Genomic DNA, 144179 nt, shown 5'->3' with positions numbered 1-144179 from the left:
TTGGGGGTTCAGTAACCCAGGGAGCGAAGTGCGGGGCATCGCCTGCCCTGCCTGCCTCCACCTGTCTCTCATTTAGTTTTGCACCGGCTTGTTTCAGTCTTGCAAAGATTTAATTCAGGGGCAACCTCTCTCCAAATAAAGTGCGCAACACCTCTCTGCATGGCACCCTCCCATCAGCCATCGGGGCCAGCGCCTCCACCACCCCACTACCCGGCTCTGCAGCACCCACTCTGCAGCCCCCAGCACCCCACTGCTCGTCCCGACACCCGCAGACCCTACGCTTTTTGCGTTTCTACCCGCCGCTCCTCGCGGACCCGGCGCGGCGCAGCAACCCTTGCGCGCCCTCTAGCGTCATCATCGGGGATTACCTCGAGCTGGCTCACACGCCGCCGCCGCCGCCAAGCACCACCCGCCCGCGGGAGAAGCAGCCCCGGCTGCAGCAAAGGCTGGGGGACGAAGGGGGCGAGGGGGGCGAGACAAGCGAGGGACCGAGGGAGCGCCCGGGCTCGTGCATTTGCACGAGGTCCCTCCGAGATGGAGGCGGGCGTGGGTGATTTTATTGCAAACTTTGGGGAGCCCCTTCCTTGGCTGCGGCCGCCCGCTGGTGTTGCCCCCGAACCCTGGGCATGGGGCGAGTGGCCCAAGCCCGGACCCCCGGAAGTGGCGCGGCGGGGCTGCTTTTCCTTGGGTGTTCGAGGCTCAGCGAGGCCCTCTCTCCCGTCTGCTCCTCGCCCCTCGGCTCGCCCCCTCCCCTCGACTGGGGTCTGGCTTTCTGGCCTGTTCCGGCCTGGGGGACTCCCTCGTCCTGTGCCTCCGCATTCCACTCTCTGTCCACATACCCCTGAGTCTCTCTTTTCTCCCTGTTTAATTTATTTTAGAGCAGCGGATCACCATTTCTGTCTTCCGCTTTCCTCTTTCTGCCTCTCCCCATCCTACAGCATTCTTGCCTTTTGTCTTTTTTTCTTCTTTGTAACTTTTTCTTCTCTCTCTCTCCCCCCTCCCTGTTTCCCTCCCTCTCTCTCCCCCTCTCTCTCCCTCTCTCTGTCTCTATCTCCCTCTCTCTCTCTTTTTGAGACAGAGTCTCCCTCCAGGCTGGAGTGCAGTGGCGCGATCCCAGTTCTCACTGTTGGGCGCCCGCCACCATGCCCGGCTAATTTTTGTATTTTTAGTAGAGACGGAGATTTTCCGTGTTGGCCAGGCTGGCTCGAACTCCTGGCCTCCAAGTGCTCCGCCCGCCTTGGCCTCCCAAAGTGCTGGGATTACAGGCCTGAGCCACTAGGCCCTGCCTTTTCTCTTCTTTTCTGTTTCTCAGCCTCCAGCTTCATATTTCTGTTGTATTCTTTCTGCCCCCTGCTCCCCAGGGAGTTTCACAGAAGAATCACAGGCCTCTAGCATAGTCATCTAGAATGCAAGCCACCTCTTTTACATCCAACGTCTTGGAATTAGTCTCCCCCGGAAGTTGCTGCCTGAGCTTCTGGTCTGTAGGGTCACAGGTGCCTTCTGCAGCTCACTCCGGCCAGGCTTGTTTTCGTTTTTCCTTTGCTTTATAAACACAGACAAATCGGCATTCATTTGGAATTCACTGTCCTCATTCAAGAGGTGGCATTAGGTGAGTGTAGGAATGGAATGGTGATGGGGACAGGATACCGGAGCCCAGGAGGCAGCGATCACGGAGAATCCTCCCCAAGCTCCCAGAGTTTGGACTTTCCAGGAGAGCCTTGCGTCTTCCCTGCCGATCGGGCAGCCTTGGAACCGGCACACTTTTATTAAAGATGTGTCCAGTTTTAGTGGCCACCAAACTTTTCAAAGGTTGTTGGTATTTGAGAGAAGGCTCCATCACCAAAATAGTGAAAGGAATTCAGATCAAAACAATGAGTTAGTACATGAACCTGTGAAGTGAGGAAAGATTACAATAAAACCCAAGGCTGGTGAGAGAAGAGAAGGCAGGATGCATACAGAGCTTTGGGGGTATAAATTGGTAAAAAGAAATGTGGCAATCTGTATTAAGAACTTTTAAGATAATCATACCTTTTTTAATTTTTTTTCTGAGATGGAGTCTTTCTCTGTCGCCCAGCCTGGAGCACAGTGGCCCAGCCATTCACTGCAACATCTGCCCTCTAGGTTCAAGTGATTCTCCTACCTCAGCCTCCCTAGTAGCTGGGATTACAGGCATGTGCCACCCCCCTGGCTAATTTTTGTATTTTTAGAAGAGACGGGCTTTTGCCATGTTGGCCAGACTGGTCTCGAACTCCTGGCTTCAGACGATCCACCCGCCTCGGCCTCCCAAAGTGCTGGGATTATAGGTGTGAGCCACCACACCCAGTCAGGTAACATACCTTTTGATCCAGTAATTCCACTGCTGAAAATCTATCCCAAAGAAATAATCTGAAACATGGAAAAAGCTTTGTGTCTGGAGAAGTAAACCAAGCTGCCATACATGAAAGAGAAATTGGAAATGACCTAAATGTCCAATAAAGGTGGACGGTTTAAGTAAACCAGGGACCATCGGCCACCTAAAATTGATGCTGCCGTGGAGAACCATGTACCGTAACCTGGGAGTACAGGTGATCACGTGCTGAGATGAAAAGCAGGATTCAAAGCTGAATCCACAGCATGATCACAAAAAAGATGCTACACAAAGTAAGTTGCACGGAAAATACCTGCACAGTGCCTGTGTCTGTATGGTTGGAACTATGGGCAAAGTTTTTCCTCCTTTATCTTGCCACTTCTCTTTTACCTTCTAATTTTCTTGAAACAGTGCAATTTTACTTTTAGAATGGAATAAAAGTCACCTTTCTTTTTCCTTTTTAGAGTGGCTGTGAAAGTGACACGGGCTCCGGGAAGAGAGGTAAGGAGGACTGCTGGGAAGGAAACCAGGTTCTCGGATGAACAGGGGCTATGATATGGAAGTGATCAAGAGGTGAGGTTGTAGGGGGTAGGGACGGAGCATGGGTTTTGGAGAAAAGTGGAGCTAGGTTCCGGCCTGGCTCCCACTCCATGAGGTGGGGCAGTGCTGGGCTCCACCAAAGGCTTGCTGCTGCCTTAGCTGTTAAACACAGGCTTGGCTTCCTCGGCAGCTGACCCAAGCACTGTGTATCTGTGATCATCACCACCATGCTCCTATATGCTGATGAAACAAGAAACATACACAGTACATTCTCGGAGAGAAAGCTACTTCCCGATGGGTGTCTTAACCCAAGTCAGATGCTCTGTGGGCCAGCACCTGAGCACCTAAGCAGTAGCCTTAGCCCTGGGCTTCACCTGTTCACACAGGGCTGTGTTTGGACAGGTGCATCCCAAAGCATGCTCCATGGAACACTGTCCCAGAGACGGTCCAAAATGCTTGACACATGTATTGAGCACCTACTGTGTACCAGGGCTGTAAATTCCTCAAGGGCAGGGAGCAGATCACCCAGCAAGAATCTCACTACAGGGCCAGGTGTGGTGGTTCACGCCTGTAGTCCCAACACTTTGGGAGGCAGAGGTGGGAGGATGGCTTGAGCCCAGGAGGTCGAGGCTGCAGTGAGCCAAGATTATGCCACGGCACTCCAGCCTAGGTGACAGAGTGAGACCCTGACAAGACAGACAGACAGACAGACAGACAAAGAAAGAAAGAAAGAAAGAAAGAAAGAAAGAAAGAAAGAAAGAAAGAAAGAAAGAAAGAAAGAAAGAAAGAAAGGAAAGGAAAGAAAAGGGAAGGAAAGGAAAGGAAAGGAGGAAAGGAGGGCAGAAGGGAGGAAGGGAGGAGAGAGAGAGAGAAAGAGAAGAGAAGAGAGAAGAGAAGAGAAGAGAAGAGAAGAGAAGAGAAGAGAAGAGAAGAGAAGAGAAGAGAAGAGAAGAGAAGAGAAGAGGCTTACCACAGTAGAGGAGCTCAACATCTTAACTTTCTTTGATTCATTCAATGCATCCTTCATTTGAGGCTGATCCTTGGTAAAACTGGGATACTGAGGAAACTTATTTTAGCTGACCTTTCATCTTCCATATCACAGATTCTCTTCTCTTGCTAGAAATTCATCCTCCCTCCCTCCTTCCCTACAGTGCTAGCTAATAGAACATTCAATGAGGATAGAAATGTTCTAAAATATGTGCTATCCAATGTGATTGCCACTAGCCACAGGTAACCATTGAGCACCTGAAGTGTGTCTAGTGCCACCAAACAACTGAATTTTTAATTGTAATAATTTTTTTTTTTTTTTTTTTTTGAGACGGAGTCTTTGCTCTGTCACCCAGGCTGGAGTGCAGTGGCGCGATCTTGGCTCACTGCTCCGCCTCCTGGGTTCACGCCATTCTCCTGCCTCAGCCTCCTGAGTAGCTGGGACTACAGGCGCCTGCCACCATGCCCGGCTAATTTTTTGTATTTTTAGTAGAGACGGGGTTTCACCGTGTTAGCCAGGGTGGTCTCGATCTCCTAACCTTGTGATCCACCCGTCTCGGCCTCCCAAAGTGCTGGGATTACAGGCATGAGCCACCGCGCCCGGCATAAATTTTAGTCTAAAGCAAATAGCCACATATGGTTAGTGAGTACAGATTGGACAGCACAGCTCTGTAAAAACCTGTCCTCAGTTCTGCCTCTGGCCTCACTCAAACTCAAATCCATCTTTTGTGTCCACCCTGTGATCAGCCCTTCAGGCCTTGCTCTAGATGTCACTTCAGTGACATGCCAGAGTTGGCCTCCACTGGCTGGCACCAGCTTGTGCCAGCTTGCAGGAGCACAGGTGTGCATCTCTTCCCAACCTGCAGTGACTTCACATTGGCAGCTTGACATCAGCTGCTGTGGAAGCGTTTACACCATGGGAATGGGCAGACACCACACAACAGGTCTGTTTCCCCCCAGAGCCAGTCATTAAATATTTTCCAGTGTGCCCATGAGTCACAGGGCCAGGACTTGCATGCCCCACAGACTGAGTGTCTCCTCCAGCCTTGCTCACCCCAGTCCTGGCTCTGCTGTTATTCACCTGGCTTCCCAGTGTCAGGTTGGGCTCATGGGCTGGGATTCTGCGGCTTGCAGGGCTTCCAGTTCTCACTGGACTCTCATGCTTCAGCTTTATGTCTGCTTCCTCCATTAGTTTCATAATCTATTGAGAATAGGCAGCTCCTGTGACCTGTGAGGTGCTGAATCCCCAGGGCCTAGCACATAGTAGGTAATCAATAAGTAGGTGTGGAATAAATAAAGACAGCGTAGTGGAAAGAATGTGTGACTGGGAGCCTAGATCTGGGGCCGTAAGTTGGAATCTTGCTCTGCCTCTTACCAGCTGTGAGACATTGAATCTGGCCTCTCTGTGAGTCAGTGTCCTTGTGTGTCACATGGAAATAATAGTCCCTTTCCTGTCCACCTCATGGGGATAGTGGAAGGGTCACGTGAAATATAGGAGTGCTTTAAAAGACCATGCAAATAAACAAATTGCTTTTGAAAGTCCAGGGAAGCTGAGCATGGTGGTGTGCCCCTCTAGTCCTAGCTACTCAGGAGGCGGAGGTGGGAGGATTGCTTAAGGCCAGGAGATTGAGACCAGCCTGGGCAACACAGTGAGACCCCATCTCTGAAGAAAGAAAAGAAAAGAAAGTTCAGGGACATTGTGGAATCAGTTTGGCCTTTTGCCGTCTTGGGTTTGTGAATCACACGGGTGAAGGAGGACCATAGGGAATCTGCATTCTCCCAGTGTGTTAAATCAAATGGGACAAGCACAGCATCCTGCAAGGAAGGGAGAGGGGGTTGCGCGTGCAGCTGGCCGGGCAAGTGGCCTTGAAGGACAGACTGCAAGCCCCTTTCTCTTCCTCAACAGAAAAGTTCAGCCTGGCTGTGCCTAAAGATGGTTCTGTCCATGGGCTTATACGAGGAAGGAGACTGATGGTTCACGCTGAACTCTTGGATGAGAAATGGTTTCTTTCTGGCATTTAAGAAAGAAGTTCTCTCTTTAAAACCCACAAATATTTGTTAGTTATTTTTCTCCTTGAGAAATGTTTTCCTGAAATCTGCGACGCTCAGGCTCGTCATGGGTATTTCAGCTTCTGCGGCCTGTGAAAGTTGACCGTGAACGAGGGCTGCTCTAAAGGGGTTAATTGCATCTAGGCATTGGAAAGTGATTATCTAATTAAACTTCGAAATGGAATGGTAAAAACACTGGGTGACAGACTGTCTGTAGGAGGGTCCCCTGAGGTGTTCTCCATTTATTGCTCATCATCATCTCTGCCCAGGCTGTGCCTGCCTCCAGCGGAGCCCACCTCAGACCTCGCTCTCCGGAACTCTGGCTTCGCTCAAAGATGTGTCGAGCAGCCCTCCCCCTCGGTGCTCCGTGCCCTGCCTGAACTCTGCAGTTGAGCCTGGATGTCTTGGAAGACTTTCGTCACTTGTCCTCAGCTCCGCAATTTCTATTTAAAATTGAAAGGTTATTTCTATTCTTAGAACCATGAAATCAAAGAATGTGAAGTGTTGGGAGTTAATTCTAGATATTTATGAATATTGCCCAGAATATTTGGGTTGGAGACCTAGCATGCCAGCCGTAAAGCACGTGTATCGTACCCCTCGCATTTAAATCTGCCAGCATGTATTCAGTCCTCTGAGCCAGGCCCCTGCGAGACATTTTGGTGATGGAGAGGTGAGGCTGATGAGTACCTTGCTGTAAAGCCACCTGCAGGCTGGAGGGGCACTGCTGGGTGGATGCACATTCACGTAGCTCTTTGTAACGTAGAGGACTCTCCTCATCCCCGCTTGGCCATTTTATAGACAAGAAAACCGAGGCTCAGACTTGCTGAAGTGACTCACCGGCAAAGCCAGGCTTCCTGACATTAAAAGCCATTGCTGCCTGCCGCCCCGAGTAAGCAGCCGTCTGTGCTGGGTGCCGGGGAGAATGGAGAAGATGGTACGCATTTCCGCGGGAGGCAAGGAGGGAAATTTCATAGAGGAGTTGGCGTCGGAGTATGATTTTAACAGCAGGGGCCAGGCCAGGGGAGGCACAGAGAAAGACGAGTGCACATTGATTTTGGGGACCAGCAAGTTGGCAGGAGTGATGTGAGACCTTTTTTTTTTATTTTTAAGTTTTGAATGAGTCCTTCATTCAGCAATAAACACTCAGTGAGCACCTATCATGTGCTGGTGCATGGAGAGAAACAGAACAGACCAGGTAGTCACTTCCACATTCTTGCAGAATGGTTGCAATCTTTTGAGCAAGACAGGAGGTGCTCAGAGCTGGGTATTGGGAGACAATACCGAAGAAGGCTGCGGGCATAAAGATGGATGAATAGATTGGAAAGCAGCTTAAGCCGAAATTCCAGAATTACTTTCGCTTCCTTTTTGGTCTAGAATGAAGGTGCTGGAGTTACTTGATTTCCCCTCTAGAATTGCTTTTGTGGAGCAAAACTTTAATATTTTGCCCTCAGCAAAGGTTCCACGGTGATGCAAGAACCATCCAAGGAACAGCACTGCATTTTTTTTTTTTTTTTTTTTTGTAAAATGACTATTGGGGATATAATTCATTACACTGCTCAATGCCACTTATGCAAATGCCTCTATGACAAATGCATTCTAGGGCGCTGGGCCAAGAAAAATTGGTTCTCTTGACACATGGGCTGGTCCTACCTCTAAGACAGTAAGAACTCCATGGCCAGCTGGCCTTCACTCCAGACTCCAGCTGTTGGGAAGCTCAGAACAAGATTTCGGCCTTAATTTCTATAGCATTACCTGTAATATTACACCTCTCTGCCTGCTCTGATTTTACTCTGTTTTTATTGTAAGATGTTCTTCTGGAAAGAGGGGTGGCGAGAAAGGGGAGTGATGAAATCAATCAGTAAATGGTTTGAAATAGCTTCTGGCAATATTAAATAGAGTTTGCATATATCCCTCCAGCACCATTTCCAAAACTCCGTTCCATGGCACACAAAGGTTCCGTGAGATGTTCACAGGTGTTCCAAAGGACAGGAGCACTCACAGCTGGTGGCATTGTTCGTCTTAAATTCATTTTAAAGTGTACATTAGAAAAATGCAAAAAACGTATAGAGTGGTTCTAATTATTTAACAAAAGAGGCTGTGTGGTATAACAGTTAAGAGCACCGGCTCCGGAACCAGAATCCCCAGGTTCAACCTGACCTGGAAATTACTTGACCTCTTTGTGACTCAGTTTCTTCATCCATAAAATGACCCTGATTGTGGTCTCAGCCTCAGAGGGTTAGAACAGTGCCTGACACATGATACGTCTTTGACTAGTGGTAGTTTTTATTAGTTTTATTTTATTTTATTTTTGAGACAGAGTCTTACTCTGTCACCCTGACTGGAGTACAGTGGTGTGATCTTGGCTCACTGCAACCTCTGCCTCCCAGGTTCAAGCGATTCTCCTGCCTCAGCCTCCTGAGTAGCTGGGATCACAGGTGTGCGCCACCACACCCAGCTAATGTTTGTATTTTTCATAGAGACGGGGTTTCACCATGTTGGCCAGGCTGGTCGTAGTTTTTATTTTTAAGTTCTGGTCTTCCTTTGGGAAAGGGTCTCCCGCACCTGACAATAGGAAGTCCCTTGACAAATCACCTCAGGCCGGAAGCGTGAGGTTCGGCAGCAGGTTGTATATTTTGCCTCTCACTGCCAAGCTGTGTGTGTTTCTATTTGACAATTGCCGGTCTTTGTTATGCATTTTATCTCATGATTTTAACATTTATTGGTGCAATTATTCAATGTTTACTTTATATTAAGCATATGAATCAAATTTTGATCATTTCTTACAGCAATTAATTCAACTCTGGGACCACTTTTTTTTCTGTCTGCTTTAATTTAAACAGTATCACATGAGCCTCTATTGGCATCCTGACCAAAAAAAAAGAACAATTTAAATAACATGCGGTGGTCAGACAAGTTTGGGAAATGCTATCTGAGATTATATTTTCATCGCATATGACCCCTTTGAGCAAGTCTGCTTAGGACGCAGACACAGCACGAGCCAACGTGACCTCCCAAAACACCACCATCCGTTATATTGAAAATTTGATTGGTCTAAGCCATAGGTGTTTTTTTCCCCCCCCCGATGGATAACAGGTCTGCCCACCTGTTCTCAGCTTTAAAGCAATGCCTATGTGTTTATCATTCATCCATTCGGGAATTATTTACTGAGTGCCCCCGGCGTGCCAGGCACCACGTTATGCACTGGTGACATGGAGTTCTGCCTTCCATTATTCAGAGCTGCTCTGTCCAGTATGGTAGCCGTAAGCCACATGTGGCTGTTAAGCACTGAGATGTGGCAGGTCTGAAGTGAGGCGTGCTGTGCCTGTTAAACACACACTGGACCTCAAGGGCTGAGTATGAAAAGAAATGCAAAATATCTGTTAAATAATGCATATTTATTATATATTAGAAACATACAATAATTTAAATAATTAATGTTGGTTACATGTTGAAATAATATTTGGGCTATATTGGGCTAAATTTAATGTATTATTAGAATTAATTTCACTTTCTTTTTACTTAAAAAAATACTATTATTATTTCTTAACTAATTATTTATTTATTTTTGAGACAGGGTCTCACTCTGTCACCCAGGCTGGAGTGCAGTGGCGTGATCATAGCTCACTGCAGCCTCCAGTTCCTGGGCTCGAGCAATCCTCCCACCACAGCCTCTTGTGTGGCTGGGACTACAGGTGTGCACCATCATGCCCAGCTAATTTTTTAATATTTTGTAGAGACAGGATCTCACTTTATTGCCCAGACTGGCCTTGAACTCCTGGCTTCAAGTGATTCCCTGCCCTGCAGTCTCACAAAGTGCTGGGACTACAGGTGTAAGCCACTACACCTGGCCTCTTTTTTACTTTTTAATGTGGCTACTGGAAAATTTTAGATTATATACCTGGCTCACATTCTCTTTCTGCTGGACAGTGCTGGCTTCGAAGGTTTGCAGACATGTCATTAATTTAATACAGTATAACAAGGGAAATCCTGTAATTTTCCAGATCCCCTCCCCACCCCTCTGCCCCGCTGCTGAAGTCTGACATGAGGAGGCCTCCCCAGAGGTGGGATGGAGAGATCAGCCAAGGTCCTAGCTGGGTGGAGAGGCACGAGACCCTTACTGAAGTCAGGGCCTGGAGTCTGGAGTTGGCACCCAGGGAATTGGGAGTGAACACAAACAGAGTGGGATCAGATGGTAGCGTGTGGCTGTATAAGTCAGCTGTTGCTGGGTGACAAACAATCACAGATCCTCAGGGACATACCACAATATGCGTTTGTTTTTCTCACATACCTCTGCAGGTTGGTGGGGGTTCAGCTGATGTAAGCAGGACTTGGCTGGGTTTGGCTTCTCTCTGAGGACTGGGCTCAGATCTACTCCAGGGTTGTTCATCCCAGGGTCCAGGCTAAAGGGGCAGCAAGTTATTATCTAAAAGTCAAAAGATAACAGATGCTGGCAAAGTTGCAGAGGAAAGGAATGCTTATATACTGCTGGTGGGGATGCACATTAGTTCAGCCATTGTAGAAAATAGTTTGGCGATTTCTCAAAGTACTAAAACAGAATTACCATTTGACCCAGCAATCCCATTACTGAGTATATACCCAAAGGAATGTAAATTGTTCTACTATAAAGACAGATGCACCTGTATGTTCATTGCAACACTATTCACAAGAGCAAAGACATGGAATCAACCTAAATGCCCATTAACGGTGGACTGGATAGAGAAAATGTGTTACGTGTACACAGTGGAATACTATGCAGCCATGAAAAAGAATGCGATCACGTCCTTTACAGCAACATGATTGCAACTGGAGGTCATTATCCTAAGAAAACTAGTGCCGGAACAGAAAACCAAATGCTACGTGTTCTCACTTATAAATAGGAGCTAACACTGAGTACGTATCCACACAAAGAAGGGAACAACAGACACCAGGGCCTACTTGGGGGTGGAGGGTGGCAGGAGGGTGAGGATTGAAAAACTACCTATTATTATGCTTAGTACCTGGGTGGTAAAATAATCTGTACACCAAACCCCTGCAACATGTAGTTTACCTACATAACAGGCCTGCACATGTACCCCACACTTAACATAAAGGTTAAAAAATAAAATAAAATTTTAAAAAGGAGCAGCAAGTACCTGGGAGAAACTCTCCGCGTGATGCCACAGGTGTAAGGGGTATGTCTCACTTGTGCGAGTGCTTTTCAGTTCGGCTCAATGATCTCTGCTAACATCCCATTAACCAAAGCAAGTTATGGGGCTGGGACCAAAATGTAGCAGCAGGGAAGCACACTTTGCCCACGGTGAGGCCAAAGCCATCACACGGGCAAGTCCTGCATCTGCTGGAGAGGGAAAAATGTTCCTCCTATGGAACTGGGGTCAGGACGGAGCGAATATTTGCTGAATAATCATCTAAACTCTCAATGGGGCGGGGACGTGACTGGAGGTGGCGTAACGCAGATCTTTTCTGAATGCTTGTTCTGAAGGCAGGAGAAAACTCATGGCCCATGAGTGAGCCCGTCATTCACCGTTCACTCTGGATGCTTCTGAGGGTCCAGGGGCCTATGAAAAATTACACGGGCACAACAGGGAGAATCCAGGGTCGTCTCAGGAAAACGAGGACATATGGTCACCTAGCTACAGGCCAAATTCCTAACTCTGTTTTGTTTCACTGTCATAGCACTATCTTTTAGTTTTTCTTCTTTTCTAAACAAAAATAAACGTGAGCATTCTCCAGGGAGGCATGTATTTTCATGCCCAACACAGGCCCAGGCATTCTCTCAGGTCCTACACATAGTCGCATCACCTACCTGGCCTTTCAAAACATTGGAGCTGTGGCTCCGGATGTAACATCCGCAGCTGGCTTTCAGTGGTCAGAGGCCACATGAGTGGTGTATTTGACTCACAGAACTGCTGTAGCAAATCGCCACACATCTGGTGGCTTAATACAACAGAAATTTGTTCTCTCACGGTAATGGAGGCCAAAAGTCTGAAATCAAGGTGTCGGCAGGGCTGGTTCTTTAAGGCAGGGGTCCCCAGCCCTCAGGCCATGGGCCAGAGCGTGTCCGTGGCCTGTTAGGAACTGGGCGGCCCAGCAGGAGGTGAGTGCCAGGCTAGTGAGGGAAGTTTCATCTGTGGTTACAGCCACTCCCTGTCGCTAGCATTACTGCCTGAGCTCCGCCTCCTGTCAGATCAGTGGCGGCATTAGATTCTTACAGCAGTGTGGACCCTGTTGTGATCTGTGCATTTGAGGGATCTAGGTTGCACATTCCTTATGAGAATCTAGCACCTGATGACCTGTCACTATCTTCCATCACCCCCAGATGGGACCATCTAGTTGCAAGAGAACAAGCTCAGGGCTCCCACTGATTCTACATGATGCTGAGTTGTATAATTATTTTATTGTATGTTACAATGGAACTAAAGTGCCCAATAAATGTAACGTACTTGAATCATCCCAAAACCATCCCCCTGCTCAGTCTGTGAAAAAATTGTCCTCCATGAAACCAGTCCCTGGTGCCAAAAATATGGGGGACCGCTGCTTTAAGGGGTCTGTGGGAGAATCTGCCCCATGCCTCCCTCCTGGCTTCTAGTGGCTGCCAGGAGTCCTCGGTGTTCCTGCCTCGTGCTGTGTCACTCCCACCTCTACCTCCATCTTCACATGACCTTCTCCCTGGGCCTTCCTGGGTCTCTGTGTTACATCTCCCTCTCCTTTCTCTTACAAGGGCACAGGTCCTAGATCCAGGATGATCTCATCTTGAGATGCTCAACCTAATTACATCTGCAAAGACCCTATTTCCAAACTTGGTCACATTCACTGGTACCAGCGGTCAGGATTTGGATATATCTTTTTGGGGGACACAATTCAATGCATGCAGGTGGACCATGGAGAAGAAAGTGTGTGTGGGCAGGTGCAGGGCACGATGGTGGCAGAGAGTGAGCGGGCTGCCACCTCTTCTAGGAAGGAGGCTGGGGAGGGTTCTGCAGGGAAGCATGCCCTTGAAGGGGGTCTTGAAGGTGGAGTAGAGTGTGGGGGACGTGGAGAGGACACCCCAGGCAGAGGAAATGCAATAAGCAAACCACAGACCTTTCCAGCAGCCTGGGGGCAGCTTCGGGGGCCTAACTCACTGGTTTTGAAGTGGCTGGAGTATACACAGGGTGTGGAAGCGGGGAGAGGGAAGGCCAAGGAATGAGGCAGGGAGTTTGGATACCATGTCGTGGTGTTTCACAGAGGAAATACCTAATCGCTCATTTTCTTTGCTTTATATTCAAGATCCTAGGTGCGGAGTGTCAGAGACCAGTGAGTTGTTCGTTTTTCCTCCTGGAAAAAGTGAAGTACAAGTCCCAGGCTTCCTTGCAGTTAGGTGCTGCCATATGACACTGAGTTCAATGGAATGCGGGAGAGATGAGGTATGCCCCTTCTCGACAAGGTCATGGAAACCTCCCTGTTATCCTCCATACTCCCTTGTCCTTCATCTGCCTGCTGAATGCAGATGGGGCAGTGCGGGACTCTGAGCCCCAGATGGAGGAGTCCTGGCTGGTGGGATCACTGCATGGAGCAGAACACCCTCACCCACCCATGTTGGGCTGTGTTGTGTGTTATTTATTTCTTATTAAAAAAAAAACTGTAGAGACGGGGTCTCACTATGTTGTTCAAACTGGTCTGGGCTCAAGCGATCCTCCCACCTTGGCCTCCTAAATTGCGGAATTACAGGTGTGAGTCACTGCGAAACGCCTACATTGTGTGTTATTGTGGGAAGCCTCTGAGACGTGGGAGTTTATCACAGCAGTGGTCTACTTTGACCTTAACAACCACTTCCCTGCTGCCAGCCCTAAGAATCTTCTGCAAACAACTGAGCCACATTAGGCAAAGGGCTCTGTGGGGGAGTGGAATGGGGCCAGATGGAGGCCTGGGCAGGGATAGGCTCAAGTGGCTCAGAGGGGATAGTCTCCATCTGCCCCACAGGGGGTCAGGGGAGGTGGCCTGAGAAGATTAAGTCCCAGGGGACCAGCCAGGGCAGGCCCGCCTCCTAAGCAGATGCAAAGGAGATGGATGTGGAGCCAAGGATTGGGAATTCCAGCTGGAAGTCTCTAGATGGGGCCCAGAGTCCTCAGCAGCCAGGGGGAGCAGCTGCTGCAGGAGTGGGAGCGAAAGCAAGGCTTGGAGGTGAAGATCAGGCACTCGGCCTGCGTCCAGATCAACAACGCAGGTGCAGGCTGGAATCGGGGGAGATGTCAGTGTTCCCCCATAGAGCCAAACCCCCTGGAGGTCTCTGCATGCTGGGGGTGAGGATGGGCATGAAATGAGAAGGCATATGCCAGGGTGCCCTAACAAAACAGGCTGAAACCAGGATGCCCTGATGGAGGCAGCAGGTGTCATTCATTCATTTACTCACTCATTTATTCATCCACACACATTTTCTCAACACCTACTGTGTGCCCAACCCTGAGCCAGAGAGAGGGGAAGGCATACAGGCCAACATATCTGCATCAAAGTAGAGCATGCTCAGAGCTCTGAAGGGAGGAGAGGGGTTTAGAGGAGGGTCCAGGATGGCATCTTTCCGGAACCCTGGGGCACGTAGTTCTGATGGCAGTGGCCACTCTGAAGTCAGTCCCTCCACCCCGAGAGGGAGTCAGAGCAGGCTCACCAGCTAGGGGATGTGCTCTGCTCATTCACCAATGAAAGCCTCCTTTGTCCCTCCTCCATAGGGAAGGACAATGCCATGCCCCGGTTCCTTTGTGTTCAGGGGCCAGCAGGCTCTTGGTGAGTGTTAAATGCAATCATACCCACTCATCTTAACAGCCTCTGTTTTGGTGCCCACTGGTAGCTCAAGAATCCACACACACACACACACACACACACACACGCACGCACGCCCATGGTGTCTGGCAGATGCAATTAGCCTCTGGGTGCCTCAGAATTAGATGCAGGTGGCTAATTGTCCATGCCAGGAGGCAACTGTGGGCACGATTAGTCATGTCTCTTTCCCCACTTGGGGCTAATAATGGGTGGAAATCTGCAGGGGGAGCAGAAATCTGAGGGGGACTCAGGCTCTCCTTGGCATTGGGCTGTGATGGGCAGCTCTTGGTGCCATTGCTCTTCCCTGGGCCTGGAAAAAGCTGTGGGGTAGGCAAGAAGGGAAGGCAGAGGGGGCAGCTCTTCTGGGGATCTGGGCTGTGGTGCCCCTCCATCCCTTCCCCAGCCCAGTCAGCACACGGGCTTCTGTGCATCCGATTTTATTAATGATACCAACCCCCTGCGTGCGTGTAGCTTATTAGAATCTCAAAGCCCTTTTGCATACATTGTTGCATGGCACAGACACATGGCCAGGAGGCAGGCATAATTATCACGTCCCATTTTACAGATAAGAAAATGGAGGTTCACCTGGCAATTGGCAGAGCCTGTATTAGAATGCAGTCCTGGCCAGGTGCCGTGGCTCACACTTGTCATCCCAGCACTCTGGGAGGCCGAGGCAAGCAGATCGCCTGAGTTCAGGAGTTCGAGATCAGCCTGGTCAACATGGTGAAACCCCCATCTCTACTAAAAATACAAAAATTAGCTGGGCATGGTGGCGTGCACCTATAACCCCAGCTACTCAGGAGGCTGAGGCAGGAGAATCGCTTGAACCCGGGAGGCAGAGCTTGCAGTGAGCCAAGATAGCGCCACTGCACTCCAGCCTCGGCAACAAAGTGAGACTCTGTCTCCAAAAAAATAAAAAAAATAAAATAAAAAATAGAATGCAGGCCTGTCTGATGCCAAGCCTGTGTGCTGCTTTTTTGCTGCATCATGCTGCCTTTTGTCCTTCCTGCCCTTACTTTCTAGTGGGGGCTGAGAGATGGCTCCCCAGAAACTGGATGGTAGCTTTGGGCAGAGCAGACTTGGGAAGGTCCTGAGGTAAAAGTTGCTTCAGCAAACAAGTTCTGCAGCTGTCCCCTGTTGAAACCCCATCCAAGGTGTGGTGGGGGATACAGAGAGGAACAGGAGTTTACAGTCCAGTGCAGAGAATCAGCTATGTACACAATATCCATTCTACAAGACAGAATGTGATAAGGGCTCTGTGTGCTTCCCTGAATCCAGAAACTTGTTGAGTAACTTTGGTGTTGCCTCTCTGGGTCTCAGTTTCCCCAGCTTAAGTTTCCTTAGTAGAGTGTTGAGCCTCATTGATGACTCAGGTTTGTTCAGTTCTTTCTACTGATTTCCAACAGAGCTTTGGATTTCAAGAAGGAAGAGATTAATTCTGGTATGGGGAAGAGGATGGAGGAGGGTGCACGAAGAAGTGGCATCTGGATTGGGCTGGAGAGGGAGACAGGAGAGCAGGGCTGCATCCTAACCTGGGCTGTGGTTATGGCTGTGAGTGGCAAACTTGCTTGTGGTTGCAAGTGGCAGAAACCTAACTTTACGGGCATCGAAGTGAATGTATTGGCTGGCATATCATGGTAGCGGGTCTCCAAAGGCAGCTTCTCAATGACTCATGTCTTCCGTATACATGCCCTTGTGTAGCTTCCTCCCCTTGGATCTGGGTTGGCCCTGAGACTTGCTGGTACCCCATGGAAATAACGCTGCTGGCCTCCAAGGCAGAAGTTGCAGCTCTCACCTTGTTCCCTCGGAACACTGACTCTAGGGAAAGCCAGACACTAAGTAGGAAGTCCTGCTCTCCTGAGACCTCTGTGCTATGAGGAAGGCCACATGAGCCATGTGGGAGGCCACATGGAGAGCGATGCCTGGCCAGTCCCCAGCTCATCCAGCTTGACTGGCATCTGAACACAGTAGTGTCAACAACCCTGAGCAGGACCACCTAGTTGAGCTCATCAACCCACAGAACCACGCAGATAATCATGAATGACTGTTTTACACCACTGTATTTTGAGACGGATCATTTGAAGAATCAGAATACGTATATAATGTAACAGTCCAGGGAGATTTAGTTTCAGGCATTGCTGGATCCAGGAGCTCAGAGACTATCTCTGGGTGTTGGTTTTTCCCTGTCTCATGTCTTGCTCTCTTGTGCTGGCTTCTTTTCTAAACCACCTCTCTCCACTGGCTGTCCCCCAGAACTCCCAGACTGGTTTCACCCCTGCTTCCAGCAATGCCAGTGAACAAACCTACTCTTGCTCACTGCTTTCAACAAAAGTCCTGGAAAGACACTTCATTGGCTGGTAACAGGCTCTTTTTTGAAACGTTCCTGATGTGGCCAGAAGGGAGGGGTATGGAAGGCACATTCTCTACCCCTCCAAGATGGAATGGGCATGAGCTCTGCCCAAATCAAGTCCTGAGCGTGGGCGAAGATATCTCTTAGGAAGATCTGTAGGCCGGATGCGGTGGCTCACGCCTGTCATCCCAGCACTTTGGGAGGCCAAGGCGGGCAGATCATGAGGTCAAGAGATTGAGACCACCCTGGCCAACATGGTGAGACCCCATCTCTACTAAAAATACAAAAATTAGCTGGGCGTGGTGGCGTACTCCTGTAGTCCCAGCTACTCGGGAGGCTGAGGCAGGACAATCGCTTGAACCTGGGAGGCGGAGGTGGCAGTGAGCTGAGATTGTGCCGTAGCACTCCAGCCTGGCAACAGAGAGAGATTCCGTCAAAAAAAAAAAAAAATATCTAAGGGAAATATCTATTCTGAGGGGAAATGGACACTGGATAGACACAAGTAGATGTCCGTTTCTGTGACCCTGTATAAGACACATAACTTTTCTAAAGTTTGTCCTGCCCAGCTCATTGTAAGGCTCAGGTTTGAAAACAGCATAGCAAGAAGCTTGTGAAAGCTGTCACAGAAGCAGTGTCTACCTGGGAGTGGGGGCCTGTTTGCACCAGTAGCCATCTGGAGATGGCTCAAAACTGAGCAGGACAAGGTGTGACTGCCCCAAACCCAAATCCTTTTCCTGGAGAGGAAGGGAACTAAAACCCAAGGTTTCTGATCAGAAGGCAAAACGGAGTGACCTCTCAACAGGAGACATGTATCCTGTGTTTTCTGGAGTCATGCATTTCTGCACATTAGCAGAGTTTAGGTCATCTGAGAATTCTCAGGAATGAAGGTCTCACATTGAAGTGAGTGAGAAGAGACTTTCTTAAAAACAAAAGCACATCCTACTGAGGCAGGACAGAGAGATCTTTGCTGGAAGGAGGACGTTTCCCCTGAACCTGCAGAGGGATCAGAGACACTGCACAGGAGGCTCAATCTAGAATGATCAATTTTACTGGAAGACATATTATTTTTTCTTTCTTTATTATTCTCCAAAGGCTTTAAACATATCTAAAAAAGGGAACTTTTATATTAGTCAAGGACACAGAGCAAAACCACAAAGCAATACCAAAAATAAGGGCGACCACATGCTGCGGGTCAGAAAACCAGCACTCTTTCCACTATGAAAGCAACTCGGTTCTTGAGATTCCGGTTATTCCAATCTGGAGTGCAGTGTAAGTGGTACGAATTCCCTCCTCCATGTGATAATGCTTCATTCGATTTATTCATTCATTCACCTAGGCATCCACCCCTTAATCTGTTCATTTAGTCAACTATCCAACAGGTCATTCCCACACCAATGTCAGTTAGGGCAAAGCTGCTATGCCTGCTAGAGGCTAGGAGAGAAATTCTCAGAGTAGAGAAATGGTTAAAATAAATCAAAATAAAATCTGAGTTGGCTGTGGTGCTTATTCTTAATGACACACAGGAAACTATAAACCAGCCATGCTACATAATTGACCACTGAGGATTTTTCACTCTCAGTCAGTTTGAGATGTACCGAATCCAATATCATATCAGTGATTTGATTTGTTAATAATCAAATTGCAAATACCTTTTCATTTGGCTTCAAAAAGCAAACAGCCATTCGGAATAATTTTTATGGGTCTTGGAATGCAATATAAACTTAAAATATTGTGTTTGCAAGTCCTATTGGCATGACCGTATTATAATTTATATTGGCCTATTTTGATGTACAGTGGCATAATGAAACTTTAAAAAATATATTCTGCAAAGCTGCATCTAAGCCCAAGCCAGCAGCACAGATTAATGTAAGAACATCATGGGGATTCTTTGCATATTTTTTTTACGGAGATTTCTAGAGAATGTTCTACTCACCAAAACTTTAACCTAAGCAAGATTTGCAAAGATTTTCAGAATCCATCTCTTGTCGCCTTTCCAGGCACACTGCCTGATGCCTCTCTTCCTGCCTCACTCTCCCCCATCTCATGCATTCCCTGTCCTGCCCTCCTATTTGCAATTTTATGAAGCTCTCATGTGTATACATGTTTGCATCCTGTTTCTTTTCCCGCCATCTATAATGCCTTTCTTCCCTTCTCTGCTTGGAGGATATCTCTTAGACATTCTTCAGCTCCTGGCTAATGTGCTATCCCTGCTGGGAACCTTCTCTGACACCCCCAGAAGTTATTACTTCCATTCTTCCACAGCAATTGAAAAGGAACTCTATTGCAGCTCTTGTCATAATGTGTTACTCTTATTTGTTTATATGCACAAGACTCTGAAGTCCTTGACAGCCTGACCATGATATATTCAATTCAAAAACTCCAGTGCCTACCACCATGTCTGGTGCATAATACATGCTCTGTAAATGTTTGTGTAATGCTGCTGTGGATGAATGAGTGGGTAGATGGATGGATAAATGGAAAGATGGATGGAAGGATGAGGAGGTAGCGAATGAAGGAATGGATGGAAGGAAGGATGGGTGGGCTGTTGGACAGATGGCTGGATAGATGGATGGATGGATGGATGGATGGGTGGATGACGGATGGGTTGGTGGATAGATTGACAGAACAGATCCTCCTGGAGGATAATGCTTTCCCTGACATTGGAAGCATTTAAGCACAGGTTGCAGAGAGACTTCAGGATCTAAATGTGTTGTGAGACAAACTAATCTATTAGATGTTTCCAGGAAGAAAGCCCCTGATTCCACCATGTTCCTTTAGAGCTATATTTCAGCACAGAATTGCAGTAGAGGCTTACTTTACTTTTAAAGCCTATTTTTTGTTTGTTTATTTTTTGTTTTTTTGAAGACAGGGTCTTGCTCTTCTGCTCAGGCTGGAGTGCAGTGGCACAATCATAGCTCACTGGATCCTTGAACTCCTGGGCTCAAGTGATCCTCCCACTTCAGCCTCCTGAGTAGCTAAGATTACAGGTGTGCACCACCAAGCCTGGCTAATTTTATTTTATTTTATTTTATTTTTGTAGAGTTGGGGTCTCACTGTGTTACCTGGGCTGATCTTTAACTCCTGGCCTCAAGCAATTCTCCTGTCTCAGCCTCCCAAAGCACTGGGATTACAGGCATGAGCCATGGTACCCAGCCAAGCCTATTTTTCGAAAAGGGTCAGGAAAGGCCTCATTAACAAAATAACATTGAAACAGAGGCCTGGGGGAAGAACAGTCAGGCCTAGGGAACAGCAAGAGCTGAGCATGCCTGCAATGTCCAGGAACTGCTAGGAGTGTGGCTGGAACAGAGGGAAAGATTTGAGATCTGCCACTTTATGGCTTCTTTTGCGCCTTGCTGAGGGAGGTCTTGCTCACTTGGCATTCTAGAGAATGTTCCCCTATCTTTTATTCACATACTTTTATAGTTTAACATTTTATTCTTAGCTATTTGATTTAACTAGAATCTATTATTGTATATGGTGTGAGGTAAAGTTCTAAAATTGTTTCTAAATGGAGGGCCAATTATCTCAAGGTTATTTCTCGAATAGTCTGTGCTCTCCACCAATGTAAGATGCCATCTTTACCACCAACAAAATTGTCATTTATCCAACAGTTGTTTTTTGTATTCTCTCTTATTTCATTGATCTATTTGTCTGTTTCTGTGTCTGTTTCTAGTACTTAGGCTACTAGAACATGTAAGATGTTTGATGTTTTTATTCTTCTTGGACTCAAACAGATGGACTTGAAAATCACTTTATCAAGTTCTATAAACTTTTTATTGGGAATACATAACATTTAAAAGTGAATTTGAGGAATACTGACATCTTTATAGTGGCATACACCATCTAAAAATGGTATGCTCTTGATTTTTTAAAGCTTTCTTATATCATTAAGAAAAGCTTTTAGTGTTTTTAAAAAATAGAATGTGCACATGTTTTGTCAAGTTTCTTCCTACATATTTGTCAGTATGTTATTGTTTTTTGTTTTCTGTGAACAGAATTTTTTTCCTATTATATTTTCTAATTGGTCATTGTGTATCAAAAACTATTATCAGGATAAATAGCTAATGCATGCGAGGCTTAATACCTAGGTGATGTGTTGATAGGTGCAGCAAACCACTATGGCACAAGTTTACCTATGTAACAAACCTGCACATCTTGCACATGTATTTCAGAACTTAAAATTAAAAAAAATAAGTAATAAAAGAAAACCTGTTATATATATTCCAGGAACTTATGGAAATCTCTTATTCTTTCTAGTACTTCTTCAGTTAGAAAGAAAATGATCATATTGCCTGCACAAAATGGGAATTTAAATTTCTTGCTTTCTTATATTTATTATTTTATCCTTCTTCTCACCTAATTGCTTTGACTAGTACCTCCAGCAAAATGTTGTATAATAAAGATGATAGCAGGTATCCTTTTTATGTTCCTGACTTTAATAGGGATGCTTCTAATGATTCATCATTGGAAATTATGTTTGTGGGGATTTAGGGCATAGGCTAAATGATGCAAGAAAAAGACTCCAAAATACGATGGCATAAATAAGATAGAAGCTAACTGAGATCTCTTACATAAGAGTTCACAGTTATAGTCCAGGGTAGGCAGCACAGGGCTGGTTCTGCTATTCTCCTAGGCAGCACAGGGCTGGTTCTGCTATTCTCCTCAGGTAGCTTCCAAACATGATCAGTCATTGCTGTTTTCCAGCTAGCAGGAGATGGGAAAGGGATGTCGAGCTTCCTCTTTAAAGCAGTAACAAGGCAATTGTAGGTGTGCCTTCTATTCACACCCCATTGGCTGAAATTAATCACCTGACCACTCTCAATGGCAAAGGAGGCTGGGAAATGTAGTCTGTAACTTCGTGACCACATACCCACCTAAAGCTAGGGTTTAGGGACCATTACAAAAGGGAGGAAGTGAGAATGGATGATGGGGGACTAGAGCAATCAATGCCACAATGTTCTTTATCAACATAAGGAAATTTCCTTCTATTTCCAGGTAATAAAAAGTTTTTTTTTTAAATTTAAATCTGGGATTAGGTATTTTATTTTACCAGATTATTTTTCAACATATTTTGAGGTGACCATATTATTTTATATTGTGATCTGTTAATAAAGTGAATTTCCTAATGTTGAACCATATTTGCATTTCTGGGATTAGACTCTACTTGATTAATTTGTGTGATTTCCATAACAGACTGTTGATCATATCTTATTTAGGATTTGCTTCTGTGTTTATAAGTGATACTGACCTGTAGTTCTCTTTATCTGTGCATTATTTGTGTTTTTAATATCAGGGTGATGCCAACCTGAAAGTATGGGCTGGGAAGCTTCCTATGCTCTATAAAAGTCAATAGATCTAAAACTATTTTTTAAAGATTTGAGGGAATTTATTCTTAAAACGATCTGGCATGGTGATTTTTTAAAAAGAGATAGATATTTGACTACTGTGGCAGAGACTGCTAATTGTCCACAACCTTGGTTCTCTCCTTTTTCTCAGATAAGAGAACCCTTGACTTGTAGCTGAGTGAAATGCCTAGAAGGAGACACTTTCCCGGCTTCTCTGTGGCTGGAGGTGGCCAAGTTTCAAAGCCCAGGCTGTGAAAAGTTTCAGATTTTCAGTTGTGAAGACAAGTGATGTTTGTGTGCCACTTCTGGCACATGCCTTTAAATGTGGAAATGTTCCCCTTCTTTCCTCAATTTTCTGCCTTGAAAGGGGACTGAGAGGTGGGTCAGGTAGCAAGTGAGGGTGGCAGATCCAGAAGGCAAAAGGAGCCTGGGTTCTTAGTGCCATGAAGCTGCCATGCCAGCTCCTAGACAGTTAAGTGAGTGGAAGTTTCTTTCTTTGAGCCACTTATTTTGGGTTTTTGCTATAACCGCTAAGCCTACATTTAATTCATATAAGCCAGGGGTCCCCAACCCCTGTGGTGGAAGGAGACAGAAGGAGGAAGGAGTGACAGTCAAGCAAGTGAAGCGTCATCTGTATTTACAACTGCTCCCCATTGCTCACGTTACCACCTGAGCTCCACCTCCTGTCAGATAGGTGGCTGCATCAGATTCTCATAGGAGCGTGGACCCTATTGAGAACTGTGCATGCGAGGGATCCCTGTGGAGGGAGCCACAGACAAGCACCAGAGGACAACCACAAGGAGCTGAGGGGACCCCCAGGTGATTGCCAAGAAGAACTTACAGTCCCAAGGAACTGAATTCTGCCAATAACAGGAATTGCTTGGAAGAGGACACCAAGCTGCAGATGAGAAAGCAGCCAGCCAACACCCTCAGTGTAGCCTTGCGAGGTTCTGAGCAGAGTCCTGCAATGTCATCGTGACACCTGACCTTCTGAACTAATACAATAAATGGATGTTGTTTTAGGTAGCAGTCCCCAACTTTTTTGGCACCAGGGACCAGTTTCATGGAAGACAATTTTTTTTCACGAACCAGGGGTTGGTGGGGAATGATTTTGGAATCATTCAAGCCCTTTACATTTATTGTGCACTTTATTTCATTACTTTCTTTTTTTTTTTTTTTAATTATACTTTAAGTTCTAGGGTACATGTGCACAACGTGCAGGTTTGTTACATATGTATACATGTGCCATGTTGGTGTGCTGCACCCATTAACTCATCATTTACATTAGGTATATCTCCTAATGCTATCCCTCCCCCGACCCCCTGCCCACAATAGGACCCGGTGTGTGATGCTTCCTTTCCTGTGTCCAAGTGATCTCATTGTTCAATTCCCACCTATGAGTGAGAACATGCGGTATTTGGTTTTCTGTTCTTGTGATAGTTTACTGAGAATGATGGTTTCCAGCTGCATCCATGTCCCTACAAAGGACACAAACTCATCCTTTTTTATGGCTGCATAGTATTCCATGGTGTATATGTGCCACATTTTCTTAATCCAGTCTGTCACTGGTGGACATTTGGGTTGATTCCAAGTCTTTGCTATTGTGAATAGTGCCACAATAAACATACGTGTGCATGTGTCTTTATAGCAGCATGACTTATAATCCTTTTGGTATATCCCCAGTAATGGGATGGCTGGGTCAAATGGCATTTCTAGTTCTAGATCCTTGAGGAATCACCACACTGTTTTCCACAATGGTTGAACTAGTTTACAGTCCCACCAACAGTGTAAAAGTGTTCCTATTTCTCCACATCCTCTCCAGCACCTGTTGTTTCCTGATTTTTTTAATGATTGTCATTCTAACTGGTGTGAGATGGTATCTCATTGTGGTTTTGATTTGCATTTCTCTGATGGTGAGTGATGATGAGCATTTTTTCATGTGTCTGTTGGCTGTATGAATGTCTTCTTTTGAGAAGTGTGTGTTCATATCCTTTGCCCACTTTTTGATGGAGTTGTTTTTTTGTTGTAAATTTGATTGAGTTCTTTATAGTTTCTGGATATTAGCCCTTTGTCAGATGAGTAGATTGCAAAAATTTTCACCCATTCTGTAGGTTGCCTGTTCACTCTGATGGTAGTTTCTTTTGCTGTGCAGAAGCTCTTTAGTATAATTAGATCCCATTTGTCAATTTTGGCTTTTGTTGCCATTGCTTTTGGTGTTTTAGACATGAAGTCCTTGCCCATGCCTATGTCCTGAATAGTATTGCCTAGGTTTTCTTCTAGGGTTTTTATGGTTTTAGGTCTAACATTTAAGTCTCTAATCCATCTTGAATTAATTTTCGTATAAGGAGTAAGGAAAGGATCCAGTTTCAGCTTTCTACTTATGGCTAGCCAATTTTCCCAGCACCATTTATTAAATAGGGAATCCTTTCCCCATTTCTTGTTTTTGTCAGGTTTGTCAAAGATCAGATGGCTGTAGATGTATGGTATTATTTCTGAGGGCTCTGTTCCATTCCATTGGTCTACATCTCTGTTTTGGTACCAGTACCATGCTGTTTTGGTTACTGTAGCCTTGTAGCATAGTTTGAAGTCAGGTAGCGTGATGCCTCCAGCTTTGTTCTTTTGACTTAGGATTGTCTAGGCAATGCGGGGTCCTTTTTGGTTCCGTATGAACTTTAAAGCAGTTTTTTCCAATTCTGTGAAGAAAGTCATTGGTAGTTTAATGGGGATGGCATTGAATCTATAAATTACCTTGGGCAGTATGGCCATTTTCACAATATTGATTCTTCCTATCCATGAGTGTGGTATGTTCTTCCATTTGTTTGTGTCCTCTTTTATTTCACTGAGAAGTGGTTTGTAGTTTTCCTTGAAGAGGTCCTTTACATCCCTTGTAAATTGGATTCCTAAGTATTTTTTTCTCTTTGAAGCTATTGTGAATGGGAGTTCATTCATGATTTGGCTGTCTGTTTATATGTTACTGCTGTATAAGAATTCTTGTGATTTTTGCACATTGATTTTGTATCCTGAGACTTTGCTGAAGTTGCTTATCAGCTTAAGGAGATTTTGGGCTGAGATAATGGGGTTTTCTAAATATACAATCATGTCATCTGCAAACAGGGACAATTTGACTTCTTCTTTTCCTAACTGAATACCCTTTATTTCTTTCTCTTCCCTGATTGCCCTAGCCAGAACTTCCAACACTATAGGAGTGGTGAGAGAGGGCATCCCTGTCTTATGCCAGTTTTCAAAGGGAATGCTTCCAGTTTTTGCCCATTCAGTATGATATTGGCTGTGGGTTTGTCATAAATAGCTCTTATTATTTTGAGATACATTCCATCAATACCGAATTTATTGAGAGTTTTTAGTATGAAGCGCTGTTGAATTTTGTCGAAGGCCTTTTCTCCATCTATCGAGATAATCATGTGGTTTTTGTCTTTGGTTCTGTTTATATGCTGGATTACGTTTATTGATTTGCATATGTTGAACCAGCCTTGCATCCCAGGGATGAAGCCCACTTGATCATGGTGGATAAGCTTTTTGATGTGCTGCTGGATTCGGTTTGTCAGTATTTTATTGAGGATTTTTGCATCGATGTTCATCAGGGATATGGTCTAAAATTCTCTTTTTTTGTTGTGTCTTGGTCAGGCTTTGGTATCAGGATGATGTTGGCCTCATAAAATGAGTTAGGGAGGATTCCCTCTTTTTCTATTAATTGGAATAGTTTCAGAAGGAATGGTACCAACTCCTCCTTGTACCTCTGGTCGAATTTGGCTGTGAATCCGTCTGGTCCTGGACTTTTTTTGGTTGGCAGGCTATTAATTATTGCCTCAATTTCAGAGCCTGTTATTGGTCTATTCAGGGATTCAACTTCTTCCTGGTTTAGTCTTGGAAGAGTGTAAGTGTCCAGGAAATTATCCATTTCTTCTAGGTTTTTTAGTTTATTTGCGTAGGGTGTTTATAGTATTCTCTGATGGTAGTTTGTATTTCTGTGGGGTCGGTGGTGATATCCTCTTTATCATTTTTTGTTGCATCTATTTGATTCTTCTCTCTTTTCTTCTTTATTAGTCTTGTTAGCGGTCTATCAATTTTGTTGATCTTTTCAAAAAACCAGCTCCTGGATTCATTGATTTTTTGGAGGGTTTTTTGTGTCTCTATCTCCTTCAGTTCTGCTCTGATCTTAGTTATTTCTGGCCTTCTACTAGCTTTTGAATGTGTTTGCTCTTGCTTCTCAAGTTCTTTTAATTGTGATGTTAAGGTGTCAATTTTAGATCTTTCCTGCTTTTTCTTGTGGGCATTTAGTGCTATAAATTTCCCTCTATGCGCTGCTTTAAATGTGTCCCAGAGATTCTGGTATGTTGTATATTTGTTCTTATTGGTTTCAAAGAACATCTTTATTTCTGCCTTCATTTCATTATGTACCCAGTAGTCATTCAGGAGCAGGTTGTTCAGTTTCCATGTAGTTGAGCGGTTTTGATTGAGTTTCTTAGTCCTGAGTTCTAGTTTGATTGCACTGTGGTCTGAGAGACAGTTTGTTATAATTTCTATTCTTTTACATTTGCTGAGGAGTTCTTTACTTCCAACTATGTGGTCAATTTTGGAATAAGTGTGATGTTGTGCTGAGAAGAATGTATATTCTGTTGATTTGGGGTGGAGAGTTCTGTAGATGTCTATTAGGTCCACTTTGTGCTGTTTCTTTACTTTCAATGGCAAAACTCACAATTACTTTTGCACCAACCTAATATTATTATTACAATGTAATATATAATGAAATAAGTATACAACTCACCATCACACAGAATCAGTGGGAGCCCTGAGCTTGTTCTAGACAATCCCATCTGGGGGTAATGGGAGACAGTGACAGATCATCATGCATTAGATTCTCATAAGGAGCTTGCAACCTAGATCCCTCCCATGCACAGTTCACAATAGGGTTCATGCTCCTGTAATAATCTAATACAGCCTCTGAACTGACAGGAGGCGGAGCTTCGGTGGTAATGCAAGCAATGGGGAGAGGCTCTAAATACAGATGAGTCTTTGCTCCCTTGCCTGCCACTCACCTCCTGCTGTGTGGACCATTCCTAACAGGCCATAGACTGGTATCAGTCCATTACCTGGGGGTTGGAGGACCCCTGGTTTTAGGGCACTATGCAACAATAGAAAGCTAATGCACCATAGAAAACATACTGTACAGTGTATGAGGGTTTTTACGTATGTGTTTATGCTGGTGTTATAGCATTCCATTTGGGTTAGTCCAAGATAAGGCACTGGCAGATTTAGTGTCTAGTGAGGGCCCACTTTCTGGTTCATAAGTAAAGCTTTCTTTTGTGTCCTTATATGGTGGATGGGGCAAGGTAGCTTTCTGGGGTTCCTTGACAAGGGCACTGATGCCATTCCCAAAGCCCCACTTCCTAACACTGTAATCTTGGGGATTAGAGTTCCAACATAAGAATTTTGAAGAGACACGAACATTTAGAACATAGCAAGTGGCAGTGTTCTCTTTCTTGTATTCAGAGTTTTATGTAGTTTTTTTTTTTCATTATTAACATTTTTCCCTATAATTTCTAGGGATTTTGGGGGCAGAAGAAATGTACATATGGGCTTATTACTACACCTTGCTCCAACTTTATGCAATTTATTAAAAGTTGAAATTTTCCTGAGAATGGAAGTTCCCTTTTGCTGAACAACAAAAGAAATCCACAATGACTGAAAACATTCAATGTTGTTTTAAAGGCATCAACAGAGATCCTACAGATAAGGACTTCAATACAAATGGAAAAAGCTCTCTGAGTTGTAAAGTAACGAAAACAAAGCCGAAGAAAAATATGAGTAGATTGAACTAGATTGAAATTCTCATTTTCATGTTAAAAATTATAAGAAGACTAAACGTCCAACAATAGAAAACAGTGAACTAATAATAGTGCAGAGTGAGACATACTGCAGCCTGGGAGCTGGCAACCTGTTTTGTTAATAGGTTTTCACTGGGACACAGTCATGCCCATTTCTTTGCCTATTGGCTGTAACTCTCAATACAGCAGCGGACTTGTGTACTTACAGCAGAGACTGTCTGGCCCACATAGCTTAAAATATTTATAATCTGACCCTTCAGAAGAAAAGTTTCCTGTTCCCATAGCACAAACTTATGAAGAACTCTGCTAACATTGAAGAATATGATCTCAAGGAATTTTTAACAGTGTGTGAGAACCACAAATGAAGTTAGAAAAGTGGGTACAAAACTGTACATATAATATTTCTATGTAAAATGGGATTGACAGTACTTACCTCGTAGGGTTGCTATGATGACTAAATGAGTTCATACTTGTGGAGTGCATAGCACAGTATCTGTGCATAGTTATTAATGTATGTGCTTGCTAGTATTAGTAGTAGTGGTTGCAATTACACCTTAAATACGTCTGAAAGACATGCATTACTAATGCTCTAATAATATGTATTAAAGATAAAAATAGAAAATAATTGGAAGGCAAAACGACAAATTGTTCACTTTGATCCTCTCTGAAATGAGTGTTTTTTTTTTTTTTTTAACAGAGTCTCGCTCTGTTGCCCAGGCTGGAGTGCAGTGGCACAATCTCGGCTCACTGCAACCTCTGCCTCGCAGGTTCAAGTGATTCTCCTACCTCAGCCTCCTCAGTGACTAGGATTATAGGCACTTGCCACCATCGCAGCTAATTTTTGTAGTTTTAGTAGAGACTGGGTTTCACCATGTTGGCCAGGCTGATCTCGAACTCCTGACCTCAGGTGATCTGACCACCTTGGCCTCCCAAAGTGCCGGGATTACAAGCATGAGCCGCCGTGACCAGCCATGAAATGAGTGATTTTTATTTTTACCATTATACGTTTTGAATTCTTCAAATTTCCTCTATTTCATGTAGAGATAATATTACATGTATTATTTTTATTTTTATGTTTTGTCATTAGGTTGGTCCATTTGAAATGCTGGTATTTGACCAATTTTGATTTATGCAAATGGAAGTTTCATGTAGTTTAAACTAACATTTTATTTTCAGAAAAAGAAAGCTAATAAAGGATCTAATTAAAAAAGAAATCGACCCTAATATAGTGGGGGATTTGGGGCAAAAAATCGGACAAGAAGCAGCTCTTCTGTTTAGATTGAAAATTGAAGAGGACGTCATGAAGGTCTCAAGTGAATGAAAGAAGCTGAAACAGATGGAAAGCAAGGTGGTAAAGCAGTGAATGGACCTTGGGGACCCACATTTATACATGATATCAAGGAGGAAATGCCCACAGAGGGCACAACCAGGAAGGCACACTACAGTTGCAAGAATGAAGGGGAAAACAGAGGAAGTGAGGTCAGCTGAAAGGAGATAAAGGGCAGAACCTGCACAAGTCTGCCTATGAGTGTAGATAAGCCCCTCTCCCCTTGCTCTCCTTCCCTTCCTCCTCCCTCCCTTCCTCCCTCCTTCTTTCCTTCCTTCCCAGCCTTGCTTCCCTCCCTTCCATCCATCCTTTCTTCCATTCCTCCCTCCCTCCCTTCTTCCCTACATCCCTCCTCTCTCTCCCTCCCTCCCTTCCTTCCTCTCTTTCATCCTTCCTCCCTCCCTCCCTTCCATCCTTCCTTCCTCCCTTCTTCCTTCCTACCTTCCTCCCTCCCTTCCTTCCTTCCTTCCTTCCTTCCCTCCCCTTCCTCCCTCCCTTCCATCTTTCCTCCTTTCCTTCCTTCCTCCCCTTCCTCCCTCTGTTCCATCCTTCCTCCCTTCCTTCCTTCCTTCCTTCCTCCCCTTCCTCCCTCTGTTCCATCCTTCCTCCTTTCCTTCCTTCCTTCCTCCTTTCCTTCCTTCCTTCCTTCCTTCCTTCCTTCTTTCCCTCCCTTCCTTCTTCCCTCCCTCCCTTCCATCCTTCTTCCTTCCTTCCTTCTTTCCTTTTTCCCTTCCTTCCTCCCTCCCTCCCTACTTCCTTCCTTCCTCCCTCCCTTCCTTCTTTCCTTCCTCCCTCCCTTCCTTCCTATATTCATTCCTTCCTTCCTCCCTCCCTCCTTCCTTCTTTTCTTCCTTCCTTCCCTCCTTCTTTCTTTTCTTCCTTGTTTCTTTCCTTCCTTCCTTCCTTCCTCCCTTCCTTCCTCTATCCCCTCCCTCCCTCTCTCCCTCCTTCCTTCCTTCTTTCCTTTCCTCTTCCTTCCTTCCTCCCTCCCTCCCTCCTTCCTTCTTTCCTTCCCTCCTTCCTTCCCTCCTTCTTTCTTTCCTTCTTTCCTTCCTTCTCCCCTCCCTCCCTCCCTCCCTTCCTTCTTTCCTTCTTTCCTTCCTTCCTTCCTTCCTTCCTTCCTTCCTTCCTTCCTTCCTTCCTTCCTTCCTTCCTTCCTTCCTTCCTCCCTTCCTCTGTCCCTCCCTCCCTCCCTTTCTTCTTTCTTTTTCCCAGGTCATATTATACAAGACACCATGCCACACCTCATATTGTGATGATAATGGTCACAGCTGATGAGGAAGGCCATAGAAAGCACACTTTGGTGCCTGCATTGAGTGGTACAAAACAGCACCCCCCAGACTAAAAGCAGGTCAGCCTTGCCTACCCAGGCACAGAGAGGCAGAAGGGAATGAAGTTTCTGGTTAGTTCAGTGATCTGCCTTACCAGGTGTATTCATGTGCTAAGGCTGCTGTCACAAAGCACCACAAACTGGGTGACTTAAACAACAGACATTCATGCTTTCCCAGTGTTGGAGGCCAGAAGTCCAAGATCAAGGTGTGGACAGGGCCGTGCTCCCTCTGAAAGCTCTCGGGAGGGATCCGTTCCAGGTCTGTCTCTGAGCTTCTGGTAACTCCTTGGCTTGTGGCAGCAGAGCTCCCTTCAAACCGTATTCTCCCTGTGTGTGTGTCTGTGTCCACGTCTCCCCTTTTCATAAGTATATATTGAGGTAGGGCTCACCATACTCCAGTATGACCTCCCCTCAACCATTACATCTGCTATGACCCTATTTCCAAAGAAGGTCATATTCTGAGGTGCTTGGAGTTAGGACTTCAAAATAGGAATTTAGAGGGATACAATTCCGCCTTGAATACTGGGTAATGTGGAAACCATTCTTACAGTAGTTTTTATTTCAGAAAATCTTCCTAAAACAAATAGTTACATCTCCCTCTACAGCACAGCAAAAAGAGTCTTGGCACTCAATAAGACAGGTACCTACTGTCTTGGGTTGCGGGGGGGTCTCTACCATCCTGAGGTCCAGGGGCAGGACTGTAGGGGTTGTATGAGGCAGAGCTGGAGTCCTAGAAGCTGGGGTTTGTTTCTGAGAAGCCCCATGAAGAGCTAAGCCTCTGGAATCTGGCGCATTAACCATCTCACTCAAAGGGGATGTATGACCTCAGCCTGTCACTCGTTAAGCACCTACCCTCCCAAGTCACAGCTACTTACCTCCAAAATGCAGGGGACAGTGCATGCCTCATGGGGTTGTGTGGGGAACTGTGGTAGCCTGAATAATGCGCCGCAAATATATCAGGACCCTGTCCCTGAAACTTGTAAACATTACCTGATTTGGAAAAGCCTCTTTGCAGATGTGATAGAGTTACTCCCTTAAAGTGGGGAGATCATCCCGGATTATCTGGCGGTCCCTAAATGCTATCACCTATATCCTTGTAAGAGAGAGTCAGGAGGAGATGTGACACACACACAAAGGAGAAGGCAATGTGACCATGGAGGCAGAGATTAGAGGGATGCGGCCATAGCCCAAGGGATGTGGGCAGCCATGTGGAAGAGCCGCCAGGAGACGCAGCAGATTCTCCTCTAGAGCCTTAATTTCAGCACAGTGACGCTGACTTCAGAGGTCTGGCCACTGGAACTGTGAGAGGTTCCCCTTCTGTTGCTTAAAGGCACCCAGTGTGTTGTGATTTGTTATAACAGCCACAGGAATCAACATAGAACTAATCGAGGCAACCTCTGTGGAGTGCTGAGGGCCCACCCATGAATGGTTGCTATGGATTGCAGACCACCTCAGTGGGGGCTACTGTGCATTCTTGAATGCATGACAGGGCAATGCTATCTGTTCTTCAGTCCGTATTTTCCAAGTACTGTTCACAAGTCAGCCCCTGTCTCCTGGTGCTTTCAGGCAGCATGACAGGCACAGAAGCAGGGGATCAGAACATTCTGGATGCAGAACACCATAAAAGAGTAGGAAGCAGAGGAGTGAAATCTCCAGGCAGGAATGGGAAAGGCCACTCTGGCTGCGGCACCAAGAGGCCAGGAGACCCCCAAGAGGCTGATGGAGGCCAGCAGGGCCATACTCTAAATGTCATGAGTCTGAGACACTATTGCCTTTGTGGGTCTCTTCCTCCAATAAAAAATATTAAACATACTACCTCTCACCCATTGGGATGGCCACTATCAAAAAACCAAATCAAACCAAAAACAGAAATTGACAGTGTTGATGAGGATGTGGAGAAGTTGGAATCTTTGTCTACTATTGATAGGAATGTAAAATGCTGCAACTGATGGGGAAAACAATATGGTGGTTCCTCAAAAAATTAAAAATATAATTCTCATATGATCCCCAGCAATTCCACTTCTGGGTATATACTCAAGAGTTTCAAGTAGGGACTCACGGATATTTATACGCCCACGTTCACAGCAGCATTATTGACAATAATCAAAAGGTGGCAGCAACCCAAGTGTCCACCAGCAGACGACTGGAAAGCAAATGTGGTCCATCCATACAATGGGATATTATCCAGCCTTAAAGAGGAAGATGATTCTGACACACGCTGCAACATGCATGGACCTGGAGTTCATTTTGCCGAGTGAAATAAGCCCAACACAAAAGGACAAATACTACCAGGGCCAGGAGTTCAAGACAAGCCTGAGCAACACAATGAGATTCCTCTCTCTACAAAAAATTTAAAAATTAGCTAGGTGTAGGGGTGCATGCCTATAGTCTCAGTTTCTTGGGAGGCTAAGGCAGGAGGATTGATTGAGCCCAAGAGTTCCTGACTGCAGTGAACTATGATCATGCCGCTGCACACCAGCCTGGGCTACAGATTGAGACCCTGTCTCTTTAAAACAAACAAACAAAAAATACTGTATGATTCCACTTGTATAAAGTACCAATACTAGTCAAATTCATAGAGACAGAGAAGAGAATGGTAGTTGCCAGGGACTGGGGGAGAGGAGAATAGATAATTGTATAACGGGTATAGAACTTCGGTTTGGCAAGTGAAAAGAGTTCTGGAGATCGGTTGCACATCAATGTAAATGAACTTAACACAACTGAACTGTACACTAAAAATTGTTAAGATGGTAAATTTTATGTATATTTTATCACAATAAAAATTTAAATGTGTTAAACTATATTTTATGAATGCATGAGTATAAAGACAAATATATTAACATTGCATATTAAAACGTTTTCTGTGATCTAAAACTTCTTTTTTTCCCCCCCCTCTAATTCTGAAAGAAAATCAGACATGTTTGTAGGCCCTGGAAAGTATCAGGGGCCTAGCTCTGGGCCTGCGCTGCCTGGTAGGGAAGTCAGCCCTGTGGGCAGGGCCAGTTGGCAGGTGCCAGGGCCTTTCTGAAAAGGGAGAGCCCAGGATGGGCGCAACAGCTTTAAAGCCACGCTGCAGACCCACAGGACTCTACCCCGATCTCCATGCCAGACCCCCGGGGTGTGCTTGTGGGAGGTTTCCTGCCCCCTTTTGTTGGTCAAACACGCCCAGTGGTTTGTCCATCATAAGCAAAGCTTCTAGAACAAAGGTTTGAGTAGGGAAATGCTCTCCTTAGATCTGAGCTTCCTTCTCCTTCTCTCAACTTCTGCACTTCAACTAAGTGGATAACGGGTTCTCCTGAAAGAACTGAACTCTGTATGCAAAAAAAAAGTCATCCTTTGAACAACCTTGTCTGAGGGTTTGTCTGAGGTTTCTAATCCCCGCTGTTGGGAATAAAGGCAAAGCCCTACCTTGATGAAAAGACAAAAGGTGTAGGGGGTGGTAGGGGGCCCATGGCCAAGCTACTGGGTATGTTGGAAGTCTGAATTTTACAATTTCTCTCTGCACATTTTACTTTTGAGAATCGTACACACGAATCAACTGATCTACAGCAAGGATCTAATAAGTAAAATGAGGTAAATTAACATAAAAGAGCAATTCACAATAGGCTTCCATTTCACAATAACATGTAAGCACAAAGGCCCCAGGTTATAGCATTCATTTTGAATTTGTTACTCCATAAGAATAACCTACATGAGGCTTGAATAATTGAAAATTCCCAATTACGGTTCCGGCGAGTGGGGTTTTCCAGCCTCTTGTGAGTGACGTTCTAGACAGTCTGGCTAAACCAGTCGTAAAGGGAGAGGGAGATGCTCTCCCTCCTGTCTTTCTTCCCTGAACAAAAGCTACGATGCCTTTGTCAGGCCCCTCTTGGAAACACAATATCAATCTTGCCTTATCCATATTATTGATGGGTTGTGGGTATTCTACTGTAATTATGTCAAAAATGAAATATTTCAAAATGTGATTGGCAGGCTGATTGCAATAATGCATGTGATTAAGCCCAGGGCTTGCTTATGCAACCTAAGAGAGAATGTCAGTGGCAATTAACTGTATTTTCTTTAAAGTTTGCCAAGATTTCTCTTATTTTTTCATTGTGTTGTTGTGAAATAACCCTTCAAGGCACCTGGTGGTAGGCATATTTAAGTATTCTTCCTGGGAAGAACCAATGGGGTTGGAGGCAGGGATAATAGGAATCTTCAACTCCCATCACTGCGAGGTGAGCTTTGTCAGCCTCTGGAAGGGAGGAAGGGACCCAAACCAGGGACAAAGGCTGTGTGGATTGTATGTGTGTGTGTGTGTGCACGCGCGCGCGCGTGTGTCACTTTGTCCCAGGTTCTGTCTGTGTCTGTCTCTCTTTCACCATCTTTTTTCCCCATCCCTTCAATTCAGAATCCTCAAAGAAGGGGCCGATTGGCTCAGCTTGCATGAGATGCCCAGTGTACTGCCATCTTGCATGGTGTAACTTCCTGTCTAGTGACCCATTGCATTGGTCACAGATGGGCTGACTTGATGAGTAGGTCCATGCCCCAATGTGAAGGAGCATGTGTCCCAGTTGTCTGCAGAAGCTGTGCAAACACTTCAAGGCCACTGTGGCAACTGGACCCCAGGAACAGGCTGGGCTGGAGTCCAGCTCTTCTCTCACTTCTGTTCAATGAACAATTTCGGAGAGCCTGCTAGGTAATATGGATCCTGATGGGGGTAGAGTCAGGGAAATGACATCCCTCCCTGCCCAATGGAGTTCATGTGGAATTGCAGAATCGTAAGAGGACTGGCTGACCCTCCCCAGCAACCTGGCTGCTCTTCTGCTAATGAGAATCCCTCTGTGGAAAGGAGATTCTTGTCTTGGTCACATCCAGACATTCTGGGTTTTGTCTTCAGATAGGAGAGAGTAAGCCCAGTGCCAGAATCCCCAAAGTGAAACAGAACAGGGATGCTTCTGGAATGGAGAACTTGTCCCTCACAGTCCTGGGGATTATCCAAATTTTAGATGTCACTTATTCTCATAAACCCTTCCAGATTCCCTGGGTCAGGTTGGGAGCCTCTTCTCTGCATTGTGTTCATTTTGAACTTAACACGTTGCTTTTCACATTGGTTTGGTCAGGTTGCCATAACAAAGTACCACAGATTGGGGAATTACACAACAGAAATTTATTTTCTCATGGCCCTGGAGGCTAGAAGTCCAAGATCAGGGCGTCAGCAGGACTGGTTTCTCCTGAGACCTCTCTCCTCCGCTTATACACGGTTGACATCTTTTTTTTTTTTTGATACAGAACCTCACTCTGTCACCTAGGCTGGAGTGCAGTGGCGCAGTCTCAGCTCAGCAACCTCCGCCTCCTGGGTTCAAGCCATTCTCCTGCCTCAGCTTCCCAAGTAACTGGGACTACAGGTGCATGCCACCACACCCACCTAATTTTTTGTATTTTCAGTAGAGATGGGGTTTCACCGTGTTAGCCAGGCTGGTCTCGATCTTCTGACCTTGTGATACACCTGCCTCGGGCTCCCAAAGTGTTGGAATTACAGGCGTGAGCCATCGCGCCCAGCCAGACGGTTGACATCTTGCTGTGTATTCAAGTTGTCTTCCTCCTGTGTGTATCTGCGTCCTAATTGCCCCTTCTTATAAGGACACCCGTCCTATTGGATCGGGGCTCACCCCAAGGACTCATTTTAACTTAAGGCCTTTTCCAAATCAACCGTCACAGTCTGAGGGTTAGGACTTCAACATATTGAATCTAGGGGGGACACAATTTGCTCATAACACTTTGTGATGAGTTTTTCCCTCAAGTGGACACTTGAGCACAAAGAGACATGTGTCCTACCCATCTCAGTGCATGGGGCCCAGGACATGGGAGGAGTTCCGGGAAGACATGTTTGCAAAACAAATCAACCTTGTATTAGTTTCCCAGGGCTGCTGTAACAAAGTACCACAAACTGCTTGGCTTAGAACAACAAAAATTTATTGTCTCACAGTTCTGGAGGCTAGAAGCCCAAGATCAAAGTGTGGGAAGGGCCATGTTCCCTCTGAAGGTGCTAGGGGAGGCTGTGTTCCAGGCCTCTTTTGGAGCTTCTGGTAGCTCCTTGGTTTGTGGCCGCAGACTCTGATGTTCACACAGTATGCTCCCTGGGTGTGTACCTGTGTCCTAATTTCCTCTTGTACTAAGCATATCGGTTGTGATGTATTAGGGGCCCACCCTACTCCAGTATGGCTTTATCTTAAATTATATTACAATCGGTAAGCTCCGATTTTAGGTACTAGGGGTTAGGACTTCAACATATGAATTTTGGGGAGACAAAATTCAACCACAACAATCCTTTAGGCTCATGGTAAGGCCCTTTCTCCCAGACCTGATAGATAGTTTGCAAGTTTAGTACCTCAGTGTGACCCTGTGATGCCTGCCACTGAGACAGAGAAGCCCCCATCATGACACAGAGAAACCCTCATAATGTCACAGAGACTGTTAGGTTCCAAACCGGGAGCTGAGCACAGGTCTCTGATTATATTTCACTCTGAAATGTGAGTGACACATAACAAAACACTCTGAAACATGAGTGAAATATGATCAGAGACCTGTGCTCGGCTCCTCTCTGGCAGCATCTTGGTGAGGATGCTCACTCTAGGACCCTCCCCAAACCCTTTCTCTTTCCTGCAGAATGGCTTCCCCTCCCCAAGGCCCCACAGCACCTCGCCTGCACTTCCAATATGAAAGGCAGTGGGAGGCTATGCTTCATCTTCGGCAGTGCCTAGGCAGACTTTGAGCCTTGGGAGAAGACGAATGTCTTGAAGTGCCCAAAAGTGCCTTCCTTGAAAGGAGGCTTTGGCTGGCTTTGCAGTGAGGTCTTGTATTTGACCCAGGAACATAAGAAATCGCTGCAGAGATGGTCTTGCCATGGGAACAAAACGACTAACGTGGTGGTGTTGCTTGGCTCCTGGAATTGTATTAAATCTCATTAATTAATGAAGCCCACCTACTAATGAGGTTCTCCATATTTATGGCCATGTTCCTTCTCAAGGGACCCTGCCCCCGGTGCTTCAGAATTGTGGCTATGAAGTGACATACACTAGGGAAGAGGACATGGTAAGATTGTGCTGTGAAATAGGAAATGTGTCTGAGAAGTGTGTGTGCATGCCTATGCACTACTCCCAATCTTTTCACAAGACAGAGAAACTTTTCATTGTGTAAAATACACATAACACAAAATTTCCCATCCTAACCATTTTTAAGTGCACACAGTTCAGTGGCATTAAGCATATTCCCACTGTTGTGAAACCGTCAGTGCCATCCGTCTTCAGAATTCTTCATTTTCCAAAGGGAAACTCTGTAGCTATCAAACAGTAACTTCTGTTCACAGGATGGTTTCACCAGATGAACTTCAACTTGAATTTGTCCAGTATCATGTCTATCTCTTGCTGTGTCACAAACCACCCCAAAAGTGAGTGGCATAAAACAATAGCCCCATTGTATTATATGCACAATTTTGTAGGTTAGGAATTGGGGCAGGGCATGCAAAATAGCTGGTCTCTGATTCACAATGGCTCCACCTCAGCTAGGATGGCCTGAACAATAAGAGACGGCTGAGGGACCCCACTGGAGCTGTGTTACTGGGGCCTTGGTTCTGGCTGCTGGCTGAATTTAATTTGTCTCCATGTTGTGTTTTCTAGGGCTGGATTACCCAAGATAGCATTTGCACTGACATGTCTGATGACTTGACTGGGATGGCTAGCACAGTGGGTCTCTTTGAATATGCACCTTTCCATGTGGCTAGCTCAGGCTAACCTTAGAGCAGTGTGGTCTTCCCTAGGGGGATTGGACAGTTGACTCTCTCTAGGGCATGGGTGTCCAAACTTTTGGCTTCCCTGGACCACACTGGAAGAATTGTCTTGAGCCACACATAAACTACACTAACACTAATGATAGTGGATCACAGATTTTTTAGCTAATAAAAAAAAATCTGTGAATAATTAATAATAATAAAACCAGTATCCAGTGTTCTTGTAGGGATCAGTCAGTTCCGGTTTCTAAGAAACCTGATACATATTGGTGATTGGTGAATGCAGGTTCCCTGTTCCTGGTTGGTGTGCTTCCTTCATGACAGAGGGATTCAGGTCCCACAGAGAACAGTGATGTGGTGGAAAAAAAACCAGTCTAAAAAACCATCATTAGGTGGGCCCCTAATATATCGTAACTGATATGCTTAATACAAGAGGAAATTAGGACACACCACGAAATGTCCTCGCATTCAAAGGGTTGGACACTACTGCTGTAGAGTGAGTATTCCAAGAAGCCTAGGTAGAAACTGCAAGGATTCTTATGACTAGGCTTGGAAGTCCCTTCTCCCACATTCTGTCGGCCAAGCAAGCCACTAAGTCCAGCCCAGAGGAAAGGGGAGGGGAAATCAACTTCATCTTTCAATCAGGAGATGGACAAGGAATTTGCAGCCATCTTTAACCTTCTAAGCACATCTTGCCTATCAGCCGTTATCAAATCTTCTGGGTGGTCTCTCCAAGCCCACCTCCATAGGGTTTTAGGACTGTTGTTAGCCACAAATCTAACCATTTCACCTTACCTCCACACTAAAAAGTATTTGACTATTCCATTGCCTCTGGAGGATACTTAAGGATACCCTTGGCATGCACGGCTCAGTACATTCTTCATGGCCTGACCCCTACTTACCTTTCCACTCCTCTCCTCTTATCCCTGGCTCTCTATCCCAATTTAATTCCTTGTAATTCCAGAAATCCCCTCTGCCATCTTCCTTCTGGCTTTGCATGCATAGCCTGTACTGCATCCTGCCTTCCTTGACTATTTCCTAGGGGCAGCAACTCATCCTTCAAACAAGGCTTCTCCCCAAACCCTCTGCGCCTCCACCAGGCACACATTTATCTTATGAGCCTTTTCACTCTTGTTTGCTGGTGTCTACCTTCCCTTTAGCCAGGAGTCATATTTTTGGAGGTGTTCTCTTTGCCTAGGAGAGTACATGGGAAGTGGAGTGCATTTTGTCAATGTGACTACATGCGCAGATCAATGAATGCTTTGAGAACAGTCATTGGTGTGGCCAAAGAATAGCTTGGCATTGGAATACCCAAGTGCAAGCATTGAAGTGTCAGTAGGAATACCCAATGTAGGAAATAGCTCAAAAATTCCACTTGAGCTTCTGGAATCTTGGACCCCTGTTCCTTCAAGTGTGCTCTGCCCTCCATCAGTGCTGTGAAATGGTGCTTGGGAAAAGGTGTTCCATGGTGAAATATGTTTGAGAAGTCTAAGATTGAACAAAATTATTTTCCCCCTCTGACCGTAGAAATTAAACACAATCATGGGCATTGGAAATCTTGCAGAAAGTGCTGGATGCAATATTTCCTATACTTATTTCACTTTGGAACTCCGATAGGGCCACTGGTCCATGGTGCACTCTCTGGGAAATGCTCCAGCTTTTCATTGCCTCTCTGCCCACAGCCCCTTCGTGGGATACTCCTGCCTATAGCCCCTGCTAACTTGGCAGTGGACCAAATTTCCCTGGTCCCCAGGTATTGGTAAAGGGTGAATCAATGACTAGGAGGTGCCGATCATATTCCCTTTTCCATGGCAGGCAACTGAGCTGAAAGGCCATGTGGAATTGAGGTTGGAGGCAGCCATATTGGCCCAACATGAGTGACAATGATAGTTCTGTGACATATTAAAATGCCCCTTTACAATGAGGAAATGGAGGCTTAGAGAAGTGAATGAACTGACCAGGGTAAAGCTAGGATGTCCGGGGTCTCCCTGTGCTAAGCGTGGGTTTTTTCCCACCACATCACTGTTCTCTGTGGGACCTGAATCCCTCAGTTATGAAGGAAGCACACCAACCAGGAACAGGGAACCTGCATTCACCAAACACTAATATGTATCAGGTTTCTTAGAAACTGTAACTGACTGATCCCTATAAGAACATTGGATACTGGTTTTATTATTAATAATAATAATTTTTGAGACAGAATCTTGCTCTGTCACCCAGGCTGGAGTGCAACTTTGTCTCCCAAGCTCAAGCCATTCACATGCCTCAGCCTCCCAAGTAGCTGGGACCACAGGCATATGCCACTGCACCCAGCTGATTTTTGTATTTTCTTTTTAGTCGAGATGGGGTTTCGCCATATTGGCTTGGCTGGTCTTGAACTCCTGGCCTCAAGCGATCTGCCCCTCCCTCAGCCTCCCACAGTGCTGGGATTACAAGCATGAGCCACCACGCCCAGCCTGGATACTGGTATTATTGAACCTATTTTACAATGAGGTGACCTAATGGTGGAAACACACTGAGATTAATGAGGGGAGTTAAACTCAAGCTTCATGGCCTTTCTGGATGGCTCAGATGTCTTTGCTTGGAGTGATGTACTTAAAGCATTTTGTTGAAGTCCATCCAGAATGCTTTGGTATCTGCATATGGGCCTGCAGAAAAGCTCAGCCCTCTGAAATGTGTCTTACTAACCCGCAGGAGACCCAACCCCACCATGGGATTTGCTTCTGCAATGGCTGCTTCCAAGAGCAGTCTTCAGGGGAAAAGGATCAATGGCAAAATTGGTAGATCTAGCAAGGCTTTTGCAATAAAAGCTTTTTATGCTTCTTGTTCAAAGCATTTAAGTGCCTTTTAGATCACAGATTGAACCATCGACATTATAAAGTGGAACCTTTTAATACTGAAATACACTTCCAGAGTAAAATTCCATTATGGGAAAAAGCATTTCACGGCACCAGGCTAGATAATAATTCTCTCACGTGTAATAGGAGGTATGAAATGTTTGATGATAAACAGAGTTTCTCAGTATTGTAATAAGACAACTCACATTGCAACGTGAGTGTGTGTGTGTGTATGTGTGTTGTATACACATAACAAGCCACTTCTCATCTCTGGACACCAGTTTCTTTATCTGTAAATAGTGGGAATTGGACTTGATGGGCTTCAAGATGCTTTCTGCTGTCAGATTTTATGGAAAAGCTATTTTTTCATTCTGGGTTTCCATTTTCTCATCCTTAAAATGAGGGTTTTTTTTTTTTTTTTTTTTTTTTTTTTTTTTTTTTTTTTTTTTTATCAATCAGGAAGCTTAGTTGCAAGTGATAAGTTAAAGTGGTTTAAGTAAAAAAAAGAAAAAGAAAAAAAGGTGAAATTAAAAAAAGGAATATAATTACTCTGGCTCATGTAACTAAAACTAGAGCTTGGGCAAGAGTGTTTGGAGCTCAGGCAAGGTTGCATCTAGACACTCCAGCAATGTCAGTATTACCAGGACTCGGTTTACCATACTCAAGGTCCCCTTCACACTGACCTCCCTGGCTCACATGAATTCTCACTGCTTGGCAATACCAGCAGACAGAGAACTTCTTTCTCCCAATATTTGCAACAAAAGCCTCTGGACTGAATCTCATTGGCTCAGATTGGATGGATGTCTATTCCTGAGCCAATCACCATCTTCAAGGTACAAACTGCTCTGATTGGTTAGGCCTCAGTCACACGCTCACTACAGAGCAGAAGCGGTCAGCTCTTTTCAACTGCAAGGTAAAACTTATAGATGATGGTTCCCCACTGGAATGGTGAAGTGCAGGTAATAGAGGAAGGGGGAAACGGTGGCAGGCAATGGAAGCAACCAATGTCTATTTGGGGTTTGAACTAGCTCTAGTTGGCACTGAGGCTTGCCCAAGCTCTAGGAGCTTCGGAATAATACATATTTAGTGCTAGAGGCACTTTTGAGATTATTAAATCCACGTTTTTACTGAAAGTTGAGGAAACTGCTGCTCAGAGGGGAGAAGTGGCTACTGAAACTACCGAAGCTCAGGTCACTAACACTCACTCCATGCTAAAACTCTCCTATCTGAACTGTTCGGTTATGGATGCCTCCCGGAAAGAGCTGACCATGGGGAATGTGGCTGGGACTTTGCTGTTTAAACTGATTCCATTGATAGCAGTCCTTCAACACAGCCGGTTTAGGATCTCTCAATTGACTGATGCCTTCCAAGTTTTCTGATGCGGAATCAGGATTCCCAGGTCTGATTTCTGATTTGCTATGTACTCCTGCTCCAGTCACTTAACCTCTCTGGGCATCCGTTTCTCAATGTGTGAGTTTACCCTCATACCAAAGCTCCATCTTGGTGTCTCTCCCTACGTGCGTGCCCCTGGGGTTTCTCAGGTTCTAGAAGAAGATGATCTAATATAGTCTTCCACAATCTGGGTTTCTAGGAAGGCTTGGGTAACCTCTCTCAGAAAGTGTCTGTATTTTAACAAATGAGTTTTGAGAATACAGTGGCTCTCTAATAGAAGTGTTTCAGGCAGTGTGGGACGGCTATATCTCTGGCTTTGGAGAAGATACCCCTGAATTCAAACCTTGTACCTCCATGTATGTGACCCTGAGCGGCTGATTTAACCTCTTTGGGTATGTATTTCCTTCTCTGGAAAGTGGGGACCTTCCGGAGTACTTGTGAGAATAAAACGACACCCAGCACTGGGCTTGGGCCAGAGCAGGCTCCAATTTGGAGAGAACATGTAGCCGTCAGACATGCCCAGCTTCACTCGGGGGCAGGGAAAGTTGACTGTCAGGGCAGTCTCCACTCTTTACCTCCATTAAAGGGAATTATGTAGCAACATCGGCTGCAGTGGGTTGAATTGTGTCTCCCAAAAGGGTACGTCCAAGTTCTAACTCTGGGTACCTGTGAACGTGATCTTATTTGGAAACAAGGTGTTAAAGGATGTGGCGATGAGATCATCCTGGATTTACAGCAGGCCCTAAATCCAGTGACTGGTTTAATTAAAAGAGGAAGGAAAGAGAGATCTGAGACATACAGGGGAGGAGGCCATGTGCAGACGGAGTGGGGATTGGAGAGATGCAGGCAGTAGCCAAGGAAAGCCAGGAGCCACCAGCAGCTGCAAAAGATTCTCTCTTAGAGCATTCGGAGGCAGCACAGCTCTGAGGGCACCTTGCTTTAGGACTTTGGCCTCCAGAACCGTGCACTTCTGTTATAGGTCTCCATGTTGGTGGTCATTTGTTGCAGCAGTCCCAGGAAATTAATACAGCTGCCAGCCTAACACACAATGAAACAGAAACTTTAATGGCCTGGCGTGGTGGCTCACACTTGTAATCCCAGCACTTTGGGAAGCCAAGGTGGGTGGATCACCTGAGGTCAGGAGTTCGAGACCCGCCTGGCCAACATGGTGAAACGCCGTCTCTAATAAAAATACAAACAATCAGCTGGGCATGGTGGTGCATGCCTGTAGTCCCAGCTACTTGGGAGGCTGAGGCAGGAAAATTGCTTGAAAATCTGGGAGTTGGCGGTTGCAGTGAGCCAAGATCGTGCCATTGCACTGCAGCCTGCAGCCTGGGCAACAAGAGCGAAACGCTGTCTCAAAAAAAAAAAAAAAAAAAAAAAAAAAAAAAGAAAAAGAAACTTTACACATTCAGTAGCACTGACTCAAACTGCTTTTCTGGCTACAAAAGAATTCTTATCTCTGTCCTTCTCTCTCCCTCTTTTCCCTCCCTTCATTCATTCTCAGCATGTGCCCTATCTTTATGTTCAGTCTGATTACCCATAGAAATTTTCCCTACTGAGCTGATTAATCAAAATACCAAGCCATTCATACTACACTTAGGAATTCCTGATCATGCTTAAAAATAGTCAGTAACAGATATGTACAAATAAACCCAGCTCTAAATGAGAGTGATTATTGGTGATTTAATTCACTCCAGGATCACAAGGGGGTGAAATCATATGGCATGGATGCGTTTTTCAATGATATATTTTTGCTACCAGGAGAGATATTAATACATTATACGCGCTCAGGCATTGGTAAATCAGCCATACCAAATGATTCATTTATTCATTCAACAAATATTTGGTGGGTGTGGACCATGTGCCAGGGGCTAGGTAAGCTCTCTACCCAAGAATCTTCGCCTAGAGCAGAAGACAAACCACCATATATGCAATTACATTTGGATATTGAATTTGGTGATGGGTGCTTTAAAGGAAAAATGCAGGGCACAGACAGAGAGGCCGTGGAGGGCAGTGGCAAGGGCATGGGCTATAGGGTCTATCATCCTAAATCACAAGCAGAGGGAGGCTTGCTAAAACAAAAGCAGTTTATTTGGGAACAGAGCATTGGAATGGGGAAATGCATGCTCTGGTAAACTACGTGCATACTCAGGAAGGTAAAGGAAGACAAAGGTTTTTAAAGAAGAGAAATGAAGAGGATTACACAATTGTTTGGAAATAATTATCCTTGGCTACAAAGATCAATAACAAGGGTGATGCCAGTCTGAGGTTAGACAGGCGGTTGCTGGGAAGACGTCCTTGCAGAAAGACTTTTTTCCGCAATGGCCTTTGTGCAAGATTGTGGTTTTTGCAGTCTTTCATGATAGTTTTTAGTCAGAGACATACAAGCATGAGGAACTTCTCTTTATGGCCTTCCCCAGCTGTCTTTGTTAGGATTTCCTTAATATCCGTGACTTCATTTTGATTCTGACAACTTTGACAAGCCAGACCAGGGGGATTTGAATCCCAGCCTTAAACTCAATGACTATGTGCCTAAAACAACTACTTGACATCATTGCATCTCTGTTTCTTAGTTCCTTAGAACTTGGACATAGCCTTTCATCTTCAGTCATGGTCTTTTTGTGGGTTTTCAACGGGCAGCCTGAAATGTTTATTAAGCTCCTCTAACTCGGCGGGACTCAAACCCCAAACTTGGTCTTCCCCACAGTGGGCAGTTGTTGAAATCTGTGCATTGTTCTTTTAGCCTTCCAATTATTGTTTCCCCCTTGGGCTCCTTGCAATCTTGCTCATGCATGTGCAATTCACTAATCAGCCAGTGATTTCAGTGGTGTATATATGGGGGTTTTAAGGCTGCCCCTTGTGGCTACCCCCATTCTGGGATGTCTGCCTTCCCTCGTTTCCAGTTGTTCTTGCAGTTCAGAACCCCATCCCCTGACTCCTCAGGGTAATAAAACTGTGGTTTTCCTCTTTTTTTTTTTTTTTGAGAAAGAGTCTCGCCCTGTTGCCCAGGCTGGAGTGCAATGGCATGATCTCAGCTCACTGCAACCTCTGCCTCCTGGGTTCAAGCTATTCTGCTGCCTCGGCCTCCCAAGTAGCTAGGATCGCAGGCTCGTGCCACCACGCTTGGGCCAAGTTTTTGTATCTTTAGTAGAGACGGGGTTTCACCATGTTGGCCAGGCTAGTCTTGAATTCCTGACCTCATGATCTGCCTGCCTCAGCCTCCCAAAGTGCTGGGATTACAGGTGTGAGCCACCACACCTGGCTAGTTTCCTTCTTGAGGTCTAGCCACGCTGTGGCATGCAGAGTGGGAAGTGTCCTCAGTAGAAAAGTCAAATAAACAAGGCTGTCCCCCAGTGTGGCTCCTTCTTTCAAGGGTCAAATCCCCTTTGGTTTCTGCCTGCTTTTGGCTGCTGTCCAGTGGGAGGTTAGTATGATGGAAGCTACTTCACCATTACCACTGACTCTGATTTTTTTAAAAATCTACACTCACTTCTTAGGGTGATCCATTCCCATCTGCAGCATGCAAACAGACGTTAACAATTCCCAAGTTTTCATCTCCAGTCCCTGATATCCATTAGATTTGAACATAAAGATCCAAACATAAGCTGGGTGCAGTGGCTGACACCTATCATCTGTGTTATTTGGGAGGCAGAGGCAGGAGGATCACTTGAGCCTAGGAGTTCGAGACCAGCCTGGGCAATAGAACAAGATTCCATCTCTTTAAAAAAATTCTAATTTATAGACAGAGAAAAAGGCCTTGAAGACTTAGAAACTGGAGCCAAAGAAGAAATGTTAGCATAAGGAGCTTTCATAGAGAAAAACAGAAATCAGGACAAAGCAGTGTTATAGAAGGCAAGAGAAGAAAGTACTTGAAGAAAAAGAGAATGGTCAATTGTGGTGAATGTCGAAAGAGCCCTGGTGAGATAAAAACTGAAAAATGGTAATTGTAATTAGTACCACGTGGTCATGGGTGGCCTTAGCAAGAAGGCTTTTGGTGGTGTGAAGGAGGTAGATGCTGCATTAGAGAAGGTTAACGTATAGCTGGAGATGAGGAAGTGAAGACAGAGATCCATCCAAAGAGAGGGGCCGGAGCTAAGGAGGTGCCGTCCCTGGAGAGTCAAGAGATGAGGGTAGCAATTTCTCAAATGCACTGAGCCTCTTTCATACTTCCATGCCTTTGCACATGCCCTTTTCCCTGCCAGGAATGCCCTTCCCATCCCTATTTGCTTGAGTCATATCTACTCCTTTTTCAGAACCTCACTGGAGGGTCCAGCCTTACCCACCAGCCCTTTCCCTCCACTGGGTTGGCTATTTCTCCTCTTTGCTCATTGATTTCCTCCCTCTCACCACTGTCATAACTACTGGTGATTAAATAACATTCTTTCTTTCCCTGTGAGTTTTGAAATAAATGGAAGTATAGGCATAGAACCACACAGGTGATATCAAAATGCTAGCCTTATTATAGGTAAAGCTTGATTGGAGAATATGGGTTGACCTGTGGCCGATTGAGCTTCCTTAGACTTTGGCTCCAGATCTAAAGTTTGGGGGCAGCTCTGCTGAGGCCAGCCATTCACAGCCAAATGCAAGGAATCCCTGCCCCACACCTGTGAGCCTCCAGAGAGTTATTTGTCCTTCCAGATCTGAGTTAGGAAGGCAGGTCTTGGGCCTGACCCAAGCTTTCTTTTTTTTTTTTTTGAGACAGAGTCTCGCTCTGTTGCCCGGGCTGGAGTGCAGTGGCGCAATCTCGGCTCACTGCAAGCTCCGCCTCCCAGGTTCACGCCATTCTCCTGCCTCAGCCTCCCGAGTAGCTGGGACCACAGGCGCCCGCCACCACACCTGGCTAATTTTTTGTATTTTTAGTAGAGACGGGTTTTCACTGTGTTAGCCAGGATGGTCTCGATCTCCTGACCTCGTGATCCGCCTGCCTCGACCTCCCAAAGTGCTGGGATTACAGGCGTGAGCCACCACACCTGGCCCAAGCTTTCTTACACCTTGGAGGCAGGGGCAGGCAAGCAGATAAAGAGAAACAGTGAGAGAGTGGGTGGGTCAGGAGAACTCAGCCTCATGTTGGATTCTTTCTCCAAGTCTTACTAATCTGGCAAGTCACTTCTCTTTACTTGGGAGGAGTGAGTGGGAGAGAGGCTACAATTTCTTCCCAAGAGTACATCTCCTGGGGTGTGGAATCGAACTTTCCTCATGAAAACTGGCCAGTGGGAGCAGAAATTCCCTGCATAATGCCACTGCCCCCTTGTCCTATCACCATAAGTTTGTGTCCGTCTGCCCCCACAGAGTGTGGCCACTTGAGGACAGCAATCTTTTCTTGCTCATTCCTAGCCTGAGAGCCTAGCACAGTGTCTGAGACACACTAGGTGCTCAGTCTTTATTTGTTCAATGGTAAATGAATAAATGTCAGATTAAACCAACGGAGGCACCCGAAGGCCCTGCAATATGTCCTGACTCCTCTTAAAGCTGCTTAACAGATTTGCAAAACACCTGAGGCTTATCTCTGTGTTGAGCTGAGACCAGTGACAGTGAGGGGAAAGAATGATCAAGTTCACAAATTTTCCTTTGGTTTATATTTTAATTCCCAAAGATAAATGGTACTTCAGTTAGATCATGCTTTCTGTCTCTTTTGCAGGTGTTAGCTTATGAAAATATTGGCTGAGCTCAGCTCCCTGGTGTGAAATGCAGGTCCCGGGAAATTGAAACATACTTGTGTGTGGTAGCCTGGTGTCTTTCATTAACGGTCACTAAGGGTCAGCAATCAAGCCACACCTGTGAGAAACAAACAACAATTGGCTTGTTTGCTTGAAGTGAGTATAATGTATCAACTTATTTATTCTCTCTCGATGTATTAGCTAGAGACATTTGTGCAGAAAGAGAGAGAGGAAAATGCCCACTTACCTCGTTTTAGTAGGCAGCGTGGAGTTATCATGGCTTTGGAGTCAGACAGCCTCGGCTATAAAACCCCACTGTCACTAACTAGCCATGAGCACAAGTAAAGATCCCGTTTCTCCTCTGTTAGGTCGCGGTAATCATACCTGTCTTTCAGAGTTGAGAGTGAAGGTTAAACAATCAGCATTGTCCGCAGGCCTCCCATAATAGGAGTGCAACACAATTCCTTTATTATTATTTTTATTTTCTTATGAGAAATTCAATGTGGAATTTTTTCTTTATTATTTAATATTTTTTTCCTTTTAGGAATTCAATGTGGAACATAGTTTCATTCCTGTCCCATTCTGCTATTTTCCTAGGAATTCTGTCAATCTATTTAACATTTAAAAGTAGTTGCATCAACATCTCTCTCTCTCTCTCTCTTTCTCTCTCTCTCTCTTTCTTTCTCTCTCTCTCTCTCTCTCTCTCTCTCTCGGTTCATGCTCTGGCCTCTTAGAAGTTTCCCTCTAATCTGAGTGACAGAAGAAGAAAGGACTCCTGATGGAACTCACACATAGGTGGCTGCAAGATGCTGGTGCAAGATAGAAATGGAGCACTGAGCCCGGAGCCACAGCCCAGACCTCAGGAGGGGCAGGGGGAGCCAACCTCTGGGGTGCGGGGATTGGCCCAGATCAGAGCCGCGCAGCTCTGCAGCTCTGTGGTCATGTGTTAGTATGCTAGGGCAGTCATAGCAAAATACCAGACAATGAGTGACTTGAACAAGAGAAGCTTATTTTCTCACAGTTTACTCCTGTTCTCACAGTCCAACACCAAGGTGTTAGTAGAATTGGTTTCTCCTGAGGCCCCTTACAGAGTGTGGACGGCCGTCTTCTCCTTGCATCTTCAGAGTCTTCCCTCTTCATGTCTCTGGTTCTGAATTTCCTCTTTGTATAAGGACACCAGTGAGACTGCATGAAGGCCCACCCCAATGACCTCATTTTTGAGTGATCACCTTTTTATAGGCCCTGTCTCCAAATGCAGTCACATTCTGACGTTTTAGGGGTTAGGACTTCAGCACAGGAATGAGAGGGGATGGAGTTTAGCCTGTAACACCACCAAATCAGTGCCTGAGGGAGAGAGTCCAGGACACAGGTGAGACCTGATGCTCTGAGACCCATCAAATGCATCCCATGTGAGATTCTACCTCCTCCACTGTCTGGGATTTGGTCTTGGGGCAAGCTACAGAGAGGGCCCTTCTCAAAGACACCTTGGCAATGATACCCTTTCTCCCTTCCTTCTTCTGTCTGTTCCTCATTTTAGGAAGCATATCCACTGTTGCACTGGAAAAAGGTTTTCTGAAACTTCTGCTATGTTCTGGCCTTTCCTCCAAGGCCTTGACGTTTGATACTCCAAAGCACACATTTCTGAAACTCTGAAAATCTTCTCTGAAATACACTGCTTCTACCATGAGTTTCAAGATTGTATTTTAAAATTTGGAAGCCAAGAATTGCCATAATCTTTGTTCCCTTTCTTGTGGCATTCCTTGAGGCATGGGGCTGGAAAGCCCTTGTTGCCTGAGCAAGGAGGAAACCACGAGGTCAGAGAAATTGGTCGGGGAGCAGAGAAGGGGACATGATAATTCATATAAATAGACTATAGCCTCTGAACTTTGTCTTCTCGAAGAACCCTGGCTCACTAAGATTTCTGTGACACCTCAACTGCTGGGACAGCTGCTAGTGTGCCAGTCACTTGACATTTATCTTGATAATCAGATTACAGATTTCTGAGGACCAGGGACATGTACCCGTCTTTGCTGTGCAATCCCATATTCCCTTTGACATAGAGGAGGAACATAATCATTGACATCATACAGCTGCATTCAAATCCTGACTCTACCTCTTTTTAGCTATATGACTTTGAGCAAGTTGCCTAAGTTCTCCAAGGCTTAATTTCCTCACCTGTCAAATGTGCTAATAATGATACCTATCTCTGGGAAGAGCTGCTGAGAAGACTGAATGAAATATGAGATATAAAATACTTAGGACCATGGTTGGCACATGGTAACTGCCAAAATATGTTAGTCATTATTATTTAAAATATTTGTAGATAGATTAATTGATAGGGTGTGGGTTTAGCTACAGCACAGTGGTGGCAATGGTGATGATGTGGGGAAAAAGGGGAAAAATGCATTTTCCATGCAGTAACTATATTTGGCAACAAGTCTTTCCAATTCTCTGTAATAAAAGGATTTTGTTTTGCTCAGAGCCCCCTTTGAGTCTCATAATAATGCTTATATATAGTGCCTTTTGTCCCAGAATCTTGGAGCAGCCCTGAAATCAAAACACGACAAGAGTTGGATGGTTGCAAAAATAAAAGCAACAATTCGCTTTTGTTTTTGACAAAACTCTCCTTCCTTTCCCAGTTTGCAAGTTGGCGACTGGATCTGAACATGTATGTATATTTGACTTGAGTCTATGTCTAGCCACGGACAATAAATGATAACAGCTGCTTGCAGCTTGGCTCTGGCACATGGAGTGATATGAGAGGCAGACCTCATGATGTTCAGAAGGAGAGCAATAAGAGAAGGATGAGCAGAAGGAGGAGGGAAAGCCCTTACTGAGTGCCTACTAGGGCCAAGAATTGTATAGAGGCTATCTCATTTAATCCCAACAGCCACCGTCATTCATAGATGAAAAGGAGGCTCAGCAAGATTAATAATTTATACAAGGTCACACAGCAATTAAGTGGTAGAGGAAAGTTTCAGATTCAGGCCTCTCTCAATCATGAAACCCACGTCCTGTTGCATTAACACGTTGCTTCTCTCTTTCTCTAATGGTATTTGTCTTCACTGTCAAAGAGTGTGAAGTGAAAGAAAGGAGGAAATCCACACCCGTGGGTTTGGGGGCATTGGATCCAGTGTGCAATGTGAGAAGTAAAATGAAGAGCAGAAATGATCTGGAGAGACTTTCTGATGAAGCAAACACCAAGTATCCTAGAATTTCAACAAGTCTAAGACTCCATCAAGCGTTAGATACCCCATTATTTTATGTATTATTAATAAAGAAAAAAACACTGCCAATTATAATTGGCATTGATTGAAACATACATCCAGATTTCAGAGGTATTCAAATAGGAAAAGCATGCATCATAGAACTGATGATAGATTGCACTTATTGGTGTCTCTTTTCTCTCCTGTATTAGTCAATGTTTAACACAGGACATAGTTAACTGTATCCTGTTAACCTGTTAACCTGCTAGATGTTTAAAGCACAAAGGGACTTAATATAGGGATTAAAATATTGAAGGGCCAGGCTGGTAGGCACTAGCTCAAGCACTGCAGAACTGCCTTGTCAGGGGGAGCCACCAGCTCTGTAACAATCTAAAGGGGAAGAATGAAGAGGCTGCCACTGGCGCTAGAGAGTTTAAGAACTCTGCAGGAGTTTTAGCCAACTGTACTGTTGGAGAGAATATAACCCATAAGACTTTCCTCACTTCTGAAATTAATTGCAAAATTTGAGGGGCTCCCTAAACCTTCTTCAGTTTGGATAATTTGCTAGAAAGATTCCTAGAACTCATTAAAAGCTGTTATACTGGCCGGGCGCGGTGGCTCAAGCCTGTAATCCCAGCACTTTGGGAGGCCGAGACGGGTGGATCACGAGGTCAGGAGATGGAGACCATCCTGGCTAACACGGTGAAACCCCGTCTCCACTAAAAATACAAAAAAAAAAAAACCTAGCCGGGCGAGGTGGTGGGCGCCTGTAGTCCCAGCTATTCGGGAGGCTGAGGCAGGAGAATGGCGTGAACCCGGGAGGCGGAGCTTGCAGTGAGCTGAGATCCGGCCACTGCACTTCAGCCTGGGCGACAGAGCGAGACTCCGTCTCAAAAAAAAAAAAAAAAAAAAAAAAAAAAAAAAAAAAAAAAAAAAAAAGCTGTTATACTTATGGGTATGGTTTATTACAGGGAAAGGTTACAGGTTAAAATCAGCCAAGAGAAGCAGCAGAGGCTAGAGAGGGTTCCAAATTCACAGTTGTGTGGTCTTCTTTTCATGGAGTTAGGATGGCGTTTCTTCCCACTATCACTTTGTGAAAATACACATGGAGTGCTGTGGACCAGGGAGGCACATCCAAGTCTTGGTGCCCAGAGTTTTTACTGGGGCTCTGTCACCAAGGTATGGTTGTCCATATGACTGATCTCAGTCTCTGGTCCCTATGGACCACACTGACACAGTGTGACCCAAAGCACTCACCCTAAATTGCATTGCTGGTGTTTCTGGCATGAGCAACCAGCATCCTAAGACCATCTGGTGTGACCAGCCCCCACCCTAAATTATATTCAGGCTATCTGATGACCCAAGGCCCCCAGGCAAACAAAGACACTTCTATCAAGCATGATATTCCAAGGGCTTCCAACTGCGGAGAATGAAGTCCAGACCTCTCTTTGGGCAAGGTCCATATCTCTACTACATAAACTCACAACTATATCAGGAAGCTGATACCGCTACCAACCCAACATATGAGCGTCTTCTGAGTCACTACATTAGGGACAAGGCAGTGGAACACGGCTGTGGAAGAATCCCAAGACAACACCATGACCATGTTGCCACCTCACCCTGCCCTCCAAATCTTCTTTGAGGACTCTAACTGGTGGAACTTTTTGCATCCAGAGCCCTAAGTACTAGGGTTTCTGGGAAGTGCAATTTTAGTTTTGCAGCCTGTGCAGTAGGAAGGTACAGAAGAAGGCAGTAGAAATAGATGCTGAGTGTTGACAGATCATATTGAGCACACCTCCCAACAAGAAGGCAGAAACCAACCCACCTGCAGGCAGCTTACATCATCCTCAGCTCAGAGAATTTCACCAGGGCACTGTGAAACAATTCAGTCATTCTTGGAGGCCCACACATTTTATTTCCCTCTATTATTAATTGCTCAAGATTTCAGGACGATAAAATAGTCATGGCATTTTGAAAACCATTTCAGAAGATATAAGTATATCAAATGGTGAGTGTTTGGTGAACCCCACGGTAGAATGGTTAAGCATTTGGTCTTCTGAGTCAGTAGAAACTTTGGCTTAAAGCCCAACTGCATCATTTACTAACTGTGTGACCTTCGGCAAGTGACTTACCTTCTCTGAGCTCTGATATCCTTATCTCTACACTGGGGGTAAAGTTACCAACCTCCTAAAATATTGTGAAGATTTCTGGAAATGGTGTTTATAAAGTATTAGTGCGGTTCCTGGCAAATGCTTCAAACTCAATAAATGGAAGCTGCCATCGTCAGTGTCATCATCATCATCGTTACCATCATCACCACCACTGATGTCATTATCAGGAGGAAGAAAAGAAGAAGGAAACATTTTGTAGGCTTTTAAAACTTCTTTCATCCACTTCTGACCTCGGAATAATTACAATAATCTATTACTGTGTCATAATATCTAAAAGAACCTATCTGTACCATTGTGGGAGGAACCATATTAATTCAGCAGAGTAACTGGGTTCATGCTGCCTTCTCTACCTTCTCAGGCTTCTCTGTGAGGCCTAGTAGAACACTTTCTTCTTCTTCCTGCATTCTCACTGTGTGGAGTCTGTGTACCTCCAGTTAGCTCTTTCCTCATTACCCTTTCCTGTGTCAATAGCTGTGACTGATATCAGGATGGATTCAAAGTCAGGCAGCTTTATTGGCCACCAGCAGTGTGACCTTGAGCAAATCAGTTAATTTCACTGGGGCTTTGTCTCTTCATCTGGACACTGGGGTCATATTACCCACCTCACAAGGTTACATGAGATGGTTTTCCCAGCATGTAATAGGTTCGCATAAACATCATAGTTACTAGAATTCATGGACATGTCTGGTTCTCCCACTGTATTATAAATGTGTTAAGGACTATATTAGTCTGCTCTTACGCTGCTGATAAAGACGTACCTGAGACTGGATAATTTATAAAGGAAGGAGATTTAATTGACTCACAATTCAGAATGGCTGGGGAGGCCTCAGGAAACTTACAGTCATGGCAGAAGGGGAAGCAAAGATGTCCTTCTTCACAGGGCGGCAACAAGGAGAAGTATGAGTGAGAGGGGGAAAAGCCCCTTATAAAACCATCAGATCTTATGAGAACTCACTCCTACCCATGACACGTGGGGATTATGGGAACTATAATTCAAGATGAGATTTTGGTGGGGACACAGCCAATCCATATCAGACACTCTGCCTGACACACAGTAGATCCTCAAAAGTCCTTGCTAAAAGGGAAATAAGGGTTCTGGGCACTTGGGATGAGATAAAGCATCAAGAGCCGGTGGGGGAGTACAAACCAGGGTCAGGGTACTCAGCAGACCCTGATCACATTCTGCCCCTCACTCCTCTCTCCTTTCCTTTCTCCCAGGAAGTGATATTTCCTTGGGCTTTTCCTAGGCCATTTACACTGAGTAAGGACACCCTAGTGACTTTGTTCTGGATAGATCAAAGCCCTTTTCAAACATTACCTCATCTGCCTCCCATCAGCCTGGGGTGGCAGAGAGCTGGTTGGCCCAGAATGATTGTTCCCATTCTACAGGTGAAAACAACAAGGACAAGGATGCATACACTGACTCACAAGTTGAATCAGTGCCTGCTGGGCAGCCTGCCAGGACAGTGTTGCTTCCTAATGACTATGGCGTTTGTTTGAAGTTTATAGATTGAGTTTCTGCCACGGTGGAGCCAAGACCAACCTCCTCACACTTTCCCAGAGTGCCTGGATTATTTTTATTTCTCTATACCTTTGTGTTAGGGATCCCATAGATGAAAAAAAAAGAAAAAAGGAACTCTGGGGTCTGACTATGTAGCAAATCAATACAGATCCCATGTATAAATTTTTAGTTGGTTTGCCTTTACTGGGAAGCTGGAAAATTTTTATTCATGAAGTCACCCTGCTTCATCCATGATGACGCCTTAACCAGGAATCTCAGTACTAGCCTATGACAGCATTCTGTACAAGTCTTCACTACTGTGCTAAAGTTATTTCTTTATAAGAATTGTCCTCATGTATTGATGCTGGGCATAAAGGGGCAGTAAAAAGAACATTTGGAAGTAGATTCAGGGGACCAAGAATCATCGTCTAAATTCTTTGAGATTTTTTTCTCCTCTAAGAATTGGGGAAGTAATGTGTGTGAAAAATCACAGTGCCTCACAAATAGTAGGGACTCGTTAAACATTAGTTCAACCAGAATCCCTGGAATTTGGTTCAATCCCTGGCTCACAGTAAGTGCTCTGTAAACATTTGTTTGGACTGTATAGGTATTTGAATATATGGCAGGATTATTTTTATGAGCATTTTCTGCCTAGTTTAATTCTTAATTTTTTTTTTTTTTTTTTAATTTGAGACAGAGTCTCACTCTGTCACCAGGCTGGAGTGCAGTGGCACGATCGCGGCTCACTGCAACCTCTGCCTCCTGGGTTCAAGAGATTCTCCTGCCTCAGCCTCCTGAGTAGCTGGGATTACAGGTGCCACCATGCCCAGCTAATATTTTGTATCTTTAGTAGAGACAGGGTTTCACTAGGTTGACCAGGTTGGTCTCAAACTCCTGACCTCGTGATCTGCCAGCCTCAGCCTCCCCAAGTGCTGGGATTACAGGCATGAGCCATCAATTCTTAATTTCTAAAGCCCACCAATGGCAAGTCCTCACTGGTCAATCTTATATATGACCCTGATCTTGATACCAAGCTATCAACTCATAAAAATATATCGAGGGTCTCCTAGCTTCGAGAGTTGTATCCCCATCTACAGCATTTCAGACGTGTTGTTTCTGTGACAGCAGCTTGGACTGGTGTCCTGCCACGCTCTGCACTGGGAAGACATCTCAGCATGGTGGATGATGTTGTAGGTGCTGGCAACTGCCTTGGAACATGGTTGCACGTAAGGAGTGTTTAACAGTGAGCCATCAGATGAAGGGTGCCAGGGCCAAGAGCTCCAGAATAAATACATTCCATTCTCACCTTACACTGTTGCTGATTTAACTGTGCTTTAAGGCCAGCCAATTGTCAACCCAGCGTGGAAGCAGGGACATTTCTTCACATGTCTATTGTGAGGTTAGGGGAATACGGTCACACTGTGACAGATAAGTCCTGTTCCAAGTTTTCTTAGCATGTATGTGTTTGTATGTGTGTGTGTGTGGGTGTGTGTGTCTTTCTCTCAGTGGATCCTGGCCACAGAGTCTTGCTGGGGGATTCCACACCCATGAGATGTGCAAATCTTGAGACTTTTTTGCCGACAGATTTTATCAAGTGTTCACCTTGCCCATGTGTTTCTGTTAGGGTCTCAACAGGAAGCAGATGACATAATTCAAAATAGGATAATCTGAGGAAGGTTATTTGCAATGAGACTATTTACAATGGTGTTGGGGGTAGGAACCACGACAGAGGGAGCAGTAACTTGTGGGTCAGCAGCAGCCGTGATGTTATCACTTCCAGACCTGAGGCACAAAGGAAGGGCTATTACGCAAACTGGAGGGAGGGCCAGGGAGCAGTGACCTTCAGCTGAGGGACCTGCCAACTGGAGGTGACCTTGCCAGTAAGGATCCAGGGGCCTAACCTACTCTAACCGACCTTTCTTTTTCCTCCAGTCTTCTGTGGGGTTCTCCACTGAGCACACCCTAAAGCCAGGGAGCCCAGGGAGCCCAGGGAGCGTGAAGCAATTTGTAGAGGTCAGCTTCCCGGGGCAGAGGGCAGGCAGGAGAAGTATTTGGAGCATACGCAGACGAGGGTATCTGGAGGGGAAAATGTAAGACATCAGGCACTATACTGAACTGTCTAATGGACAGAGTGATTTCAGGTTTTGTAGGGACTGAAGTTCACATAATTTTGGAGGATCTACTTTAAGAAAAATCAGCTGGGTGTGGCGGCTCATGCCTGTAACTCTAGCGCTTTGGGAGGCCGAGGTGGGGTGGATTGCTTGAGCTCAGGAGGGCAAGACCAGCCTGGGCAACATGGTCAAACCCTATGTCTACAAAAAATACAAAAATTAGCCAGGAGTGGTGGCCTGTGCCTGTAATCCCAGCTACTTGGGGGGTTGAGGTGGGAGGATTGCTTGAGCCCAGGGGGTCGAGGCTGCAGTGAACGGAGATTGCGCCAAAGCACTGCAGCCTGGGTGACAAAGTGAGATTCTATCTTAAAAAAAAAAAAAAAAAAGTAAAGTAAAATTGACAAATAAAAAACCAAAAAGCTATGTAAACTCATTGAAGGACCTGCGCAAGTGAGGTCCTGAAGCTTACGCTTCATTGGCTTCATTGTTAATCTCCCTCTGCCTGTGACTTCAGTGATTTTGACCTAGAACAGTGACCCAGTGCCCAATAAGCTTTCAGTCTCATGGATGATGGAGACTTAGCTGATTATAATAAACACAATGCAAACTGTGGCATACGTTGATTACAGGTGAAACACTGCAGAGGATTAGGTAGACATTGAGATAGGCTTTGAAATAGGCTTCGAAAAACAGTAGGATTTAGACACATGTCAATGATTGGGCAGAATAATACTAATACTATCTGCTATTTATTGAGCACCAACTAAGTTTAAAGTACTGTCTATAGATTATTTCATTTAATCCTAACAGAAACAGGAAACTTATTTTACATCCAACTCTCTGCCAACACAATAAATCAAGCTACTAAGAACAGGGCTGTAAACCATATTTCCTAGAATGCTAGGGAGCAGAAGGACGGGGATCTCCCTTTGCCGCTAAGAGACTCCAACTCCCAGGATGCCTTGGGAGCGCTGGACCACAGCTCCCGGCATTCCCGGGGAGGCGCGGGGCTAGCGTAGCCTCCGTCCCGCCCCGCCGCGTTCCCGCTCGTCCCGCCCCTCCCGTCGCCTCCGAGCCAATGGGAAGGCTCCATACTGCAGGGTGCCAAGGGGCCGGCGCCGCTGCCGAGTTGCGAGTCGGCGAAAGCGGCGGGAAGTTCGTACTGGGCAGAAGGTGACGGCTCTGCGACTTAGGGTAGGGAGGCCGCAGGCGACACTGCTCGAGGACTCGCGCGCCTAGCTGGGGGCGCGGAGGAGGGCGGCCGGGGGCTGGGCCGGCACTGGGCCTTCCGGGCGGTCTGTGGGTCCGCCGGGGTGCGGAAGGCGCCGTCAGCCCTGGCTGCCCCGCGGGACCGCGCTCCGCCGCGTGGCTTCCGCCTGCGCGGGCGTTCACTCTTTGCTTGTCTCGCTCAGGCCCCGCTGGCGATCCCGGGGATTCCTGGACTGGCCAGGCCGGCCCCCATCTGAGCTCCACGTTCTGGACGCGCGTGGTGTCGCGGCCGAGCTCGCAAACGCCGCCTCGGGCCTCGCCGGGAAGCTGGGTCTGTCAGGCGGGGCCCCTGCCCCGCGGAGCTCGCTGTCTACTAGGGAAACAACACACGCAGCTGCGATGCTTTGCGGATACGGACATGCTTTCTTAGAAACGGGACAGGCAGTTGCGGGCTAGAGGAATGGGCGCGAGGCTCTTTAGGTTAGGTGATCCGGGAGGTCATCTCAGAGGATGTGACCTTTGACTTGAAACCTGAGAGGGAAGAGAGAGGCTGACCCCTGAGGATAGCAGCCAGGCCTGGGGACCGCGAGGCCGCCCGTTATTTCCCTGTCATGTCGCGGGGAGGCCCCGTGGTCTTGTACTTGAGGGTCTGTCTGGTGCAAGGCAGTTAGAGCCGCTTGTGGGTTTTGCAAAGGAGTTTCGTATCCCGTTTGACAGTTCCTCCTCTGTTCTGTCCCTACCTGGCAGGGTGGCATCCTTTACTGTTGCAGCTCCTTTCAAGGGCAACGCATAGTTTTTCCTGCCACCGAAATAGTATTTTGGTTCTCGTCTCAAAACTCTTAGGTGATTGAATTAAATTCGACAGATAGCAGCGGAGTCAGACACTACAGGTTCCTGTTGAGGCCACCCATTTTTCTGATGTCCTTTCTTTCAAGTCACCCATTTTTGTTTTCCTTTGTATAGGCTCTTGCCTTCCCTCTTCTGTGTCCCTTTCTTGGAACAACTTGGAAACACCAGTTTTGCTATTGGGAGGATGTTTTAGGGAACTGTTGAAGAACCTCATTAATTACTGTGTGTGTGTTTTTCTTTTCTTTTCTTTTCTTTTTTTTTTTTAAATTGGAATTGCCCATCTGTTGAATCTGAAATTCAAAAGAGTAAAAAAAATGTAGGGCAGCATTTATTTTCAAGAGTTCGCAATAAAGGCACCTTTCTTTATGACATGCTGAGCATGATACTTTGGGGGAGAATTTAATCTAGAATTTTGAAGCATTTTCAGAAGGAAGCAAGGGTTCTTTATATAGTCTTTATGTAGGTTACGTTTATGTTCTTCAAAATGGCATGTAGTGATTGGAATTACATTTCTGGGTGGATATTATTATGTTCATCTGTTACCTATAGAAAGGAATATAACTTAGTCACTTAATAGCTTTCTCTGTTGATGCTACCACAGATGGTATTCTCTATATCTCAACATTGCTGATCAGATTCTGTGTTAATACAGTAACACAACTTGAATTTAATAACAATAAACTTGTGTTAGGCGTTACTGTCAATTTAGTTCTGGTATCTAGTACAAATACCAGCTTTATAGTGCAATGGCTTCTTGTTATGCTCAGTGCTGCAAAAATTATGAGAGGATATTTGTTAAACAAATGAGATAATGGAGTAATGTGTTAAGCATAGAGCCTGGCATATAGTAAGTTAGTAAGTGCCCAGGAAATGGTTATATGGAAAGCTTATGCTAAGTTTTATTCCAGTATGCAAGTATATATTTTAAAAATAACAGTAATGCATTCAAAATGTTGACAGACCCTAAAATTAAATTTCTTAAAGGAAATAGGCCAGCTTTTTTTTTAACTTTGAGAACTAATGTGAAATAATAATAAATATATAAGTGAAATGTCCCAGATGTCTAGAAATGAAAAAACAAGATTTTAATTTTGACAGCTATATTTTTTTTTCTTAAAAGCATCCCTAATAAGATATAATGTACTATGATTAGGATTATGATTTGAAAAATAAAACTTTAAAAATATTTTTGATTTGAAAAATAAAACTTATTTGGAAATGAAGCGAAGCTTTAAGATTTACCTTATATCAAATGAAGGATGTCTCCTGAATTTATGCAAATGTGCAAATGCTTATATCTCCATAGATCAGGCAGCGAGCCTAATGGGAATTAAATGCTCCCTCTTTGTGCGTGTGAGTGAGGCTTTCATGAAAATTGCTCTTGATGGGTTCTGAGAATGGATTGGTAACTGAATAGGACTGGAGAATATTTTTCAGACTGGTAGGATATTTTACATGCTTGCCAGGGTTATTTTTCGCAGAAGAAATGGACTCATTTATTCACCAGAGATCACGTGCCCCCTATTTGCAAGGAATTGTGCTAGGTGCAAAGTCTGTTCTTGCTATTGTAGTGTTTTGCCAAAGCAAGTTTTCTTTGTTTTAAATTAATGTGTGTCTGTTTTGTTTTTTTTTTTAAACTTTATCTAGCATCCAGCACAGAATAATCCAATAAATGTGTAGAGCACATTTGAAAAACTGTACTATTAATGTTAAAATGTAGAAAATGTTTAATAAAGGTGCAAGATTAATTTAAAAGGGTGATAGAACCCTAATAAAACATTTAGGTAGGTGTTGTAACCAAGATGTAATTTTTCTGTGGGATAAGTTTGGCTCCTTTGATCAAAATTCCTGTGAATCTATTTCTCATTGCCATTATAAAGATGCAGAGGGCTGTGTCCTTTGAATTTTTTTCCCTTTGGTGCTTGAATGATATTTAAGCATCCAGCATTCCGAAGTTGCTATTTTGAAGTAATTTCATGCACTTTCCCAATTACTCCTGCTCCATCTCTCCCAATGTTGTCTTAAATCTTTGCACTCAAATTCAAGCACATCCTACTACTCTTGTTCTGAGTGACATATGGGCAACACTTTGAAAAAGAAAAGCTCTCTAGAAAATCTAGAGAGGTATAAGCAGGGGCCCTTCTCCCATATTAGGAGTTAGATTTTTAGTATTCATCAATAAATACTAATGAGAAGAAACTGCTCTACTTTTACCAACATTCTTCGGGAAATTTATTAAGAATTTTATTAGCCACAGCATCTTTGTCAGCTTGGAAAAATATATGTTTGTGAATCATGTTTATTTAGTCTTTAGGTAAGTACAGGATTTTGATGATTCTTTGCGGTTACTCCTATCTCTCTATGGGTCTCTTGCCCATAGGATGGGAACCAGTGCTCTAGGATTTGAAAATTAAGGTAGATACTGTTCACACTGGCAAATATTGAAGATGAATATTAAACTTGTATACTAAAATGTTTATTGGTAAGTCTTATTCATTAAATGGGAAGATATACTAGACGAAGTAATAATTAAATTGCAAGGTAATTTGAGATTTGGGAATGTTCTGTCATACACTTTTAAAGCAAATACTATACTGATAATGGAAGGACACATGTCTTGTGGAGCTCAGTATCAGGAACAATATAGTTGGTCATCTAGGGGACTAAACATGAGAACTGAAAGTCATTAGGAACACCAGCAGCCCCATTCTACTGTTTCGAGGACCTTATAATTTCTTTCTGTGTATTTTCTTTTCTTTTTGAGGACCGTCTGTCTGACTGTTTGTATGTCGGCAGATATGTCTGCTCTAGACTTCGATACTTGCTTTAAGAATGCAAAAGAGATTGCATTATCTAATTGTCATTTGTATCTAAAATTAAACAAACCATGACTTTAGACATAGCTGAGATAACCATAGCTTTATTTCAGGTTAATTGCTTTTCTTAAACTGTTTATCAAGTAACAGCTAAAGAAAAGTCATCATTTGATGACACTAAGTATTAATGCATTCTGATTGCATTTCACAATATTAAGTGTTAGAACTGTTAGACCTTAAGTCTTTATAGATTGTGTCTGGAAAACATAGGGAAAGAAATGTTTACTGTTTCTACTGTAGTCTTTAGAGTTGCTTTTTTCACACTTTATTGCAGTTTACTATATAATTTGGCAACAGCTATCAACATAGAGATTATATGTAATTACAGTGTACCCTTGAACAACTCAGGGCTTGGAAGTGCTGACCCCCACGCAGTTGAAAATCCAGGTATAAGCTTTGACTCCTCAAAAGCATAACCACTCAGCCTGTTGACCAGAAGCCCTATCAATAGCATAAACAATTGATTAACACATATTTGTATGTTATAGATACTATATGCTATATTCTTACAATACAATAAGCTAGAGAAAAGAAAATGTTATTAAGAAAACCCTAAGAAAGAGAAAATATATTTCTGGTTGATGAAGCGGAAGTGGGCCATCTTAAAGGTCTTCATCGTCATTGTCTTGGTGTTGAGTAAGTTCAGGAGGAAGAACAAGAGGAGAAGTTGGTCTTACTGTCTTGGAATGGCAGAGGCAGAAGAAAATCTGTATAAGTGGACCTGCACAGTTCACACTCATGTTGTTCAAGGGTCAGCTGTATACATTTTTTTCTTAGAGGTAATAAAACAAATCTGTTATTTGGGAATCAGGAAAAAAGTTCTAAGATTCATTTTTTAAAAATAAGTTCAGATTGTAACATTTAAGAAGTTTAATCTTGTTTTTTCAGACTTGCAGAAAATACTTTAGAAATGCTGATTGTAAAATTTATCTTTCATATGTTGCTGGTAGGAATCTAAAATGATTGCTGGAAATTAGTTTGGCAATTTCTCGAAAAGTTAAACATACACTTGACACACAATCCAGCAGTTGCACTCCTGAGCCTTTATCCTAGAGAAATGAAAACTTACATTCACAAAAAAACCTGTACATGAATGCTCGTAGCAGCCTTGTTTATAGTAGCCAAAAAGCAGAAACAACTCACATGTCCTTCAGTGGGTGAATGGTTAAGTAAAATGTGATAGTCTTGCAGTAGAACACCACCATCAAAAAAAGAAACAAACTGTTGGTACATGCGACAACTTGGATGGAGTTTAAGGGCATTGTATTGAGTGAAAAAAGCCAGTCTCAGAGGTTGTATGATTCCATTTATATAGCATGCTCAAAATGACAGAATTACAGAAATGGAGAACAGACCAGTTTTGCTGGGGTTAGGGCTGACTTTCTTTGAGATGATCCAACAGTTCAGTGTCTTGTTTGTGGTGATGGTTACATGAATCTGTACACATGACACAATGTCCTAGAATTAGTCACACAAAAGAATGTAAAAGTTGACATTTCAATAAGTAGTTCAATGATGAATATTGTGTTAGTGTCACTTTCCTGCTTTTGATAATTGTACAGTGCTTGTCCATTTTTTTGACTGTATCACGTTTAACCATTTACCCATGGAAGGCCATGTGGGTTGTTTCTGGTTTTTGGTGATTACAGATAAAGCTGCTATGAACATTAATGTACAGGTTTGTGTGTGACTGTAAGTTTTAATTGTTCTAGAATAAATGCCGAGAAGTGCAACTGTTGGGTCATATAATGATGAAATGTTGAGCCCTCTTATTCTGTCCCAGGTGGGATGTGAATCATCCCTTTGTCCACCGTATCCACACTGTATACACCACCCACCAGCTAGTCAGTCGCTCTTGGTTATCAGATTGACTGTCTGGTATCTTGGTGCTTGTGTTCAAGAATCTCTTATTTTACTTAGTAATGACCTGAAGTGCAAGACTAGTGATGCTGGCATTTTTTTTTTTTTTGAGACAAGTCTTGATCTTGTCCCCCAGGCTGGAGTGCAATGGTGTAATCTCAGCTCACTGCAACCTCCGCCTCCCAGGCTCAAGCGATTCTCTTGCCTCAGCCTTCCTAGTAACTGGGATCACAGGCGCCTGCTGCCATGCCTGGCTAATTTTTGTATTTTTAGGAGAGACAGGGTTTCATCATGTTGGCCAGTCTAGTCTCGAACTCCTGACCTTGGGTGATCCGCCTGCCTCGGCCTCCCAAAGTGCTAGGATTGCAGGAGTGAGCCGCCGTGCCCGGCTGCTGGCCTATTGTTATAATTACTTTAAGTATTGTTGTCAATCTCTTAACTGCCTCTAGTTTATAAATTAAACTTTATCGTATGTATATCTAATGTATATATAGGAAAAAGCATATTTATGTAGGATTTGATACTCTCCATACTCTCCATCGTTTAAGGTATCCACTGAGGGCTTTGGAATGTATCCCTCACAGATGAAGCGGGGGCTGCTGTATTTGAGAGAGAGTTTCTCCACATCCTAACTACCATTTGGTATTAGTGATATTTTTTGTGTGTACTGGTATCTCCTCATGGCTTTAATTTTCATCCTAATGGCTGATGATTTCATGTGCTTATTTGCCATTCATTTTTTTTTTTTTTTTTGGTGATTTTGTCTGTTCAAATCTTTTACCTGTTTTGTGATTGGTTTGTTATTGATTTTAGAGCACTCTTTATATGTTGTGTATACAAATCCTTTGCCAAGTATATGATTTGTAAATATATTCTCTCGGTCTCTGGCTTGTCTTTTCATTTTCTTCTAGTGTCTTTAGCATCTAAAAAGTTTTAAATTTTGATAAAGTCCAACTTCTCAATATATGGATCGTGTTTTTAGTGCCTTTCTTAGAACTCTCTGCCTAACTCTAGGTCAGGAGGATGTTCTCATTTTTTCTTCTAAGTGTTTTACCCGTATATGTCTTACATTTAGATCCTTTTTGGTTTCATTTTTGCACAGGATGTGAGATTTAGATCTTGGTACATTTTTCTTTTCCTTTTGTCTATGGATGTCCAGTTGTTCCAAAACCATTTGTTGAAAAGCCTACCCTTTCTCCATTGAATAAGTTTTAAAAATCAAAAATCACTTGGCCATATACTGTAAATTAGATATGAAAACAAAGACAGGAAGAAATGAATGAGCAATTAAGTATGAATAAATACAGGTTTATTGAAGGCATAACATGGCTGGAGTCTGGAAAAAGTGGGAAAACATTTTAGAGAATAACATGGGCAAAGATCTGTTCTAGAGAAAATAAGTAAGAACTGGCCGTTTTGGGGAGTTATGCAAGTGAAGGGAAGTAGAGAAGTAAAGGAAGAATCATTGGTTCATGAAAAAGAAAGAGTATATAAACTTCTGGCTAGATTGAAGCATTTGTAGTCAGTTTCATTGGCCATTAGGAAGGTGCTGTATATTCTTAAGCAGGAAAATGGTATGATAGAAATTGTATTAAAGAGAAGTTGTTTTAGGACGATTTTTGGCAGTGATACGTTGGTAGGAAGAACGGGATATAATCATGACCCTTGACTTACTACTTTGTAATACAAATATCTGCCAGAAAGCTAAAAAAGTGGTGTTATTTCAGAATGTTATAAATTCCTAGTATTTTCTAGAAGGCAGTGGTAGATTTCAAAGTTTGCTACTGTCCTCAGTGATGGATATGGAGAAGTCTGCAGGACTTCCAAACTGTTTCATATTTATGTTACTGTTATTAAGTTATACATGTGGGAAAAAGAGTAGTTTCCATTGGCTTATTGTTGATGTGGGTGACATTTCTTACCAGGCCTGAAAAGAGTCCAAGAGTTGAGCAACTGAAATGATAAAAACATAAAGAGTTCATAAATCGGTCCAATGAGGAAAAGTTATTGGGATCATATTTATTTATCATGGCAAAGAGGAGACTCAGGGGTTATTAGATCAGTATGTCCTGATACTTGTATGTGAAGAACTATACAGAAAATGATGATGACCAGCTGTTCTTCAAAATCCTGAGGACTGTATAAGAACAAGTGGCTCAAATTGCAGCTTTAAGGTTTTGGTCTTAGGGAACAATTTCCAGACAGTAAGGACATTATGTATTTCATGTGAGATATCAAAGGATACACTAGAAACCTAGATGTAGTATAGGAACATTTTACTTATAGTCAGGGGGATGTGAAAGATATCTGTGTTTTGGCCCCTGAGTCCTGTTAAATTCATGAGCGAAAGTACTCACTTTCCATTTTGTTAGTGCCTACTTCAGTTCTTGGTTTCTCCAGGCAAATTATACCCTTCCCCTCCCCCACCATTTATCTGTGGGGATCTCATTTGGTTTCTGCTTTCTTTTGTGCATTTAAAAGATTATCATGGCTGTAGATTGGACTTAAGTCATTTAAAAAATAATCAGTCAACAAATAGAACCTGTATAGTGTCGAACTTCTAGAAATCAATGCCTTTCTGTTCCTATTTAGAACATGGAAAAATGTATCATCCCATTAAGAAAAAAATCATTGCTGACTTGTTGGGCCAAGGATTTTACAGTATAAGAGGTTACCATTGACACATGTTAATGAAAGAAGGGCAATATTAAAAGCTTTCATGCAACAACTCAAATGTTTTTAAAGTACCTTTTGTGTTTGATTTAACTTCCTTAGTCTGATTCTTTTCTACTTGTCTAGATCTTTTTTTCCACTGAAATGTTGAGATTGACCAAGAATATTTCACTTGTGATTGCAGCCCTTCAGTATTATCACCGAGATTTTTTTTTTTTCTGCAGAAGAGCAAGCTCTTATAGTGCTGTGCAAGCTGCCCATTTAAAACTATCATTGCTTGGCACCTATGCCCTAGTGACAGTTTGACCAACATGTGAGCAGGCATACTGCCATCCTGACAGATGGGCGTGAGTATAGGCAGCCAAGAAACCATGTATCTGCATCTAGTGTATTTGTTAAGGGCAGGATTCCCAGTCGGGGATGTTCAAACGTCTGTCCATCCTGAGCTTTCACGCCTGTGGATAAAGGGATGTCATCATTAATCCCAGCTTCCATGGGTATATAAGAGCTTCTTGGCTCTTACAGAAGTAGGCAATTGGGGACAATCAGGATAATTGTTCTCTTCTTCATCACAGGACTACTTCAAATAATCCTTTCCTCTTTCTCCTAGCCAGCTAGGTTTACAGTGAGTACAAACCTGTTCAGACATTATACTGATACTTGTGGAGTATGTGCTTGCTCATTTCTTTTCCAGAGTTTGAAAGCTTTGAAAGTCATTTGATGTTTATGCTTTGGACAGTGACATATAAAATTGGATCAGGTAGATCTAGTTCAAATATTGACTGCTGTGTGACATTAGAGCAATTCAATTTAGCATCAAATCAAGGTAAAGTAATACTTAGAGTTGTTGAGAGAATTAACTGCAAAATGTATACATGAGTCATTTGGTGTAATGTCTGGCCCACAGTAAGTGTTCAATAAATGTTTGTCATCATCATCATTTTCACTTTGATATACCTGAAGATGTTTTTCTCTGGAGAGGTATCTGAAACAAAACTTTTTTCAATTCACTCTCACTTCCCATCATTCTCCTTCCTTCCTTCCCTCCTTCCCTCCTTCCTTCCCTCCTTCCCTTCCTTCCCTCCCTCCCTCCCTCCTTCCTTCCTTCGCTCCCTCCCTCCCTCCCTCCCTCCCTCCTTCCTTCCTCGCTCTGTCAACCAGGCTGGAGTGCAGTGGTGTGATCATAGCTCACTGCCACCTTGATTTCCTGGGTGCAAATGATCCTCCTCCTGAGTAGCTGGAATGACAAGCCACCATTTCTGGCCCACCATTCTTGTGACATCATCACATGGTCTGGTCTATGATGAAATGCTTCCAATGACAGAGAACTCACTACGTAGCTCTAGGGCAGAATTTCTCATCTATGGGACTATTGACATTTTACATGGGTCATTGTTTGTTCTCTGCACTGTGGGATGTTTAGTAGCATCTCTGGCTACAGAGACAGAATCATCTCTGGTTGAGAACCACTGCTCTAGAGACAGCCTATCCTATTTTTATTAAAGTACTGACCGTTAGAAGGTTCTTTCTTACACTGAGTGGAAGTCTACTTGTTTCTTCTACTCACTTCTGCCTTTTGGAGAAATGTAGAACAGGCTGAATCCCTCTTCCACGTCACATCCTTTCAAATATGTGAAAATAGTCATCAAGTATTCTCAGTCTTTTTGATTTGAAACATCTCCAGTTCATTAGCTATTCCTTACATGGCATGGTTTCATGTCAGTTTACCACATTGGTGGCTTTCCTCTTTTTAAAGAAATTTCATTTTAAACTGTAGTGCTTTGAATTGAATTCTGTGCTCCAGACATGGCTTGATACATGAGAAATAGAGTTGTATCTCTTGTTCTAGATATAACACTTTTCTTCTGTGGGTTAAGGGAAGATATCACCTTCCTTCTACATACTATATTTTTATTAATATTGGCTATATCATTTTGTGACCACATCATACATTGAACATAAAGTTGAATAAAATCCCTGCATCTGTCTGAGCTATGTCTTTTCATCCTGTTTGTATGCATTAGTTTTGGGGTCCAACCATGGGAGCTTATGTTTGTCTCATTAAATTTTATTGAATTTAGCTAACTGCAACTTTTAAAGATATTTTGCAATCCTAATTCTTGGTTTAATTGGAAGCTTCTAGCCTAAAAGAACATGTATGTGATGATGCTATGCACTGAGACTGGAAATACAAGAGAAAGAAGTCATTTCTCTCTCTCTCTCTCTCTCTCTCTCTCTCTCTCTCTCTCTCTCTCCCCCCCCCCCACCCTCCCCCTCTCTCGCTCCCTCCCGCTCTCTCTCCCTCCATCCATCTCTCTCTCTCTCTCTCTCTCTCTCTCTGTGTGTGTGTGTGTGTGTGTGTGTGATTGAAAAGAGATTGAGTATGGAAACCTGGGTAATATCAATATTAAGAGGCAGCCGGGCAGAAAGGAAGTAAGAAAGGAGACCAAGAAGTGGTGTTCAAAAAGTTAGGATGAAAATAGTAGGAGTGTCTTGTAATGCTGGAGTGACTCTGTGTTAGGTACTGTGGTAGATACTTGAATAAAAAATAAATGGGACATGGTCCCTGCTTTCTGCCCTGTTTTTGTTTAATTGTTCAGTTTGTGTAACTGCCTGGTCAGTCATTCCTCGAGACTTGGAAGTCATCCTTTATTTCTCCCTCATACCCTTGCCTCTTTGGGTTACCAAGTTCCACTGATTAAAAAAATTTTTTTGAAGTATAACAAAAAGGTGCACAAGCATGAAGCTCAGTGATTTTTAAAGTTTTACAAAGTGAACACCCTGTAATCACCACTACCCAGATCAAGGTATTCATTTTCTAGCACCCCAGAAGCCCAGATTATGTGGGGATATCTTGCAGACAGTAGTTACTCCCACCCAAGGTAACCACGATTCTGACTTACATAACTATAGTTTTACCTGGTTTTGAAATCATATGTAAATGGAATAATGCCCTCTGGACTTTTTTTTTTTTTTGCCTGACTTCTTTTACTCATGTATTCATTCATGTTGTTGCATGTAGTTTGTTATATTTAAAAATAGCTCTATAGTTGTGGTTATCCATCCCTACATAATACACTAGTTTTGATTATTGGTTATTGCATAACACACCACTCCAAACTTAGTGGTATAAAATAACAACCATTTTATTATGCTCATGGATTCTGTGGATTGGGAATTTGGTGGTTATGGCTTATCACTGCCCTACAATGGTTGGGGTCTAGAATCATTTAGAGGCTTCTCCACTCACGTGTATGTACCTTGACTAGAAAGTCTAGAAGGCTAGGATCATCTGATACTATTGACCAAACCTACATGTGGGGTCAGGAGGTTTTGGATTTTCACAGCATGTTGGCTGTGTGTCCAGAGGAAGCTTCCTGAGAGTAGCTTATCTTCAGAAGTCATATAATCTCACCTCCACCATATTCTATTGGTTGACAAAGACACAGCCTGCCTGGATTGAAGGGGAGGGGACATAGACCTCATATCTTTATGAGAGGTGTGTCAAAGAATTTGTGGTCATTTTTTAAAACTACCACACATTACATAGCAAAATTCATTTATTCATTCTATTTTAGGTATTTGAATAGTTTCTGTTTTGAGGCAATTATGAACGTTGCTATAATCATATATATATGTATATGTATGTATCCTTTGGCATACTTGTATATTCATTTTGGTTGGGTATATATGTAGGAGTAGAATTCCTGGTCAAAATGTATATGCATCTAGCTTTATTTCTTTTTCTTTTTCTGAAATGAAGTCTCACTTTGTCACCCAGGCTGGAGTGCAGTGGTGTGATCTTGGCTCACTGCAGCCTCTGCCTCCCAGGTTCAAGTGATTCTCCTGCCTCAGTCTCACGAATAGCTGGAATTACAGGTGCCTGCCACCAGGCCTGGCTCATTTTTGTACTTTTAGTAGAGATGGGGTTTCTCCATGTTGGCCAGACTGGTCTCCAACTCTTGACCTCAAGTGATCCACCTACTTTGGCCTCCCTAAGTGCTGGGGTTACAGGCCTAAACCACTGCACCCAGCCACGTGTCTGATTTTAATAGACACTGCCAAACTGTTTTTCATCCTTGTCGTACCTATTTATACTTTTACCAACATATGAAAGTTCCAGTTACTCTGCAGCCTTGCTTCCCTTGATATTGTCAGTTAAATATTACAAAAAATTAATCACTAGTGGCTGTATAGAAGATCTCAGTGTGGTTTTCATGGGCATTTCTCTAATGACTGATAATTTGAGTACTTCTTCATATGCTTGTTGGCCATTTGGATACCCTCTGTTATAAAGTTCCTCTTCAAGTCTTTTGTCCATTTTAAACAGATTGGATTGTCTTTTTTCTTATTGAAATGTGGAGTTTATAAGGTATCCGGATTTGAATCCTTTGTCGAATATGTGAATTATAAAAATATCTTCCTGTCTTATGGCTTGTCATTTCACTCTCGTAATGTGTTTTTGATGAACTGGAATTCTAAATTTTAATCAATTCCAGTGTATCCGTCTTTTCCTTTATGGGTAGTGTTTTTTTGTGTTTAAGAAGTTTTTGCCACTCCAGGGCGATGAAGCTATTTTCTTGTGTTATCTTCTGGAAGCTTTAGTATTTTGCCTTTCAGATTTAGGTCAAAGTCCCCAGGAATTTGTTTGTGTGTTGTGAGGCAGGGATCAAGGCTTCTTTTTCTTTTTTCATATGGTAATCTATACAAGTAGTAGCCGGTGGCATTGGGTCTGGTGGGCACGAGCCTGGGAGTTAGGATTCCACTATTCTCCACCTTAGATTATCTTTAATGAGCCTTCTGCACTTGGGCATATTCTTAAATCCCTCTTGACTTAGCTTCATTTGTGAAATGAAGGATTTGAATGGAATGTTTTCTGATTTTCATTCTAACTATGGTTTGCTAGATCTCTGCCTACTGTTGTAGTTGTATTGAGGCTTGTTAGAATCTTTTTATATCTGGATTCTGTTATCTAAAATATTAATAACATCTCCCAGCTTTATGTTGTCCCCAGTTTGAATATGCCGTCTAGAGCTTAGCTGCTGATGAAAGATAGTTTTGTTGATCACGTAGGCAAGTCCAAGATAACCTGTTCTTCTGATTTTAGTTTTTATTTTTTTTGAGATGGAGTCTCACTCTGTTGCCCAGGCTGGAGTGCAGTGGCGCTATCTCAGCTCACTGCAACCTCTGCCTCCTGGGTTCAAGCAGTTCTCCCACCTCAGCCTCCCAAGTAGCTGGGATTACAGGCGCATGCCACCACGCCCAGCTAATTTTTTGTATTTTTAGTAGAGATGGGGTCTCATCATGTTGGCCAGGCTGGTCTTGAACTCCTGACCTCATGTGATCCACACACCTTGGCCTCCCAAAGTGCTGGGATTACAGGCGTGAGCCACCGTGCCCAGCCTCTGATCTTACTAGTATAGTATACTCTGTCCCTTGCCAGGAGCTCATCATGCTTTCTTTGGTAAGTCATGGTACAGGGCACCAATTCCATTTAAAAAAAAATTAGCTATCTCCTACAGAAAGGATCAAATTCCATTTTTGAAAGTCATCTGCACATACTATTCATCTTACTTGTCCCTTCAGTTTCGTACTTGAACTTTTAAGAATCACATACACAGCATAGAGTTTCATGAATCAGCAGAAGTCATTCAAGATCAGTGAGTTGTAGTCTTGGCAAATTCTGTCTTCCATCTTGGAAAGTGGCATACATTCCAAATTACTATATCAGGTTTATGTAATATGTTTGTGTCTCTAAGAAAAGTGAGTCAGGAACTACCCTGGATGACAGAACAGAAAATCTATCATTTGCTGGTTTCTTTGTGTTCTTAGTGGCCTGCTTTGAGGTGTTTTTAACCCTTCTTTGAAAAGATCTAGTTTGGTTTCCACAGAATGCTATAATCAATTGTAGCTATTCTTTGTTATCCTTGCTATCACATTGTTCCTCTCATTAACCCCCTTTTTAAAAATCAAACAGCTTTAGTGAGATGTAATTTACGTACCATACAATTCATTCATTAAAAGGTATAATTCAGTAGTTTTTAGTGTATGCACAGGACTGTAACCATCACCATAATCTAATTTTAGAATGCTTTCATCAGTGCTAAAAGAAACCCCCTACTCATTAACAGTCATTCTCCATTCCCTACTCGATCCCTAAGAAACCACGAATCGTTTTGTCTATAAATTGATCAATTCTGGAAATTTTACATAATTGGAATCATACAATATGTAGTCTTTTGTGACTGGTTTCTTAACATATGTTCAGGGTTCATCCCTGTTGTACATGTGTTAATACTTTATTTCTTTTTATTGCTGGATAATATTCCGTTGTGTAGATGTACCAAATTTGATTTATCCATTCATCAGTTGAAGGACTTTGGGGTTGCTTTTACTCTTTGACTGTTATGAATAGTGCTGCTATGGACATTTATGTACAAGTTGTGTGAATATGTGTTTTCATTTCTCTTAAGTTTGCCTAGGTAATTCTTTAAGTTTTTTAGGGACTACCAAACTTTCCCAAAGTGGCTGTACTGTTTTATGTTCTTAGTAACAATATGTAAGGATTCAGATCTCTAGATCCTACCAAAACTTGTTACTGTCTTTTTGTTTATATCGTCCTAGTGGGTAGGAAGTGGTATCTCGTTGTGGTCTTGACTTTCATTTCCCTAACAGCTAATGATGTTGCACATCTTTTTGTTTGCTTGTTGGCCATTTGTTTATCTGTTTTGGAGAAATGTCTGACCAAATCCTTTACCCATTTTTAAATTGACTTAGTTGTCTTTTTGAGTTCATTAACCTTTTAATGTTCACTGTGATTTACTTTTAACTCAAAATGTTTTTTCTTTTTCTTCCATTTTGTTCAGAGACTCTTCCTTCTGTATTAAGCAGGATGGTTAAGAGGGTTTTCAAGCCCTTTTACATTTTCTTGGCAACAGGTTCCATTAGCAGCATACATACATGTGGATTACCTTAGACTGGAAAATGTACATCTACTGGTTATTGGAATAGATCATTTGTGGTTCATACTGGTTATATTAATAAACTGAACTCTGCTCTTTTCCCTACAAACCAGGGGGTAAAATGCCTGGCTTTGACTTTAATCCAAGCCTTTCATTTTACAGGTAAGGGAAACAAAAAACCTGGAGAAGTTAGGTCTCAAGGTCTTAAGTTCCCAACAGGTAGACCTGGACCATGACTTTAATTCAGCCCATTCTTAAGAACTATCAGTTGGTTTCACATCATGTGGCAGATATGTCAGAATGAAGGGATACCATGGTAAGACAGGGTCCCTGATTTGGAGATCCTCACAAACTGTGTCACAAGAGATTGACATATACACAACTAATGGTTATACAGTATCACAATTGCTGTGAGTTGTGTACAAGGATGTATAGTCAGTCCAGTGCTCTTAACAGTGCTCGGTGCTGACTGGGATTTTTACCTTACTTTCTTTTGCATATAGGCAGAATTAGATTCTTGAGTAGTTGATTTTGTTTGGGTCATTTAGTAAGAAATGATAACACAAATGCCATCATTCAAACCCTGAGATTACAGAAGAAACAGACTTTAGAATCTTCAGGGTTTTGGACTAGAATCTAGAAGATAGTCTCATTAAGTGCACCATTATTATATATGTATTATTTTCTTAGCTTTTTTCATATATTCTTCAGTGGCTTATACATCAAGTTTTTTTCAACTGAATTTGTGTTAGTATATTAAAAAAAACAAAACTTTTCTGAAGACGTTTTATTTACATCAGTGATTTATTTCATTACTTTTGTCCTTTGGATTTTTGGAAGTCATATTTCTTTTCACTTGACAGAGTTAGGCCATGGGATATGTATTTATAGTAAGATGTAAGTATGTTTCGGTTTGATCTTTTATACTATTTTCATGGCATTTGTATTTATGGCTATGTTATTAGTCATTAAAGCAAATGTTTTTCCCCCTTAAGACTTCTTGTTTTGCACATGAGTTATTCTGCAGTATGTGCTCTCTTTTAATTAGCAAAAAGGCATTTTTACAAAAATTACACTTTCCTTGCAACTTACTGGTTGTAAGGCCATGGACAAATTATTTAATTTCCCTTATCCTTGGTTTCCTTATGTAATGATACAGTCAATATCATTACACCTTTGTTTTATGGTTATCGTAAGAATTAGAGATGATGTGTTTAAATTACCCAGCATATAGCTTGCCACATAGATGCTTGAATATTGATGGTATTAATTGTAATATATTAGTTCATTTATACATAAGAGCTATAAATTCTAGTTAATGGTTAATTGATTCTTCGTGGTATGGATTACTCATTTAGGATTAATTGAGCAAAAATAAGTGATCATATTAATGTAAGAACTTGATGTCAATATTCATTTTCAGTTAGTTGTCTTTTAGAGACTGTAGTATGTTAAAGACTAGAGACTATTGCTGTTTAACCTATCTTTATCTTTAAAACATGAAGGTATGATCCTGTCTGCAGATTACGGTATTGAGAGTTATTTTTCTATGTAGTCAATTGCAGTGTTTTAACTTGTGGCAGTTGATAGGGCTGACTGTGTTGATCCTGATGCTTTAGAAGCACTGGTAAATTCCAGACTAATATTGGAAAGAATTACTTGGCATTTTATTTACTAAAGTTCTTTTTGTTATTCATGAAGAATTCTTAAAAAATACCTCAATTGAAAAATTAATACATGTACACAACAATAAATTTAAACGGTATAAAAGAGCCAAGAATGAAAATTAAGCTTCACACCCTTAAGGCATCCTCTGCTACTAATTGATTATATAGCCTTCTAGTAATGTGCTGTATGTACACGCTTGGGGATACATTGTTGCACAGCTCCCAGGGGTGTGGTCATACATATTCAAGCGTATATGCAGCATATATATAATGGTCCTTTTATATAAATAGGAATGTTCTAATACAAAGTTCTTTCCTTGTATTTTTCACTTAATGATATGTCTTGGTGAATATTCCATGCCAATGTATGTAGATCTACCTTATTTTTAAAACTACATAATATTCCATTCTGTGTGTATGCCATGCCTCATTTAATATTATGTTGGTGCAAAAGTAATTGCGGTCTAACCTAAAAGTCCCCTCTTGATGGTAATTAAGGATCTTTCTAGTCTTTTATTGTATATAATGCTGCAGTAACTGTCCATGTATATTTGACAGTATGTGAGTACACCTACATGATAAATTACTGGAAGTGCACTTTGTGAGCAAAAGGGAGTACGCATTTAAAATTTTGGTAATGCCAAATTGTTACGCCTTTTTCCTCATACTCTAACCAACCCAGTGCATTTTCTTATTTTTTGAATTTGACTAATATGATAACTAAAAAGTCATTTTAATTGTAGATTAATTCTCACTGTAATTTTAATTTGCATTTTATTAATGAATGAAGCTGAGTCTATTTGTTATTGATTTCCAGGATATATTGTTAGTGAAAGAAATCATGGTGAAGAACGAGCTGTATAATATTCTGTCTCTCATCTGTCTCTTATCTGAAATGAGGGATGCAGATAAATGTATTTTATTTGTTATTTAAAAGGAGAAAACAGGAAGGATAACCCCAAAACGAATGAAACCAGTTATTTGAGGGGAAAAATAATAAAGAGGGAGGGATAGAATCTAGGATTCTCTGAAAATACCTTATATTGTTTGGGCTTTGGAAATGTAAATGTTTTATACATTTAAAAAAGTTAAAGAGGAAAATATATCAGTTAAATATTTAGGTTGACATTGTTAGGAACCAAGGTTTTTAACAAATGAGAAAAAAAGCCAGGTGCAGTGGTTCGTGCCTTAATCCCAACGCTTTGGGAGGCTGAGGTGGGAGGATCACTTGAGCTCAGGAGTTTGAGACCAACCTGGGCAACATAGCCAGACCTCGCTGTACCAGAAAAAAGAACAGAATAAAACAAATTAGTGGGCATGGTGGCACTGGTCTGTAGTCCCAGCTGCTTGGAAGGTTGAGGTGGGAGGATCGCTTAGGGCCGAGGTTGCAGTGAGCGGTGATTCTGCTATTGCACTCAGCCTGGGTGACAGAGTGAGACCCTGTCTGAAAAGAAAGAAAAAAAAAATCTTGTTGCTCTGTCCACTCAAAAAACCTAGAAATAATATCTTAGAGCCTAGATTTTGGTCTCTGAATACCATTTTCAACTAAAAGGGAATAATAGGGCCCCTTGTAGAAGTGGCTGATTATAGGCTTGGGACAGGAAAATGTACAGAAGGAACCTGGAACATTTTGTACTAGGAAAGCAAGGAAAAGCTCCACGACTGGTAGGGTTGTATCAGGAAACAGTGGCCAAATTGAAGGGGCGCCCATTGTCCAGTGGGAAAGAAAAAAATGAGCAGCCCCTGACGTTCAGAAGCCTCACGGCTAGGCCATGTTCTCCTACTAAACATGAGCGGTCTCACAGAATACTTTCAATAAAGTTTCTCCGAGATCATGATAAAATGAGGCAAAGCACAGACAAAAACCAAGGCCACTGTGCCACTTGTGAAATACTTAGCCAAAATGAATGACTGCTGCTTCTTTACCCATTACAGTTTTATCTTCATTCTCAGCTCCCTCCCTTAGGTAAGATTTATTGAGATACATAACCACAGAATTACCCTACTTCCTCACAGCATCCAATGTAGAGAAACTCCTCCTTTCTCTACATTGGATGTAGAGGGGAATTTGGGGGAAGACCCTCCCCCAAATTACCAAACTGAGGGCCAAAGTGTGAAATAGATTTTAACAGTTTCTAACTGAGATGCCCCATGGTGCCCTGTGGTGTGTGTTCTCACTCACTGCAATGAGTAATACGCCTGTCTTGTTTAATTATAGGTATATTCATGGTGGTCTTGGCTGAAGGTCATTGATAATAGGTAGAGTAATTTGAGCAACAATATCAGTAACAAAAAATACAAGGGAACAGATTAAGTGACAGTATGGGGTCAATCAGTAAAATTCAAAATGGGAAATTTTACAGGACTGATGACAAGAGGAAGGACAAAAAAGAGGACAGTGGCACTCAAAGAGACTCAAAGACATATCAGCCAGATGCATTGACTAGTATTTGGGTCCTGAGTCAAAGTAAACTGTAGGAAGACATCCTTTGAGACAATTGGATAAATTTGAACACTTCTTATTGGATGACATTAAGGAATTACGGTTAATTTTGTTAGGTGTGGCAATAATGTGTAGTGGCTTTATTTTTAAAAAGTACCTGTTAAAAGTATTTACATATGAAATGATGTGTTGTCTGAGGCTTGCTTTAAAATAATCTTGGAAGGGGTTAGTAGAAACAAACAAATTGGCCATGTGTTGTTGATAGTTGTTGAAAATAGCTGATGTTTTGGTGGGCACTCATTATATTGCTTCTCTACTTTGTATGTATTTGAAAATTCTTCTAAGGAGAAGTTTTTTTCTTTAAAGTCATATTTCTTTCTTTTTCTGTGAGTGTGCCTCTTCCTTTTCTTCCATTTTTCTGTTGGGCTTCAGTCTTATAATTTAAAGGGTTCTTTAAAGACTAAGAAGATTTGCCTTTAGTCATATGTTTTGCAGATAATTTTAATTTGTCTTTTGAACTTGTGTTTGGCTTTTTTTTTAACCTGTGGAGAATTTCTATTTTTATTTTGTTAAATTTATCGGTTTTCTTTATGGCTTGAGTGTTTTGTGTGTTGTTTGGAAAAATTTTCTTGCCTCTGAGATTCTGAAAAGCTCTTTCATGTTTCCATGAATTTTTTAAATGACCACAGTACATTTCTGTTATACTTTATTTAGTCACCTTAATTTCCTCTTAGAGTATTTGGAAATATTCTCCCATAGAGCCCTGCCCCAAGACTATATAGCGAAAAATGTTGTTCAGTAGCTGTTCTATCAGATCTATTGATAGATTATTTATATAGTGAACATCCAGATAATTAATTGTAAAAGTTTGCTCATTAATTTTGTTCCCTAAATAGAATGAATGAGAAATCTATTTACCAAATTTTGAAAATATGCTAAGTGTTATGTGAAAGTATTAGCTATATAGTTCACAGTTTCTAATTTTAGAAGAGTTTCAGTGTTTGCTTTATATAAAGAAGCATTCATTTGAGCTCTTCTCATAGGCCATAGGGTCAAGAAGCCAGGTGTCACCCCTCTTTGAAGTTGACATCTTTTGGCTTGCTCCTCTCCTAGGTCTGACTCTTGGATAGGCAGAACAGTGATTCTGTTTTCTAATCTCTGTAGGAATGGATGTTACTGTAGTGTCTTCATCACTTTTGGTTCTGGGAGACCTGTTGAGACCCAGGAATGGATCCTTCCACCTACTGTCTCAAAAGTCAGAAACAGAAATACAGCTAAGGCTTCATGGAATCCTTCCCTTGTAGGGGAAAGTGGTAGCAGTGAGGTATCTTGGGCTTGTGTTTGCAAATATACCACACTGTGCATTCTCAGTTGAAAACTAACTCTCCAGTTAGTGTTTCTCTTTTTTTAAGGAATAAAAGTTGAGAAAGTGCATTTGATACTATATTTTAAGCATTTTACTCACTATACCAAAACGTTTTATAACCTAACATTAATCGCTTTTCTAATACAAGTAAAAAAATTTCTGACTGGGAAGAAATTTTTTCTTCTCTGAAGATAGCCACTTTCTTTTTCAGAGTTAGAAACGTGAGTCTTCACCTAGTTCTTTCCAGCTTAGGTGTGAAAACATGACTAGTGTGACAATTGCTGCTAAAGATTGTATCACAGTTTGAGTTTAGCTTAACGTTTTTCGGGGATAAATCTATGAATTTATGGGATCATTATCTCTGGAGGTTCACTTCTATATTCTCATGGTTTGTTGTGTTATATTTTGACACTTACTTTTTTTTAATGTTATAAAGGCACCATATAGCCATGAATTTTTTTTATACTTTTATTGATATGCATAATTCTCCTCTGAGTGAAACCTGGGGACTGATTGGGTGTTCCTAACAGGAACCCGGGGCAGTGTCCATAGGTTTTTTATGTTTAGTGGTTTTGGTCATAAGTGAATTTTAATATCTAATGAATATCCTTACAGTTCTGTCTCAATCATAGGATTTGTGGGATCAAAATGAAGAAAATGTATGAGGACCCTCCGTGTCACTGGGAAGCGGCTTTATAAACTCAAGATTCTGTATTTTATTTTTCAGATGATTTCTTAGCACTAATCAAATGCATTAATCAACTTCTGATTAGCTGGCTCATTTATAAGAGGATTGTCTTTAGATGTATTGCTTTCAAATTGTTCCTGATGTAATTTAGCAAAGGAGGTGATGGAGTTCTTTGTTGACCGATTATCTTTCGTTTGATTTTACTCTGACTTACTGTAGTTTGGCAGGAGGCCAGTTATACCAAAATATGTAATTACTTCTTAATTCCAAATAAGTTTGAAATATAAAGAGTCATTTTGTCTCAGGGATATGATGAGATGGGAAAAAAGCGGTGTTTTTGGCTCCTCCTGAGTCACTCATGAATTTATTTTTTACCCAGCTTCTAAAATGACCTGGAAAGGTCTTTTATTAAAATCCTCAAATATAATAGACTTGTATGTAATAGAGCAATTAAAGTAAAAATGAATGACTTAAGAAGAAAGTAAGATGTACCAGAATATCTAGGTCAGTGGGTCAGTCTGTGCATCACAGTACCCCGTGTAGCATGAAAATATAAAGGTGCTGGGGCTGTTGCGGAGTAGGGCCTTTATTGTTCCAAAGTTCCACTGATAATTAGCTTGGTACAGAAATAATTGCAGTTTTGGACTATGAATTTTAAATCATTATAACTAGGCTCAAACACATCTTTATTTATCAAAAATAGGAACCATTACAATCAACACATTTTGCCAGTGAGAAATAAGTTAGTTTATTCCTGTAGTGTAAAAATCCATGTTTTGGGATTTGATGAACTCTTGGAAAGCATTTTCTGCATCCTGCTGGTTGTGCAAGTGTTTTCCCTGCAAAAAGTTGTTGATATGCTTGAAGAAGTGGTAGTTGGCTGGTGAGAGGTCAGGTCAATATAGCGAATGAGACAAAACTTTGTAGCCCAATTCATTCAACTTTTGGAGTGTTGGTTGTGTGACGTGGTCGGGCGTTGTCCTGGAGAAGAATTGGGCCCTTTCTGTTGACAAATGCTGGCTGCAGGTGTTGCAGTGTTTGGTGCATCTCATTGATTTGCTGAGCATACTTCTCCGATGTAATGGTTTCACCAGCATTCACAAAGCTGTACCAGATTAGACTGGCAGCAGACCATCAAACAGTGACCATGACTTTTTGGTGCAAGTTTGGCTTTGGGAAGTGCTTTGGAGCGTCTTCTCAGTCCAGCCACTAAGCTTGTTGTCACTGATTGTTGTATAAAATTCACTCTTCATCACTCTGTGATCGAGAAATGGTTCATTGTTTGTAGAATAAGACAGGATGACACTTCAAAATGATGATTTTTTTTTTTGATTTTTGCTCAGCTTATGAGGCATCCACTTTTGAAGCTTTTTCACCTTTCCAATTTGCTTCAAATGCTGAATGACTGTAGAATGGTCAATGTTGAGTTCTTCCACAACTTCTCATGTAGTTGTAAGAGGATCAGCATCGATGATTGCTCTCAATTGATCATTGTCGACTTCCAATGGCCAGCCACTACACTCCTCATCTTCATGCCTCTCATTTCCTTTGAAAAACTTCTTGAACCACACTGCACTGTATGTTCGTTACCAGTTCCTGGGCCAAATGTGTTGTTGATGTTGTGAGTTGTCTCTGCTGCTTTACAACCCGTTTTGGACTCGAATAAGAAAATCGCTTAAATTTGCTTTTTGTCTAACATCATTTCCATAGTCTAAAATAAACAGCAAGCAATAAGTCATTAGCCAAAAAACATAAAGCGAGAAATGCCCATTAAAAGAGTGTATAACATAACTACGTTTGTTTAAGAATGTATTCCAATATCAAACAGCAAATTCCAACAATGCAAAAACCATAATTATTTTTGCACTAACCTAATAATTTTAATGTATAGTTAAGATAGATGTTACTGCCTTAGATGATGGAGCGTTATGCATTTGGCTTTATAATTTTGTACTGAACTTCCTGGCATTCATTGCAAAAGAGGTAACGGGAGTTTCATAGCTCTTGATATCTTAAACACTTGCATCATTGGAAGAGACTTTTTTCCCTACCATGAACCTGAGAGGGTTTGATTTTGTAGATGTCTACAACTGTTCACTATCTTTAATAAATACTTTTATTAAAGGCTTCAGAAACATTCTTTATCTGGGAAGTTTTTTATTGATCCTTGTTTGAAACTGATATATCATAACTGTGTGATGCTCTTTCTCCATATAGGTGAATGCAGCTTTTTGAGACTAAAGGTTTGAATTTCCAGCCCCTAGCACAGTTCCTGGCACATATTTTGGAGGTATTTTACAAATGTCTTTGGAAAAAAGGAGTTCAAGTGTTTAATTTCCTGGCGAACTAAATTGCTATAAAGAGAGAGCTTAGAAAGTCTAGAGTAAGAGATGATTAGCCTGCTTCCTAGACCATCTGTCACTAATACCAATTGTTTCTACTTGGCACTGCAGACGTGTTTTTTGAGGGGGAGGGCAGCTTGTGTAAAGTTAAAAACAAAACAAAACAAAGTACCAGAACCCTTAGGTTATTCTGTACCCCTCTGTTTAGTGGCTAAAAAGTCATTGCTGTCTTCTAAAACACATTGACATTCTTATTATTCAGTAAAGATAAATGCAATTATTGCTTTTTCCAATAGCAATACAATTGTAACTGGTAGCTGTTTCTGCCTTGCCCCCTTACAATCTATTCTTGATGCATCAACCGGTGTGATCCATTCAAAGTGCAAGTCAGAACATGTCACTCCTCTGCTCAAGACCTTCCAAGATTTCCCCGCTCAGAGTTGAAGTCGAAGTCCTTACAATAGCCTGAGTGTTGGACATGTTCTTCACCTCTGTGCTGCTTTACATCTGACCCCAGCCATTGCTCTCCCCTGGCTAATTCTTCCTTAGCTGCACCAGTCCCCTTGCTGTTTCTAGAACAAGCTGGGCATGTTCTTGCCTTAACACCTTTGTAGTCGCTCCTCCCTCCATGTGGGATGCTCTTCCTATAGAGCATGTGTGTGGCTAGATTCTCTCACTCTTTTTTTTTTTTTTTTTTAAAACAAGTTTTTGCTTAAATGTCACTTTCTTGTGAGGCTTTACCAGACCACCTTTTTAAATTTCATTCCCTTCCGCCCCCAACTCCCTGTCCCTGCTTTTTTTTTTTTTTTTTGTCCTTAGCCCTTATACCATTGGACATATGACATGTTTTAATTTTTTAAAAATTATTTTTCTCTACTGAATAAAATATAAGCTCCATGAAGGCAGGAGTTTTTGTCTGCTTTGTTCACTCTTTATTCTTGTCTTGTAGAACAGTACCTGCACAGAGTATGCAGTCAATAATTATTTGTTGAGTAAACAAATTAAGCAGGCAGTATATGTTGTAATAATGTAAATTCCAGTGGTACTCAGTATTGTTTTTATTTTAAACTTTAAGAAGGGTGTAGCATGGTAAAAGTTTTTATATCGTCAAAAATTTTTTTTTGCAAACCATTCACTCTAATAGCACTACTAAATTACTGATATTTACATTAAAGGGAGAGTAGGGTCTAGTCCTATTCTCTACTTTTTAGAAACAGAATTTGATTCATTGCAAAACCATTCCTATCTTGAGGTGACTTGTGACAGAGGCACTACAGAAGCACTTAACATTTTGGATTTGTATCAAGCTTATATAGTTTATAGATGGAATGTATTTTAAGAATGGACTTAGCAAAAGTATATTAGCAAAAAATATAACAAATGTAAAAACTTTGGTGAGAATTAAGTCAGCAGGAGAATTTTTCTTGACTCAGGTATTCAGCGTATGATTTTTAATTTGGTTGAAGTGTTGTGAATTACAATGCAAATATACAGCAAGTTCCAAATGTTGTAGAAATACGTTTACCCTGTGGTGAAATTCAGAGTCCTGACAGTGGCCTTCAGGACCCTACTTGATCTCTTGCTCCTGTGCTAACTTTTGGGACTTGATCTCCTGCTTCCCCCTTACTCACACCACACCAGCCACACTGGCATTCTTACTCTTTGGTTGCCAGGTATGCCCTTACCTGAGGGTCTTTGCACAACTCATCCCTCCGCTTATACTCTCTGCCCAGATACTCACATGGTCCTCTCCCTCAACTCCTTCAAGTCCTTGTTCCCATGAGCAAAGTCCTTTCAGAGGAGGCTGAACATGACCACTCTGTTTAACACTGCAAGCTTTCCCCTTCCACCTTCTACTCGCTGTCCTCTATCTCCCTTTACCTGCTTTATGTTTTTAAAACATGGCTGCATTTTCTGAAATATTAGGTAACATGCATTATTTGTTCTTTTTATCTGTCTCTTCCTGAAATAATGTGTCAAAAGAGCAGGACTTTTGTTTTGTTCCTTGAGGTATAGCAAGTGCCTAGAACAGTGCTTGGCACATTGTAGATTATCAGTGACTATTTGTAGAGTGAATGAATGAACAGACTATGTCATTACCCTTCTTCATGAATTTACATGATCCACAGTTAACATTTATTGCTGTGATAACTAGTACATTTATGTAATTAGCATCTATAAGAATAACCTCTGAAAAAAATACCAATTGTAATGCTTTTCCAATTGTGTGTGTATGGGAGGAGGAATGACTCTGTAGTCACCAGGAACATGTTGGTATTATCTTGATTCAACTTAATTTCTGCCTTTTTTATCTGCTGCATCTAGAAACTGTGTTTTAAAAAATTGTGATAAGAAACAGAAGATTTCCCATCTTAACCATTTTTAAGTAAGTGTATACAGTTCAGTAGCGTTAAGTGTATTCATATTGTTGTGAAGCAGATCTCCAGAACTTAATTTTGCAAATTGGAAACTCTATATACCACTAAACAACAACTCTCATTTCTCCCTCCCTCCAGCCTCTGGCACCCATTCTACCTTCTGTTTCTGTGAATTGCACTACTTTAGGTACTTTGTATAAATGGAATCATACAGTATTTCTCTTTTTGTGCCTGGCTTATTTCACTTAGCATAACTGTCCTCAAGATTCATCTGCGGTGTAGTGCGTGTCAGAATTTACTTCTGTTTTTCCAGACTGAATAATGTTGCATTGTATATACATGCCACATTTATTCATTCATCTGCTAATGGACGCTCAGGTTGCTTCCACCTCTTGCTATTATTGTGAATAGTGCTGCTGTGCACATGGGTGTACAGATACCTCTTTGAGACTACAGACTTTTTCCTAGAGATCTGTTAACTTAAAGGAATAAACATCAATTATTTTTTCAAATAAATGTCCTGAATTTCCAAAGATCTTAATTTTATTTAGTAGCACATTTTTAAATATATAATTTATTTTCACATAATACAATTTGTATTTTGGTGTAAGCTGTGGAAATGTAGGTGGTCTGCTTTTGTAACATGATAAAACCCTGGAAAACTGTATATGATAAAGTGGAACAAGCTGCCTGAACGAAAAAGCTCATTTCATCTTGAAAGAAGAATTTACTGTATTCCTCAAATTGCCTAGGACTGTGAGTAACCTAAATGGTAGGCTGGAATCCAGGATACTACTGTATTTTGAAAGCAAAGGGAAGAGAATGTTTCAAGAAAGAAAGAATGAACAGTGTTGAGTACTTCTGGGCAGGCAAATGAGATGATTCAGTGTCAGCTAGATTTCATAACATGGAGGTCACTGGTGACCTTAGCAAGGGTTAGAGAGGAATCATGAAGGCGGATCTCAGATGGAGTGAGTTGGATGAGTAGGAGAAGGGAGGTATTGGCACGTACAGACGATTATTGAAACATTTAGCATTGAAAGGGAAAAGAAAGGATGATAGCAGAGGGGGATTAAAAACATTAATTTTTTAAAATGACAGAGCCATAAGCATTTTTAAAAGCTGATGGGAAAGATCTAGTTGACGGAGACATTGAATATATGAGAGAAGGATTAATGAATAGCGTAAGTCTTGACAAGGTTTTAGGGGATGGGATCCAAAGCAAAGGTGAAGGACTTGATGTTTGATGGGAGGAGGATAATTTCTTTCAATGTGATGGGAGATAAGGAAGCTAGGATTGGCTTGAAGTGGGTGCAGGTGGTTTGTAGGAGTGACTCTTAGAAAGATAGGGAATTCCCATCTGAAGTTTCTGTTTTCTGTCTAAACTGGAGTAGGTCATCTGTTGATAATTATGGCTGAGGATGGGGAATTAGAGTTTTGAGGAAGAATAGAGTTCGACATAGTCATTGTAGAGGGTGGTTGCTGGACTTTTGAGGAATGACATTGTCCTTTGCAGTTGGGTGATGTGTATTAAGCATAAAGTTAGACATCCAGTAGTAGGGGAAAAAATACTAACTTAACGTTTTTGCTGTTTAATTTTATGAATTTAGTGAATTCCTAACTACAGTGTATTGTGACTAAGACATTTCTCATATACCAGGAGCTGATAAGCTTATAGGGAACAGTTATTTATCACATTCAATAAGAGGTACAAACAGTACTAAAACTTCAGAGGTCATATTTGACTTCAGAAGAGATAGGTCTTTAGGTATGGGGAAACTGTCAATCAGTGTATAAGGAGAGGTTATATGAGAGAAAAGGCTTTGTGCTGGGAAGAATAGAGATAAAAATATGTTGGTTCTATATTAATGGAATGGTGAGGTCCAGTTTGTCCAGAATTATCCTTGAATCAGAATGTCTCTATACAATATAAAACATATTAAAGAAGTTTATGACTTTAAAGAAAATTTCATAAAAATATATGACCCCCTAAAGGAGTTTACATGCATAACTATTTTAGGGAAAATTTATGAGTAGTCATTCAGTGTATAACGAGCTTTATTCAGCATTGTAATTTTCCAGTTTGGGTATGATAAATTCATAGAGCTCATTAAGTGTAAGTGTCATTGTTGTGATTCATTCAAGCCTTTTTCCTCTCTTCAGCAGAAGGTTAAAAAAAAAATTCCAAATTTGAATCCAGGACTTGAAGAATGCCGGTTGTCTAAATACAGTACCATATTGTGATAAATATAGCTATTGAAATTTTAAAAAATCTATTCACAAAACTTTGTTTTAATATTCATAGCAGAACTTTTTTTGGAATGTTATCTGAAAAACAGAGGACCATTTTATCATCAGAGCTGACTATTAATTAGGGTATTGTTGCAGATATAAAAGTTGATCTGCCACTGAAATTCTATTTGAATATGTATAGTTCCAAGCTTGCTTTGTGTATTTAATAACTTTAGTACCATAATTACTCTGTTTACAATTAAATTTTGGTGAATATGCTAATATGGAATATACCAATGAGTGATTTCAGCAAAGGGCAGTATTGATTTGCATCTTGATGTGCTTTTCAGTTGCATCTGCATTTCATTTAATATCAAAGGAAAAGAAGTGGTCAGATTATGTAATGCTAAACTTTTTTTTTCTTTGAAACCTCTCTGTTGCATTGGCTACTATAAAAGTAGATTTGCATAGAGTCAGAGGGGCTGAAATTATGTGGGAAGATTTAATTTTCTTAAAGTTTGTGCCTTTCAATGTATTCATTAATAGAAACCTTAATGCAAGCATTGGTTTCATTATTAGAAGAAACCTATAATGTACTAAAGCAATTGTTTAATTCGAATTAGTATTTTAAGTTCTTCAGAAAACTCACTAACTTACTGAAGCAAATACTTGTGATTATGTTATTATCTTTGAGCAGGGACTTCTGGTTTTAAATAATTCCTCTTCTTTTAAGAAATTGCCCGAAAGCAACAAGGAGATTGAAACACAGTGATTTCATATTCTCAGAAACTGAGAAGCTTCTGTAGCCCTTAACCAGAAAATAAGGAGCTGCCAAATGCAGTGAAGGTCAAATAGGGTATGGGAGGATGCTGAAAGGGAACCTGAGACACAGATGTCAGAAAAGCTGGCAGAATTGTGTTCTCGAAAGAAAGTGGCACACCCTGAGAGGCACGTTAATAAGCCTTTGTCTGGGAGAACAGGAATAGGTGTTGGCAGGCAGGGGCACTAGGGAACTTTATGGTGTGATGAAAATGTTCTCTGTCTGGTGGTCGCACAAGTGTATGTACATTTGTAAAATTTTATCATTTTACACTTGTGCAAGTTAGTAATTTATTGCCTCTCACCTCCAAATTCACCCCTTTTTTTCTCTGTTTATATACTTGAGCTAGATCTTTTAAATATTTTTTCTTTTCCTGGACAGTGTTAGATTTTGTCAGTAGAAGGTGAGGAAGGGATACTGCAACACTTAGCAGAGGAAGGGCTTCTCTTGTTGCAGTGTGCTTGTTTTTTTGTTCATTTGTTTGTTTTTCTTACTCTCTTAAGGTGTGGCTGTCAGCTCTGCTTACTCTCCTGTAAGCTTCATTAGCACCCTGGTAGGCAGCTTGTTGCTCCTAACAGTATCTCGTGGGCAGCAGATTCCTGTGGATCAGCTCTAGCCCACTGGCCCTGCAGAGAACTACCCTACCACGCAGTGGGTCACTGCCACTGTCTGTCCAGTGAAGTTTTCCTTTCTTGGGGACTCTCCCTTAACCTTGGAGACAGTAACTGCTCCCTACATTTGCTAGTTCCATATTCCTTCAAGTTTTCTTTTACGTCTGTTAGCACTTGACAACTTTTTACAGATTAATAATTTTTTATGTTACATTTTCTTGTTTTAATTGATAGTGTGTTTTCTAGCTCCTGAATGGACATTGTTATAACACACTTGTGATTTGTGTACCTTACTTACTGTTTTAATTTTACATAAATAAACAGGATGAAATAATAAGTATACTTCTTGATTACTTTCTATAACATGAACCAATTGTTTAAAACACCAAGATTGGGATATAGAATGCTACCAGATCCCTAGGAACCTTCTACCTCCAGCCATTTCTTCTGACTCTTAGTCCCCAAAGTGATATCTGCTGTTTGACTTTTATCACTATTGATTTGTTTTATTATTGAAATTCATATAAATGGAATATAGTATGTACTCTTCTGTCTGGTGCTGCTTTTTCTTAACACAGTGTTTGGTATGTTCATCCGTCTTACTATATTCATTTTCCTGTTGATGGACATACAGGTTTCCAGTTTGTGGCTGTTGTGAATAAAGCTGTTACTATCATTCTTGTACCTGTCTTTGGGTGGACATGTACATGCATAGAAGTTGAATTGCTGGATCAGTTAGCAGGTACTGCCAAACGAATTTTCAAAATGATTGAAACAGTATACAGTGTAGAATTCTGCTTCTTCCACCTCCTTACCAGCACTTTGTAGTGTCAGACTTTCACAGTTGAAGTCTTCAAAACCTTAAGGAATAGATCAAATGCTGGTTAAACTCCTTAGATTGTGGTAAAGGAAGAAAAGCTTCCAAAATCTTGTTATGAAGTGAGCATAATATTGATACTAAAACAGATAAATGTAGCAGAAAAAGTAAACTACAGACCAGTCTTATTAATATCAGTCTTGTCTACAGCTATACCACCCTGAATGTGCCCAATCTCATCTGAATATGAGTCTTGTTCCTAAATAAAATATCAAATAGAATTCAGCAGCACACTAAAAAAATTATAACTGCCACCAAGTATAATTTTTTTTTTCTAGGAAGGTTGTGTTAAATAGCTCTATATGAGTATGTGGTATACCAGCTGTATTTAAGTCTTTTGTGTTTCTCAAGATGTTAAAAGATAAGTATTGAACAAATATTTATTAATATACTACCATTGGCCCTGCTTATACCTGACTGAAGCAGCCCCCGAGGACTGACAGGGCCATTGGTTGCCTGAGGCCACCTGAGATTATAGGGGCCAGCAAGAGCAAGAGGGAATCCTTCACATCTTTTTCCATTAGAAGTCACAGGAGGGAGTTTCATTTAGATACATTTTGAAGAAGTATTTCTGTCATAGTGGCATCGTGCAGAGCAACTGAATATATTTTAGTGACTTCTTAACGTTTATGCAGAGATTTAGATGTGAGGGAAGTTTTAACCTAAGCACAAAGTTAGTTTCAAATGCTAGTTCATAAATCTGATTTTTTTTCTATTTTTCTTTTTTGCAAAGAAACTGGTAATCTAGAATGTACGTGTGAACAACTTTATATGAATATTTTTTGTACTTGGTTTAGTTGAGTTGGTATGATGTATTATATTTAAGTTCTTTAAACACTGGATTTCTTTAATGTATATTGACTGAGGAAAAGAAAGAAAACAAAGCTGGATATCCATTTGGAAAAAGCTGGACTTCTCCTTCATATCTTATACCAAAATAGTTGTAAACAGATCAAAATGTTAACCAGCAAAATATGAACCGTAAAATAACCCAAACATGGGATATTAAAAAAATATAATTTGACTGGAGGAGGTCTTTCTAAGGGTAACATGAAATCCAAAGCAAAAAATAAACAGTGCCCCAAAATAAATAGTTACTAATATATATATTGGGAAGACTCTTTGCAAGACACAGAGGTACTCTATTTAATATGCAACATATAAGATGTGCCTGGAAATAAAAAGCAAGACTAATAATTCGAAAGAAAAATGGGCAGAGGTTACTAATAGTTTACAGGAAATGAAATACAGATTTTGCTTAGGAGTGTTTTCTTTTGATTTTTTTTTTGAGAGGGAGGTGGGAATGCCCTGGGCAGGCTCGTTGAGTATGAGAAAATTTCCAGTTTTGATCCCTTGGTGATTATTAATTATAGGAGCAATAATCATTTTGTTAAGGAACCTGGTTTCTTTTCATGGGAAGTGGTATTTCAAGATTACAATTTGTGTGCTAGGGATGCTCTTTGCTGCTGGGTTGATTATTGTTTCTAAGCTTTTTAGTGAATGGGGCTAGGAAATACAAAGATGTGTTTCTGTGTATGTGATTATTTTAAAGATACTTTCTGAACTAAAAATATTTCCAAGTACAGCATTTTGAACTTTACCTCTTCTGTCTTTTGTCTCCATCTTTTTCTTCCATATCTGAATCCTGATTTTTAGGGACACAAGGGAATGATAGAATAATAATATCACATACTTAGTCATTTGCATCATTCCACATGTATGCACACAACAGTCTTAGTTAACAAAACCAAGTATCACAATATGAGTTCTGGAAAGTTGCCTTTTGTGCATATGTTATCCCATTTTTTGATAGTTGTACTATATCTACAGTGTCAGTACATTTGCCCATTATATACTCTTTTCTCTCTTTTATAACCCTTGTTGAGTTTCAGTTCTACAAGTATATATTTTCTGCTCACTGTTACTGACATTTCTTTAGTCATTTTGGATATTGCTGTGGGAGTGGCCGACCCCTTCTACTGGACTTCTTCTCTAGTAGGTTCTTATTGCTGTTTTCTATATTGATAACACTTAGCAGTCTTTATACTCGAAATTTAGCTGGGTATAAAATCTTTGGTTCATGTTTTCTTTCCTTGAGTCTTAAATGTGTTATTTTTTTCCCCCCTGGCGTAAAATGTTGCTGTTAAAGTGATGACAATTTGATTTTATTTTCCTTATAAAATATCTGCAGATGCTAAAAAAATATTTTCATTTACTATTAACTAAATTGTATCTTAGTGATGGTCATTCTGGGTTGATCTTTCAAATGTATGTGATATGACCTTTCAAAGTGTAGTTTTATGTTTTTTTAAATTAAGTTCAGGAAAGTTTTCTTGAATTAAAGGATTTTTAATATTCTGTTCCCTTGCTTTGATTTTCTTTGTTGTATGTATGTTGGTTTTTTTGTGTATATTTTCTTAAATTTTTTTTTGTCTTCTTTGATTTTTTGTTTCTTTCCTTTTCACTATTTCTCTTGTCGTTGAAAAGTTTTATTTACTCTTAACGTTCCTTCTAATTTAGTTTTTATTTCTGAACTGATTTTTGTCTTTCATTTTCAATTATTCTGTCATCTGATTTCTGAATTTTTCTAATTCTGATTGATGTTAGTCTGTATATAAAGTGTTTTTTAGCTTGTTTTGAAATACTAATTTATAGCTATCCACCTTTTGGGAGGCATGTTTTCTTATGTACTTTTCTAAAGGGATTTTTTATTTCTCTTTAAAAATACGAACTTAGTGTGGGACTGAGCTTTGATCTCTTTTTGTTGCTGAGTTTTGTATGCAGCCAGTTTTCCCTTATTTGCAATTAGTTTTAGATGGTATGGTTCAGGGAGAGTGTATGTCATTCTCTAGATCCCACTCTTCACTTGTTTTTGTGTAGTATTCCAAAATACTGAGGCTAACTTATAGATCCACTTTCATTTGAGCTTTCTTTTTCCTTTCTTTGTGTTATCCTTGTGATGCTCACTTTGGCTTCATCCCTAGCAGTTTCTCCTCAGCCTGAGGCTTTGACCTAGAAGGGGCCTTGACTGGTTAGTTTTGAGAGTTTGTAGAGGCAACAGGCTTCACCTTCTTGAGACCTCACCAAGGACCACTTGCACTTCCTGGCTGTAGGGGTGGCAGAGCCCTTCTTGTTTCAGTTGCTTTTCTCACAGGGTCTTGTGTGCTTCTAAAACAAGTAGCTCCTGATAGATAATTTTGGGATTCTCAGATTTATCAGAGGCACCACCCTTTCTTCTGTTTCCTTCTTTACAGTTGCTGATACCACACACAACTTGTTGCTGTTTGTCATGGTCTGTCTTCACCTGCTCAAATTTTGGGATTTGTAGAGATAAGGGGATATTGTTCCTCTGGTTGGTTGGAGAGGTTATGCATGAGTTTTGAGTTTCGCTCTCCAGTTGTCCTGTCCAGGTTTATGGGGGAATTCAGGGAGATGAAACAGCTGTGCTGCTGCCTCCACCACGTGCAGCGTTAACCTTCAGGAGCTGTGATTTAGAAGCGTATTGAAGAGACTGACAGTGATGACGCTGTTCTGTGGGACTATTTTTAGGAAAGAAAGTCATTCCAAGCCTTAATTAATTATTACAATTAGTTTCAATTAGTTGGCCACAGAAATAAAACTAAAAATAAAAGCAAACAGCTTTATTTGGAGGAAAATCACTTTTTATTGACCACAATTTACATTGAGTAGATGCTGAGCCAGAATATTTCATTTAAAATATGATATTTTTGTCACTTCTGGAAAGGAATTTCAGAAAAACACAAAAGATTGTGCAGTCACTATTTTGAGATATATAAAGATAAAAAACATGTTGTCCACTCATTTTAAACTATTTTGATTACTATAAGGAACCAGTCAAATAAGAGATTGATGATTTGATAAAGTTGGTTAAAATTCAGAAGGGCATCTGTTTTAATATTTGGAAGTACTATGTGTTTTAGTTGTTTCTCTTATTTGGTTTACTACCATAGGTGTAAAAATAACCTTTTTTTGTGTTTGAGTCTAGGCTAGCTTGGTTGGCACTGAAATTCCATTTTGCAAGATTTTACCATGACTGAAAACACATTCATTAAGAGAACTAATTGATATGAAGAAATAACAGAGATACATTTATTTATTTTGAAGATGTTTTTGCTTAGAGAAGATTTAGACAGCAAAGATGCATTAGTATTCTATGGGAAAAATTCAATTTAAAAATCCCCACTAAATTAATAAGGAACATTTGCAGATAAGGAGTTTGTATATTTGAAGAGATACTGGGTGAGTTGCTGAAAAATTCCAGTTAAATGTACTGTGTATGTATGTAGCGTATCTAGGCTCAAAACTGAGCTACAGACTTCTTTCATGTGAATAACCATTTCAAGTATTGCATAGTGTCTTAATGATTCTTATTAACCTTCTTTCTTTTCTGTATCTCCAGTATGTTTTTAGGGAACTATGGAACCTAACAAATACTTGTCTTAAATCTTTTTTGATTAGTATTTGTAGAACCGAGAGTTTGAAATCACACAACACATACATGTACACATGCATACTAGTACAAATTGAGTTCCTTCAATCAACGAAGTGAGTTACACTTGAGGGCACTTGAAGCCCAGCGTGGAGTGACTTGATCAAGATTACCCAACCAGCCGGTGTCTTACCTGCAATCCAGGCCTTTTGATTTCAGTCAGTGCTCTTTTCACAATAAAACACTGCTTTCTCTGAATGTTATGATAAACTCATGTGTTACTGAGAAAAGTGAGTCATGATCCATCTCCTAAAGGACAGTTAATGAGAAAGGAAACTTAGGAATGCTGGGTGTCACCAGCTTTGCCCAGATGACTAAGCCAAAGTTTCTCCTGTCAGTCTTGAAAGTTGTGCTCCTTCGTTACAGTGACTTCCATAATTGTGGAGCATGTTGGTGAGGTCTTGGAGCCAGGTAGTCATCAGTGCAGATTTCTGTTATTCCACCACTTACCAGCTTGCTGAGCCTTAATTTCCTCGAAATGGGGATGATGATGTAATCTTCACAGAGTCACGAGGATGGATGGGAACCTGTGTAAAGCATTTACTAGCATGTTCCAGGAACCTTTGCCCTTTCCCCTTGTGCTCAATTGCCTTAGGTTTTCAATCTCTGTACTATGTTTTGTCATATCGGTATTGACCTTAATAAACTCTTCATTTTGTTCCTATAAAATATGCATTCTGATTGCATGCACCTTTCCTTCTCAACTTCATAGAGCAATTCTTTGTTGTTAAATAGCATTTTTAGTTGTAGTTGATCATTATGCCATTGGAACTTAAACCTAATTATTTCCTTGAAAATAATTGCATGTATGATTTTATTGTCTCTTCTCCAAAGTTAAGAGATAATCAAATAGGATTTGAGCCATTATAAGTCAGAATGAACAGATATCCTTTAAGTTTTGGAGTAAGTAGGAATTTGAACAGCATCTCCATATAGAAGTTTTCCTTAGGGAAAAATGTTTTGAACACTTCTAAGATTACAGTTCTGACCGTGTCCTTGTTTCATGTTACAGTGAAAATGCCTCGTGTAAAAGCAGCTCAAGCTGGAAGACAGGGCCCCGCAAAGAGACATCTTGCAGAACAGTTTGCAGTTGGGGAGATAATAACTGACATGGCAAAAAAGGAATGGAAAGTAGGATTACCTATTGGCCAAGGAGGCTTTGGCTGTATATATCTTGGTAAGTGTGTGACTGCTGCTGATGGTCAATCCAAAGATGTATATGCTTATGAAAATGGTTTCTCAATTATGAGCTATTATAGGATGTTCCTAATAATCTGCAGTCAACTTAATAGTTTCTGATTAAGCAAAAATGCATCTCTGACGTAGGAGTGGAAATTGCTAATGCAGTCACAACAGAAAAAGAGGGTAAAATAGCTGTAATACTATCATTAGTGAGCACTAGGGCTTTAGATTTTTAAGATACTTTATGTAATCTTAATCTCTTTTGAGACCCAAAGAAACCCATGTACATATCTTTCCCCTCCCACCTCCACCTATGTGGGATTTATTCCCTCTGTCTAATTTGGAGATTTGCAAATCTTTTACAAGTGTGGGTTTCATGTTTCTTTCTGTGCAACGCTCTTAGCCATCATACTGGAACTAGGAGAATTACCCAGAAACTGCGTATTAGGCCTGATTAAATGTGCAGATAACTAACATACTTATTCTGAAATTTTTGGGGACCCCTTGTGGAATCCTGAAATTCTGTTATATTAACTAAATTATGGACTTAAAAAATATTTTACCTGATTGCTTCTAAAGCTGTTTCCCCAATAAATATTAGTAGTGATACAATGCAATTCATATTTGCTTCTGATTTTTCTAACTTTTCCATTCTATGTTCTCACTGTACTTCTAATCTCAGATTAATTAATTTCTGGAATGGAGGTTTATAAAATTTTATTTTTAGCAATATCTTACTCAGAATACTAATAATATGACAGATTAGTGTCACCTGGGAACTTGTTAGACCTGCAGATTTTTGAGCCTTACCTCAGACTACCAATCAGAGCCGTAGGGGGAGGGCCCAGCAGTGTTTGATCAAGGTGATTCTGATGCATGCTAAAGTTTGAGAACCACTGACGTAGGTGAATGACCATTGCCCTTACTCAAGAGGAGTAAACACTTCACCTGCTCCAGGACCAGTGGGCTGTCGTTGGTCAGTTGCAGTTTCTGTAGCTATCTTTATGAAACATAGCTTGAAATCTAGTGCTTTATCATATTTTATACATATGATTCCTGTCGGTCAGTAGCACCCTTTTTGTGAAATATGTGTTGATTCTCTCGTTTTGTTGAGAGCCAAACCCATTCCAGTGAACTAGGCTGTACCTCTGATTTATGGCAAAAATCCTTATAAATCATGAAAGAGTAGTGGCTATATTAGCCAGGTATATATTTTTGATCTTGTGATTTAGGGGAGATGGTAGATTATATAAGCTGTCTTTACTACAGGATATGTGGACTTATGCCATCCTATAATAATAGAAACCTGTCTCTAAAAAAATAGTTCTTCATTTTATATTAATTTACTTTTGTAACCGTTTGCAAATTTAAAACTTGCCTTGTATGTGTCTCTGTTTTATCTGTATTTGTCATCAAAAGATGCCATCTAATAGTATTTTTAATAGGCAATGATTTGACCTCTGTAATAAAACTTTACTTTTATAAGGTTGGGATGACTAATCTGTAAAAGGAAGCACTTGCTTGAGTCTTGTCGCCTCCATTCTCTCTCTCTGTGATACACTGAAACAGCCAGATTCAAGATCATCAGCAGTTGCTGTTAATGAATTAAAAAGATTGCTTTTGAATTTTCTTTGCATTTTTTTCTATAGCATTTGATACTGTTTATCTTTGTTTCTCATAACAATTGCTTCCATTATCGTTTATGATAACATACCTTTCCCCTAGTTTTCTTTCTGCTTTTCTGGCTGTGCTTCGTCATCTTTATAGGCACTTCTGTGTGTTCCAGCTTTTCTTCTTCTGTTCACTTTTTATTCTATATATTCTATCTGAGTGATGTCAAGCTTCTCTTACTGTCTCTTTACTGTTGATTTCTCTCTGTTTTTTTCTGTAGCCTAGGACACGATTTCCTGAGTCCAGGTCCGTAGCCACTGGCCTGTAAGGAATCTCTACTTAGATATTCTACAGGCATTTCTAAAACTTGTATCATCATCTTTTATCTCCTGATCCTGTCATGAGGATTGTCTCAATGAATGACAGCCTTGAAGCCAGAAACTGGGAAGGCATTCTTGAGCATTCCTTCACTAATATCCTTCACTAATAATTCCTTTTCTAGTCCTGTTGTTTTACCTGGGTGACTTCTCAGATCCATTCATTTCTCTCCACCTTTGCAGCCACTGTCCTGGTCAGGTCATTATTATGTCTTGTCTGGACTCTGACTGTAGCACCGAATCTTCTCTGTCCCAGTCTTGCTGCTTTGCACACCATTGTTATCAGTATGGCTTTTATGACCAAGTACACTGATCAGATAATATGATCATCCTGTTTAAACCTCTCTGATGGCTCCCCAGTGCCCTTCAAATAAGGTGCCAGACTTTTAAAGAGTGACATACAAGACCCTTCATATACAACATTTATCTTCATCCGTTTTATCTCCTCAAAGTCTGTGCTTCAGCCATCTTGCTGCCCTTTGGACTCTTGATCTTTGTATATGATGCTTTAAAATTTTTTTAATATATTTTATTTTACATTATTTTTGTACCAAACCTGTGAAAAATTTTTAGTAGCTTTCCTGAGGTATAATCCATATACTTAGACTATTGGTTTAGCCTCTTGACTGATCTACCTGCCTCTGCCCCTTGCGTCTATACTCCATTCTCCACAAAGCAGCCGAAAGAAGTCTTTGTTACCACAGTCTGATTTTGCTGATCCTCTGCCAGTGGCTCCCCATCTCATTCATAGTGACAGCCAAAACCTATATGTTACCTGTTAAACCCATCGTGTTTGTTCCCTGCTGCTTTCGCTTTCTGATCTCTCTTCTTCTGCCTCACTTAGTTCTCCCCAGCTACTTTTGTCTGCTTGTTTTCCAAACATGTCAAGCATACTCCTGCATCAGGGTCTTATTTATTTATTTGTTTATTTAGAGATGGAGTCTCACTCTTTTGCCCAGACTGGAGTGGAGTGGCATGATCTTGGCTCACTGCAACCTCTGTCTTTCAGGTTCAAGTGATTCTCCCACCTTAGCCTCCCAAGTAGCTGGGATTACAGGTGCGTGCCACCACCATTCCTGGCTAATTTTTGTATTTTTAGTAGAGACAGGGTTTTGCCATGTTGGCCAGGCTGCTCTCGAACTCTTGACCTTGGTAATCCACCTACCTTGGCCTCCCAAAGTGCTGGGATTGCAGGTGTGAGCCACTGTGCCCGCCCACATCAGGGTCTTGGTGCTGCTTTCCCTGGGGTGCTCTTCACTTAAATGCATACATGGCTTATTCCCTCCCTGCTCTCAGGCCACTGCTTGGGTAACACCAGGTCAGTGTTACTTGTGGCCACACTGCTTACCTCTCTTTCCTGCTTAATTTGTCCTCTACAGCACTTCACACTGTCAGATGTACTTCATATTTTATTTCTGGTCTGCATCCTACCACTGAAATGATGGCTTTGTAAGAGTAAGGATTTTCTTTTTTTTTTCGTAAGTGAGGATTTTTTCCTGTTCATTGCTAAATCTCTATTTCCTAGAAACTGACATTTAGTATGTACTTGGTAAATATTTGTTTAATGAATATGGGCAACCTTATTTTTCTAACTCAGTATTCTGGGGCAACTGTACTTCTTTATTTGCTTGAAATAAAATGACAGCCACATTAAAATTATTCTGATGGCAGTTGAAAGTTCTAGTGCCAACATCCTGAACTATTGGTCCAGATAAGTTTTTCCTAAACTAGTGCTTTTTAGAACTTTAGCTTCCTCATTTTTTACTCTTCAGATGCTCCTCTTAAAAGAATTTCATACTTTATTAAAGAAATGTATCACTTACCCTCTGAGGAATTCACAATATCCTTTAGCATATCAAAGGCCATTAGTACTTTTGAATAAAGAAATCTTTAACTTATTTAACTCAGTTTCCCATATGTAATTGATAATCATATGGAAGAAACCAGAAATTGTAAGATGTATTCTAAATTCAGATATGGTAAAACATGAACAAAAGTCTTAAAATATGTGAAATGTACTGTAATATTCTGAGAAACATATTTGGGAACTGAAGTGTATTCTATCAAGGGTTACAGATACACAAACCTAAATATTAATATATTTATAACATTACTTGTTCTGATGTTAAATATTTTACTTTTTTAAACAGCTGATATGAATTCTTCAGAGTCAGTTGGCAGTGATGCACCTTGTGTTGTAAAAGTGGTAAGAAATATTTTAGCTAATTTGTTTCTTTTCTGTTGATTTGGTGTAGTATTTGTTTTGTAAAATGCCTTTTTTGATGAGCTAGAATTGATTAAACCATAAGATACCAAATTTTTAATAATTTAAAAAATATGTAATAAGACACAAAAGTAGCTTTATAGTTTTAAATCACTTGAGTGTGAAAATTTCCTCTCTTGAAATAAAGTGGTCCTGGTATTTGGGGGTAAATGAATGAAAGCATAGAGGCATGCAGATGTGGAATAAAAATATTCAGCTCATTTAAGAAATTTCAGCTACTTTTACAGATACTTTTTATATTTATATACTATAAGTATACTAATTTAATATAATTTTATTGTATTTTATTTTGCATTTGCTTCTGGACTTCCACTTGGTCAGTTTTTTTCTGTTTATTCCCAGTTTTCTTCCCCTTCCATTTTTGTAAATTAAATTATTTATTTAGTTGTGATTGTTGGGCCTTTTTTGCTATAATAATGTTGAAATTAGTTTGTTATGAGTAAAGATTGGCGACATCCTGTCTGACATAAGCATACTTCTAACAGCCAGATCAATTTATATGTTGGCAAACTAGAAGACATTTTAACTATTTTTTAAGTCAATTATGTACCTTTTTGCTTACCAACATTTGTTACTCCCCTTCTTCAAAGTTATTTGATACATATGAAGAATATGTTTTGGTTAAATAGAAGAACCAACAGGATGTATTATCTGGGCAAATTAACATATAACTCCTCCCTTACTTTTTCTCCTACAGGATACATGTATTAGGGTTCTCTAAGGGGACAGAACTAATGGGATAGATGTACATATGAAGGGAACACCCCCATGATTTAATTACCTCCCACCAGATCCCTCCCACAACCTCATGGGGATTATGGGAGCTACAATCCAAGATGAGATTTGGGTGGGGACACAGCCAAACCATATCAGCCAGAACTCAGAAATTAGGATTACTCTGAAGGTTTTCATTTTGTTTCATTTTACTCCCTTTTATATTTTATCTCTTAGGAGTTAGGAGTCAGCTTTTTTGGACCTTTTTAGTGATTTTTAAACTTTTTTAAAAAAATTGAGGCATAATTTTTACAGGGAAGTACGTAGATATAAAATGAACAATTTGAAGGCTTTTGACAAGCACATATACCTGTGTATCCCTCACCTCTTAAAATGTAGAACATTTCCATCACACTAAAAAGATTCCTTATGTTCTTTATCAGTCAAAACCCTACTCCCTTGCACCGTTGGAGGCAACCACTTGTCTTTTTTTTTTTCCTTTTTTTGCCATGAATGAGTTATTCCTGTTCCAGAAGGTTGTGTAAATGGTATTAAACGGTATATATTGTTTTGTAACTTCTTATGCTCAGCATAATGTTTTAATGGTTCATCCATATTGTTGGTGTATCAATCATTTGATTTTATTGCTCTCTTGATAGACATTGGGGTTGTTTCCAGTTTTTGGTATTATGAGTAAAGCTTCTATAAACATTCTTGTACAAGTGTTTTTATGGACATAGGTTTTTTTCTTGGATAAATACTTAGAGTTGCTGGTTTATAGGGAAGATGTCTATTTAAACTTATAAGAAAGTACTAGGCAGATTTCCAAAATGGCTGTGCTCTTTTACACATTGGCCAATAATACATGACAGTTCTGTTTGTTTCCTCTTCAACATTTGGCATTGTCAGGTGTGTGTATTTGTTTTTTAGCCATTACAGTTAGCGTGTAGATGTGAGTTATAGTTTCAGTTTGCATTTACTTGATGTCTAATGATTTTGGGCAGTTTTTTGTTGTGCTTATTGGCCATTCATGTATTTTCCTTTGTGGAGTGCCTCTTCCATCGTTTTTGCCCCTTTCCTCTTATTTTTATCTTTTAAAAATAACTGGGTTGTTTTGCTTTTTATAATTGAGTAGTAAGAGAGTTTTTTTCTGGATGCAGTTCCTTTTTCAGATATGTGTTTTAAACATTTTCTACTGTAGTTTGCCTATTCATTTTTTGAATGCTTTTTCTACATCTGAGATGAATCACAGGATTTTTCTCCTTTATTCTGTTAATGTGGCAGTTACATTGATTGATATTTGAGTATTAACCAAACTTTGTATTCTTAACATACACTCCACTTAGTCATGGTGTATTACACTTTTTACATACTGCTAGAACTGATTTGTGAATACTTCGTTAAGCATTCTTCTGTCTTTGCTCATGAAGGATAGTGGTCTTTTGTTTTTTTCCCCACTGTTTCTTAATTTAAAGTTTCCAATCTCATTGTTGATTTTGGTAGCAGAGTTCCCTACCTGGCACTCTGTTTGGTCTTCCCCGTTTTGCCCTGTAGGTCTCTTAAGTCTCCTCCTTTTTACTCCTACGGCCTCTAGGAGAAAAAACCAGGGCTGCCGTGGACTCACTTTGTTTTCTGTCTTTTAGGGGTCACAGTCCTCCTGTCCTGCCCATTATCTAATTTCTGAAAACAGAAATTTTGTTTTTTTAAAGTCTGTTTTTATCTTTGTTTGCAGCGGGAGGGCTGGGTCCCAGTTATTCCCTCGTGCAGGGAAGCGGAAGCAAAGTGATGCCTTTCAAGTTGTGTCAGTGCTTTATTTCTCCTGCCCCTTTTCATGATGGCCTTTCATTGTAGATTTTTCTTCTTTTTCATTTATGGAATAACATTCTTTTGGGAATATTCAGCCTGCTGCTAAATCAGAGGAACTAAGTTCTTACTATTAAATTGGGTCATTTGTATTTAATTGCAGAATATTGTGTCCATTTGTTTTTGATAATACAAATTAAAATATTAAAATCTATGGGTAAGATGAGTTTCTTCTTAGGTTCATTAAGAGTTCTGTTGTGAGAAGAAAGCAAGTCTCCTTATGACGTCTCATAATGTTGAGGTTCAAATGATGTGGTTACCTCTGACCCCTTGCAGTTAGTTGGCATAGCCGTTTCTGTGTCTTGGAAGGAAAGTGTGCCAGTGTCATATCTTGTAGGTGGAATGGTGTATAATCATGTCTTTTTTGTTCTGTATAGCCTGAACCTTTTTTTTTTTTTTTGAAAAAGGGTCTCACCCTGTTGCCTGGGCTGAAGTGCATTGGTGCAATTATAGCTCATTGCAGCCTTGATCTCCTGGTTTCAAGTGATCCTCTTGCCTCAGCCTCTCTAGTAGCTGGGACTACCAGCATGCAGCACCATGCCTGGCTAATCTTTTTGATTTTTTAGTGGAGATGAGGTCTTGCTTTGTTGCCCAGGCTGGTGTCAAACTCAAGCTCAAGTGATCCTTCCCTCTCAGCCTCCTAAAGTGCTGGGGTTACAGGCGTGAGCCATGGCACATGGCCTCTGAACTTAAGTTGTATTTTATCTTAGAATGATGTGCTTTCTTATTGTACTTAGAAATATTTCTGTTGTTCTTTATTGTGAGTGATTAGAAGTATTTCTGTTGTTAGTCAATGTAACTTGACTTTTACTGCCTTTTTAAGTTACACGGTTAAGAAAAAACATGGCCAGGAACAGGTATTTTCTATATGCTTAAGGTAATGAATTATATTTTTAAGTTTAAGAACAAGTGCCTAGTTTAGGACTGTGTATCTCCTGTCTCCTGATTTAGTTCTGTTTCCATTATCCTTTATTATTTCTTCTCTTTGTAATTAGGACAGCGATAAATACTCAGTTGATTTTTCTTTTGCACTTAATATTTTAGTAACTTTTTGGATATTGTAGTTATCCTAGAAGAATGTCATACACAAAACAATATTACTGACCAGGCGCAGTGGCTCACGCTTGTAAACCCAACACTTTGAGAGGCTGAGGCGGGTGAATCACTTGAGGTCAGGAGTTCAAGACCAGCCTGGCCAACATGGTGAAACCCCATCTCTACTAAAAATACAAAAATTAGCCGGACATGGTGGTGCATTGCCTGTAATCCCAACTACTCGGGAGGCTGAGGCAGGAGAATCACTTGAAACTGGGAGGTGGAGGTTGCAGTGAGCTGAGATGGTGCCACTGCACTCCAGCCTAAGCTACAGAGTGAGACTCTTATCTCAAAAAAACAAACAAACAAACAAAAAAAAACCCCAAAAATAAAACAAAAAATAATATTATTGACTTTCTCTTTCCTTTGAAGGGGAAATTTGTAACTTCTATTTGCTTCTTTTCCCCTAACACTCTCTCCTGAATAAACACCTATAGCACTCATTATATTAACATTTATTTTAGAATTTTATTCTTCTTATGCCACTAGTTGTTTTTAGTTTTTTTGAATGTGTTTATTCTGTCTCTCTAACTAAATTTTAAATTATCTGATAAGGACCTTGTCAATGAAGTTTGTTTTCCCTATGCGGTCTTTAGATGCTTGTTTTATTTATTCTTTTGAATACTTTTTAGCCATTAATTGCCCATTGCCTTTTTACTACTCTCTTCATTTACTCTCAACTTCCTGATGTCCTTCACTTTCCTGTCTTATCTGTACCATAGAGAGTAGGCCCACTCATAATTTGCCTTCTCACACTTTATAATATTAATAGTTGAAATGTTTCACCAAATAACAAACATGTAAAATGAGTATCAGTTCTTCCTGGTATTAAAATCAGAACTGTTTATGAACATTTGTCATTTAAAACATTATGGGCTATTAAAGATCCTGTTTTCAAAGAACATGTACTACTCTTTGGGGAAGTTTTATAATTATTTCTAAAAAAGCAGGATACAAAGTTCTATATGTAGTATGAAGGTTTTATAAAATGGCTATTTATGAAGAAAATATATCAGAATTTCCATATTTTCTAAAATGAGCATGTATTTTATCATTAGAGAAAAAACTTGCAAATATTACTTAAGAAATAAAGGTAAATTGATTTTCTAATGTGAAATTTTACTTAATAATGGACTAGCATATCAAACAGTGATTCTCAATCTTGGTTGTAGAGTATAATCAGAATCTCTGGGTGCAGGGCCTGGTTATTGGTATTTTTAGTAAAGCTTCCCAGGTGATTCTTTTGTGCATCAAGATTGAGAGCCACTGGTAGAATCTGGCACACAGAGCCCTTAATTATTTTAAATGGAATCATGTGTGCAGGCACATTTTTATCCTTGTTTTCAGTAGGGGTTTGTAGGTACCCTGTGCTGCTGGTAAGGGTTTCTAACTTAATGTGGACGCTTTGTCAAGAAATTGGTTATTGCTGGTAATACATGTATCTGCCTTATGAAACAGCTCCAGATAGTTAACCCACAACTTTCTTATTTGGCATTGGAGTGAAGTTAAGACATACCCATTCAAGGTAGATGTTAGGCACATATTAAAAATGTTCTCCTATGTACCAAATGATGGTCTCTGGTTTTGTTTGGGGCCTTAATTCTTGACCAGCAGGAGAAACATTATTTTATTTCTGAAAGTAACTGTGCAGAGAGAAATGTTAAATTGATAATAAGTTGGATAATGCAAGGAGAAAGAAATTTTCTTTTGTGTTCTCTTGCTGACAGGCTTAATGTGAAATTAGTAGTTCTTTGGTTTTTTTTTGTTGTTTTTTTTTTTTTGAGACAGAGTCTCGCTCTGTCGCCCAGGCTGGAGTGAGTGGCATGATCTCAGCTCACTGCAAGCTCCGCCTCCCGGGTTCCCGCCATTCTCCTGCCTCAGCCTCCTGAGTAGCTGGGACTACAGGCGCCCGCCACCTCGCCCGGCTAGTTTTGTTTTGGTATTTTTTAGTAGAGACGGGGTTTCACCGTGTTAGCCAGGATGGTCTCGATCTCCTGACCTCGTGATCTGCCCGCCTCGGCCTCCCAAAGTGCTGGGATTACAGGCTTGAGCCACCGCGCCTGGCGAAATTAGTAGTTCTTTGAATTGCACTTACCCTTAGTCATTTCAGTAGCAGAACTAGAGGCAGAGGTCAGGCTTTTGGTTGGTATCCTAACAGGTCATTGTATCGTCGTCTTTTTCTGTTGTGAATTGATACGAATCTGTATTTCACAGGTCCTTGGAAAGAAGTTTGCAGACTGATGTTTCATTTTCCTCACTGATGTTATGAGAAGTGACCTGAATTTTTAATTCATATATCATAATTTTTTGGTAGGAAGGAGAAATTTTGTACAGCTTCATTTTTAAATGGCAGCCAGTTGCTTTTAGCTGGTGCCATTGAAATGTATCACATTTTAATTTTTTTTCTGTTGTCATCTTCATTTTGACACTTAGAAGTCTTAAAGAAACGTTTAGTGATATTCTAGTTAAAATGTCAGTCCCAATTTCTTTTCTAAATCTTGGCTATTATAGAGTTGGCAGAGTATTTTAGATTTGAAATATGTTAATAAAATTTTAGTTATGAGTTAAGGTATTTTCTTCAACAGGAATAGCTAGCTTTGGCTAGAGTGCAATGCCAAGGAAGTAGCTCCTTTATTTTGTGATAATGGAAGTTTATTGGATTAGAAGAAGTATGAAATGAGCCCGGAGAGCCTTCTTGTAGTGGGCTTTCATTATAATAGCCTGATTTATATGGTTGATTCTCATTATTATAAGTTTAATAAATTATTGCCTGAAGGAAAACTTGAAAGTTAAAGTTGATATGACGTAGGCTGAAACTGAATAAATCAGAATTTTATATTGATTTGTCTTAGGAAAACCTCTTTCAAACCTGAATTATATAAATGAGCTATTCCAAAGATAAGCTTTGGAGAGGAACTTTACCAGAATTCCTCTTTTTGAATTTCTGTTTCTTACACTGATTCTGTGATTCCTACCGAAGACCTATTCTTAGCCATTGGCTGGAAACATTGCAAGTTTCTCTTGCAGATGCTTGCAAGTGTCAAACTATTGTTGCTGCTAGGAAAGGAGCCACAGGTTATAGAGAAACTTGGGTGCTGAGTCCATAAATTAAGGAATCAGCACTCATACTTTTTCAGTATGTTGGTTAGTTCCTACTTCTTAAGGAGTTGATGCATGCCAAGCCATGATACTACTGTCTTCCAAGGTTAGGGTGAAAAGTGTACTTACCTGTAACAAATAAGGCAAGCTTATTTTCAGGTTGTGATCCAAGTGTTAATGTGTGTTGCCCATTTGCTGTTAAATGCTCATTCATAACTGCCTGACTCTGCAGATTGGCTAATCAGTTTTCCTCTAAGTACTTTATTTTTGAGACGGAGTCTTGGTTTGTCTCCTAGGGTGGAGTGCAGTGGCACAGTCTCAGCTTACTGCAACCTCTACCTCTTGGGTTCAAGTGATTCTCCTCCCTCAGCCTCCTAAGTAGCTGGGATTACAGGTGCCTGCCACCACAGCCAGCTAAGTTTTGTATTTTTAGTAGAGATGGGATTTCAGCATGTTGGCCAGGCTTGTCTTGAACTCCTGACCTCAAGTAATTCACCCGCCTTGGCCTCCCAAACGCTGGGATGACAGGCATGAGCCACCATGCCCACCTTCCTCTAAGTACTTTAATTGGGGATTCCTATTTTCTGAATTATAAGAAATCTGAGATAATTAGAGCAGAGAGTGTGGAGTGGTTTTCTACAGTTGAGGATGTCTTCAGTGAAGAAAAGGTGAACATATTTTAAGTGCTTGCAAAAGTCATCTCTAGTAACCCAAAACTATAAATTATCTCTCATTTAAGATAGTAGGCCTCATTACTCACTTCCCCCAATGCTCTATTTAACTTTGAACTCCAGCTACACAAGATATTCTGCCCAAAATAATTTTTTTCTCATACCTCCTAAAAAGAAAAGCAACCCCAAAATTAGTTTAAAAATGTTAGTTTCCTCATTTGAAGTTTTCACTGCTTTAAATACTTTTTTCTGATTCCCAATAAATAATGACCAACACAAAATACCAAACATTAAATAAATACTAATTTTAATCAGATGAAATTTACTATTTAAAAAGTCCACAGAATTATAAGATCTTTTCCACTCATATATTTACTTAACAAGACAAAACTGCTGACAGGCTGTCATTTCTTGTTCGTGCAAATACCTTTTTGTGAATGTATGTTTCTTTAGTAATAATTTTAATTGTTAATATCTCTAAAAATATAAAATGAATGTAGTCCATAACGTTGGTAGAAGACAATTGTTAATGAGCCCCATGTTTTTCTTGACTTTAAATCATATGGGAAATAAGTTGAATGGCTCTTTGGTTTGACAAACGTAGGAATCCTTGGCAGAAAGGAAAGATGCAGGTTAGTGGACAGTGCATGCTTGTTAGGGAGATGCAGAATATGCACTCTTCTTTGTGGTAAGGTCTGTTTTTGCCAGTCCTGATAAAGTAGATATAACTGTAATGAAAACAGGAAAGGAATGGGATTTTGGCATTAATTGGTTAAATCAGGTATTGAAATTTTATTAAATCTGAGAAATATCTTGTAGCCCCTTGGTGATACAGTTAAGATGGTTGCTCATCTTTGCTTAAGGGAAAGCTTAATAAAGATGAAAATTAGTTTAAACATTTTTCTTAAACTTCTGCAGGCTGAGCTATATATCTGGTTTTGTATAATATATCACTTATAGAAATGGAACTTGAGCAATGTAAGAAATATAGACTAATATTTCTCTGAACATTTCTAAGGAGTTTGACTTAACACAGTTATAAACTTAAGTATCAAAATTACATTGGACAGAAAAATAGATTTGTTGGTCTTTGAAGGTTCATTGAAAATATCTCAGTAATTTTAACTACTGCTAGTACTAATTAACTCTTATATTTTAAGGAACCCAGTGACAATGGACCTCTTTTTACTGAATTAAAGTTCTACCAACGAGCTGCAAAACCGGAGCAAAGTAAGAAGTACAGTACACATACGTTTACACTTTTAAAATGACCAACTTTTTTTTAAGCCAAGACCTAGAGCATTATATCTTATTTTTTATGACTCTTTGTTATTTTTTTGCTTTACAAATTCCACTTACATAAGATTTGTATGAAAGAATTCTGGTCTTTTAATGGGTTTGTTGCATCAAGATTTTATCTGTATTGATACGTAGAATAAAGTTAATAATAAATGACCTATGATTTAGGAAATATTGTTAAACATTGAGAATTATTGTTGAACTAGAACAGGATATCAAGGTAGAGAGCCAGAACCTCTCCTAGTTACTTTAGTCCCTTCTGTCCTTTTTCCATCTCTCCTAGATCTTGATTTCCTGGTTGAGGACTTTTATATTGAGAAAGAAAAACCTCTTAGATTGGTATGAAAAATAGGTCTTCCTATAGAAGCAAGTAAACATTATGTAATTAGAGAGATAAACGGCAACTTCAGGATAGTCCACCCCTGTGTTCTCAGATTCCACATCCTCAGACTCAACCAACCAGCATCAAAAATATTCCAGAAAAAAAAAACACACACACAATAAAAAATAACAATAGCAAAAAATAATACAAATAAAAAACTAGTACAGTGTAACAACTATTGATACAGCATTTTCGTTGTATTACATATTATTAGTAACCTAGAGATGAGATAAAGTATATAGGAGGATGTGTGGAGGTTATATGCAGCTATTACACCATTTTATATGACGGACTTGAGCATCTGGATTTTGGTATCTTGAGGGGTGGCGGTTCCTGGAACCAAGCCCCTAGAACAAAGGAATGACTGTACTGTGGTTGTGATTTTTTAAAAAAATGCTTTTTATAGATTTTTCATTTTAAAGACAATTTTAAGGGCAGGATAACAGTTTTGTAGGTTAATAAAAATGTTTTCATTGTAAAATGCTTTTCATTACTGTATTCTTCATTTTCTTTTTTATGAATACAGGCGAATTCTTATTGCATGTTTAAATACATTTTGCTCGTAATGATTTTTAAAAAAATTATCATTTATGTATAACAATTGAAATCACAAAGATCTGTTTGAATTTGTAGTTCAGAAATGGATTCGTACCCATAAGCTGAAGTACCTGGGTGTTCCTAAGTATTGGGGGTCTGGTCTACATGACAAAAATGGAAAAAGGTAAAAATATGTGTGATTTGTCTTTCTCCTTCCCTTTTGCAACATCCGCTATTTAGTTGGTTTAGTCAGTAATTATTTTCTGATCACTTACAGTATTACTAGGCCTCCCTCTAGACTATGTGGAATGTGTGTGACAGAGAGGAATAAGATGTTATCTCTGTCCTCTGCTTTCCATAGCAGCAGGCTATAATGCCCTGTTAGAATAGGGGTGCCTCTCTGGTAAGGGGACTTCTACAGAGCAATAGCAACTGACAGGGAGGAACAAAGCCAAACAGACCCTGCATTTTTCCCTTTGCCCTTAAAAATAAACAAACTATGTTCTTTATGCAAAAGGGAACCCCTTCAGGATTCCATTTGGTATTTCATGTTGGGTACGTAATCTGCCCACACCAGATCAGGCTCACCCTTTATGAGGGATTTAGTGTAGCTGGTGAGTGAAAGCAAATATGTATGAAACAATTAGAGAACAATTAAGTGCAAAATTGTATGATACTGATTTGTGTGTCTTAGGAGTTCAGAGAATGGAGAGAACGATTTCTTTGGGATAGTTTATTTGGAGAAAACCTCTAATGCTTTGGTGCATAAGCAGCACTTGATACATATTTGAATGAATCAATGGAACTTCATGGAGTAAGGCTTTGGTAGCTGAGACGTGAAGGGTAGATTTAGTTTGGAACTGGGGATACATTGCTTAGGATGATTTCAGCTGCAAGTAAAGGAAAACTTTGACTCAGGCAGTCATCAAGGGCCCAGGTTCCTTATCTTGCACCTTTGCCCTCCTCATCTTAGTTTTGTTCTCTGTTAGTTCTCCATTGTGTGGTCGCCAGGTGGCTGCTCCATTTCTAGGCTTCACATGCAGGCACAGTACCCAAGGGCAGAAAATGGTATCTATCGTGTGTTGTGAGTTTCACTTTCCTGGCAAAGAAAGCTTTCCCAGGAGCCCTGTGGCAGACTTCCTCTCATGTTTTCTTGGTCAGAATTTTATCAATACTTACTCTTAAACTATTCACTGGCAAGGACAAAGTGATCACAGTGATCCATGTGGAAAAGGATGGAATGCCAGAACCAAATTGGTGCTCCGTTAGAAAGGATTAAGAGGAGGGGTAGTAGTTGGGTAGGCAGCCAGTGTTGTTTACTTGGGAACCATGCCTCTCTTAGGGAGTGTGGGGATTCCTGAAGTCACGTTGAACGTTTTATTTTATATGATTTTGCTGGGATAGCAAAATATGTTATAGTTTTTATAATATTTTCTTGAGAAATACTATAGAGCAAGGATTAGTTAAGAGCAAGGATTCTAGAGCTAGACTGCCTAGTTTTAAAACCTTGTTTTGCCCTTTAAAATGTGTGTGACTTTGGGCAATTTTTTGCTTTAATTTCCTTATCTGTGAAATGGAGTAACAGCTAACCACTTAATGATGATTAAGTATAATGCTACAAGAGTATATGTAGAATATAGATGTTAGCTTTCGCTCTCAAAGGGGTCTTTAATCGCTTAAATGTTAAAACCTACTGGTTTAGAAAATCATTGAGGAGGCGGAATAGCATCCTTAGCGGGAGATTAACGTGAGCACAAGGATAGACTTCTGTTCTACTGTATGACGCAATGGCCGTCTTCCTCTAGCAGAGGAAGAGGGCATGCGTGTAAGAGAAAAGGAAGTAAACTTGGAGAAAAAGTCGGTGGCAGATAATGAAGACCCATAGAGGAAGGAACAGTTTGGAACCAATGTCTAGTAGGTAGTCAGAAGCTATCACTTGCTCTTGAGCAAGGGATGAGGTGACACGGTGGTGAAGGTGGCATTTGGGAAATGGTTTACGTGGTGAATTAAAGACTGTCTAAAGGGGAGTAAGACAAGAAAAACCCTTAGTGATGACTTGCTAGGAAGCAAATCTGTTTGACTGTGTGCTCCAGTATACAATAGTTATATTTCTAAGGAACAGTGCGTTATGGAAACCACATTTCATAGAGATGATTGGAAGAAAAGTGTGCCTGGGGCTAGAGCATTTTTCCACTTGGAATAACAGCCTTTTCCTCTTTCCATAATTTCAATATAAACGTCTAAAAAAAAAAAAAACAAAAACCAAGTACAGTATATTGCAGCAAAACCTAAACACCAGACAAATCTAGCACTAGATTGATTGTACTTGACTGCATCAGGTGTGGTCATGGGCTAGTTAACTTTCTGTCTCTCTCGTTTCCCTGTCTGTGAGATGAGGATAATAGTACTTTATGAATTACTGTGAAGATGAAATGAAAACATGTAAATTATAAGGGGCACATAGTAAGTGCCCAGGAAATATTTCTTGCAGTCATCATCACTGTGATTATCATAATTGGTTTCATTTGTTTGTCTATGATTTTTGTTTGTCAGTGGTGATATTTTGCTTAAGAATGATGGTCTTTTTAAAAGTAACCCAAACTGTCATATCACATTTTACCATATACATTCTTATCACCCATTTTATGATAAAGTTTGGAACCAGTTAAACAGGGTTTTGTTTGTATAACTCCTGTGAGGTGACCGGGGGCTAACTGGGTCCAAGGTTGACACTGTAAGCTGACTGACGAGGGTACTGCTGGAAAGAACTTCCCTGGTGTGGATCAGAAGTGCCTTAGAATGTGGTGACAAACGAGAACACAGTCTAAGTCTTAACTCACCACTTATTAGTGATGACTTTACCTCTTAGCCCATTTCTTCTATAAAATGAGGTTGCTAGAAATGTCTCCTTTAAAAGATGGCGTTAGTCATGTATCAGGCATTGATTTGCTTTTTAGGTTGAAGCTCTTAAAAAGAATCATCGTAGGTCTTAGAAAGTAAAGAAATAGAAAGCAGATTATTCTTCCAGCCCCCTCCTGTACCAGACATCCTTAGTTTTTCTTGTAACTCATTTGAATTAATATGTATATAGGGCTTAGAACAATGTTAGCTGCTACCATTATTAAATTATTTATACTGATGTATATTTTTCTTTTACTTGCACGTTTTTATTCAAGTCTCCAGAAAAGTCTACATCAAAGGTTTTACTTTAGAGAAGTTACTTAGAAATAACTTCCATTTTACTACTCAATGGTAGAGCTGTCTTTCCAGAAGAATGTGGTAATGGTTTCTATGAAATTTGTGGAATCATGTTTCAGTTGATGTTTATGATTTAGGTATGGTGACAAGATTAAGGGCTTAATAAGAATGGTGGTAGGGTGATTTGTGAATAAAAACAAAGACCTATGTAATAGAATTTATTGATAGACCCCATGTTGAATTAAGCAGTTGTGTTTTAGCCATCTTTCAGGCTGTTACAGAGGTTGTATTTTTGTTACCTGTGTATTACAGGCCTTAAGTATCCCTTATCTGAAATGTTGGCACCAGAAGTATTTTAGATTTGGGATTTCTTAAGGATTTTGGAATATTTGCATTAATACCTACTGGTTGAGCATCCCAAATCCGAAAATGGGAAGTACAAAATGCTCCAATGAGCATTTCCTTTGAGTATCATGTTGGCACTAAACCCCCCCCCCCCCCCCCCCCCCCCCCCCCCCCCCCCCCCCCCCCCCCCCCCCCCCCCCCCCCCCCCCTCCCAAAAACTTTCTAATTTTGGAGCACTTCTGATTTCAGATTTTCAGATTTGAGATGCTCATCCTATATTATAATCATTACACACATCACCTATTTAGTAAAAGCCAACATGTATATGTGCCCTGGTTTCATCTCTCAACCTTTCAAAACCTGTTATACAGAGGAAACCAGGAAGTCAAAGTTACCATTTTCACTTTATTATCTTACAAGCCAAGGTGCTAGGAAATCCTACATGAATACATTTTGTCACTTCCCCCCCCCCCCCCCCCCCCCCGAGATGGAGTTTCACTCTTGTTGCCCAGCTGGAGTGCAGTGGCTCAGTCTCGGCTCACTGCAATCTCTGCTTCCCAGGTTCAAGCAATTCTCCTGCCTTAGCCTCCTGAGTTGCTGGGATTACAGGCACCTGCCACCATGCCCGGCTAATTCTTGTATTTTTAGTAGAGACAGGGTTTCACCATGTTGGCCAGGCTGGTCTTGAATTGCTGACCTCAGGTGATCCACCAGCCTTGGCCTCCCAGAGCGCTAGGATTACAGGCGTGAACTACTGCGCCCGACCACCAGTGACTAATTTTATAACCTTGGACAAATCGCTTTACCTCTGAAGACCTTATTTTATTTATTAAAAGATGTTTAGACAAGATGATTTTCTAATTTTCTTCCAATTCAAAAATGAATAGAATTCTGAGTTACTTGTTTAGCATCTTGTCTTTTAATGTTAGTCAACTCTTCCTTCCCTATTGAACTTGTCATATTGTTATCATAGAAGCCTACAACATATAAATGGGGTTTTTGTATCCTACTGACATTTATTTCAGTATATGTAGTGCAGTGGTTAAAAGCATGATTTTGCCACATACTAGAGTACAAATTATCAGTTTTCTTCTGCTGTAAAATGGGGATGATAGGAATTACCTACCTTATAGAGTGATGTGAGGTTTAAATGCATTAATAACATTTTAAGTACTTACATTAGTGCTGTGCTTATACCAGGTGTTCAGTAAATGCTAGATGTTAGAGTGTTGATGAGTCATAATCTTCCTTGTTGGAGATGTCCTGAAACATTCTGAGTGTGGTTTTGGTTTTTATTGATTTACTGAATGATTTCACCAGACAAATTAGAATCTGGAAAACTGTTGAAGGTAAAAGTGGTCCTCAGAGCAGAAGCTGAGCAGTGTTATTGCAAATAGGTGATGCTTTTCTGTACATACTGAAATACAACATGATTATTGAATCTGAGTTTTGGGTGCTGGAAGTGACCTTAGAAAGGGTGAGTCCCTACTCTCTCATTTTACTTCTGTGGAAATTGAGGCCCAAGGAAGTAATGTGACTCAGCCAAGGTGACATAGCTGCTTTACGGCCAAACCAATTATCTTCACGTTTTTCCGGGATATTTGTTTTTCCCCAAATCTTGGCCATTGAGTGTTTAATGTACAATCCTTCTGTGCCATTTAAACAATGGTATTGAATCTGGCTCTTGTTAAAGCATCTGACAAGAATCTTGATTTTAGCAGAATGTTATTACTGCTGAATATACCTTAAAAATACAGAGAAACAGTCACAGGAAGGAAGCTGATATCCAGAAACATTAATTAATTTTAACTATGAGAAAAATCAATGCTGTCATTTTTATTTAGCTTGTTTTATTTTTACTGTGAATAAACCTGTTGGGTTCTCTCTGTGAGCATTATCTTAAATTGAATAGTCTCCTAAAACTAGCTGAGACCAGGAAGAGGCCCTCCAGGTTAGCAGGACCTGAAAGCACTCTGAACTCTTGAGATTTCTAGTTGGGAGAAATTGTTGCAAATGTTTGTATTTCTTTTTTTAAAAAAACGTATTTACTAAACATTGTCTTGAAAAGATTGCTTTGAGAGTACTCATTGCAAAGTTGGTTTTCTTGAATTGTATTTTGTTCATTGGCTTTTCATATTTGTCTTCAGTTATAGGTTTATGATAATGGATCGCTTTGGGAGTGACCTTCAGAAAATATATGAAGCAAATGCCAAAAGGTTTTCTCGGAAAACTGTCTTGCAGCTAAGCTTAAGAATTGTATGTGAGCTATATTCTTCTTGTTTTTAAAAAATTGTTTTTAGTACAGTAAAGGCTAGTTTATGTTGAAGCTTGGTCCTCTGCTGGCTGGTGTTAGGTACTGCATTAACTTATTCTGTATGTATTTTCATAGCTGGATATTCTGGAATATATTCACGAGCATGAGTATGTGCATGGAGATATCAAGGCCTCAAATCTTCTTCTGAACTACAAGAATCCTGACCAGGTAGTTTTATAACTTTAATTTCTACTATTTAAAACGTGTTGTTTGAAAATAAATATGGTTGCTTTGAACTTTTGAACCTATGTAGAAGTTTTACTTTTTGAAGTAGATTTGGTAATAATATTTCTTCTTGACACTTTGATCTAGTTAACATTCTACATTTTTGATGTGATTTGTTGGCACTTTATCAAGTTGGCTATTTTGCCCTAAATAAGATTCAGAAGAAGTGCTTGTGATACAAAATGAATTTCAAATAGCTATTTGGGGGTGGAAGCTTAAAATTATATAGTACACCAATGAATTATGTTTGCCTGTCTGCTTTGTCACTTTTTTTATTCCTTTGTTCAAGAAATCCATCAAATGTAAGTGTTCTATTACTTGGAAAATTTGGTCTTTAACATGTTGATTATTCAAATCAATTGGTTTACAGAAATATCTTAGCTGTCTAAATTTGTATACCCTTAGTGTTTGGAATTCAAATGTGCATTTTTTTTTTTTGCTTATTACATTCCCTTGTAATTTTTACTTTCTAATGAAAGGAGAAAAGCTAATGTTATTATACCTTTATTTAGGTGAGTTTAGTTGAAGTAGAGGGATCTATACTATTTTCCTGTATAGCTGTTTCTGTGATTTCGGTGAAAGTAAGGTTTAGTTGACATTCATACTTAATGTATGTTCTCACTTCTTTCTTGATCTTAAATAAAAAGGAAGATTTAAACATTTTAAGTGTGTTTGGGTGCTTTGATTATTATAATTATTTGTCAGTACTCTGTACTTCATTCTTTCTCTCAAATATACCTTTACCTTTGCTTAGTTTTTCCTTTTTCCTTTGGGTCCTTTTTCTTTTTCTGTTGTCTCACGTTTGCTTCCCTTCCTCCAATGTCAGTTATGGTGGATATAAGGGAATCTATATAAGTATAAAAGAAGAAAGTTACTATACTGTTAATACAGTGTGCTAATGGAGAAGTCTTAAAAAGGCAATCATCAAATTCATCTCTGCTGTTTCTAGCCATTTCTTTTTAGATGTTTCTAGGCCAAGAACAAAGAAAACGCAGCTAACAACCTGAACAATAAGGGTTCCATTAATTGAAATAGGCTGGACTTGTATAGTATAATAAAATACAACTTATATCACTTTGCAGGTGACTACAACATGCTGCCTTTGTTTATATGGAAATATTTTTGCAGCTCTGTTATCCTTCAGACATATGCTTTGGATGGGATTATTTTTCCAGTGTTAGATGTATGTGCTAGATCTAGCTACATATTTTTGCTTCAGTTTCCTCTTGTGCCCAGATGCATGCATTTGTGACATTTACTCAGAATTAGAGATGTAATATGTGGCTATGAAATAGAAGAAAGCCAAGTTTATTAGCTTTGTATGCTAATCAGACCCACATGTATATGCCTATGAATAAGTATGTATATAATATTAAAATTTACTTTTAATCATGAAGACTTGGCTTTAGAATATAGTATTTAAATATAGATAAGAGCCTGATCTAACAGTTCTTTAGATCATTATTATGATGTATGAAATATTTTTATAAAGTAAATTGAGATTTGATTATTTTACAAGTGAAGAAACAGAGGAATAGAAGGTAACTAACATATCCTGTGTCAACATCATTAGCAGTCTTCTACTGGGTGTGCTTTTCTGTGTGGGAAGTAGCAGTTGTATCGCAACAAGTATTGATGGTTTGCTCTGTGCTCAATTTTAGAGTCTGTAAGATAAAGTATAAAATGTATAATTTTCATTCAAATTGAAGAGACAAGATTAATTACAAGTATAACATATACTTATCTTAAAAAAGTATATAAAGTCAAGTGGTTACACTATAGCTGTGTGGTCATTTAGCATTTTTATTAAAAATAAAAAGCCTTTCAGAATTAAGTATTTGCTGCTGTTTGCATTTTGGATCTAAATTGTTTGGAGTGTTATGGAATGACCTTGTAGATGAACCCACCTTCAGATGACAGTATTTTGTTTCTATGCTTTAAAGGGGTATATGTGCAGTGATTTTGACTTTAGTTTGTATTGGTGCTTGGAAATTTATAGGTGTACTTGGTAGATTATGGCCTTGCTTATCGGTACTGCCCAGAAGGAGTTCATAAAGAATACAAAGAAGACCCCAAAAGATGTCATGATGGCACTATTGAATTCACGAGCATCGATGCACACAATGGTGTGGGTATGTCAGTAGTACTTAAGTGAGAAATAGACTGCTAATGTTTTCACCCAGATTCCTACATAGTTCTTAATTATGCATAAATAAATAAATAGATACATAAATAAGAATTGAAGAGGCACAGGGGCATGAGGAAAGAAGGCAGAGGTGAGACTCCTACAATTGTATTCCAGGGCCATTTGTGTTCTTCTCTCTTGCCTTTTCCTTGCAACCTTCAAAGATAACCAAGAAGGTGGTAGTGGTTCATTCAACTGCAATGAGGATTTCTTTTTGGTTTTATTTAGTTTAATTGGAATGTTTGTTTGTTTTTGTATTTTTTCTCAAGTTTCTTATGTATCTACAACTTTGTAACAGCTCACTTTTATTTTACTACCTGTTAAGTTAGTTTATTTCCTCAGCAGTCATTTCTTCTGTGCTCAAAGCTGTGGAAGAACTCAAACACCCAGTTCTCTGGGCCTCTTAATAGCATATAAAAATTGTAAGAATATCTTCAAGTTTTCCAAAGGCAGTATTGAGTCTATCATTGTTTTATTTCTAGAGTAACAGTCTCTGCTTGAAACCCTAAAATTTACCAGTTTGAGTTTTAAAGTAGAAATTATTAATTGGAAGTAAATTGGGAGGTAAGCTATTTCTTTTATACTGTCCAATACCTAGGTGAAATGCAGTCAAAATTTTATGATGAAAAACAGACTGTGGAGTTGACTTGTTTTACCTTATTACTTTATATATACTTTAAATTATATATTAAAAATTATTTCAGTCTACCTAATGTTCTTCTCTTGCATTTGTAGCCCCATCAAGACGTGGTGATTTGGAAATACTTGGTTATTGCATGATCCAATGGCTTACTGGCCATCTTCCTTGGGAGGATAATTTGAAAGATCCTAAATATGTTAGAGATTCCAAAATTAGGTAAAGGAAAACTTAAGTTATTTCTAGCAAAATCATGATAAGCCAAATGTTTTTAGTCACAGTTTCTTGACAGGAACTATAGTTTCAACTGATACTGATATAGAAATAAGAAAGTACTTGTTAAACAGTAAGGTTCCTTGGTCTTTTGTTTAATTTAGAAAAATGTCTGTAAGCATATTTAGGATGTAGCACAATATTGCTTAATGTGCTATGTATTTTTTTTTTTTTTTTTTTATTTCATATTAATAACATGACATCAAGCTTCAAACAGTGACTCATTCTTTAATTTTTAACAGATATAGAGAAAATATTGCAAGTTTGATGGACAAATGTTTTCCTGAGAAAAACAAACCAGGTAGGAAAACACTTCTTCAGTGTTAATAGGGATTTTGTTTTCTGGGGATAAAAAGGCATGGTATCCATGGAATAGCCCTTAATGTAAGATGTTAGGTGGTGACCAGGCATGGTGGCTCACTCCTGTAATCCCAGCACTTTGGGATGCTGAGGTGGGTGGATCACGAGGCCAGGAGATCGAGACCATCCTGGCTAACAGGTGAAACCTCATCTCTGCTAAAAATACAAAAATTAGCCACGCGTGGTGGCATGCACCTGTAGTCCCAGCTCCTCAGGAGGCTGAGGCAGGAGAATCACTTGAACCCAGGAGGCAGAGGTTGCAGTGAGCTGAGATCGCACCATTGCACTCCAGCCTGGGTGACGGAGCGAGACTCTGTCTCAAAAAAAAAAAAAAAGGATATTAGATGGTTTGTTAAATGAATACTTGAGCCTTATTCAATTTTATTCAGTGCTTTTAGCAAAGGAAGCAAATTTCATTCATCCATTAAGCTAGTAAGTATTGAGGCTTTATTGTGCACCAGGGACTGGGGGTACATCAGGGAATAAAACAAATATCCCTGCCCTCATGAAGCTAACATTCTAGTTGGAGGAGTTAGATAGTAAACACATGAGCAAAATTTGTATGTTCCCCTAGTTAGTACTGTGGAACTAGAAGAAAACAGGGTATAGAATTAGGGGGATGGAGTTGGGGTGGGTAGTAAAGTAGCGAGGGGGACTGTAATTTTAAGTAGGCTGTCCAGGGACAGCCTCACTTAGGAGGTGATATTTGAGCAGTTGTAGGAAGGAGGTGAGGGAGGGAGTGAGCTCTGTAGAAGTCTGGGGAAGAGAATTCTAGGCAGAAGGGACACTAGTGCCCAGGAGATGCGAGGACTGTTTTTATAGGTAATCATGAGGGCTTTGGCTTTTACTTCAAGGAAGAGTGTAAGGTTTGGATTAGAAGAGTGATATGAACTGTTTATCCTGAGGGGAAAGGTCTCCTGCTTCTGGTGTAGGGATGGACTGCCAAAGGAGCAAGGATGGGCCTAGGCAGAAAGCAGGTTAAGAGGCCACTGCAATAACCCGTGCAAGAGAAGTAGCAGCCAAAGAGTGAGAATTGGTCAGTTTGCATATATTCAGAAGTCTTTCTAAGCCTTTGCTCAGTTGTCTCCTTTTCAGGAAGGTCTATCTACCCTGACCTTATGCTATTTAAAATTGCAGCCTACTCCCCATATCAATAAATACAATGTGGATTTCTCAGAATTATGCCTTGGACCTCATAGCGATCAGTAGCCTCTCCCTCGTGGCCTAATGAGTCACTTACCTTAATTTCCAGTACCAAATATTTGTGTTTAAAATTTATAGAAATGGAATAATACAGTGAATGAAATAGGTAAAAATCCTTGTCCTCATGAAATTATGGTTTACTTCTGTTAGTGTCCTTTTCTTTCACTCAGTAATGTATTTGTGAAATTCATCCCCATTATCGCATGGTTTTTTTTGTTATTGTTGTTGTTATGTTTTTTTGAGATGGAGTCTCACTCTGTTGCCCAGGCTAGAGCGCAGTGGCACAGTCACAGCTCACTGCAGCCTTGACCTCCTGAGCTTAAGAGATCTTCCCACCTCAGTCTCTGAAGTAGCTGGGACTACAGGCACACGCCACCACACCTGGCTAATTAAAAAATTTTTTTTTGTAGAGATGTGATCTCACTATGTTGCCCAGGCTAGTCTTGAATTCCTGGGCTCAACCAGTCCTCCTACCTCAGACTCCCAATATTGGAATTGTAGGCATGAGCCACTGCACTTGGCCCTATTATTGTATATGTTTTACAGTAGTTTCTTCATTATCATTTCTATAAGGTATTCTACTGTAGTTACATACCATTATTTATTCGCTCTTAGTTCATCTCTAATTTTTGGCAGTTGCAGCTTGCCAATTATACATACAGATGTATAGTCTACCTGCAGTTGATTTTTGGGTATTATTTGAGGAGGGGTCATGTATCTTTCCTATCCCCATATTTATATCTAGTCGACCCAGCAACCTTCCATGAAAAGACCATTCTTTTCCTTTGTTGTCATATTTGTCATCAATCAAGTGTGGATTTGTGGATCTGTGCATCTGTTTCTGGACTCTCTTTTTTCAATTGTTCTTTTTGCCTATTCTTGGACCACGCTGTCTTAGTTACTGTAGCTTTATTTTAAGCTTGGTATCTGGTAGTTGAAATTCTTTAGCACTGCTTTTCTTTAACTAGACTTTGCTACTTTGCTATTCTTTGCCCTTTGCATTTCTATTTAAATTTTAGAATCACCTTGTCAGTTACACACACACTCACCCACCCCCAAGTTTGCTGGAACCTGGGGATTGAATTTGACTCTGTAGACCAATTTGGGGAGCATTGACATCTTTATACTGTTGAGTTTTCCAGTCCACTTGTACGGTATATCTTTTATTAAATTTGGTCTGTCTCAATTTCTCTCAACTGTGTTTTATAGTCTTCTTTAGGAAAATCTTGCTCATCTTTCATTCTATTTGTTGCGAAGTATTTGATGCTATTTTAAGTCTTTTCTAAATAGTTTATTTTCCAATTGCTTTTTGCTAGTCTATAGAAATAGGATAGATTTTTATATATTTGCCTTGCATCTTATGACCTTGCTACATTTATGTACTAGTTCTAGTAGTTATTTGTAGATTCTGTAGGATTTTCCACATGTAGTATTATGTTGTTTGTGACTAAAGTCTGATTTGCATCTTTTGTTCCACTCTTTATGCCTTCTATTTATTTTCTTATTGTATTAGCTAAAAGTACACATAACTATTCTATTATACTGAAGGGACATGGCAAAAATGGACATTGTTCTCTCCCAGGGGGAGCATTTTCAATGTTTTATCATACATGGTGATAATTGTTTTAGTTTTTTTTGTACATCTCCTTTATCAGATGAAGAAATTGGAAGTTAGTACTGTTGTCTGTTTTTTTCTCGGTATATTCCAAGTATTTAGGAATAGTGCCTGGCACATAGGAAGTGCTTAATAAATATTTGAGTTAATGAATGTGTGTGTGCACGTGCGTGTGTGTGTGTGTGTGTGTGTGTGTATAGAACTGATAAGATCTCTTGAAGGACTGGTGTGAGAGGAAATGATTCAAGGATGACTAACTCAGATTTTAGCTTGAGGAGCTAGAAGGATGAAATTCTCAGTAACTGAGACAGAGAAAACCTCAAGTTTTAGGGATAGGTCAAGAGTTTAGATGTGGGTTTGTTGGAATTAATGGTGATATTTACACATCCAAGGACCAATATATGAATGGTAGATATACAAGTCTGGAGGTTGGGGGAAAGGTCTGTGTGTGAGTCATTAGCTCAAAAATGGATTTTTAATGTTGAGAAGTGTTGATCTTGACTAGTAGGATTTCTTTTTTATGGTGTGGTTCTGTCTAAGTGTACGGTAAACCTTTATCATTTGGAAGCTGATTTTTCTCTTTTATGGGAAAGCCAGACCTTATTTCTTTCTTTCTTTGACCTCTTTTTGGTGTGTTTTATTTCTCTATCTGCTATAGAGCTAATGGCTTTGATGGCAAAAACAAATTGGCTGTGATATTCGTTGTATTTAAGGACATTTTACTTTCATAATCTTTAGATCCCTTTGTATTATAACTTTAATACTAAAATAGTTATTTTTTTGAATATTTAAATTTTAAGTTCTGTCTTGTTTCTTACAATTACAAAAGTGTGTTTTATATTATATCTCAAAATACTTTTTTAATTTCAGTTATCTGACAATTCCTGAATTCAAAAGCATACTTTTCATTGAAGTGATTGAAAAAAATAGGTATCTTAACAAGATGTGTGTTTGCATTCTAACTTTACTATAACCATGAATTGTTTTTTTAGAGGTAAGAGCGAAATATATTAGATTTGTGATTGAAAGTTATAAAATGATTGTGTTATTCTTTTAGGTGAAATTGCCAAATATATGGAAACAGTGAAATTACTAGACTACACTGAAAAACCTCTTTATCAAAATTTACGTGATATTCTTTTGCAAGGACTAAAAGCTATAGGAAGTAAGGATGATGGAAAATTGGACCTCAGTGTTGTGGAGAATGGAGGTTTGAAAGCAAAAACAATAACAAAGGTGAATTTTGTTATCAAATTATTCTTTGGTTTTGTGTTTATAATTGCAACAAATACTATAAGAAAGTATAGCAGTAGTTCAATGAAGAAAAAGAACAGATTGCATGGCAATTAAGGCAAACTTTTTATAATACAGAACAATGTGTAGAGGGTTGTAGAAAAATAGTTATTTATATATTTCTTATGTTTGGTAGCAAGTTACTAAATTTCTGAAATGATTTTAACTTGAAATACTGATACCTGACAGAGAAATTTTGATGGTGCACTGAATTCATAATTTATATGTTCTTTTCTCCCAAGTCACCCCTTAGGGTTCATACTGTCTCGGTTGTTTCTTATTTGTGGATATGGTCATAGTTTTACCAGTTGAAAACGGGTATTTGAAAAATTACTATTTGAAAATTTCCTTGTTTGTTGGTGTGGTACATTTTACCATTTGAACATTATTTTGCTCTGTGAGGAAATATCATTATATAAAGCTTGTATCAGCATATAAGGGCATTAATTGTTTGGAGAGAAATGTTAAATAATGAACTTTATGATAGAAGTATTATACAAGCATGTAAAGAACTTCTGGCATCACTTTAGATTTTACAGGTAGGCATTAACTTACTGATTTGCTATTGGTTATTTTTCATAATTAACTTATTGATAAACTTACTGATTTCCCTTATAATCTGAAATTATTTAATACAATGTGTTAGCTATTTTTATATGAGGAAGGAAAACAACTTTTAGAAGAAAAATTTTTTTTACATTATTAACTATTTTTACTGTCATTAACTTTACAAATTCTAATAGATTTCTTTGGAAATCTCATATTCCGAACTGAGAAAAAGGGTTAAAACAGAATTTTCTCTCTTTAAAATCAGAAGCAGCATATTTTAAAGTTTTTATCTTTTCAATTAACAAAGGAGATAGGAATTTTGAAATTGTACCAAAAATTTGACTTTCTGTGCCAAATAGCAGGTCTCTGTAATTTCATCATAGAATCTGAAATTATATACATGCATCTACATACACTTTTTTTTCTTTGATAAGTTTTGTCTTAATTACATCTGCTCCAGTTTTGTGGTCAACAAGTATGCTGAATGCTGCATCCATGTTTGAAATGAAGAGGGTAAAATGGAAGCCTGAGTGGAATTTTTTAGTAAGGTATTGTAGTAAACTTACTTTTCGCATACATGCATAAACAAGCAGAGTGTTTCTTATTGCTCAGGATAGATTTCTCTGCGTTAATATTTATAGCGAGCTTGTATAGTGTTTTTCTCTAAAATTTTGTTTTGTTGATTGAGAAGTAAAGATCTCTGCTGTTATGTGAGAACTTGTCCAGAGCAACCACCTCACCTGTCCCAACCCCCGTCCCCCTGCCCCTGCCCCTACCTTCCTTTGCAAATCCCTGTTGTTTGGACCTACGTGCTGGAGAAAATTTAGTTTCTGCAGGTTGGCTGACTTTACAGCTGAGTAGGTCAGTCTGCTGCAGAGCTAACATCTGTGACCTTATAATTCTGTTGTGTCCTTGGATAGTTCAGAAGGCTGGAAATTTCCTGTTGGATCATCCCTGACATGTATAAAGCTTCATTTAGGGGAAAAAAATGAATACTAAGTTGAACAAGTTGAACTATTAGGAGGTTTACTTCATTAGTTTTACTGCTTTTTGTACACTCATTGCTGACACAGGATTGTTGTCTGTATTACAGGGAAATTAATAAAAGTTAAGATGAAGTTAGGTAAGATCATGAGCTGCTCGATAGCCATGTTTTAACTGAAGTGAGTTATTAATTTTGTTGGCTTTTTTTTTTTTTTTGTAAAGTGAAAGGATTGAACCAGACCAGTTTTTTTCAAGCTTTGCTTTTCTTTTAAACTGCAGAACATTTTCTTCATATAAATTGTAAATGCTTTCATTGAAAACAGATAAAAGCAGAGCTCTGCTGGATGAGAAGTTGGGGGCTCCCTACAATGAAAAGCTTTCTCCTTTGAGAAACTAGCTTGCTGCTTCTGTTTTGCAGCAAGATCTATAACCCAGATGTCTTTTTTTGCTCTGGATGTCAGGAGGCTCAAAACTAAATATAATGCCTAATTCTACTACTTTGTTGATTTTTATAATTAGTACATTTGTTTCCTCTCTTTTCCTTTGTCATAATTTTTAAAAGTGTAAAGTGTATTTTCTGTGTAAGTATCAGACTCAGATCTGTTTTGGAAAGGGGTAGGTTTAATCAGTTTAATATATGTTTGTCTTTAGGTTCCTAAGAGATACTCTTTTCGGTAAAAACCTACAGGAATTGATGAACAGTGGAATGAAGCAAGGTTTCTTGTCTATTTTTCTTGCAGCCATGCTTGATTATGGTGCAGTATATTTGGAAACTAGAGTGAAACACGAATTTACCCACTTGGAAATGTTATCTGCTTAATAATCAAGGAGCTTTATTTAAAGCGTAGAATTTTGGGATGACATAATCCTGAAGGAGAACAGAGAGATCAAGTATATATCTGCCCTTAAAAAGTACAAAGTCAAATATTTTTATTGTTGATTAGAACTAAACATTTTCAGTTTTTAGAATCTGGCAGTACAGTGCAACAGTTACTGGATTCAGTGTATACTCATAAATTAACATTCAACAATTATGTAAAAGGTCTAATTTATGTACCTGATCTAGGCTAGGTCTCTAGGGCTACGAAGATCAATGACATGTGATCCCATCCTTAAAGAATTCTTCTTGTTCCATCTGGGTTAAGAACAGCTTAATTTACTGGAAAGAGCTCAGCAAGTTAAAAGGACATTAACACCTCCATGAACTATTTTAGAGTTTTAAGTTCCTGCCTAAGTCAACAAAAAGGGTTGTTGACTGGAATCTCATCCCTGGAAAGTCGTTGAGTAAGGTCTAGATCATGGCCTTGCAATTGGTATTTTATTTTTTCATTTTCAGACAGCCTATATTGTTGCTCCCTATGAATGATATTCACATACCTTTCTTTCCTTCTCTATTTTACCTCCTAATTTTTTAATTTTTTAATTTTATTTTTCTGGCTGCATTATGCTAATTGGTCTTTCTAGAGTTTCTCTTATTTAACCATTGTTAAATAAACCCTTGCTGGCACTTAGCCGGGAGCAGGGTACAAAGAGTTGAATAAGAGCAAAGCCCTTCCATTGCAAATCAGTAGCCTGCAGCTGCTCTGGTGGACAGCTTTCTTCCTTTCTTTCCGAGGGGATTGACCTCATACAGCCTTTACACCATGTAGTCTGTAGTTTCAGTCAGGTTGCCCTGAACGTACTCTCTAAATTTGGTGAAAATCTATCTAGCTGTTTTAGCCTGATACAGTAATAAAGATAAAGTGTATTGTAATTATATAAATTTAGATTGTTGAAGTTGGTACATTCCTGTTTTCTAATGGTTTGATCATAGTACTCTAGTTAAGTAGAGTCAGCATTTGCTAACAATTTTTTTCTTTAGGTCATTTTCAACTTCTCATTTAGCTGAATTTTGTCAAGTGGACTTTTTCGCCCGAAATTGTTAAGTGAAGTTGTTACATATGTATAGAAAAGTGCATGAATAAGTACACTTTTACACAATATTCACTTAAATGTCACCCAGATCAAGATATGAATCATTGCCAGAATTAGTTTTGCCATATTTGGGGAAATTATAGTAATGGTATCATATATTACATACTCTTTTGTTTCTTTCATTTAATTGTATCTCTGAATTTCCATGCTGTTGCATGTAACAAAAATTTGTTTTTCATTGCTATGTAGTATGCCATATGACTATACCATAATTTATTGACGGACTTTCAGATTGTTCCAGTTTTTGGCAGTTGTGATAATGCTGTTAAGAACGTTATTTTAATTTTTGGGGGGAAGCATATACATTTATTTCAGATTGGGTCTGTACATACTGGGGTTGCTGCAGCATAAGGCTTACTTATGTTGAGGGTTTGTAGATATGGCCAGTCAATTTTCCAAAGCTGCTCTCTCAGTTTAATTCTTATCAGTAGCATAGGGGAGTTCCAGTAGCTCACTGACACTAGCTATTGCATTATATTTAATTTCACCTATTTTGGTGGATGTGCACTGATTTGTTTATGGTTTTAACTTAATCTCCTTGAAAAATACTGATTTGAAACATTTTTGTATGCCTGCCAGCCTTGATAATCCTGTTTTTGGTGAAGTACATTTCAAATCTTTTGCCTATTTAAAAAAAAAAAAAAAGGTTGGAGTTGTCAGCTTTCTTTTGATTTGCCAGAGTTGAATACTTTGTATGTATGCAATGTATGTGTTACACATATTATCTTCCAGTTGGTGTTTAATCTTTTTACTCTTAATATGGTATCTTTTGATGAATGGAATCTCTTCATTTTAATGAAACTCAGTTTATCAGTCTTTTTGTTTATGGTTAGTGCTTTTTATATTCTATTAAGGAATATTTTGTCTACTTAGGATCATGAAGATACGTTATTTTCAAGAAATTTTATCTTATCCATCACATTTAAGTCTGCAGTTTAACAGAAATTGATCTTGTGCATGGTGTGAGTCAGTATTTGTTTTTCTTCTTTTGATATCTAGTTGATGTAAACCATTTGTTGAAAAGACGATCCTGCTGGGCGCGGTGGCTCAAGCCTGTAATCCCAGCACTTTGGGAGGCCGAGACGGGTGGATCACGAGGTCAGGAGATCGAGACCATCCTGGCTAACATGGTGAAACCCCATCTCTACTAAAAAATACAAAAAAACTAGCCAGGCGAGGTGGCGGGCCCCTATAGTCCCAGCTACTCGGGAGGCTGAGGCAGGAGAATGGCGTGAATCCGGGAGGCGGAGCTTGCAGTGAGCTGAGATCCGGCCACAGCACTCTGGCCTGGGCGACAGAGCGAGACTCCGTCTCAAAAAAAAAAAAAAAAAAAAAAAAAAAAAAAAGACGATCCTGTCCTTACAGCATTGCAGTGGTAACCATAGGTATTTGAGTCTTTTTCTAGATACCCTATTCTGTACCATTGGCCTGCTTGTCCATCTTTGTGCCAGTGCCACATTGTTTGAACTATTGGCTTCATAATGCTATCTGATAGCATATATTCTCCAACTTCTATTTCTTTAGCATTGTCTTTGCTCTTCTTGGCTCTTTGAATTTACATATAAATTTTAGAATTGGCTTATTAGTGTCCTTAAAAATACTTCTGGGATTTTGACTAAAACTGCGTTTACTCTATAGAGCAATTTGGAAGGAACTGACATCTTCTCTTCCATAGACATAGTAGGCACCTATAGTTACATGTTCTTCCATTTATCTCAGTCGTGTTTGTAGTTTTCTGTGTCTGTAGAGATAATACACAACGTCCATGTCTATTTTCTTCTAACTGCTTAATTCTTATTCTACTTTTTTATTGGATTATCTGTGATTATACAAAGTCCTTCCTTTATGTCATCTGGTTGTCAGCAATGTTTGCTCTGTTTTTTACTATTCCTAATATATATACGTTCTATAATGATTGTTTTGTTTAGCTGTGCGGTTTCCTTGCTATCTTTTTGTCTTTTAAAAAATCATTTCCTCTATTTTTTTAAAAAAGTGAGTATTTTTTAATCTATTTTTTAAGCCTTTTTTTAAGCCTCTGATGCATTTTATAAAATTTTCTTCCTTGGGGGAGGACTGTTTTCTTTCAGAGGTGGAGTCTTCAGCTATCTTTTGCATGTTATGAGCTTCTTTTTCAGTTTCTTTTCTTGTCTCTTGGTATTCTTTGTTGGCATGCTTATTCTATCTTTTTCATATTGGATAAGGATAGCTTTATTTGAATTTACTAGATTATTGTATTTGTGAATCTTTGACTTTCCCATCTTTGAGAATGTTATTCTTTATAGTTTGGATTTTAGGGCTTGATATATTGTCAATTCATTTTCTTTGCCTATGAATACATGTTTGGGGGTGGGGTCTGGTGAGCCATAGGCCAAATTTATCGGTCATTTTCCAGTATTTGCTTCTGTTCTCTGCCTACCCAGAAGAAGCAAAAATGTGAGTTTATTAATTTGGGATGTTCTTAGTGAATCCACAGTGAAAGAAAGACTATATTGGCGATCTCTTCTCCATGGCTTTAGTTCTCTATGTTTCTTATTTATGTTCTCTTTTCTCTCTGGTTGTGGTAGTCCCCTGTTTACAGTTGAAGATAATTAGTGATTTTTATTTTTCTACCCTCTTTCTCCAGGTTTCTTCCCAGCCAGGGAAGAAACAAAATTGCAGGTCCTGCTTTTGGGGAGTCACTGTGGGAGTAGGGAGGGTTTCCTCTTTTCAACGGGCTGAAGTCTTTTCTCCCCCAAGCTGCCTGACTTACATCTTCTAAATTGGGGACTACTGGTGAAGAATTTCAGAATGATGTTTGCTCACATTCTTGAAGTGTCTGACAGACTTCACGGTCGTCACTTTTCAAAGGCTATGCTGCGAAGCTATGCTGCTTCTGTTTGCTGCTGAAATACTTCTTAATTGTTATTTTGGGTTCATTACTTCAGATTTTAGGTGGAGGGAAGTTGTGAAATCTTAACCTCCAAAATGTCTCCACTCATTTTTTAACACATTTTAATTTGTTTATGTGTGTGAACATTTAGAGTTAATTAGAATTTATATCCTTTTCTTACAAGAGTAAACAGAGCTTGTTTTTACTTTTACCCTCTGAGCCCTCCACAAACCATCTCTCACACTACAATCATCTGGAATTTTTAGTTGTAGTTTTTTGTGTCATTTGTATAGTATGTATTATTATTTAGAGTTCATCATGAGTCTAACATATTTTGTGTTTTTTGTTTGTTATCCATGTCCTTTCTCTTGGCTTTATGTTTCAGAGTATATGCTAAATTTTTTTTTAAAGAAAGCTTCTGAATGATAAACTTGTAAACCTTGAGAAGTCCAAAAATATCTGTCTTTCCCTAGTTGAAAACTAATGTGGCTATATAGTTTTTAATAGAAGACATTGCTTTTTTGCCTTCTAACATCTGATTTTCCTGATGTTTGTTTTTTACTAGATTTCTGTTTTTTCCACTCTTGCTTTAAAGCTTCTTGCCTTTCTCTTTGTCCTGGCATTCTGCAGGTATCTGTGCACAAGTGTGTGTGTGTTCTGGTTTGTTCTTACACTTTGTTTGGTTTTCTTTCTTGGTATTTGGTGGACCTTTTTCATCTAAAGGCTTAATGCCTGTATTAAACACTTGGAAAATTTATTTTCTGTGTATGTGAGGATTTCCTTTTCTTTCCTTCTCTATTCTGTCCCTCTGGGACTCCTACCACATGAATCTGGGAACTCTGGAAGCTGGCTTCTTTTCTCCATGTCTCCTAACTTTTCGATCACATGTTCATTTTCTGTCCTTAACACTGTTCTGTATAGATCTGTGGGCTTCTTGTTGCTCATTTGTTACATCTGTTTTGTTTTTTGGTCATATTTTAGGGGTACTAGTTCTTTTTTTAATATGCCAGCATATTCTTGTTTTATTGGTAAGATAGCCTCTTAAATCCTTTGAGAATAGTAATTATGAGACTTTTTTATATTAACTGTTTTGGCAGAGGGATTGTTCTTTTTGAGTTTAATGTCTTTCTGTTTTGGTTCTGTGATATTGCTTAGATTTTTTTCAATGTTTATTGTCTAGTCATTTTTTTTGTTGTTGTTTGACTGATTTTAATAGTGTATACCTCAGTCCAAGTTGTAATACCTGTTTTCCTGTTAGTTTAATAGAATTTTCATTACAGACATCTACTTCCAGTGATTTCAGAAATGAGTGAAATTTGTGACCAGATAGCTTGTGTTTTGGGTGCCAGGACTCCCTGCTTCTCCAGTTTCTTTTTCTGGTCTGGGAGGGTCCATTAACACACAAGTACCTCAGATCATTTTAATGGAGGTGCTTGTGAGGCTGTGGGTGGCATCCTTAGTTGCATATTATAATAGATTCACCTGGGAGCTTTTAAGTATCCCACTATCTGGGCTGTACCCTAGACCAAGTAAATCAAAAGCTGTAAGGGTGGGACCGTCAGGATTTTTAAAAAATTTCTTAGGTGATTTCATTGTGCAGACATAGTTAAGAACCACTGCATATTAAAATTTGCGTGTCTGAATAGCCTCTATGCAGAAAACAGCCCTTTTGCAAATAGGCATAGCAAATATTGGGCATTTTAGACTTTGCATTGTAGCATCTATCAACCCCATGACCAGCTTTTGCATGTGGGCAGTGATGCACACTTACTATTTTTTGATCTCTGTATATGTAAGTACCTTACTATAAGTGATACAGAAGGAAATTTGGTATCATATAAATGTCTTGAATGGTGCCCAAAAGAATTTCTTGAAGTAATGAAAGGACATGCTTATAAGAAGTACCCAAAATTGAGATCTCAAAGGATACTATTAGATTTATTTTTCTGATATAATGACCAGTTCTTTGGAAATGTTAAACATTTCTGTGCATGTTTTTTTGTTTTGTTTTGTTTTTTGTTTTGTTTTGTTTGTTCGTTTGTTTTTGAGAGACAGAGTTTTGCTCTTGTTGCCCAGGCTGAAGTGCAATGGGACCATCTTGACTCACTGCAACCTCCGAGTTCAAGCAATTCTCCAGCCTCAGCCTCCCAAGTAGCTGGGATTACAGGCATGCACCACAACGCCTGGCTAATTTTGTATTTTTAGTACAGACAGGGTTTCTCCGTGTTGGTCAGGCTGATCTCAAACTCCTGACCTCAGGTGATCGTCCGCCTCAGCCTCCCTAAGTGCTGGGATTACAGGCATGAACCACCATGCCGGGCCTGTGTGCATTTCTTTTTAATAATGGATGAATTTTTAAAAAAAATTCTCTCTGTTGAAATAAGAATGTTACCTGTCTTGCTTATAAGATTGTTGTGAGGATTAAAAGATATAAAGTGCTTAGAACAGTGGCAGGCACATAGCAAGTGACCAGTAAATGTTAACTACAATATTATTGTTAATGCTGTTATTTCATCCGCTATTTAACTTTTCCCATCTTTCTAGTTTATTGATGATAAGAAAATAACATGGAACATTTTCATTTGAACCTTCTAATAAACTAAGATCTTATATCTTTAAAAGTTCAGTTTATTAAACAGGTTATTAGGCACGTGTGAATGAAGACTCGGTTATATTTCACTTAGTATGTGTGTTAAAATAGATTGTTTGGAATAGTGAACGAGTATGAATTGGTAAAAGTTGATTTTGCAGTGAAAGACAAGATGTTAATTACTGTGAAATGAAGACTAAAATGTAACTCCATCTTGTTAAGGCAGAATATAAACAAATTTTTAAAATAAGTAAAATGTAGCTCCATAACTTTTATTAAGAACATATAAGTCAAATTAATCAGTTTGTAGTTAACCTTTTTTTTCTTAAGCTAAATAATTGATACTAAAGGATAATAGGTAGTTGACGTAAAGCAGAGGATTCCTTACCACCAGAGAATTCTGTGTCTGCTATTTTCTGCCTGTGTGTTTAGGAATTAGGTGTTTTGTGGACATAAGTTTATTAAGGGAAGATCAGGTAGTATGTTTTTAATAGTAACTCTAATGTAGCCCAGTTTGTTCTGTAATACACTTGTTCATGTGTTGCCTTGAGATTAGTTAACTCCCCACCAGTATATATATATAGGTTTTGGTTTTCATTGATGTATTTATAAAGATTAGCCTCCTTAGTTTTTAGTATTATATTAAGTAGTTTTTAAAATCTTACATTTTTAATTATTGAGAATTCCTCAGAAGACTTGATTGTGCTCAGTACAGGTAATAGGATATTGACCCTTTAAACTTTAGGTTATCACTCAGCATTTATGTAGTTTCTATATTCTTTCAGGACTTTTAAATTATTTTTTATAACTTTTGCAGCATGCCTGTGAAATTCATTTGTTCATAAATGATGGGACTAAAACTCAGAAGAGGCTAGGTGACTTGTTTGGGGCCATGAAATCATTATTATTATGCATTTATACAGAAAGTTCAAGGCATCCTAGTGATTTTAGGCATAGGCATAAAATGTTAAAGACAAAGCATGACCTGGCCACTCATTTGCCTTTACCCATGAATTGTACTTTTGAAACATCTTAACTTTGCCAAAAGTTTTCGACCTTAATGGTGCATGTCATGGAACCGTCAAAGGAAAGCATGAGTGAAGTGGTGTCGCGTTGACTTTAACCCAGAATAGAATACACTGACATATTAGTCTTCTAGACTGTAGTTCATTGAATCTCTGGAAACAGCTTTCATCTTGTTAAGTGACTATACGTTTGATCATATTAAAGTTTCATGATCTCCTTGTAATATGAATGATGTTAGGATCATGAAAAGCCATTGCTGCCAACAAGTTGGAAGTTGAATTTACTGTTTTCAAAAGTGTCATGGGGAGATTTTTCTAGGTTGTGCTTGCTGTTATTGTGCGACATTTTGATGAAAGTTCTGAAGCATGTAGTCCTCCTGTAGATCATGTAATCAAGGGTTAGCTTGTTCCACAGCTTGTCTGCTGAGTGTTTTTTCTAGGAGAAAGGGTGACAGTAGAGCTTGAAGGCAGCTTTCCCTAGTTCCGTAGTAAGCCAAGCTGAAGGGACATACATGTGCTCTAAAATAAGTGAATAGACAAATTATGCTGACTTTATGAAAGCAGTGCTTTTGCTGAAAAAAATGTGTTGCGCATGGAGCAATCAACCCTGATAGCCAACCAGATAGTTTTTTTCCCCCATTTATTCTGACAAAGTCTACGATTGTATCAGTATTTTCTGGCACATTCATGTAAATTACCTGCAATTTTTGGTGTGCTATTTTTGGATAGTTACAGTAAATTCTTAATTTTTCATGGTTTTGTAAGTAAGGGTGGGATAGCTTGAACTAGTGAAGAACATAGATATTCCAAACTTTGTCTGCCATATATTTAATCATATTATTTTGCTAACCTCGTTCCTTCAGACCTGTTAATAATAATTAGCAAAATTGCTTGAGTTGTACTTCCTGTCTCCAGAATAGATGACTAAAAATGTTGACAGGAGAGAGATCTAAATTTAAACAAGTAGACAACAACAACAAAATCCAGGGTGGACTGTGAGGTAATGTGTGTGTTACATGTACATATGGATTGATATTTCATAGAATGAATTTCCATGTTAGTGGGATTACACTGGACACTTATATAAGAACACTCATTTATGGAACCCTAAAAGGATTTCTTACAGTGCTTACATCAAAACAAATAGTTGCAGAAATTAAACGTGTGTGTATTTAATGTTTTTATAAAAGATGATGGTTCTTTTTTGCTTTAACTATTTTATAGTGTCTATTTTTCAGCTTGAAAATGACAGTGCCAGGCACACAGTAGATGCTTAGTAAGTATGTGGTGGTGATCTTCACCTCTGTTCAGATGGAGGTCAATGCTGTTGTGGAAGGAAATTGCAATAGTCATTATTTTTATTACAGTCTTCATCTCTGAAACTCATTGAAAATAGTAAATCACTTTAATAAATTCTAGCAAATTTTTATTTTTATTATTCTTTTTTTGAGATGGAGTCTCGCTGTGTCACCCAGGCTGGAGTGCATTGGTGTGATCTTGGCTCACTGCAACCTCGACCTCCTGGGTTCAAGCAATTCTTCTGCCTCAGCTGGGACTGGTGCCTGCCACCACACCTGGCTAATTTTTGTATTTTTAGTAGAGACGAGGTTTCACCATGTGGCCAACCTAGTCTCAAACTCCTGACCTCAAGTGATCTGCCCACCTAGGCCTCCCAAAGTGCTGGGATTGTAGGTGTGAGCTACTGGGCCAGGCCTCTAGCAGGATATTTTTAGATTATTCCTCAGATTTGTCTGTCTCTTTTCAAGTCATTTGTTCATTTCCTAACTCTCCATCTTTTTATTTCTTCTCCCTGTAATTATGTTTGACCTTTTCTTGCATTTTCTTGAAACATATCTGTAATTAATGTCCATTCAAATATTACAGTTTTTGAGAGACTTAGAGGAAGATATGAAATTATTGCTTTATTACAAGAATAGTTTAATAGTTCCTCTACAGGTGCACATCTGTATATGTGCAAAACACTGTGCCAAGCTCATTAAGAGTTAGAAAAATGAGGAAAACCATAGTCCTTGCCCTCAGGGGGCATACATAGTAGGAGAGAAATAGAGGAGGTTATGGAAATAGTTTACATGAAATACACAAATTTGTGTACTATAACTCTAGAAAAAATACATTAAGAACACAGCAACTAGAAACTACTGCTTCCTACTGAAAGCTCGCATAGGGAGACAGCGTAGTGCTGTGGAAAGGAAATTGCAATAAGGATAAAGAACTCTGAGTTCTAGTCTTTTCATCACCATCAGCTGAGAAATACTGAGCACATTCTCTGGCCTTTTTCCATCCCTAGCTTCAGTTTTTTCTGTGTATATAGTAGATTTTAACCAACTCTATTAGTTTCAGAAATATTGTGGTATAGTGACATGTTAGCTTTACCTTCATAGAAGATATGTCATATCTTTTTAGTTACTACTAATATTCTGTTTTCAACCACTGTTAGGGAATGTAATAATTTAATCAAATAAATAAAATAAGGTTAACTGATTAGTGCAGTCACATGGACTGATTCATGCAGTGTTTAAAGTTCTTTGTTCTGTGACATGTGTGCTGTATGAAGCATTTTAAAACTTTTAGGCTGTATAATTTAAGTTTCTAAAGTAAACATGTAGACTTCTGTCATAAGGGATGGGCAAAACCCAAATAACACTGCCTGAGTACTCATCTCTTGGAGATAGCCATGAATCTGATTGGCTTTTCTTAGAAGCTGTTGAAAGCATCTAGAGGTGATCTTTTGATGCTTGACTTGGGAAGCAAAGAATTGGTCTTTGGTTTTTGCTTCTGAAGATTTTTTTTCTCTTTTCTATTAAAACAACTTTAAGTCAATAGCAGGTCTCCAGTCGGTGTTTAGACTAGACTATTAGTAAATTATCAGTTCAAATGCATGTAGCCTATTTGTCTTCCTGTTTCTAAATTGGAAGTGAGAAGCTGCTAATTAACTAAACTTTAGCATATCTGAACACTTCAAAAATATAATGTGTAATATATATTCTAGTGCCCTTTGAAATCTAATTTCTGAAGATATTTTAGCTGTGCTGAATTAAAAGAATACTCAAGTTTATTTTGTAAGTTAGTATATCATACAATATTTTGGTTTCATATTAAACACAAAGGCACCTATGAGACCTCATACAGAATGTGACAAAAATCAGGGATTAGCATAGTCACTTTGTGAAGCCATTTTTCTCTTCAAAAGGAACCAAAGTATGCACTATCTGAAGCCTAAGGATGTTGACAAATAACAAAATGAAGCATTTGGAAATATTCAGAAGGAAGAAGCTGGCAGCAGATTGCTTAGAATTTTACTCATTGCCTTATAAAATTAATAACATACTTAGATACTACTAAACTTGAAGGGTTTTATTTTGGTTTTTTAATTCATCTGTAGACCACTGGCCCTTTGTATCCAGACTACGTACATTGTTAGAAAAGTTGGGCAGGAGTTACCTGGCTGAAGTGTGGATTAATGCAGTAGAGTGCTTTACCTAATGCATACTGCTTAAAGCACAGGTGTTGTTTTTTGTTGGTTGAATACTGTCTGATTTTCCTTCCTATGTAATTTACCTGCATGGAGATTAAGAAAGCCCCCTTTTATTAAATAAGCTTGAAAACTAGATGAATGCACTTAGGTTCTTGGGTAGAATGTATTGGATAGCTAGCTGCCTTTATAATGAGCATTTAAAAATCTGCTCTCCAAAAACTGGAAAATGTATTCTCTGCTGTATGGAAAGCAATATAGTACTGAAATATTCCTCCTTAATTTTGGTCTGAACGAACAAAAGTGTCTGTGTTTATTCCTGCCTAATGCATCACAAATCTGCTGACATGCTAACCTTGGAGTCTTGGCTGGCGTTAATCAGGCCTGTGCACAGGCAGGAAAGATGTACCTAATGCACTCCATCAGTGCAGTTTGCATATGGAAGTTCTCACAGGGGAGCTGCCCTGTGCCAGCTGAGGGTTACCTGCCCACTGCAGTTATTGTATGTAATTATCGAACCAATCTGTTCAGCCCAGCAGGGTTTAGATGGTAATCATGAAGCAACACTTTGGAAAAGAAAGATGTAAGGCATTCTCCCCTTTTCTCATCAGTTATATGAAGTTATAGCCACTCTTACAGCTATTTTTGAGAGGCAATACCTCCATATACAAATCTGCTAAATGAATGCCTTTGAAAGTTTCTCAAGGTTCAGTCAAGTTGTTACTCTTGTATATGTGAAGCATTTTCTTTAGGAACATGGTGGGTACCTCTGAGTTCTAATTTTCCACAGCCACCTTAAGAATGTTTTGAAACAGTGGGATTAATTGTAATACATAGATAATAACAGTTCTGACCATTTGGAGGTTTTAAGATAATGTGGCTTGAATAGAGTTCGGCTTTCCCATGTAGTTCTCTTTGGAACAGAACCCATGGTTGCCATTAGGAAAAGGAACAATGTGCTGTCAGCAGGCATTATCCTCTTTTCTAGCTGTACACAAAATGGCCTGCAGCAAGGAACATTCTCAGATGAAGTTTAACTTATTGTTAATTGTTAGAAAATATAAATGAGGACATTCTGTTGCATTGTGAACCTGTGAGATTTGGGGCATATCAGATGGTTTTCTAAATGATACAGACTTATTTTAGGCAACCAAAAGAAGCTTTGGGTTAAAATTTGGATTTTAACCAGTTTAAATTTGAAACTACACAAGATAAAGTTATATACTAAATTCAAAGTTTCATATTTATCACTCATGTCCCTCTATAATTTTACCTATGTATAGAGATGTTAAAGAATTTAGAAACTTAACGCAGTACTGGACCTGTTAAAAAATGTTGTAGTGGTAGAAAGTAATAAAATGAAATTGAAGGAACATTTGGGAAGAATGGATAGTGACAGAATATAAGCACTGACTTCTAAATAACACTTCACTAGAAAAATAGGACAGGCCCAAGAGAATGTGGGAAATCCAGATGGTTTTTGAGATTTTAGGAGAGCTTTGTACTTTTAAGACTATTCATTTACAGTAAGGTTTATGGCCCTCTTAAACTTTTAATAAAAAGTATGCTAAAAGAGAAACGTTTATTACAAGTTTTCCATTATTGATTCATAAATAGAATTTTACCACCAGTGTTATGTGGTATAAACACTGATGTAATATATGGGACAAGACATACATTTTTTCCATTTATCAAATAAATTATCCTCTCTCCATCCTACCCGCATTGTACTATGTGGAGAGTATCAGTGGCCTGAGTGGTGATCGTGAGTTTGTAAAACATTTTATTTTAAAAGAGTTTCTGTATGATCAATCCTGATGGTTAAACCATAGCTTTCAATAATGAAGTATATAAAACATGAAAAGTTAGAGGTGGATATAACAAATATACCTACCATCTGGGTTAACTGTCTAGTTGAAAGTTCTCGTACTCCCCCTTTCTTCCATCCCTCATCCATTCCTTTAGGTAACCAGTATCCTGAAGTTGAGAATATTCTTCCTGTGTGTTTTGACACACCCACACCTATATACAGTTACACACAGACACACACACACACACAAATACGTGATGAGTTTGTAGTTTACTTGACTGTCAGACATCTCTCTTTCTCTCTCTCTCTCTTTAATTTTTATCTGTAAGAAGCGAAAGAAAGAAATGGAAGAAAGCAAGGAACCTGGTGTTGAAGATATGGAATGGTCAGACACACAGACAGAGGAGGCCATACAGACCCGTAAGTTGAACAGGTTTGCCTAGCTGCTTCCATACGTAAACACAAATTTCATTTCCTCCCATTACATGAGGGGTCAACTATTTGGGTCATGACCTTTTGATTTTATAATAAAATGCCACAAGATTTTTGTATAGTATTTATCGTGGTATCTTTTGTACATACGTTAGATTATTTACTCTCCACAATAATTATAAAGTTGAGACTGGGAAGCTCCCTTCATTTTGCAGATTTGGAGCCCGAGACACTGAATGATTAAATGGCAGAGCTGCCAGGCGTGGTGACTGACGTGTGCCTGTAGTCTCAGCTACTCAGAAGGCTGAGGCAGGAGGATCACTTGAGCTCAGGAGTTTGAGTCCAGTCTGGGCAACATAGAAACCCCATCTCTAAAATAAATAAAATAAATGACTGAGCTGTTGTGAAAGGGTGATAGAGACCAGAACTCTTAACTGTCAGGCCAATATCTTTCCACTTCCTCACACTGATCCCACATAACTCTGGGTATGATAGTGAGTGTCAGGGGTCAGACATGGGTCTGTTGTAACTAAGCTGTCTAATTGTTTCTTATAAAGTTTGTCAACCTCTTCTTTTTTTCTGAACAAGTTAAGAGGAAAAGAATTAAAGCTTTATGGCTGATCACTTTTCACAGTTCTTGAACCAAAAAAACAAAAAAAAACAAAAAAAAAACAAGATATGAAGTCATTTCTGAGATGGCTTATAAACTGGCACTGAAGGCACTTCTAATAGTTCCAGAAATGGCATGAGCAAAGGCAGCATCTGCAAATGGCAGAACTAGGTTGGATTTTGGTCTGATATGTTTAATAAACTGCCAGCCAATATGTTCCAGGATTCATATGATAGGATGATGTACTTGACTCAATAAAGAGAGCTATTCAGTGTGGCCCACAATACATTTTTTTAAAAAGATTTTTCCTGTCTGCCTTTTTAAAAAAAATTATTTTGTTTGTCCTGAAATATTTCTTGGTTTCTAACAGAAAAGGCTTATTTTTGGTTTAAAAAATTTTTTTTAAAGCATAGGTGCCATATTGAGTAATACCACCAATTTATTTTTCCTTCCTTTTGCTAGTGGCATCAGTGCATGTTTGTGGAAAGCAAAGTATTCAACTTTCAAAGAGAATCATTTTTGCCCTGATTTTATTACTATGTTCTTCATTACTATGTTGTTCATAATATGAACAAATACTGTGTTCATATTATGGTTAGAACATCCTTTGGTTTAATCTGCTTTAACCCAAAGAATACTTGAGATACCTAAAGAGGGAATATAAAACTTCATACTGAAGGTGAAAGGTTTTGAAGTAGTCCCTCTCTTTTATCCGCTGCTGTCTTCCATTCGCCACTGTCTTTTTTTCCCTTTTCCCGTGTCTTGTTCATTTTGTTATTAGGAAGTGAGGAGTCCCAAGGAGCAATACATCGAACCATGTCTCAGCCAGAGGCTAGCAGCAGCAGCTATGACAGTGAGTGGGAACAAAATTAAGGAGTATTTATAAAGATACAGCAGTATTCCTTAAAAACAATCCCTTAAATTTTAAAACTGGCAATTTTAGTTTCAGAAAGATCCTGCATTGTTCTAGTGAGATTGACACTCATTAAGTCTAAGGCAGAGTCTCAGCTGTGTGTCGGGAAGACTCATCCCTCTCTTGACTGCCTGGACATCATTTGTTACCTGAACTTTGCTTAATGAGCATCAAGGGTTTTTGTCTTGATAAATAAATGCCTTTAAATTCTAGTATAATTATGAAAGTTTTTAACCTAAATTTTTAGTGTAAGGTCTTCTACTGATGGTTTTTCCCATGAGAAAATATATTAGTATTTTTGTTATTAATGACAAAAGAGTAAAGTAGTCATAAATAATTTAAGGAGAACAATTCAGTTTTTTTGACATAACTTTTTAAGAAGATAAAGAATAATCAGATTCACCCTTATTCATATAAACTCAGAATTGCTTTTCTTAAAATGCTGTTTATTTCCCCCATTACAGTTCACTTTTTCCCCCTAAAGTACAAGGCGAGTTAAGGTATTTTACTATCAAAATAATCATAAGTGAGAGGAAATATTATCTGATGGTAAAATGTTATTGCTTCCAGCAAAAAGAAAAAGCCAAGAGTTTGTGTAAATGTATATTTTTAAATTTATCAGTGTAAAAGTAACTTGAAGGAAAAGACACATTATTACGTTTGTTTTTTTGATTTTTAAGATATATAGTGCAATTCAGTGAATACTGTGTTTTAGGGCTTTAAGATTTTGTGTCAAACATGTTTCAAGAATGGTTACCTCTAACAGCAGCTTTAGAAATGTCAGTTTCTTCATTAACAATTTTATTTTCAAACACAATTTATGATTTACAGTATGGTAAGAGATTTTTCTCACTGTGTGATCTTTCAGAATGCTGTGTCTAGCAAAATGGGAGCAACTTTCCTTTAATATCTATTTAGACCATTTTAAAAACGTGTATAATTTTCTTGATACACCTAAACTCATTTTGAATAGTTGGGGGTCTATTGTGTAAGAACACATTCTGAAAGCTTTCAAAATGTGTATTGTGTAGGTTTTCTCAGATAAAGAGAGGAGGTGATGGGATGGTTTTCAAGAAGAACAGAGGCCTCTAATCCTTTTATTTTTATGCAAGGCATAATTTTTACCAGTTGAGAAAATTTGGTTATTTGCTGCAAGTAATTTTTCCCCTCACAAAATAAGCCTTTAAAAATCATGCATATTCTGGCATTTCAAAATTATGCCAGTATTTCAGAATTGTGCTAAAAATTAGCTAATATAGTAATGATATTTATGGCTGGTGTACTTTCCCCCCTCCTTTTCATAAAATGGAGGCTACTCTTGTTGGTATTATTTTTAAGAACCTTGGATTTTGGACCATTCCTGAGGAATCTTTGGAGAAAGCATGACTAGTCAAAAAGTAGATATTTTTAAGGGAACCCTACAAAGAAATGTCCTACTTTTTTTCCTACTGCATTATAAAATCATAGAAAAGCATCCCAAACTTGTAGGTTATTTTCCAAATATCAAATTACATACATTAGACTTATGATTGGACCCTTTGCCAGTAGTGTATATTATGAAAATGGTTATATTTTAAATTAAAGAGATAAGATAGATTTTTTTTGTAACAATTAGAATTGATTATTAGGGAAAATATTGAATTGATTTATGCAGCAAAGTCAACAAGGTGCGTAGGACTGATTATATAATAAGTTCCAGGCAGTAGTAGCCCTTTTAGTTGCAGTGAGAAACTTTGGATTGAAGGAGATAAGCAGCAATGATATTTAATTTCAGAGTAAAATGGCAAATTAAGACATTAATGAGAAGAATGCTATTTGAATATAGCTTTATAGTTAGTTTAGTGTTCTTTGTAGTGTGGTTAAAGATTTAAAATGTATTGAAAGGGAGATACAGTATTGATTATTGACCTTGATTTTGTAATACCCTTTATCCAAATCTCACTATCACAACATTTTCAGTTTTCTGTGCAGAATTAATTTCAAATTTCTTGAAATAGGCCGGGCGCAGTGACTCATGCCTGTAATCCCAGCAGTTTGGGAGGCCGAGGCGGGTGCATCATTTGAGGTCAGGAGTTCGACACCAGCCTGACCAACGTGGTGAAAGTCTAAGTCCTACTAAAATACAAAAATTAGCCGGGCGTGGTGACAGGCACCTGTAATCTCATCTACTCTGGAGGCTGAGGCAGGAGAATCACTCGAACCCAGGAGGCGGAGGTTGCAGTGAGCCAAGATCGTGTCACTGCACTCTAGCCTGGCAACAAAGCGAGACTCCCTCTCAAAAAATAATAAAAATAAAATTTCTTGAAATAAAAACCTAAAAATCTACTGTGGGATATTTTTAATAGGTGGCTGTGTTACAGAAATTTAAGAAAAAACTCAAATTTTAGAATCAGTCATAGTACAGTATGTAAGGTATGTATTATGAGTGGCAGAAAAAAGGATATTCATATAAACTTGAAATTTGCATTCATTGAACTGTATCGTGATTGAACAGAAACTATAACTTGGAAACATTAAAAATGCTAGTTTTGAAACTAACTTTCATGTTAAGTAACTAAATAACCCATGATGAGAAAACCTGTAGATGCATATGGTGGAATTTTGTTCACATTCAAAGAATATTTTGTACTTTTCAGAAAAGAAGTATTGATCTTTTGTGTTTTTTTTTGGTGCAGTCATTGATTAATTATGAGCACCATACTGTCCCTCACTCTGGTGCCCCTGCTCTTTCCTGGCAAAGCATAGCATGCGGCAGTGGGAAAGAAATGGCCCTGCTTCTTTTGCCAGCACTAGGCAGCCGTAATCAGGCTGACTGCTGCGCCCAGAGGTGGAGTAGGAGTAGTAGGTGGGGTGAAATGTCTCCGTGGTGAGGCAGAATTCCCATGCCCCCAGCAGAGAGTCACTGATTTATTCCAAACCAAGAATAGTTAGATAGGAGCTGTCATAAGGGACTAAGACCAGTATCACATATGATCCTTTTGTAGGAGGCTACTCATCTGGGACCTGTATAATTCCTAGCAGAAAAGACTTTCCATTTCAGTATCCCAGTGCTCTCCTGTCTAAAGGGTGTAGGTAATAGGCTTTAAAAAGCAACTCATTCCTTTGCTTTTCATAACATGCATGACCTCATCGCTTCCCCCTAAGGAATGAATGCTTATCTATATTGCTGAGGTTTATATTTGGGGATAATGTTTTAAATTTTACAATAAATTTAAATTTTGGAGAGAAATATTTCAGTATTAGTAAAAATTAGATACGTTTTATCAGTCAAAGCATTTTTATATGGCTTAAGATTAGAAGGTAGGTTTTGTCAGCATATTTTTTGACATATTAAAAAATGACCCAATTTTTTAAGATTTTCAGAGTTTTAGCAGTCATACTTTTGTATGTCAGTTTTATCTTTGCAAATCACCAGAGTCCATTCGATTTTAAAATGTACTATATTTAGAGATATTTATATTTCTGTTCTTTTGCTTTTGTCAATTATTGATTAATGATTTCAGTTTCTTTGATTTATCTTCAAGGTTCAAGAACCAGAAAGAGAGTCCAGAAGTAATTCAGATGCTGTGAACCAGCTTTCCTTCTCTTTGTTTTCTTTTGACTTTTTTCTCCTTTTCTATTTGAAGTGTTTTATTTTCATGTGAGTCTTGCGAGGTGGAAGTAATAATTAAATACCCATGTGTTCAGAAAACCAAATTTTTTATAAAAATAAATATTTTGTACAATTCATTAAAGGCTAATTTATGAAATTTCAAAATCTTCAGATTATACCCCTTACGTTATTCCAAAGCCGTGTGTTTGTGATGTTTTGGAGTACATATATATGAAAATTATTATGATATGCACTTTTTTAATCATTGTACATTTCTCAGAGTGGATAAAAATGTTTGACAGAGTCCTCACTTTTTAGGAAATGCAAAGCTTAAAATAAAAATCTCTTTTGTTTACAAACGCACAGTATGTTGTGGCTGTAAGGTTTGGTTTGATTCGTATTGATTTTGTTCTGTTCCAAAATCTTATTAAGCACCTGCTGTATGAGACAGGAGGTACAAAGATGGGAAAGGAATATGAAATAAAAAGTGGAGGAAGTGTATCCATGCGAGAGAAAATCTACATAAATGAAAGATTACATAAGAATTATGTCAGTGTGCAAGCTGTATGACAAGAAAACAAGTGGCAAATGATGAAGTGGTGGTGTAATTAAAGATTGCATAAAGACTAGCTTTGTCTACGAAAGACCTATGAACT

General features: G+C 39.9%; 1 protein-coding gene across 4 annotated transcripts; it reads left to right on the top strand.

The window, feature by feature from the left end:
* The first annotated feature begins 58608 nt into the window (after positions 1–58608).
* On the top strand, positions 58609–143883 carry VRK1 (VRK serine/threonine kinase 1). Of its 4 annotated transcripts, none has more exons than XM_050799136.1 (14): positions 58609–58751; positions 94933–95097; positions 99241–99296; positions 107977–108046; positions 109131–109218; positions 114725–114833; positions 114967–115059; positions 117116–117248; positions 118037–118157; positions 118454–118512; positions 122447–122625; positions 138306–138396; positions 139800–139871; positions 143456–143883. In XM_050799136.1, exons 2-14 carry the CDS (start codon positions 94938–94940, stop codon positions 143485–143487), a joined length of 1263 nt encoding a protein of 420 aa, XP_050655093.1. In that variant the 5' UTR covers positions 58609–58751; positions 94933–94937; the 3' UTR covers positions 143488–143883. The 4 variants fall into 4 exon arrangements, with proteins under 4 accessions (XP_050655093.1, XP_050655096.1, XP_050655095.1 ...); XM_050799137.1 differs by lacking the exon at positions 58609–58751 and adding an exon at positions 58959–59097; XM_050799139.1 differs by lacking the exon at positions 139800–139871 and having other exon boundaries at positions 58639–58751; positions 138309–138396.
* The last annotated feature ends 296 nt before the right edge of the window (positions 143884–144179 follow it).

This window comes from Macaca thibetana, chromosome 7 (genome assembly GCF_024542745.1).
Source record: "Macaca thibetana thibetana isolate TM-01 chromosome 7, ASM2454274v1, whole genome shotgun sequence".
NCBI lineage: Eukaryota > Metazoa > Chordata > Mammalia > Primates > Cercopithecidae > Macaca > Macaca thibetana.
The sequence above is the reverse complement of the archived record's forward strand: the minus strand, read 5'-3'. Positions and strand labels throughout refer to the sequence as shown.

Coding starts and splice junctions, on each gene's coding strand:
- VRK1 (XM_050799136.1), top strand. CDS start 94,938: ATGCCTCGTGTAAAAGCAGCTCAAGCTGGAAGACAGGGCCCCGCAAAG. Junction 99,297..107,976: donor CACCTTGTGTTGTAAAAGTG/GTAAGAAATATT, acceptor TTATATTTTAAG/GAACCCAGTGACAATGGACC. Junction 118,158..118,453: donor GTTAGAGATTCCAAAATTAG/GTAAAGGAAAAC, acceptor AATTTTTAACAG/ATATAGAGAAAATATTGCAA.